Source organism: Coenobita brevimanus, chromosome 98 (assembly GCF_032717465.1).
Source record: "Coenobita brevimanus isolate Jiangsu-jjx chromosome 98, ASM3271746v2, whole genome shotgun sequence".
Taxonomy (NCBI): domain Eukaryota; kingdom Metazoa; phylum Arthropoda; class Malacostraca; order Decapoda; family Coenobitidae; genus Coenobita; species Coenobita brevimanus.
Window position 1 is genome coordinate 39,089,109 of NC_137051.1, and position 121,896 is coordinate 39,211,004.

At 42.8% G+C, this 121,896-nt stretch overlaps 2 protein-coding genes and 1 non-coding gene across 3 annotated transcripts in view; all 3 read left to right on the plus strand.

The window, feature by feature from the left end:
* Vps45 (vacuolar protein sorting 45) overlaps positions 1 to 8,427 on the plus strand; it is a 47,995-nt gene extending 39,568 nt beyond the window's left edge. The window contains exons 11-12 of the mRNA XM_080283697.1: positions 6,978 to 7,114; positions 7,463 to 8,427. Coding sequence (XP_080139823.1) covers positions 6,978 to 7,114; positions 7,463 to 7,655 — 330 coding nt within the window. The 3' untranslated portion in view covers positions 7,656 to 8,427. The remainder of the gene's footprint in view (positions 1 to 6,977; positions 7,115 to 7,462) is intronic.
* Positions 8,428 to 21,987: 13,560 nt separating this feature from the next.
* LOC145414272 (transforming growth factor-beta receptor-associated protein 1-like) lies at positions 21,988 to 117,146 on the plus strand. Its single transcript, XM_080283876.1, has 17 exons — positions 21,988 to 22,110; positions 35,397 to 35,449; positions 39,009 to 39,105; positions 40,257 to 40,442; positions 53,393 to 53,626; positions 54,577 to 54,737; positions 55,049 to 55,187; positions 63,275 to 63,469; positions 70,247 to 70,435; positions 70,774 to 70,928; positions 86,749 to 86,859; positions 87,276 to 87,465; positions 89,912 to 90,115; positions 90,783 to 90,943; positions 109,643 to 109,805; positions 114,992 to 115,104; positions 116,399 to 117,146. The coding sequence occupies exons 1-17, from the start codon at positions 22,057 to 22,059 to the stop codon at positions 116,568 to 116,570; spliced, it is 2,577 nt and encodes an 858-aa protein (XP_080140002.1). The 5' UTR covers positions 21,988 to 22,056; the 3' UTR covers positions 116,571 to 117,146.
* Positions 23,515 to 23,633, plus strand: LOC145414307 (5S ribosomal RNA). Its single transcript, XR_013899845.1, has one exon. It is a non-coding gene; the product is annotated as a 5S ribosomal RNA (ribosomal RNA).
* Positions 117,147 to 121,896: the final 4,750 nt, after the last annotated feature.

Consider the following 121,896-nt stretch of genomic DNA (forward strand, 5'->3'; position numbering starts at 1 on the left):
GCCCCAGGGCCACTACCACAGCCACTGGTCAAGGCTGGTGGGCTAGGGGTTCCAGATTCATTGTCCGGACCAGGAACTGTGCAGTGATTGGGGCCTGTGGCATGTTCTCCCCTTTATTATTTTTACTAATTATGACCAGGTAAAAGAATGAAATCCAAAGCAAACCTGAGGACACTAAATCACCCAGGGGAATCAGAGTGGCATTGTGGAATTTAGGAAGTTTGAGGGGTAGAGCAAGGGAAGTGGTTGAGGCATTGAGTAGAAGATGGGTGGATGTGGGATGTGTGCAAGAAGTCCAGCATAGGGGTGAATCAGCCAGAAATGTCACTGGGAGGGATTGTTTATTATAAATTGTTTTGGCTTGGTATAGCAGATGGATATATGTGTTGGTTGGGGAGAAATGGGTGGATTATGTCATGAATGTTAGAGTGATAGGATAATAGTAGTGAAAATTTTGTTCGGTGAGAAAATGGTTGCATTTATATCAGCGTATACTCCACAGGCAGGCTTGGATAAGGTAGAGAGGGATAGATTTTGGGATGACTTGATATCTGTAGTAAGTGGTATGGGGGATGATGAGATTGTAGTTTTGGGAGGGGACTTAAATGGTCTTGAAGGTGAAGCAGCTCAAGGTTATGAAGGAGGATATGGGGGATGTGCATATGGTACAAGAAATTGGGAAGGGGAAAGGTTTGGAGAGACAATGAACATGATTGTGTGCAAAACATATTTTAGGAAGAGAGAGAGAGTAGGTTGATTACATATGAGTCTGGGGGAAATAGCAGCCAGATAGACTATTTCCTAGTCTGGAGGGCTGATAGGAGGATAGTGAGGGATGGTAAAGTTACAGGGAGCAAGGAATATGTGCAGCAACATAAGTTATTGTTATGTGATGTGCTTAAGGAGCGGATGATGAAAAAGAGGACCTATGCACCCGGGAGGAAAATGTGGAAGCTGAAAAACCAAATGGTAATGGATGCCATCTATAGCAAGATGAGGAGAGTGGTGGCTGAACAGGGAGACGTTGACAAGTGTTAATGAACAGTACAGAGCCCTCAAGAGCAACCTCTTGAGAGTTACTGATTCAATATTTGGATGGACAAGAGGCCCACCAAGACATCAAGTAACTTGGTGGTGGGATGAGGGTGTAGAAGCTGCAGATAGGAGAAAAGAAGGCCTATCCAGAAATGGAAGAAGGGTGGTAACAGAGAGGAATACAGTACTGTACATGGCTGCCAAGCATAGGGCTGGAAAAGAGGTTTACAGGGTGAAGTCTGAGTCACAGAGACTTTTACTTGATAACCTAAATCATTTGGAAAGGAAGAATATGATATTTAAGGTGGTAAATCAGATGAATAGGGAGGGTAGGGATATCATAGTTGAGCTATGTTTTAAGAATGATTATGGAAGGGTAGTGATGAACAGTGGGAATATTAAAGACGCATGGAGAAAGCATTACAGTTGGTTGTTGAATGAGGAGTTCGACTGGGACAGGGAGGTTTGGAGCCAGCAGATGGAGCGTTTGGTCCTTGGCCTTTGATTGACGCTGCTACTGTGAGCGGGGCAATAGACAGGATGCAGGTGGAGAGGGCAGTGGGTGTATCTGGGTTGACTGCTAAGATATTGAAAACCTCAGGAGATGTAGGAATGAGGTTAGTCATTGACCTGATAAATATGATTATACTGTATATGAGTGTCTTGTCCCTGATGATTGGCTGAAGAGTGTAATTGTAAATGCATACAAGGGGAAGGGTGATGCCCCGGAAAGAGGACATTATAGAGGCATAAAGGTTTTAGACCAGATAATGAAGGTAATGGAGAGAATTCTAGAAGGCATGATTAGAGAAAGAGTGAATACCGATGAGGTGCAGTTTGGGTTTATGCCAGGCAAAGGGACCACTGATGCCACATTCTTCATTTGTTGATTTGTTGTTTTGTTGATTTGGAAAAGGCCTTTGACAGAGTCTCTAGAGAGGTGGTGAAGTGGGCAATGAGAAAGCTTGGCTTGGAGGAGTGGCTGGTTAGGGTGGTTATGGCCATGTATGTGGGTACTCACACCCAGGTGAGAGTGAATGGAGATTTGAGTGATGAGTTTTCCGTGAATGTTGGTGTGCATCAGGGGTCAGTCTTGAGTCCCATGTTGTTTATCATGGTACTTGAAGCCCTTTCACGTGACTTTAGAAACGGACTCCCATGGGAGTTGTTGTATGCTGATGATTTGGTGTTGATTGCAGAGAATGAAAGTGAGGCGGAGGAAAGGTTTAGGAAGTGGAGAGATGGTATGGGGCAAAAGGGTTTAAGGGTAAATGCAGATAAAACAAAAGTGATGATATCTAGGGTTGGTGGCGGTATTGTCAAAGACGAGGGAGAGTGGCCATGTGCAGTTTGCCACAAGGGCGTGGGAAGTAATTCCATCTTGTGCGGCGTGTGTGATAAATGGGTGCATGAGAGATGTAGTGGTATCAGAGGTAGACTGCGAGATAATGCTGATTTTATGTGTACGGCGTGCTGGGGTGAGCAGGTGGAGCTTGTCAGACGTGAAAGGATTGAACTTGCTGGTGAATCTCTTGAGTGTGTGGAAGAGTTTTGTTATTTGGGAGACATGTTGTGTGCTGGAGGTGGGGCTGGAGCTAGCTCTGTGGCTAGGGTGAGAAGTGCTTGGAAGAAGTTCAGGGAGCTCTTGCCTCTCCTGATATTGAGAGGGCTCTCCCTACATGCTAAGGGGTCTTTGTATGCAGCATGTGTTAGGAGTGTAATGCTATATGGCAGTGAGACTTAGGCAGTGAAGGAGGAAGATATTTGCCGGCTCAGACGTACAGAAATGACAATGATTAGGTGGATGTGCAGTGCGTCCCTGCGTCCAAGGCCTGGAGGGGCTGGGTTTACAATGGAAGAGTTGAGAGGTAGGATGGGACTGGAGTGTATTGGTGTTGTGATGAGGAGAGGTAGATTGAGGTGGTTTGGACATGTGGAGAGGATGGGGGATGATAAGTGGGTGAGGAAGGTAAGAAGTGTTAATATTGGGGGTGGGGTTATGAGGGGTAGACCGAGAAAGACATGGGACGAGGTCATTAAGTGTGACCTTAGGGTTAAGGGACTGAACATGGAGGCTGCAATGGATCGTGTAGCGTGGAGAGCCGCCATTAGGTGACCAAGCCCGACACATGCAAGCATGTTGGAGCCTTTAAAAACGAAAACAGCTTCAGGAAAAATATACAGTTTAGGAAGGAAAAAGGAACTGTACTTTGTTTTTGTTGATTTGGAGAAGACCTTTGACAGAGTCTGTAGAGAGATGGTGATGTGGGCAATGAGTAAGCTCAGGATCAAAGAGTGTCTCCATGGATAGGGTGGTTATGGCTACGTATGTGGGTGCTTGCACCCAGGTAAGGATGAATGTAGATTTGAGTGTTGAGTTTTCCGTGAATGTTGGCATGCACCAGAGGTCAGTTTTGAGCCCCTTGTTGTTTATCATGGTACTTGAAGCCCTCTCACATGACCAGAAATGGACTCCCGTGGGAGTTGTTGTATGCTGATGAGTTGGTGTTGATTGCAGAGAATGAAAGGAAGGCGGAAGAAAGGTTTAGGAAGTGGAGAGATGGTATGGGGCAAAAGGGTTTAAGGGTAAATGCAGATAAAACAAAAGTGATGATATCTAGGATTGGTGGCGGTACTGTCAAAGACGAGGGAGAGTGGCCATGTGCAGTTTGCCACAAGGGCGTGGGAAGTAATTCCATCTTGTGCGGTGTGTGTGATAAATGGGTGCATGAGAGATGTAGTGGTATCAGAGGTAGACTGCGAGATAATGCTGATTTTATGTGTACGGCGTGCCGGGGTGAGCAGGTGGAGATTGTCAGATGTGAAAGGATTGAACTTGTTGGTGAATTTCTTGAGTGTGTGGAAGAGTTTTGTTATTTGGGAGACATGTTGTGTGCTGGAGGTGGGGCTGGAGCTAGCTCTGTGGCTAGGGTGAGAAGTGGTTGGAAGAAGTTCAGGGAGCTCTTGCCTCTCCTGACATTGAGAGGGCTCTCCCTACGTGCTAAGGGGTCTTTGTATGCAGCATGTGTTAGGAGTGTAATGCTGTATGGCAGTGAGACCTGGGCAGTGAAGGAGGAAGATATTCGCCGGCTCAGGCGTACAGAAATGACAATGATTAGGTGGATGTGCAGTGCGTCCCTGCGTCCAAGGCCTGGAGGGGCTGGGTTTACAATGGAAGAGTTGAGAGGTAGGATGGGACTGGAGTGTATTGGTGTTGTGATGAGGAGAGGTAGATTGAGGTGGTTTGGACATGTGGAGAGGATGGGGGATGATAATTGGGTGAGGAAGGTGAGAAGTGTTAATATTGGGGGTGAGGTTATGAGGAGTAGACCGAGAAAGACATGGGATGAGGTCATTAAGTGTGACCTTAGGGTTAAGGGACTGAACAGAGAGGCTGCAATGGATCGTGCAGCGTGGAGAGCCGCCATTAGGTGACCAAGCCCGACACATGCAAGCATGTTGGAGCCTTTAAAAACGAAACGAAACGAAACAAAAAGATTGAACTTGCTGGTGAATCTCTTGAGTGTGTGGAAGAGTTTTGTTATTTGGGAGACATGTTATGTGCTGGAGGTGGGACTGGAGCTAGCTCTGTGGCTAGAGTGAGGAGTAGTTGGAAGAAGTTCTGAGAGCTGTTGCCTCTCCTGACATTGTTAGGGCTTTCCCTCCATGCTAAGGGATCTTTGTATGTAGCATGTGTTATGAGTGTAATGCTGTATGGTAGTGAGACCTGGGCAGTAAAGGAAGAGATTATTTGCAGCCTCAAATGTACAGAAATGACAATGATTAGGCGGATGTGCAGTGCATCCCTGAGTGTGAGGCCTGGGGGGCTAGGTTTACAATGGAGGAGTTGAACGGTACGATGGGACTGGGCACTATTGATGTTGTGATAAGAGGAGGTAGATTGAGATGATTTGGGCATGTGGAGATGATGGGGGATGATAATTGGATGCAGAAAGTAAGAAGTGTTAACGTTAGGGGTAGGATTGCGAGAGGTAGACCGAAAAAAACCAAACGAGGTAATTGAGTTTGACCTCAGCGATAGGGAACTGAATAGGAAAGCTGTCAGAGATTGAGCAGCATGGAGAGCCACTCTTTAGGTGACCAAGACCGACGCATGCAAGCATGTTGGAGCCTTCAAAAACAAACGAATGAACGAACGATACTGTATAGTGTAATTATAGAAAGAGTGGAGGAGTGATTATATGGTGAGGTGTATGTCAAATGCCATAGTATTATACCTGGCCCTGCCACAGCAGACTTAGACAATAAAGGTACTAACAGTATCATGCATTAATAAATATCAGTACACAACTAAATCACCTTTTTTCATACAGAAGAAACAAACTACAGTACAAGGTTCTAGGCACCTCTGTTCATGCATGGTGATGAGTTGAAGTTTGTTTTCATCAGCTTTATTACTTTATGGCAGCTCTCCACATTGCTTGATCTTTAACAGCCTCTCTATTCAGTCCCATATCCCAAAGTCACATTGACCTCATCCCAAGTCTTTCTTGGTCTGCCACTTGCAACTCTACCCTCAATGTTCACATCTCTCACGCTCCACATGGAGTTGTCATCCTCCATCCACTCCACATGCCCAAACTACATCAGTGTACCCCTTCTCATCACAACACTAATACACTCAAGTTCTATCGTTCCTCTCGACCCTTGATTCACAGTTCTAACTACAGCAGGCCTGTCATTCAGGGATACACTACACATTCATCTGATTATTATCATCTCAGTACATATGAATTTATGACTATTCTCCTTTACTGCCAAAATCTCACTACTTTACAGCATTACACTCCTAACACATGCCATACAAGGACCCCTTAACAGAGAGGAAGAGCCCTCTTACCATAAGGAGACTTTATTTTATTTACCAGCTGATAAGGTGGGCAGTTAGCTACCACCAACAGTTCACTCTGGTTAGCCACTCATCAAGCACAAGCACAGGATTGCTTGAATGTGTATTTACATATTTTTATTCTAAAGCTTTGCCTGACATGATTGCAGTATCTGCATTGAACTTGATAATGTTAGTAATTTAATGGTTTATCCATAAGGCATTTAGCATAAAGTAGGTTGGAAGAACAGTGATAACCTGAGACCTCATAATACATTACACCATATTCAAGTTGTAATTTTATATCTGTATTTTCTTATGCATAAACAAGTTTCTGCAACAAGAAATAAGATGAAAAAGTAAGTGATAATCTGTGATGGGAGTTGCTAGTGGGAAAGTGTGTTTAGTTTCAACGATGTGGTGAGCTGTGAGGTGGTTGCCATGGTAACAAGTAGATATTGGTTACTGAGTGATATGTGTTGGTAGCTGACCCCCCTTATTTGCATAAAGGAAGTTTGTACTCATGTTAATACTGAAGATTAACATCTGTAAATGGATATTACTCTAGTTATGTCCTCACATTCTAATGCTGTTGCCTCAGTTCCTTTCACTTCCTGTCTTGCTTGTTGTTAGTGCTTGTATGATGGCACAAGCTCTTGCTCATTTGAGTTGAAGGCATGATTGAAACCTGCAGGTATTGAGAAAAAGTAATTTGGGACTGTACAGCATTGCACATTAGCAGCACTAGTAATAACAAAGCGTTCAGATTGTGGATGAAAAAGAAAAGGATTATAAAGTTATTTCAGCTATACCTTAGTTGGCTTTTTAATGGAGCAGGCAAAGCCCCATTACCTGCATGTGATAGTTTCTAGTATTATTCTTTTAATCTCTAGAAATTATCCGAATTCATAGTGTGATTGATCAAGGATGGCAAAGGATGAGGAGGTATTAAGATAAAACTCACTCCTGAAAAAGAAATCAAGTACAGTACCTGTACATTACAGGACTGTATTGTATTGTAGTGTAAGACAGTTAGTTGTAATGAATACAGATGTGAGTAAGGTAGTATAAATTTTGTAACTTTCTGTTACAGGGACTGAAGGGTGTGGATAATGTGTACACCCAACACAAACCACTGTTGTTGGAGACACTTGGTGAGGTGGTGAAGGGACGGCTGAGGGAGGGAGCCTTTCCTTACTGTGGCAACCCTCCTTCATCATCTGTCACCAGGTTTGTTTACACATTGCTTTTAAAAACTGGAAATTGCTGGTAATCCCTTCAGTCTGATGTAGCTTGCATTTTTATTCTTGCAGCTGCCAGACAGTATGTTTAGTTTAAGAGGTTTTCTAACAGAGTGGATAAGATGTAGCTTTCAATAACCCCTTCACTGCTAGACATCTTTTCAGAGTTGAATAGAAAGTAATCATCTTAAGACAGCAAGAATAACATTAAGACCAGGAACCATCACATACAAAACTTATCACTCAAATGCAATAATAAGATAGTTTGCGGAATATATCCTTCATTTTGAAAGCTAAACTTTTTCAATCCAGGACCAATTTATAATCTTTTTCACAGACCTCAGAACATAGTGGTGTTCTTGGTGGGTGGAGCAACATACGAGGAGTCTCTGGCTGTGCATCAGTTCAACATTAACAACCCTGGTGTAAAGGTACTGCTTGGAGGATCAAACATTCACAATTCTGCCTCCTTTTTGGCTAGTGTAGAGGCTGCCATGGAGGGTCTCCCACGCAAGACACTCAGGATGTGAAACCATGGAGATAGACTGTGATAAAAGGCTGTTGGTAGATGCTTACCTTATGTTTTATGGAGGAGAGTAAAGCAGTGTATTAGTGAAAGAGAAGGAAGAGGAGGAGGAGTGTTTGAGAATGTGAGGTAGGTGTGTGAGGATAAGGCACCATGAAGGTGTTTCTGTTTTGGCCATCCCTTGTTCAGGGGTTTACAGGAGAAAGCAAGGTGACAGAGATGATGATGATGATGGTGATGTAGTTATTGGAAAGGAAAATAACCAGTAACACTAGAAATGTTAGGAAGAAAAAGCTCATGTGATGGGAGAGGCAAGATAGGAAGCCATTTTAGTGGGGCACTTTTCACAGAGAAGCTGTCTTGGAAAATTTATCAAGCAGAAAACTATGGATATGAAAGAATGATATGATGACTAGAAGAGTGGAAATAATGAGATGTAAGCCTGGAAACCAGTGGAATGTTGGGTCAAGAAATTTTATCTTATATAGATTTTCCATGTATAACACTTTAGATCTTTAATGGTGAAGAGTGGGAACTTGTGGAAGATACAAGGCAACAAACTAGGAAGGTGCATGTGCAAAGAAAGTGTATTTAATGAAGAAACTGAAGAAAGGATATAAATGGGGGATGTAATAGACACCATAAATTGAGGTACAGGATGTTTGTTACACTGTACCAACACTGTACTGTATTTAAATATTTTTTGTTTAACTACAGCATGATTGAATAAGCTTAGAAATTAGTATGCCCTTGTTAACCCCTTCAGCCTGGGGACATCAGTTTTTTCTTGCCAGCACCAGACAGTTTTCTTCAGTGATGTTATTTACCTCAACGGTTCAGGAATTGAATAAGGTCATATCTGACATCTACAGTTTGAAAAGTCTCTCATAAGCAGAACAGAATCATTCAGAGGTAGCAAAATAAACACAAAAGTATGTCACTGTGGAGAAGGGGTTAGTGAGGAGAGGGTGGAAGTGTTGTATGTAAATTGTGTACATTATAGTAAAATATTTAAAAATTATATACATGGTGAAATATTTTTGAAATATATCCTATTTAATGTAAACTCTGTATGAAGGTGTACCATTGTGCATAAATAATTACTAGTACTGATAAAATGATATTTATTGATTTTATCATTCATTACCCGTGGTAGGTGGGGGCGCTCACCATCCACTCACTCGATGTAGTGCTGCTGTCGGGTGTCTACCCTTTCCTCTCCTCCATCCTTCTTTCCTTACATCCTCTTCTGTCTTTCTTTCCTTCATTCTTTCCTTGTCCTTCTGCCTACAGGTGACTTTACACTCCCTCTTCTGTCTTTCTTTCCTTCATGCTTTCCTCTTCCTTCTGCCTGTGGGTGACTGTACACTAAGTGACAAGCCAAATGGTTTCCTGTACACCAGGAAACCATTGACTACGCTGGGTGGTAACCATATAACGAATTATTGGCGCGTGGTGGTTTAGTGCGTAATTATTGCGTTCCAGTCAGATTGAGCCGGTGAAGGTTTATATCCAAGGGATGATTGGGGTTGATTGCTCATGTAATACCACTCAGGGATGAGTGAGGCTGGTCACTCTCATCTTAAATGTTGGGATCAACTGCCTAGCCCTGGGCTCCTACGCTTCTCATGGGGCAATGTAGGATTGGATGATGGATGAATGGATAATTCATTACCATTCTAATTGATAGTCTAAAGCAGTATTATCTGATCACAAGGGATGATTTAGTTGGTGTACATTGAAACAGTTTAAATAATTTCTTTTACAGTAAATTTTTGAAGTTGTATCATCAGTAGGCAAATGAAACAGTGAAAGTTTTCTTCTTTATTCTTGACTAGATGTAACAGTTGTGCCCTGCATGACGCCCTGGTTGTAACTGGCAGAGAGCCAAGCGTGCTGTCAGCCCTGGCTTTCAAAAGATGAAACATAATCAAAAGCCAAGCAGTGGTGAGACCTAAGTCAGCGAAATCAGTCACGTAGCCCTTCTAACAGCTGCACATAGTCACACATAGCTACATATTACTGATATTAACATTTACATAAGAATAAACAAGGTTAACAATTTATACAATGTCCCGTTAATAAGAAATCATTAGTAACACAAATAATGAGGGATTATTTGTGCTAGCACAGAAATGCATAAATAACACACCTCTTCTCGTTGATTGAAGTTCATCAATAATGTGCTACAAGTCTTAGGTCTGTGCATATTGTGATTAAGTCCACACATGATATTAGTGACTGTACAGGTTTTCAGACAATGTAACACATCAAACTCCTTGCTCTCTCAAGGCAAACTACCAGTTTCCCTCCATTTGCTCTAAAATATAAGAGCAGAAGTACTAAACCCTCAGTGTTGTTTTGGTAGTTTATTAGCAAGTCATGAACTGAGGCATTAGAATAGTGTTCCTTACAATGACAGCCTTAGGCCTCCAGCTCATTTATAAATTTATGTGGTAGTAACTTGAATTATTTAAGTATGGGAACAATACTTTGCATGGTAGACAAGGTCGTGTATCCCAGATCAGTGATGCTGTACGGTACTAGTTAAGTTTTACTTTAGTAGGCTTGTTTATGGTTAGGAATTAGATGAAGATTGCTCCCCATGCCATTTCAATATGACTTAGTCCTGCAAGGTATTGGTTTAACCCTTTACCTGAATTGGATTTGTGGTGGCTTAATCTTAGAGTACTCGTCTGGCAATGTGTGTGCTTTGAGTTTAGAGTTTGAATCCAACCCATGGCAGACACTGAAAGTTATCATCATCATCATCATCATCATCATCATCCACTTCCCAATTGCCGCACAAAAACAGGAGCGTAGAGGTCTTGGGCTAGGTTACTCTTGAGTTCCAACATTTAAGGCAAGTGACCAACCTCATTTGCCTCTAAGTAGCGTTGTGCGAGCAAAAAACTGCAACCACTCCTCAGATGGAAACCCTTACAGGTTACATCTAGTTTTAGTGCCCTAACCCACTACACCACCAGGCATCAATTGGTAATATGGTTACCACCCTGCATAGAACTGCAAATGGTTTCCTGAATTATATGAAACCACGTATGATGGTAATATGTTTTTTGTACACATGCATATGATTGTATGCTGTTCATTCTGTTGATGGCACATTACTGTACAGACTACAGACTCAAACACAAACAAACTTACCCATTTCAGTACATTAGTATTGCATCCATCACCCTTCATACTAACAGCCCTTCCCCATATATACTTTGCCAGCATTGTTTACAATTAGTTCTGGCTATCACTCTCTGTCCAAGGAGAAGAGCTAGTCCTGCAGTGGACTTAGTATGGACTGATACAGAGGTACAGATTTTTCTGAACCACTGTGACAAACCCCAACAACCATTGACACCAGGTTCCCAGCAGTGGTGGTGCAAATGGTCATGGCAACAGTCAGACCCTGTTTCAGAGCAAGTGGTGCTAAGAATCATTGGTTATGGTGATCAGATTGCCTCTGAATATTGATCCATGGAATGAGCAGTATCTTAATTCTGGCTAGGGAAACAAATTTAGTTGCAATTCTTAAAGAACTGGAAGGTCTGAATAAGAATATTGTAGGGTTTTGTGAAGTCAGAGTTGTACTCTGATGATAGTTTGATAAGTAGTATATTGGTCAAAATGAATTATCAGACATGTCAGAAAAGATTAATTGTATGATTAATTAATTAATTGCACTGGGTGATAATTTGTTAATATTTCAGGTTTCCAAGTTAATCTTATCCATTATTAGCCAGTTTCCTAATCATTGGTTTTCATGAAATATTCTTTGGAAGAGCTGAAACATTAGACAGAAGTTCAGTCCTGAAATGCCTGAGACCTCCAGATTATAACTTTTATTAAGTTCAGTTCTGAGATGCCTGTGGCATCCAGTTCTCATAACTTGTAAGTTCATTATCAATTTGAATGAATTCTTCATCACAACAAACCACTTTGAGCAATCAAATCACAGTACTTTAATTCTTTCATTTCAACCTGGCCTAGGCTCCCATCCTTTTGATAAAATAATTCACATAGCTCATTAACAGAAAAAACAACGGGCATCTAAGTGAATGGTTCACGATTGGTGTGGGCGTGTGACAAGGTTGTGTGATGTCCCCGTGGTTGTTCAATATATGTATGAATGGGTGATGTGATAAGTAAAAGCACGAGTAATGGAGAGAGGGATAGCATTGGTAATGAATGGTGATGGATGGAACATCTCATATTTGTTGTATGCTGATAGTGCAATATTGCATGCAAGTACCGGACAAGAACTTGGTAGGTTAGTGCAGAGTTTTGCTGATCGCTGTGAGTGTCGTGCCATGAGAGTAAATGTAGAAAAGAGTAAAGGGATGGTTATTGAGAAAGAAAGTGACTCCCAGTGCGATGTTGCAGTGAATGGAGAGAGACTGGAAATAGTGAGAGTTCAAATACCTGGGTACAGTGATAGAAAAAAGAGCAAAATGTGCAAAAGAAATTGAAAGTAGAGTGACACAAGGAAGAAAAGTAGCTGGTGCAATTGAGGCCTTGATAAGAAACAGAGGCTTGAGTGTTGCAGCTGCATGAGGTTCACATCAGGGAGTGTTAGTGCCAACTTTAACATATGGATGTGAGACTATGGTGTGGCATGAAATGAAAAGTCAAGAATAAGAACAGTGGAGGTGAGACTGCTAAGGAATGTATGTGGAGTACAGAGGGTGGATAGGATACGAAATAATGTGATTCGTGAAAGATGCGGAGTGAGGAAGCCGGTGGACACCAGAATCGAAGTGAGTGTACTGAGATGTTGTGGTCATGTGGAGAGAGTGAATAACAATAGAGTAGTGAAAAAGGTATATCTGAGCAAATTTGAAGGAGGGAGGAGGCGAAGTAGGCCATGGAGAAGGTGGAGAGATATGATGGATGAGTATGTGAGGAAGAGAGATTTGGAAATCGGTGAGGCTAGGGAACTGACAAGATCGAGCTGGCTGGATAAATGTTATGAGGAGAAGTGCATGATCAGGGATTTGGCACCCCTTTTTAACATGGCAGCGTCTGGATTGGCTCAATCAGATGCGTTTATGTGAAGCTACAGATCACGATGAATGTTTTTGACGTATCCGATAGAGCCAGGATTCCGGGGGCTTGAATGATGAGTGAATGGAAGCATGGCCCTTTGGATTAGGCAAATTTTGGCTGTCTGGACATTGCTACTCCTTACCCTGCGCTAGGGTGGGAAAGGAGGTTCAGATGATGACAATGATGATGAGCAAGACTATGGCTTGTCGTTCTTTTCATACCCTTTCGTCGTGACTCTCATATTCTAGTGGTAGTATGGTGCTACACTTCAGCATTCAAGATGGAGAGGTAGCAGTTTTAGGCCAGGTTAAAATGAGATAAGGATAGCACTTAGGGTACTTCATTTTACTTCTTTGTTTAATGTTTATGAAATGGTAAAATATCCATAGTCACTTTGCCTTCTGCATTCATAATCTTCCAGATTGTGCTGTTTCATTTGTTCATTTTTGAAGGCTCCAACATGCTTGCATGCGTCGGCCTTGGTCACCTAATGGTGGCTCTCCATGCTGCTCGATCTCTGGCAGCTTCCCTATTCAGTCTCTTGTCCTTGAGGTCACACTCAATTACCTCGTTCCAGGTCTTTTTCGGTCTGCCTCTTGCAACCCTACCCCTAACATTAACACTTCTCACTTTCTGCACCCAGTTATCATCCCCCATCCTTAACACCTCTCACTTTCTGCACCCAGTTATCATCCCCCATCCTCTCCACATGCCCAAACCATCTCAGTCTACCTCTCCCTGTCACAACACCACTACACTCCAGTCTCATCCTACCACTCAACTCTTTCATTGTAAGCCTAGCCCCCACAGGCCTCACACTAAGGGATGCACTGAACATCCACCTAATCAATGTACAGTAATTTCTGTATGTTTGAGCCTGTGAATATCCTATTCCTTTACTGCCCAAGTCTCACTACCATACAGCATTACACTCCTAACACATGTTGCATACAAAGATCCCTTGGCACAGAGGGAGAGCCCTCTCAATATCAGGACAGGCAACAGCTTCCTGAACTTCTTCCAACCACTCCTCACTCTAGCCACAGAGCTAGCTGCAGCCCCACCTCCAGCACATAACATGTCCCCCAGATAACAAAACTCTTCCACACACGCAAGAGACTCACCAGCAACACCTGCCAATCTCCACCTGCTCTCCCTGACACACCGCACACATGAAATCAGCCATCTCACAGTCTACCTCTAATACCACTACATCTCTTATGCACCCACTTATCACAGGCACTGCACAAGGTGGAATTACTTCCCACATCGTTGTGGCAAATCGCACATGGCTACTCTCTCTCTTCTTTGACAGTACTGCCACCAGCCCTAGAAACCATCACCTTTGTTTTATCTGCCTTTACTCTTAAGCCCTTGTCCCCCATACCATCTCTCCACTTCCTAAATCTTTCCTTCACCTCCCATTCATTCTGTGCAATCAACACCAAATCATCATACAACATCTCCCGAGGGAGTCCATTTCTGAAGTCACATGAGAGAGCTTCAAGTACCATTATAAACAACAAGGGCTCAAAACTGACCCCTGGTGCATGCCAACATTCACGGAAAATTCATCACTCAAATATCCATTCATCCTTACCTGGGTGTGAGCACCCCCATACATGACCATAACCACCCTATCCAGACACTTCTCGATCCCAAGTTTTCTCCTTGCCCACTTCACCGCCTCTCTAGGGACTCTGTCAAAGGCCTTCTCCAAATCAACAAAAACAATGTTCAGTTCCCTATTCTTCCCTATATATTTTTCCTGAATGTCCCACAATGAATATGGCATCAGTGGTCCCATTGCCTGGCATAAACCCCAAACTGCATCTCATCAATATGCACTCTTTCTCTAATGATACTATCTAGAATTCTCTCCATTACCTTCATTATCTGGTCAGAAAGCTTTATGTCTCTACAATTTCGTCTTTCCGGGGCATCACCCTTCCCTTTGTACACATTTACACTCTTCATCCAATCGTCAGGGACAACACACTCATTTATAATCATATTTATCAGGTTAGTGACTAACATCTCTCCTGTATCTCCTGAGGTTTTCAACATTTCAGCAGTCATCTCAAATATACCCACTGCCTTCTTCACCTGCATCCTGCCTATTGCCCTGCTCACGGTAGCAGCATCAATCAAAGGCCAAGGGCCAAGCACTGGATCTGCTGGCCCTAAACCTTCCCCGTCTCAGTCAAACTCCTCATTCAACAACTGGCTGGAATGCTCTCTCCATGCTTTTTTAATATCCCCATTGTTCACCATTACTGTGTAGAAATACCTGCCACAGGACCTTTCCCTGTGTGATAAAAAACAAAAAAATCTTTGCACAGGTTTTGCATTTTTGCTTTTGCAGTCAAATGGCAGAGGACAGGATGACATTAAGACAGTTTATGGCCAGTTCATGTAAGATTTAGGCATCGAGGTATAAAAGCACAGAATGTATTTCCTTCATTTAGGGTAGCAAAACTGTAACCCTGACAGCAGTTTAGCAAGAGACGTTAATTGATATTTTTGCAGCTATAAATTACAATTAAGTGAGTAGTGTTTATGTAGGAAAGAGGCATTGCAAAAGGGAAATGTGAATACTGCATGGCCTTGTACTGTAATTCTTTCAGTTGCATTACCAAAATCATTTTTTTTTTTTCCCACTAAGTTTTACTAAATATTCAGCTATTTGTATAATGGTTTATAATGGCAGTCCATGATGTATTAGTAAGTAATGAACTTATGTTGATTATGGACTTGAGCCAGCACTTTACTGTCTATGTATCGCTCACAGGACCAATGTTGGAACTTCCAGCAATGTATGTCCTTCAGACATTCTTCAGAATACAACAGTAAGACTGCTGGAAGACAGCTCACCATTCTGCACATGAAGGTATGGTGGTGGTGGTGGTGGTGGTGTTCCGTAACCCCAGTTTGTCTGGCTAAGCAGACCTATTGACTGCAGGCAAGCAACCACCCTTGCGGGGCCATTCTGTATGCTGAACTGATGTCCCCTTACTGTAGGCAGTGCCTTTTCAGAGTGAGACATAAGGAAAAGTGTGAAGGTTTGGTTCCCAGATGGATGCCACATTTGCATCTCCCCACCCAGTGAATAGGAACACCATAGTAAACTCCACATCACCCTGCTATTTAGTAATATGGTTACCACCCAACATATTAAATGGTTTCCTGGGTTAGAGGAAACCATTAAGCTTTTCATTCTGTATAGAGTCATGTGAAGTGTAGAGAAGAGTAATAAAAGTGATAAGAAAGATGGGAGAAATAAGAAGACAGGAAGGAAGACACAGAAAAAGAATGATATAAGGTAAAGGAAGTAGGCAGCACTACATCAAGTGCATGGATGATGGTTGCCATGACCTATCACTCAGAGGAGATGGTGCTGTGCTGACAAGTACTTTTCTTTATGTGAAGCAACTGAGGCGTAACCACATGGAGTGAATAAGGCAGGACTTCCTACAAACTGGCCTGTGCCTCTCCCCTTCACATGTACACCACGTGACCCACAATATCTCCCGTGCACCTGAACAGCACGACTCAAATAGAGTTGTACATTCATGGGGATGATTGAACCCAGCGGTATGCAGACTCATTATGTGAGGTGGAATCTCCATCGCACACCTGGTTAACCACCATATCATTCCGGATGTGGCCATACACAAACGCTACAACATTGTCCGTCACTGCCCCAGGTATACACAGGTCATCTGTGCCCTCCCTGGCCACATTGAAGACTGTTCCCGTGTGTGCTCACTTCTGCCTCATGGAGACCTCTCCTCCACTTACCCTGTCATCTTCAGTACAATACTGCACGTACATGCCTTCCCTGGCGTTACCCCACCAGACTCTCATTCTCTCCTGCCCTATGCCCTAAATGCCCCACACCTCTCTTCCCCTTCTTTCATAATCACTCCATTTCTTCTGCCAGCCTGATCACCACTGCTCCCTTTAACCCTTCTGTGATCCCCATCCTTGGCTAGCCCCAACCCACCTGCACTCTTTCACCCTCCTAACCCTTCTCGGCAATCTTGTGTGCCACGGTTACCAGGGCCCCTGTTTGCTGACCATCTTCTAATGAACCCCTAGGCCAGGTAGAAAAAGTAAGCTACTACCAAATAGAGCAAGAGTCATGGTAAACATTTCATGATATAAGCATGTGAGCTCAGACTTTCTCCTCCAATATCCACCTTAGATGTGTCTGGTGCTCTTTCTCCATCACTTCTCCCCTCTGGCTTTCTCATGGCTAACATTAAAATTTCTTCAATTGATGTGTTTTCTGCCATCACTGACCTCATTGCTAACAAGACATATGGGCCTGATGGGGTCCCTCCTGTTGTCCTGAAGAACTGTGCTTCTGTGCTTACACCATGCCAAGATAAACTCTTTCGCCTTTGTCTGTCAACTTGTACTTGTCCTTCTTGCTAGAAGTTTGCTCTCATTCATCCTGTCTGAAAGAAGGGGGACCATCCCCAGCCCCCTAAGTATCGTCGAAGTGCTTTAACATCCTGTATTTTGAAAGTTTTTGAATCAGTTGTTTAAAAAAATTTTAAGCACCTTTTCTATCATAACCATCCAGCTTGTTAGTATGGGTTCCACCAGGGATGCTTCACTGATGATCTCACCTTCCTTTCAGATTCCTGGTCATCTTCCTTTCAGGAATTTGGCAAAAGCTTTGCCATTGCATTTGACATCTCAAAGGCTTTCCATAGTCTGTCATAAATTTTTAATTTCCAAATTACCCTCTTACAGTTTCTATCCCTCTGTCTGTTCCTTCTCTAGCTTCCTTTCTGATCATTCTGTAGCTGCTGTAGACAGCCACCATTCTCCTTCTAGGGTAGTAGTAGTAGTAGTTGTTCCCTAGGCAGTCTGGCCGAACAGCCCCAAGTCCCTTAGGAAGGCCTTGGCCGAGACCGGGCTTTCCCACAGAGCTCTCAAACAGTGTATGTTGTGTTGTTGGCGTAGGTGATTGTGTGCAATGCAGTCTTCCATAATGTGCTTAATAGTATGGGGTGCTGTGTTGCATCCTGGACAGGCATCAGCGACGGAGTCATCCAGCCTCTTCTGGTAACTTAAGAGGGCTGGATGGTGCCCACATCTCAGCCTGGCCAGGTGGACCCTTTCCTCACGAGGAAGATAGGATTCAGAAGGGTAGATGTCAGGAGGCCGTGCATGCAGCTGTGTGTTTCTTTAAGTGACTGGATGGAGCGGCGAGTGATCTGAGTGTGGATATGCTTCTGGAAGCTGGTCTGAGGGGGGAGAGATGACAGTATTTGTGTATGGTATCGTGTGCTGGGTGTTGTTTTGATGTTCCTTGGTGTGGGTGGATGTGCTGCCATGTACTGTAGTGGATGTTGTGGGTTTGTGGAGGCTGCAGCAAGAAACTGGGTGCCTCTCATGTCTAGGTGATCCTTGACTTTGAGGACTTTGGTTTCTTGATGTAGGTGGTCTGTGGGTGTAGTAGCTATGCAGCCTGTGATTATTTTTAGGGCTTTGTCCTGTGTGGTCTGTAGAGTGTTGTAGTGTGTTTTGGTCAGGTTAGAAGCCCAGGCAGGGCTTGCAAAATTCATCACTGAACGTATGTATTGTTTGTATACTGTGGTGGTGGTTTCTTTGTTGTGTCCGAATGTTGTATGGGCAAGTGACTTCAAAGTATTGAGTCTTGGTGTTATTTTATTTTTAATGTTTGTGATGTGTTGTTTGAATGACATTGATGTATTGTATGTTACACCAAGGATTTTCAGTGTGTGTGTGTGTGTGTGGTAGGGGAGTGTTGTTTATGGTGAGGTGTGGGATGTGACTGTGTTCTGCTGTCCAGTTTGTGAGAAGAGTCACTGTAGATTTGGCTGGGGCTATTTTGAGCCTGTTTGTGGTGAACCATTCATGTAGTGTGTTGAGGTAAGGTTGAATGATGTGTGCAGCTGTGTTTGAGTTTTGGTGTGTACATGTAAGTGTTATATCATCTGCATAGGAAGCTATGTGTATCTGTGGTGTGTGGGGTGTGGGTATGTTGTGCATTTATAGATTAAAGAGTGTAGGGGACAAAACAGATCCTTGGGGGACATCGTTTGTGAAGTTTCTGATGTTAGAAGACTGACCGGCAAATGTTACGTGTGCACATCTGCCTGCTAAGTAGTTTGCAAGCCATCTTTTTGTGTTATTGTGCATGTTTGTGTTGAGAATTTTGTTTGTGAGGCTGTGGTGGGGGATGGCATCAAAATTTTTGCTAATGTCTAGTGTGACTAGGAGTATTAATAGTGGTGTTCTTCAGGGCTCTGTTTTATCACCAACTCATTTCCTTCTGTTGATCAGTGATCTAAGCTGCTTATAACCGTATTCACTCGTACGCTGATGAGTCCACCCTTCACCTCTCCATCCACTTTCTGCAGCGTCCATCTCAACAGTTACTTCGACAATGGGATGAGGCTATGATACACTTAATGTCTGACTTGGCTTATATCTCTTATTGGAGTAAAAGTAATCTTGTTGTTTTTAATGCATCAGAAACGGTTCTTACATCTTTCAACTCATCAAAATCTACCATAGGAATATCCTCTAATTTTTAACAGTACCCATCTCAGTCTTGCATCATCTTTGAACATACTTGGGGTTTCATTCTCTCAGAATTTATCTTGGAAAGGTCATTTTACCTCTCTTGTAAAATCTGATTCCAAGAGTTTAGGTGGGTTAAGCTGACTTTGTGCCTTCTTTACCCCTGCACAGTTGCTGACTTTATACACAGGGTTTATTCACCCATGTAGAGTACAGCTCTCATGTATGGGGAGGTTCCCCACGCACAGCTCCTTTCAACAAAGGGGGTCAAAGTTTTTTGTCACATTAACTCTCCTCCTCTTACTGGCTCCCTTCAACCTCTATATCTTTGCTGCATTGTTTCATCTAAGTGTGTTTCTACTGCTACTTCACTGGTCACTGCTCCTCTGAACTATCTGCTTGCATCTCTCCATTGCTATGGCAGGCATGTAGCACCCATCTAACTACAAACCCTCATCCCTCTTCTGTCAACTCACTATGCAAGAGTTAACTGTTACTCCCAGTCCTTCATATATACAACAGGTCAACCCTGGAACTGTATCCCTCTGTCTGTATTCCAGGCATCTCCATATGAACGGATCTTGAATTTGGCTCTCTGTTATCTTGTTTTTGTTTTATCTTGGAGGGAACAATTTTGTAGGCTCCTGGCCTTTGATGCCTTCTTCCTTGCCTTAAAAAAAAAAAAAAAAAAAAAAAAAAAAAAAAAATCCAACACCACCCAAACCCCATCAGCACCACCACCATGCAAACACCATCACCACAATCACCCATACACCATCACCACCCATACATCTTCACCACCACCATCCATACACCATCATCACCACCACCACCCAGACACCTTCATTACCACCACCACCCAGACACCATCATTACCACCACCACCCAGACACCATCATCACCACCCAGACACCATCATCACCCCCACCACCCAGACACCTTCACAGTCATCACCACTCATACACCTCTACCACCTAAGCATCACAATTGCTACTGAGGCACCAGGCCAAGTCTTTCAAGGCTATATACCCAGCTTCAGCTAGGAGTGTTTCATTGCATATGGACAGCGTTAATCTTTTCAGCACTTTAATTTCTGTAAAGTTTTGAAGGTGTGCACTTATATAGTGACATCAGTGTATATTATATGTGCAGGCATGGAAACTTCAATTGAGGAAGGGATTCACTTGGTAAAGGTAACTACATGACTGCCTGAAGAAGTAGCTGATGTAGCAGTAGCAGAGCAGTACAGTTGCAGTAGAGTAATCCTGGTCAGCTTGAATGAGCAGACCAATCAATTGCAGGCAAGCTATTGGTCCTGCAGAACCATTGCCTGTAGTGAACCAATGTTCCCTTGCAGTGGATGGGAGGAATGTGGAGATTTGATTCCTGGATGAATGCCCCCCAACCCCCTTTTTTTTCCCCACCGGGTTGGAGAGGGCACCATAGTAGGCTCCATTCCGTTATTTGGTTAAATGTTTACCACTCAAGTAAATGGTTTCCTGGGTTGCAGAAACCAGTAGGCTTGCCACTCAAGTGTAGAGTCACCTTGGGATGTAGCTAGCACTACAAGTTAGTAGATGATGGTCTCTACCACTTCGTATTACACATTGTAGTAGTAGGATGTGGAAACTTTCATTTAACAAAATTGTCTTAACATTATGGTTATTTGCTATTGTATGTGTATATTTTTATGCTCGGTAATTTATCCACCCCTGCAAGGCGTTGCAAGAACATAGTGGTAATAATTCCCTCGTAAGGATTTTTTTTTTTTTTTTTAATTAAAAAAAAAAAAGCATTCAAATTTAGGAAACAACGAGAGGACGTAACAGTCCACATTAATAGAGTAATATAGGCAGCGAGTTCTTCATTGTATAATGAATATTGTACAGTACAACATTTGCGAGCTCCTGCAACATCGAATATTTGTATATAAAGAAGCCGTTTTGTAGCTTAAGCGACCGAGCTTTGACAATCAGCTGAGACAGTGTTACCAGATGATATAATTAGCCACCTCTGTGTAGGTTTCAGGGAGCTTCTCCGATACATTAATTTATTCTCACACAACACCAAGTGTACACATGTATGTATGTGAACATGTTTATGTGGGGAGTGTACACTCCCCACATATGCGAAATGTTTCAAATTAAACATTTCAATATAACGGTAACGGTTTCAGCTCACCCTACGGTAACACCTAGTGAATAAAGTTGGATAGATATGGCTTATTTATATCTATAGATGTAGTGCCCTTGTATCCCAGGGTAGTGGGTGAATAACATAAACCCACCATAGGCTCAGAGGTCACCTTGAGTCTATCCTCACCTTCAAAGTCTCCCTTTGCCACTTGCCGGAGGGAAGTTAGCTAAGGCTTAACACTGAACGAACCTATTATTTTATGCATGTCAGAAATTGAACAAACTGAGCGGAAGTGGGGAAATATGATTACAATCTCAAAGGAGCAACCTCATACCTCCCATGGCAATCAAGAGGGTGTTAGAGAGGGGCTATACCTGAAGCTTCCTTTCTTATTTTTCATGTGCCTAAAAGTTTCAAGAACTCTCAGTCGTATGAAAAATTGAAATTAGGTTCGATTCTTTGCTGCTTGCTGCTAACCATGAGTGAATCATAAAAATATTATGTTATTCTATATGGTCTCCAAAAATCTGAGCTATATTCTCTAAATAAACTTGGGTATTTGGCAACACTGCTCGAGATGCAAGGCGAAGGAGGCGTGTGAGCTTGAGCGTGAGGGATTAGTAGGTGAAGAATAGGCTGTGGCCACCATGGCTCTCAAAGCGTTTGAGCTTGTGTCAGTGTTGGACAAAGTCGATATTAAGGTCAGTATAAGTGATTTTTGTTTTGTTTTTTGAGCAGGTTCCCGTAACTTTATTGGTAAATTTGCTTCTTTCAAACTTTCAGACTAATTCGTCTGTGACAAAGACAAAAAATATTATTGTTTATGAGCCTAGCACACACTGCACCACAATTCAGGTTAACTTTTAATAAGCAGAAAGTACATTACTTATTTTCCAGGGCTGTGTCTTCAATTTAACATTAGGTTAGTGTTAGCTTTGGTAAAAAAACAACATGAATCAATTTGTTGAACATTTATAAGTCAACTTTCTTCTGTGATGATTCTTCCGTGAATAATAAAAAAAAAAAAAAAAAAGCGAAATGTTTCAGATTAAACATTTCAATATACATGTATCGGTAATGGTTTCAGCTCACCATACGGTAACACCTAGTGAATAAAGTTGGATAGATATGGCTTATTTATATGTATAGATGCAGTGCCCTTGTATCCCAGGTTAGTGGGTGAATAACATAAACCCACCATAGGCTCAGAGGCCACATGGCATCTACCCTCACCTTCAAAGTCTCCCTTTGCAACTGCCTGGAGGGAAGTTAGCTAAGGCTCAGTGGGTTAGAGCGCTCCGCTCTGACCGAAGGGTCGGAGGTTCGAATCCACCCAAGAGTCATTGGTAGACATCAGGAAGGGCATCCGGTCATAAAATGCTACACGCTTCAATCCAAAAAGTCCTCTACCCAGAGGCAACACCTTAGCCCTTTGGGGATACCTGGCAAAAAAACAAAAACAAACAAACAAACAAAATGCAAACTTTTCTGGGGTCTCTGGAAACATTAACCCCAACCTACTTTTTTTTTTTTTTTTTTTTTTTTATCTAACTGTGTATGTGTGTCTCTGGTCAGATGCCATAATCCCATAATGGGTGGCCATTTGGCTTTGGGCTGGTTTTATTGGGAGGGGCACTAACCCATCACCAACCCAATTGTTGACACAGGGAACACATGTGGGTTGGTTATATGGTCACCACCCTACATTGTAAATAGTTTCCTAGCTTACAGGAAACCATTAGGCATGTCATTCAATGTAAAGCCATCTGAAAAGGAAAGAAGAAGAATAAAAAGTGACAGGAAAAGTGGGAGAAAAAGGAAGAGTGGAGGACAGACACAGAAAAAGACTGATTAAGACGAAGAAAAAAGTGAGTGGAATGATAATTTTTTTGTCTTAGTGGTGAAAATAAACAGAAACAAATGAATTTCAAGTCATTTTATACACAGACCAACCCAAACCTGCCCATTTTAGGTATTAACCTAACATGGATCCTTGTCATTCGAATCTTAACCTAACTCGTTAGTGGAGTCCATCTTGATTGATTTTAAATTTGAAAATAGCTACATGACAGACGAACTTGCAGCCCTCTAATTGGCTGAATCATGCCAACGGCCATACCACGTTGAATACACCGCTTCCAGTCCGATCAGCGAAGTTAAGCAAAGTTGGGTCTGGTTAGTACTTGGATGGGTGACCGCCTGGGAACACCAGATGCTGTTGGCATAACGTTCTCCCTACATGTCAAGTGGGGTTGGTGGAGGAGTAGTGCCCCTCCCTGTAAAACAATTAACTCTAAGCCTTGGCCACCCTGTTTGGGATACATGGCATCTGGCAATGAATGAATGAAATAAGCATAAAGCACCAGTGAACACAAAAGCATACTGCCTATGACCATAAAGCATCACTGAGAAATGAAAAGTAATCCCTCCAATATCCGACGTAACAGGGCCATAGGCAGGTCCGGATACTGGTCCTGTCCGGATATTGGGCCCCAGCTTACGGACTTGTACTTATGGACCCTAACTCAGAGAAACACCTATACAACTCGCTCTGTACATGCATAGCACCTATTTAAGACCCAAATCACACCAATAAGGCACATAAATGACTGAAATAAATGCAAAAGAAGCAAAAATTGAGGGTTTTGAGGTAGGTTCATACAATATTAAACATTCTGGTGACTGGCTCCTGGACTGGTACTTATGGACCCTAACCTAGCCTAACTCAGAAAAACACCTTCCTACTGCACATGCATAGCTCCTAACAGCCTATTGACACCAATAAAGGACATTAAAGAGTGAAATGAGGTGTTTGAGGTAAGTATAGTATGGAAAAAAGTACAGTATGAAACATTCTGCCTACTTACAGCAAGTCCATGGCCATCTCGATGAATAACCGCCTCCTCTCGGACTCTGACAGTAAGAAGGCTTTCCTGAAGCACTTCTTGTACACTGTTCATGAAGTCTTGCACTGAACTTAGTCAATCGCACTCAGAAGTCCATTCTCTTCACAGTGCGCACTCTTGTCTAACTAATGCTCCATTGTAACTTACTAAGTGTTGCACTCTGCACTTTAACTTTTCCCATTCTTCTAATAATTATCTAAAGCAAAAACAAACAAGTCTATTTACGTTAAATTTTGTTCCAAATTTGTCTTTTCACTCACAACTGTAAATCCTTAACACAACACACTGTTTTTTTCACTGCACAACATTGTAAATTCCCATGTGGTCTAGTGGAGAAGTTCTTGCTGTTTAATCACAGTCAGAGTCCGAGAGTATCACTGGCAGGTGACCTAGGGGTGCGTCGCTGGGTCGTGGTGATGGCGTACCCAATGCAGACGACTCTGAAGATAGACGCAAACTCATGTCGAGCGGTGACTCCACCGTGGCTGATGTGCTGGGCTGTGGCTCGGAGCATGAGGGCCTGTCCTGGGGAGGCAACGGAGTGGAGCCAGGGCTGGGCACAGCAGGGGTCACGGGCCTGAAAAAACTGTCAATGGTTGATTGACGCAAGGACCGACGATTCTGACGATTGATGTTGCGCTGCCTGAAAGCACGCACTTCCTCCACAAGTCCCAAGGGCCCCATCTCCCTGTCGCAATCCGGGTGTTCCAGGTAATTGAGAACGAACTCTAGGTGTTCCTGGAGTGCGCTCAGCTTGGGGATGGCTGGAGTAGTGTCCTGCTGAGAGGAGTCCTTATCATCGTTGCCGTCCTTGTCGGAATCTTCAAGCTGGGTACTGACACCTGCAACTGAAGATGCGATCTCGATATCAGACAATGTCTGATACCCAGGATCGCCCTCGTCGTCATCCAACCACTCACGCACATCGTCCACATCAACATCATCGCCATGCGTACGTAGCCGTGCATGGAAGTCATCCACGTCAAACCCTAGAAAATCGTACTCCACGTCCGTTCCGAGAAGCAGACGAGACCAACCATTTTCTAGAGTCTTGACAGGGACTTCCTTCCATACACTGGCCCAGTTGTAGATTGCAGACTTGATGTTGTAGCGGCGAAGGTTTTCCAGAGTCCGCTGGCCTTGTGTGTCCCGTCCCTCCCTGCGCTCGTCGAGAACAACCATCACCTCATCCAGGAACATCCGGCGGTATAGGCGCTTTGTTGCCACGATCACTCCTTGGTCCATTGGTTGGATAAGAGCAATCGTATTAGGTGTGAGAAACATGCACCTAATCCGGCCATTCTCAGCCACCAAGTCCTTGTCGCACTGGTGGTTAGGTGCATTGTCGAGGAGGAGGAGGACTTTTACCTGGTCGCACGGGATTCCCAGTGTCTTCGTCTGGTAATTGATGACCTCCTTGACGAAGTGGCGGTGGAACCAGTCTCTGAAGATCTGGGCTGTAAACCATGCCTTCAAAGAATGGTACCAGACGACAGGAAGGACATCCATCACCTCACGAAGACACCGAGGCTGCTTTGCACGGCCAACAATAACGGGCTTAAGCCGGTGCATGCCGTTAGCATTGGCACAACACAAAGCAGATATCCGTTCCTTGGAGAGCTTGCGGCCAGATACACGCTTCTGCGTCTCCTCGGCTAGAGTGTTCATTGGCAAAGAGTGATAGAATAAACCAGTTTCGTCAGCATTGTAGACTTGACCGAGAGTGAGGCCCTCCCTGTCGATCAAGCCCTTCACCTTGTGCCGAAACTCGTCAACTCCATCCTCGTTAGCGTCCAAAGCTTCGCCACGAGCTTTACGGTTGGTAAGGCCATGCCGTAACTTGAACGCGAAGAGCCAACCCTCGGATGCCTTGAAGTCTAGGGCGTCGTGAAGCCTGGCGAACTTCTTGGCAGCAGCCTTCAGCTCCATGCCATGTACCATCACACCAGCAGCACGTTGCTGTTGATACCAAATCAATGTGGAGCGGTCGATTTCAGCAAACTTGGGAGTAAACATCGCCTTCCTCTCCACGTTGCGTTTGCTTCTCAACGAGAAGTCAACTGTGTACTGCATGAGTTTGTCTCAGGATCTCTTGATATCAAACAAAGTAGATTGGGCCAGGTTGAACTCGCAGAGGATGCGGGAAGAAGACCACCCTGCATCTGTCTATCTATCTGTCTATTGCCAGACGCCTCAATCCCGTTTGGGGTGGCCACAAACAGAACGCCTCCAAGTCGCCCTGTCCCCCGCCATTTCACTGCCCTGCTCCCAACTCACACCCCTCTCTCTCATATACCTCTCCACCCCATCCCTCCATCTCATCCGTGGCATCTACTTTCTCCAATATCTCCCGTTTCTTCTCCAGAGTCAACACCACTCTCTTCCTCTTCTCAGGTGGTGGGGCCATCAACACACACTAAGAAGAGGCCCGAGAGCAGCAGGAGTGCCTGCAGCAGGTAAGGAACCACCACAAAAGCGAGCACGTGGGCAGCCATGATGACGAGCATGCACTCGCGGCGAGAGACAGGCGGAAAGTGGGGAGGATGCAGGGGCGCTCTATCAGACGTCGGAGGAATGACGCGTCACAACAAAGCTGTCCCGCACTGTCAAATTACGGGCGGGAAAAATTCCTGTTCCCCCCCCCCCCCGGACCATTTTGGGAATATTGGATCCCGGGACGATTATGTCCAGTTAGTGGGGATGTTCGGATATTGGGCATTCAGATATTAGAGGGATTACTGCATATTGCTTTCATGGATGAAATGGAAGCAAACCCCTAGCACTTGCCACACAATGCACTCCACAACATCTCGCTTATATTTAATTTGAGGAAGAAACGCCACAGAAGAAAGTTGACTTAGAACTTTGCAACAAACTGATTCTTATCATAAGATGAAAAGAAAAGTGATACGGTATATAAACACTCGGTGTAACGAACCTACAGTATCTTGCTTATTTTTTATTTGCAGAAGAATCATCACAGAAGAAGGTTAACGTAACTTAAAACTGTGCAGTGTATTGATTGCAGTTGTTTTTTAGGGATCTGATGTTATGGTTTTGTTAACATTTACCTTAGCTGCTAGTTAAATTCAGGTAAGGTTAGGCTTATGTTGCATTTCGTGTCATCATGGTCATACACTTTCATATAGGAGTCTTAAATTTCATATATGAGTCTTAAATCAACACAACAGTCCCAGCTGTGTTGCCAGGTATGTGGCACCACATCCCCTCCCCCTACCCATTAACCCCTACACCGCGGGCTTGTTTACCAATTACTTGCGTGTGCCGCGGGGTTATTTGGGCTCCGACAGACTCTCAAAAAATATTTGCCAAAAATCAGTTATTAGTCCTAGAATAATAAAATTACATATACTTATGGCACATACCTTCAGCTTTCTCCTGGAATGATTGTTGAGCCTTCGTCGGTTACCGTAGGACTTGTGGAGACCTCTGAAGTAGGGTAACGAAGTCTCCACTTTACACTTCCCGACAACCCGTAATATGATTACCACAGCCAGATACAAACACTACAAACACTATTCTACAATTTTCAAGTAGTTTGGGATCCTTACTCAAAAAAAAAAACACTGTGAAAGCAATGGAAATTACGAGCGCGTCTGATCGTCGCACTGGCACTAGTTCGCTCATGGTAGTCTGTCATTTATTATTCATAAAACCCCTCACACTTTATATTTCTATTACTATATAACACTTATATATATCTACAGTCTTTATCCATAAGTTTCCTTCAGTAGTATTAGTTTATTGTCACTGTAGGGATTCAATTTCTTTCAGTAAAATACGTAGCATTCACTTTCTCGTCCTGTATACTGGCATTGAGAGTGAATGTCACTTTCATCTTCACTCTCATAACTCATAGCATTCAGACATGCTAGAGTGAAACTTTCACTTTCATTACTCCTAGGGTATATACTCGTATTCTTATAATACTACTCATTTACATTTCTATTTACGTTCTCTATTTTATTTACGTTATTTACATTTCTATTTTATTTACAGTGTTATGCACTGTCACTTGAAATAACTTATAAAACTATTTTCCATTGTTCACGTATATTTACATTCATTACTTTCACTTGCTGTTTACACATTATTTACACATTATTTACAATTCCACTTGCACTGTTTTACTCAATAGAAAGATCGTAGTCACTCTTTTATCAATTGTCAGCCCTTTACTCCTTTCCACACGAGGTTTAGTAGGGGGTAAAGGTCACAGAGCCATTTGCATGGGGGTGAAATAAGGCCTTGAAGTCAGCAAGATGAAACATACGTCCTCTCACTTCGGAAGATGAGACTACACTGATAACGCAGGGGCCAGGCCAGCTAGCCTAGAGGCCTGCTTTAGGGGTTACTCAGAGTTACCAATATTACTTCTTGAAACAGCTAAGTCTAGCACTGATATGATTGGCAGGAAATCTAGACAATACATTATAAATTTGGTAGTTCCAGGTGAATGTAAATATCATTTAGGGTTCTCCCTTCCCTCCTTACATGTATATTTATTACGAAAATAGATTAGAGGCCTACTTAGGAGATATATAATCAGAGCTACCAATGTTAAATCTTGAAACAGCTTTGTGTAGCACTGATATGATTGGCAGGAAATCTAGACAATACATTATAAATTAGGTAGTTCCAGGTGAATGTAAATATCAGTTAGGCATCTCCCTTCTCTCCTTACATGTATATTTATTACGAAAATAGATTATACGGCATATTTCAAGGGGAAAAAAACAGCGAAAATTAGCGAACGAGTGCACGTGAGGTGTTGTCAGGTGATAATTAGCCAATTCCAGGTGTATGGCACTCTCACTTACCTGATTTCTTTCTTGTATATATTATTTGGTATAAGAATACGACATAGGGCTTATTTCAATGGATGAAATCAGTGAAAAATTCCAGGGAAGATTTACTTAGCGTAGCATGGCCGGGCAGGCGAGAGGATAGGGTAATGGAGGGGGGGTAGGGAGGGGAGTCAAGAACGGGGAGAAATGGCTAAATTGTCAACAGTGGATGGGAGTACAGATGAGATTAGGAGTGCTGACTAGTGTTGGACATTGTCAGTACTGATAGATGATACAAGCCCCCACTTGAAAGCCCGGGTGAATTCAAAATAACACAGAATCACAAAAGCGACGCCCCGCGGTATGATCCCTTGCTCCCAAGCGTCACGAAAGTGACGCCCCGCGGTTAAGGGGTTAAACTACCCACATGCCACAATGTCACTTTGTACCCCAAAGGTGATTTGGTTTCCACATGCTTACCTTTGCTTTGTTTCATTCTTGTCATGTTGGTGGATGGTAAAGGAGGGGACAAACCACTGCCCCCTTACTCCCTTTATAATCCCATGTCCAGGCAGGAGGACAGGGACCATAACCCACCAGCCATGGCCCACAGCTGTGGCAGTGGCCTTGGGGCACCCTGCTGTGATAACTATAGGGACACCCACCAAGCATACCTTGACACTGTAACTGTCCTGCCATTATACATCCAGTGATAGGGCAGCCTCCTGGGGCACTACTCCTAGATTTGGGCCCCTGTCTGTTGTTCAGAAGCAGCAGCCTGGAAACCATAGTGCCCTGTGCCCTCTGGCTCAGATCCAAGTCCCATCCCATTCCAACCCCAAAACCATGCCAACGGAGCCTGTGCCATGCGTCCCCTCAGGTCCACAACCAGGTAGCAGGGGATAAGTTCCCTGGCTGCATGCCTTAGCTGGCACTAATCCCTGTGACATAGTAGGGTACATTGGGTAGTATGTAAAGCACATGTGGAGTAGTTCATAAGACAGAGAAAGTCTTAGGGGGAGTATGGTGGCCTACTCTGTATGTTAGTGTCACACTGAAAAAGGATATCCCGAGGGCTAGTGAAACGGGTACTTCAGGCCTCCCTGTCACCAGCTTTCCCATCTTCCTCAGGAGTACCACCCTGATCGTCTGGTGATGTAGCCTAGTCCCTACGCTGTATCTACCTTCTTGTGCATTTTGGTTGCTAATATACAAAGTATTCATTAAAATCTCGCAGACCCTTTCAGCACAGTGACAGATATACAGTACAGTAAAACCTCGATATAACAGACTTCAATAGACTGGAATTTGCTTTTATCGGACTCGAGGAGCTACCGGACTAAATTCCTATACATCGGAAAAAGTCCGATAAAGCCAGAAGCAGTCTGGACTGCCTGACCACTTCTACTATGTTCACCACAATAAGGTAAATAAAAGAAATGTTTATCAGTGTATAGTACAGTATTATTATATACAAAATACCATTTGATTAATGCAGTGAAGTTATAACACAATACAGGACCGCAGTGGTAGTCAAAAATGATTTGAAAACCGTTCCGTTTGATCTGGACTAATGTCTGATATATCGGAAAAAGTCCAGATTAGTAGGGGGAAGTCCGGAGGTCGCTTTTATCGGAATTTTATATTTTTCGGGATGGTTTTGGCCCCAATTAGTCCGTTATAGTGAGGTCTTACTGTATTGTTGTTACTTCCATATAGTTTTTAGTTCAGGAGAAAAAGCATGGACTGAAGGGATTAGCTGCCCTGTGCACTTACCTGCACATTGCTACACTGTTCATGATCATGTAGGTGTTATACTTTTGCACTGGAAAATAGATAGCATGGTGCATCTGAGGAGAGTACAAGTATGCAATATTTATATCCTTCAATCTATCTATCTATCTATCTATTGCCAGACGCCTCAATCCCGTTTGGGGTGGCCACAAACAAATCGCCTCCAAGTCGCCCTGTCCCCCGCCATTTCACTGCCCTGCTCCCAACTCACACCCCCCTCTCTCATATACCTCTCCACCCCATCCCTCCATCTCATCCTTGGCCTCCCCCTCCCTCTTCCCCCCTCCATCTCACTCACATACACTCTCTTCGTTAGTCTTTCACCCTCCATCCTCTCCACATGGCCAAACCACCTCAGTGTGTTCCTCATAACGCTTCCTGTCACATCCACATCCACACCACAACGCTCCTTTATATCCTCATTCGTCAGCCTGTCTCTCCACGTGACTCCACAGGCTCCTCTTAAATAACTCATTTCCACTGCTCTCACTCTTGACTTGTGTCCTTCCAACAATGTCCAAGCTTCACTTCCGTACGTTAGAGTTGGTATCACAATACTGTCATGTAGTAACTTTTTCACTTCCATGCTCACTTCCCTGTTTCTTATCATATATATATATATATATATATATATATATATATTGCCAGACGCATTAATCCCGTAAGGGGTGGCCACAAAACAAATCGCCTTTATGTCGCCCTGTCCCCTGCCAGTTCACTGTGGTAGCTGGGGGCCCCCATCATCCAGCCACTTAGTGTAGTGGTACTTTGTTTTTAGGGTACCCCTACATTGAGTGGCAAGCCAAATGATCTGTAAACCAGGAAATCACTGACAACACTGGATGGTAACCTTATAATTAACCAATACGAGTACCCTATGTGACAACAAGTAAGTTGGGGGAGGGTTAGTACCCCTCCCCGGAAAACAATTAACTAAAAATATGAACAAGATGTATACAGTAAGACCTCACTATAACAGACTAATTAAGGCCCAAGCCATTCCAAAAAATGCAAAATTCCGATAAAAGCGACATCCGGACTTCCCCCTGCTAACCTGGACTTTTTCCAATATCAGACATTAGTCCGGATCACACGAACAGTTTTTAAACTGTTTTGACTACCATTGCATCACTGTACTGTGTTATAACTTCACTATATTAACCCTTAGCCGGCGGCAGCAGTTCGTGAGAAGCACCTAAAAAAAAAATCGTCTTTATATAGATGCTACAGACCCCAGGACTGGAACACAAATATAGTTACACCGCATCATGCAGGGTTTTTACATAATCTGTATATAGATTCTCCAAAATGTAAGGCTTTAACATAATCTATATATAGACTTTGCCGCAATGTAAGTCTTTAACATAATCTATATATAGTAATCCCTCTACTATCCGACGTAATAGAGCCAAAGGCATGTCCGGAAAGTGGTCCTGTCCGGATAGTGGGCCCCAGCCTCCTGGACTTGTACTTAAGGACCCTAACCCAGCCTAACTTTGAAAGCCACCTAAATAACTCCCTACCGGACATGCATAGCACGTATTTAAACCTGTTTAAGACCTTATTCACACCAATAGTGGACATAAAGCATGAAATAAATGAAAAGGAACCAAAGAATGAGGAATTAGAAGTGACTGTACCTCAGCCAGGGTACTTACAGCATGTTTATGGCCGCCTTCTCTAAGGCTTTGGCAGTGGCGAAAATGCTCTTCAAGCACGTACAGTAATCCAGTGTTGTGTTGCACTTACAGTAATTCTTTGCATTGTGAGTTATAATTGTTTAACACTGCACATTCTGTTAATTGCACTGCACCAGTTTCAACCACCAATTTGCACTCCACAGTTAATTCTTTGCACTCTAAATTCTAATCTATTAACACTGCACAACACTGTAAATTCCCATGTGGTCTAGTGGCGAGGTATTGCAGGTTATTCAATGTTTATTCACAAAAATGAGCACGTGCGGCATCCATTGCTATAAGCATCTACTCATGATCGAAGTTAGTCAGTAGCTGGTGGTGAGGGAGAAGCGGGGTTGCCAGATCGCAACTCAGCCACATTACCAAACTCCTCAATTTTCATTACCAAATTTAACTTTTCATTACCAAATTCGTAAAGCTAGCATTTATTCTTCACTAATTATATATACAAGTGGAAATACATGTAATCACTCTCCTTATAATTAACAGCATGTTGATTATTTTCACGCTATGTAGGCTAGCAGATTAATCAGAGAGAGCAGACAATCCACCATCTCCATCATGTGTATCCTCATACATGTGAAAAATCCATTTGGTAATGCATTATTCTGATTCATTACCAAACGAGTTTTTCATTACCAAATTGGCCCACATTTGATAATGAAAAATACCAAATGACAACCCTGACGGGGGAGGGGGGACGGGGGAGGAAGGAAGGGGTGAAGGGGCCGTGGTGTAAACAGCTGTTCAGCGCCACGCGGCTATTTCAAATTACGAGATGGGAAAAAATTTGGATTTTGGGAGGATTTTTTTCTTTTTTTGGCCATTTTTGGGTTCCAGAGGTCCAGGCCCACAATGTCCGGTAAGTGGGGTGTCCGGAAAATGGGCGTTCAGATAGTACGGGGATTTCTGTATAGACTCTGCCGCAGTTTGGAACAGTTGCTACATTTCATTAGCGTAGCAGAGATGCTTATACTGTAATACTAATACCTTAATTTTGTTAGCAGCTGTTGTTCATATTTGTAAAAGTAAGGTAAATGGAGTCACTCACACACACAGGCAAAGCTGTGTCCAGGACTTGTGACCTGGATGTGGTTTCTCTCCACCCTCCCTCACTAAATTGTTCTAACCTAACCTAACCTTTAATTGTTGCATCTTGTGGCAGATTTTCTTTTCATCTGTTACTGTGGTACATGATTCTGAGTACGACATCCAAATATCAAAAGCATAAATTGAGTTGTACAGGAGAAACAAAAGAATGCTGCACTCCCTCTGAGAGCTGGGAACAGACTGATTGAGTCACCAGGTGCACACCCTTAAATAGGCCACCTGCTACCCGTAGGTTGCCAGATAGGGATATCTGAGGCTCTAGGGCACTTACATATTGCCGTCTATATATTGTCTCTGCTAGAATTAACGGGGGACAGTTTTGGGGGTAACGTCTAACCTGTCTATATATACTCTCCCTGCAATTTTTCAGTTGATTTTATACAGCCTATATATAGTTCCACTGTTGGCTAAGGGTTAATCAAATGGTATAATGTATATAATGATATGGTACTTTACACTGATAAACGTGTCTTTTATTTACCTTCTTGTGGGTAATACAAGATGAGGTAATAAAAGAGGTACAAGGTTGGGCAGTGGATGTTGGAGTGGCCCTGGTGAGAGAGGGTAGTGTTTGGAAACTCCCTGTACTGTTGTTTGCAGATGATACTGTGTTGTTGAGTGAAGACGAAGGGGAGCTGCAAGGCTTGGTGGATGAGTTTGGGAGAGTGTGTAAGAAACGGAATCTAAAGGTGAATGTAGGGAAGAGTAAAGTGATGGTCTTTGAGAGAGGTGAAGTCAGTGAATGTACAGCGAGGTTGGATGGTGAGGAATTGGAAAATGTGAGTACTTTTAAGTACCTGGGTAGTGTGATGAATAGGGTTGGAGGTTTGGAGGGTGGAGTGCTTGAAAGGGTACAGCAGGGAAGAAAGGTTGCTGGTTCCTTGAAAGCAGTGATAAGAAACAGGGAAGTGAGCATGGAATGAAAAAGTTACTACATGACAGTATTGTGATACCAACTCTAACGTATGGAAGTGAAGCTTGGACGTTGTTGGAAGGACACAAGTCAAGAGTGAGAGCAGTGGAAATGAGTTATTTAAGAGGAGCCTGTGGAGTCACATGGAGAGACAGGCTGACAAATGAGGATATAAAGGAGCATTGTGGTGTGGATGTGGATGTGATAGGAAGCATTAGGAGGAATACACTGAGGTGGTTTGGCCATGTGGAGAGGATGGAGGGTGAAAGACTGACGAAGAAAGTGTATGTGTGAGGTGGAGGGGGGAAGAGGGAGAGGGAGGCCGAGGATGAGATGGAGGGATGGGGTGGAGAGGTATATGAGAGAGGGGGGTGTGAGTTGGGTGCAGGGCAGTGAAATGGTGGGGGACGGGGCGTCGTGGAGGCGATTTGTTTGTGGCCACCCCGAACAGGATTGAGGCATCTGGCAATAGATAGATAGATAGTGGTGAACATAGCTTAAGTGGTCAGGCAGTCTGGACTGCTCCTGGCTTTATCGGACTTTTTCTGATATGCAGTATAGGAATTTAGTCCTGTAGCTCCTCGATTCCAGTAAAAGCGAATTCTGGTATATTGAAGTCCGTTATATCAAGGTTTTACTCTCTCTCTCTCTCTCTCTACTGTATATAGATAGAGAGATGAACAGATAGATAGAAGATAGATAGAAATAGATATAGCTATATGTTTTTACCTGTCCTTTGCTGGAACTCTTTTGCAGATTGAATGTTTTGAGGCAAGTGGAAGTGATCTCTACCTTGGTACAGATGACAGGTAAGAACTCATTTCAGTTTTGTGCTGTTAATTTGTACAGTGTGGATTCATTTACTGTAGTTCATGTGTTACTCTCCATTCTTTCCTCTTGAAAGCATCCACAGGATTAGGCTATTTTGACATTTATGGCACCACACTGGCATTATAAATGGTGGCTGGAGGAATCATCCCAAACTTAGAACAGAGGAGTACATTACTGCTTGCTTGAAATTATGATGTCTCACAAGGCATGATCACCTTCCTCTGTAGTCATTGATGACCTATCTCTTTATAACCCCTTCAATATGATGACATCTTTTGATACAGTACTGGTACTTCAGTATTACTAGTGCCAGGCAGTTTTTGCTAAGTTTAGGAGAGCATCCTTTTTGTGAAGTTTTAAATAATGAGTATATGTAACCTCCCCAGCTAGAAGTCACACTTAAGCTAAATTTAATCATCTGAAGGTAACATTGATGCAGTGAAAAATACCGTATATCATTGGGGTGAAGGATGAACAGATAAGAGGTCAAGTTACAGGGCTTGTGCATACCCTGCTTATTTTCAGTTTATTGTATTGAAGTGGCTACCCTGCATCTCAGACTGTCTTTATTATGTTTTTTTAATCATCTATAATTTGCCTGTGTTGATAATGTTCTGTTATGTGAACACCACTGGGACTTGGTAAATGCATGTAGGAGTGCGTAAGAAATGAAATTGGAAAGTGAATATAGCAGAGAGTAAAGTTATTTGTTTTTAAGAGGACAAAGTCAGAGAGTGTGTAATGAGACTGAATGATCAGGAAATGGAGAGTGTGAGTGCCGTCAATTATTTAGGTCCTGACATTGACAGGGCTTTCCCTCTGTGCTAAGGGATCTTTGTAAGCGGCATGTGTTAGGAGTGTCATGCTGTATGGCAGTAAGACCTGGGCTATAAAGGAAGAGGATGTTTGCAGGCTCAAATGTCCAGAAATGGCAATGATTAGGTAGATTTGCTGCGTGTCCCTGCGTGCAAGGCCTGGGGGGCTGGGTTTACGATGGAAGAGTTGAGAGGTAGGATGAGACTGAAGTGTATTGGTGTTGTGATGAGGAGGGGTAGCTTGAGGTGGTTTGGGCCTGTGAAGAGTATGGGGGATGTTAAGTGGTCGCAGAAATTGAGCAGAGTTGATATTGTATTGGGTTTGCAAAGGGTAGACCGAATAAGATATGGGATGAGGTCATTAAGTATGACCTCAGCATTAAGGGACTGAACAGGGAGGCTGCCATAGATCGAGCAGCATGGAGAGCCACCATTAGGTGACCGAGGCCGACGCATGCAAGCATGTTGAAGCCTTCAAGAACGAAACAAAATTTTTCTTTATAGATGATTTTACATGCAGTACACTTTCCACTCAGTCCATTGACTGTGAGGTTAAAAGAGGTTTAAGACCCTTGTTGTGTGCTCCATTGTATGTAACTTCTCCAGCCAACTCAATCTTTTTCAGTTCTTTAGCTCAGCAACTTCATCCCTCACTTTCCCTCATGCATTATTAGTCATCCACCTTCGTGACATACACCTCTTCCCACCATCAGACTCACTACTCACATATACCCTTTTCACCACCTGGCAACACCCATTCTCACCTTATGACTCTAACATCTGGGCACACTCAACTACCCTATGTTCATCAGATTTCATAACTCTGTCTTTCATGAATCACATTATTTCTCATTCTCCTCATTGTACTGTACTCACACCACACACATTCTTCAGTAATTCCTTTTCCACTGCATTGACATTTTGCAGTCATTCCATAGAGATGTCTTACATCCACATGATAATGTTCAAGTTAACACATTTTCATGCTGCCCTTGTGCAGCCTCCACGCTTAGACCATTGTTTTGCATCTGGGCCTTCACAGCACCAGCTACCCTCCTTCTCTGTGGGCACACAACCATCTCTCCTTCCAGCTGTGGCTATTTCTCTTAGCCAGAGGGGGGTCTGTGGAGGTGGGGATACAGTATTTAGGTTGTATTTCCTTGTTTCTTTACCTTGTTCATTGAGAAAGAGCTTCACTGTAACTTTTTTCAAAAAACCATAGTGAGAAATAATGATGAAATCATGTGATGACGGTGAATAGGAGAGTAATCTCATAATAATCCTGAAAGCTTTATTTAAGTACTTGACCTTATGAGGAAATCACAAGAAGTATATAAATTATAACAAAATTTTGCAGGAAATTAAACTATTCATTTATTCACACTTCAACCAAGGGCATATCAAATGATGACCGAATGAAGGATGACATTTGACAGATAGTTCACATTTTCCTATTGGCAGTCAGATTTGGGTTGTGTTTGGGGCAGGATGGCTTAGTGGGAAAGCGCCTGACTCGAGACCAAAGGGTCGAGAGTTTGCTCCCACCCAGGTAGCTGCCCTGCTGGGAGAGGTAGTGCTCTCCTGTCACTTAGCAGGGCTATTTGAGCTATCAAGGTCTAGCTTGGGGAATTCATTTTCCCATATAAAAAATTTTCACCCTAAAGTTGAGTTGTGTTAACTAATCATGAATTTCCCCATTAAAAATATATATATTTATATATATATATATATATATATATATATATATATATATATATATATATATATATAGATAGATAGATAGATATGGGTTGTGTTAAATAATCATGATTCAGTCGCAAAGAAGGAGGGGGAGGGAGCATGGCTTGATGTACTGTAATTTCTTACTGAAATGAACAATAAAAAAGGTGTTACCACTAGTAGGGAATGATGACAGGAAACATCTTTTTTGTACTGGCGTAAAAGTAGGCTGACTCCACTGCCTAACATAAATATTGCAAGTAGCCACAGTCTTTTACACCTCAGGAGGGGAGACTTAAGCTGAATTGTAGCAATCATCATTATTCAAGGAAACAGAAGGAGTGGTGATGCCGATAATGCTCTGACTCAGAACACTGGTGAGTTGCAACTTTGTCAAGTTGATTGTGTCCAGACTTTGGGTGGATATTTTAAATCAAAATTATATTACATTATTAATCAACTTGTTAAAGATTGTAACCTGCACATCAGAAAACCTGTACTCTTTTGAAACACTTGCTGAATAGATGCCACCTCTTAATATTGGTACAAACAAGTGTTATGTCTTTTGTTGATGGCAATAATGCATAGTGAAATGATCTTATAATGCACTAAAGAAAGTTCAGTCTGTGTTGTAATAGGCCAGCAAGGCTTATCATTGGCCTCCCTCCAAGAGCACTAACTACCTGATCTGTAGTTGAGTTGCCCTGGTTATCAATAAAGGCTAGAATAAAATTTAAACTACCGGTACTAATTATTGGTAGCATTAGTGTTGATGGTATTACCTGAGACTTCATAACTCCTCTGATGTGAGCTCCATATATATATATCAGGGTATCATTCTATATATAGCTTTATCCTCTTTCATAATAACTCTACAGTACGCATTTCAGCATCACTGGAGTAGTCATACTTGTTCAGTAGATTAATGTGAACCTGAGTTAGTAGTAATAATTTATTAAGGTAGCTACTGTATTGTATTAATTTATTACTGTGGTAATTGCAGTGTTGTTGTTCACTACCTGGTGGAGGAAAGGACACATGATGCCTCTGCCAAGATTGTCTACTCCACCAATAGGATTGCCCACAAGAACCTGGGAACGGTTAGTTCATACTTTTTATCATACAGGAATAAGTACAATAGTGCTGGAGAGGACTGCCTTCATATGGTGGCACCAGTATAACTGGGGAGTTCTGTTTCTCAGTTATATAAATGTCCTCAACTCATTCCCTATTTCATAAAAAGGGGATGGTGGACTGCAAACAAAGAGCAACTGCAGCATGCAGTCCACTGAGTTCACATCCACCTGAACCTGGGGTAACAATGACAATAACAAGATCACAAAACCAATGGGGTTCGTCCTAATTGGTGCCAGGAACCCCACTTGTAAACAGGAATTTATAGCAACAGTTTATACGCACTAAGTACATACATACTGTTATGGTATCAGAAACATACACAGGCTTGGTTAAGTAAAAAGAAGTGATGAAATATGGCACAGTAAGTAAGAAACATGTTCCATGGAGAGACTTAAGATGAGCTTAATGTAAGAGGTTCTGAGGCTAGGGTTTGGAGAGGTGGTGGTCTCCACCACCTGGGATTAACTCCTCGAGTAGGGGCTCATCTTTGAATTCCTCAGACCAATCAGAAACCACAGATGACTGCTTCATCATTGTTGGCAGAAAGCAGTTCAAGTGTGCAATAACGATATTTTTTGGACAAAACATATGTGATAATGGCAGGAGTGCAGATTTTCATCTCATAGTGGTAATGAAAGCCATTAAAACCAAGTGCACGATAATTGGTGGATCACTGTATATTAGTAACACCCAATATACGATATGTATGTATCTTTGTAGAGTTAAGGGAGTGAGAAAAACTTTTTTGATTGGTCATTTTAACTACAATATTACATGTTTCATCCATCAGATTTAGAAATTTATTGCTGCAAGCAGTCTTGGAGATAAGATATCAGATTTACTATGTAAGTGTTGAAATATTTGAAAGGATAGAGGAGAAGTGGGAGAGCAAGGATGGGATGGAGGGATGAAGTGGAGAGGTATATGAATGAAGGGTGTGTGTATTTGAGGGTGGGCAGCCTGATGCCAGAGGACAGGATGACAAGACAACATGCTGTGGCCACCCTTTCTGCAGTTAAAGCATCTGGCTATATATACTGTATATAGTTGTCATTTAGATCTAAACTAATACAGTATGTTTGAAACATGATTATGGTAAATATCTGAATTTCAGAAAAAAGCAGTGAGCCAGCTGAAGACGGCGTCAGCACTGGGCCGTGTGATGGCACTGAGTGATGGCAACCTGTACCTTCTGGATTCTGATGTACTCAGCACCATTGGCTCCAGCCCCAAGATTAAGAATGTGGCTGTCTTCTGTGTCAATGAAAACCCAAACACACTTGACCCTTTCACTATACAGGTACTGTAGTTAGATTAAGTTCTAGTACACAGTACTACAGACCTATATTGTACAGTGACCCCATTTTTAATGCTGTCTTGGGTTGTGCATTCACATTATACATGACAGGATCAGTCTACACCCATTCCTTAGTCAAGGTATGGAGTGACATTCACTGACTGTGTGAAATGTGTTGTCATTGTCTTTTTTGTGTAAGGTAGAATTATGAGAATGAATGTTGATAAATTATTTATCTTTGAGCAAGGTGTTCTTACCTAATTGTTCTTACCTAATTGTATCTTTACAGGAATGAGTCAAGCTCGTACTGTCCCGTGTCTTAAGCCATATTTATCGTACATATCCTTAAATTTGTGAATTGTTTTGGCACACACTATTTCATTCGGTAGTGCATTCCATCGATCAATTGCTCTGTTTGTGAAACTGAATTTCCTTACGTCTTTATCACCTCTCTTCTTATGCAGTTTTTTGCAGTGTCCTCTTGCTGATGCTTCTCCATATGTTAAGTAATCATTTATGTCTATTTTCTCCTTTCCTGATATGCACTTATGTAGCATTATCATGTCACCTCTTTTCCTTCTCTCCTGTAGTGTTGGTAGATTCAGTTTATTTAGGCTTTCTTCGTAGCTTAGGTCCCTTAAGCTTGGTATCCATCTTGTAGCGGCCCATTGAACTTTTTCAATCTTGTCTATGTGCTTTTTGAGATGAGGACTCCAGACTACTGATGCATATTCCAGGGTTGGTCTAATGAATGCTGTTATTATCCTTCTTAGCATGTCTTCATTTATGTATGTGAATGCTATTCTCATATTTGCAAGCAGTGTATACATGTGTGTGTGTGTGTGTGTGTGTGTGTGTGTGTGTGTCTGTGTGTGTGTGTGTGTGCATGCATGCGTGCGTGTGTGTGTGTGTGTGTGTGTGTTCTTACCTAATTGTATCTTTACAGGAATGAGTCAAGCTCGTACTGTCCCGTGTCTTAAACCATATTTATCGTACATATCCTTAAATTTGTGAATTGTTTTGGCACACACTATTTCATTCGGTAGTGTATTCCATTGATCAATTGCTCTGTGTAGGAAACTGAATTTCCTTACGTCTTTATCACCTCTCTTCTTATGCAATTTTTTACAGTGTCCTCTTGCTGATGCTTCTCCATATGTTAAGTAATCATTTATGTCTATTTTCTCCTTTTCTGATATGCATTTATATAGCATTATCATGTCACCTCTTTTCCTTCTCTCCTGTAGTGTTGGTAGATTCAGTTTATTTAGTCTTTCTTCGTAGCTTAGGTCCCTTAAGCTTGGTATCCATCTTGTAGCGGCCCTTTGAACTTTTTCAATCTTGTCTATGTGCTTTTTGAGATGAGGACTCCAGACTACTGATGCATATTCCAGGGTTGGTCTAATGAATGCTGTTATTATCCTTCTTAGCATGTCTTCATTTATGTATGTGAATGCTATTCTCATATTTGCAAGCAGTGTATACATGTTCCGTTCCTTCTCGCTGATGTGGTCAGCCGGAGATAGTCTGTTATTGATAATCACACCTAGGTCTTTCTCTCTTTCTGATGTGTATAGGGTTTTATTTCCTAACTTATAATCCCAATCAGGTCTTTTTCCACTTTTACCAAACTTGATTACATGACACTTGTCCACATTGAATTCCATTTGCCTTGTACTACTCCATTCATGAAGTTTATTTAATTCTTCTTGTAACTCTTTACAAGAGTCTGTGTTAGTAATTGTCCTTTGTATTTTTGCATCATCTGCAAACATATTCAGATAGCTCTCATTTCCAGTGTTACTGTTTATATCATTTATATACACTAAAAACATGATTGGTGCCAGCACTGAACCCTGTGGTACTCCACTAGTCACTTCTTTCCATGATGAGTAGTTTCCTCTTAGTACTGTCCTCATTTCTCTTTTTATGAGAAAGTCTTGCATCCAACAAAACAGTTTGCCTCGAATTCCTCCTTGATGGTACAGTTTCCATAAAAGTCTTTGGTGTGGTACTGTGTCAAAAGCTTTCTTGAAATCTAAATAGATACTGTCCACCCATCCTTCCCTTTCCTGTATTGTGTTTGTTACTTTGTCATAGTAGCTCAACAGATTAGTAACACATGATTTTCCTTTTCTGAAACCAAACTGTCTTTCTGTTATCATACTGTGTTCTTCTAGATGATTTACCCAAGCTTTTCTTATAAGTTTTTCTAATACCTTGCTTACAACACTGGTCAGTGATACTGGTCGGTAGTTGAGTGGATTTTGTCTATTTCTTTTCTTGAATAAGGGGACAATATTTGCTTTTTTCCAAATTTCAGGTAGTTTCCCTTGACTCAAGGATTTCTTGAAAATTAAAAATAATGGTTTACTTAACTCCTTTGCACATTCTCGTAATACCCAACATGAAATTTCATCAGGACCACTTGCTTTTCCTCTGTCTAATCTACTTAACTCCTCCTGTATTACTTTTTCTGCTATTTGTACATCTGGTAGTATGTGTGGACATGCGTGTTCCACATAGTCCCTCTCAAAATTTTTTTCTTCTGTAAAAACTAATTGGAAATTCTTATTTAGTGCTTCACAAATATCTTTCTCTTGTGTATAAGCGATTCCCTCGTCCGTAATGGATTGTATTATATCTTTTACTTTAGTTTTGCTTCTGATATAGCTGTAAAACAGCTTTGGTTGATCACTACTTTTATTTGTTATATCCTCCTCAAACTGTTTTTGGGCTTCCCTCCTTATTCTTGTATAGTCGTTTCTTGCCTGTTTGTAGTTATTATACGCCCTTTCACTATTGTGTCTTCTGTATCTATTCCACAACAAATCTCTTCTTTCTTTTGATTTTTTACATTCTGTATTGAACCATTTCTGTATTTTCTTATCTGCTTCTTTGTGCTGTGGGATGTACTTCTGGACTCCTATTTCATAAAATTCACAAAATTTTTTATATACAGCATTTAAATCTTGTCCTCTAAGCTCATTTTCCCAATCAACTTCTAAGAAATACTTCTTTAGGTCTTGATAATTTCCCTTTTTATAGTTTAGGCTCTTTTTGTAACTATCATTGCTGTTTACTATGTCATATGCTATCCTGAAGTTATAATTTAGTACTGAATGATCGCTTTTGCCGAGTGGAGGGTGATATAATAAACTGTCAATATCATTTTCTTGCCTTGTAAATATTAGATCTAGCACTGAAGGTACATCAAGTCCTCTTTTTCTGGTGGTTTCCCTCACATGTTGCGTTAAGAAAAACTCTTGTACAAGATCCAGGAGCTTTTGGTCCCAATGGCTTTCTTGCCTATTTATATCTAGAGTATTCCAATTTATATTTGTATTGAAGTCCCCAGTTAGTATAATTCTTTCCGATTTCTCTTCCATTTCATGTAGCAATGATCTTACACTGTGAATTGTACTCTCTGCCAGGTCCTCATATTCGTCTCTTTCCCATGTGTTTGATCTGGGTGGCATGTACAAATTGGCTACAATTACTTTCCCTTCAGATGTGTTGATCTCTACTGCAATCAGTTCTACTTGTGATGGTATATCTAGTTTTATTTCCTTGACTTTTAGATTTTTCTTAGTTAATATTATAATTCCTCCTCCTTTTTTTTAATATCTGTCTCTTCTCCATATATTGTATTCCTCTAAGTTTAGTATGTCATTTGATATCCTTGGTATTAATTTTGTTTCAGTTAGGCATATTATTTGTGGTTCATTTTCTCTGACATAATCATTCATCTCTAGTAATTTAGATACCATTCCATCCACATTTGAGTACATCAACTTTATCATCTTGTTTATATACTTGTCATGACATGGTTCTACTACCTTCCTCCTTTTTCTTCCATCCTGTTTGTGTACCACTTTCATACCTGCAATCCTATTACTTTGTAAAAAAATTTCTTTTCTCCTCTTCTGATCTTCCCTCATTTTTTGTTTTGGCTTCCTCCCTTTTCTCTTTCAGTAATTCCAGTTCCTCTTGTGTTAGGCATCTTTTTATCCATACATTTTTGAACTCCTCTTTTTCCTTAAGATTCTTTGCATTTTTTAGTATCTCTTCCACAGTGTTTACACTCTGGAAAGTCACCTTTAGAGGTCTTGTCTTGCTTTTCTCGTATTTCCCTAACCTTTTGTGTTCATCTATGTCTTTACTACAGATTTCCTCAGATACTTCTTTCAGTAAGCTCATTACATTTGCCATCTCCTTTTTATCTCTTGTGATCTTGTTTTTAACTTCTTCCTCTTCTATACCAGTGATTACTATTGATTTGTTTATCTCTACTGAATCTCTGACTACCTTCGGATTGTTTTGGATTATTCTTTTCACCTCCTTTTTAATGCTTTTTTCCTCCACCCTTGTTTCTAAGTCTTTCTTTACTTTCACCATTTCAGCATACGTGGTTTCTACATCATTTTTGTAGCTTTGCACAGCTTCATTCACTTGTTTTATCTTCTCCTCAATATCACTGCTCTGGTCAATAAGACTGCTAACTTGCCTAATTGTCTCTGTGTAATTTTTGAACTCTTCCATAACACTCTCGTGATTGACTACTGTACTTGCCATTTCACTCATTTTCTTCCTAAGTGTACTCAATTCCACTGTTAGTTCACTGATGGTTGTGTCTTTCTTATTGGCCTCCCTTCCTAGTTTTTCTATTTCTTCCTTTTGCAAGTGCATCTGCTTCTTTATTTCATCAATTTCATTTTTGAAAGCCATTTCTAGTTTGTTTACACGTTCAACCAGTCTATTGTGGGTCTCTACTTCAACCAGTTCTTGGTAGAAATCATCATTTTGCTTTTTACCTTTATCCCTTTTCTTTTCCAAATTTGTTTTACTGAAGTATGTATCCATTTTGCAATACTTAAAGTGTAAAGCATGTACTTACAATCTCCGTGTTGTTGTAGTCTAAACAAACCTCAGAGATGACTCAGTGTATTCTTTTGTCTTGGTTCTATTTCCTGTTTGTACAAGTCTTGTTTAAACTTATTATTTTTTTCCTTTTAATAATGAACAATCATTTAGTCTAACCTGGTACTGAGCTTGACTCATACAAAGATACTATTTAGGTAATGCCACTGGCCGTGATGATTTGGTACGGAGTGCCGGTGTCACATGTCCGCCTAGATTGAATCCCTCTGTGTGTGTGTGTGTGTGTGTGTGTGTGTGTGTGTGTGTGTGTGTGTGCATGTGTGTGTGCATGCATGCATGTGTGTATTTACCTAGTTTGATCTAGTTTTATCTACCTAGTTGTGATATACAGGAAATGAGCTATGCTTGTTGGGTCCCATCTCTTTGTCTCAACCAGTCAAATTTTGCTATAAGGTCACTTAACCTGCCCAATCCCGACGTTTTCTGAGCTTTGGTCCGCCCCAGTCCCGGCATTTTTGAACCTTTTTTTTTTTTTTGCTCAAACATTCGTTTTTGGTCAGAAACTAAGGAAAATCACAAAGAAAGTTGTCCCTTGGGTCCAGAAATGGCTTACCTGGAGCATGTAAGTTTGACAGGTACTGCCATGCTCTATGAGTAGTCTTTTCGCCGTACGTTTTCTATGGTGGCACGGGTACTCTGAACTGATGCAGTATACGTTTATTATCATGTATTCATATGTTGGAAATATGTATACCAGAAGTATATTGGGTTTTATACAGAAAAAAATGAGAAATAAGGTATGTACCATTGTGCTGCTCTAGCGAAATCGGTCGATTATGTCACCGATGGGTAACAAACATCGTTATTTCATCAGCTATTGTATTTTTTCATGTTCCATATTACTTCCACAATAACATCATACCATTTTCAACTTTACATAATTGTTTGTACATATTTTGAGGCATTATGACAAGAATTAGCATAAAAGTAGCGCTTATTTACCGAGTGAGATCATTTTATTTCATGCTTTTTTCAACTCAGATTCTATTTTTTCACCTTTTAGATTACTTATAATATATAACCCACTTACATGTTATACAATTAGTTTTATAGATGTACTTGCTTTACGAAAAGAATTAGCATAAGAATAGTGCTTATTTACCAAGTGACAACTTGGTCTTTCATGCTTTTTTCAACTCATATTCTATTTTTTCACCTTTTTGGTTACTTATAACATATTACCCATTTACATGTTAGACAATTGCTTTTACAGAAGTACATGCTTTATGAAAAGCATTAGCATAGAAGTAGCGCTAATTTACGTAGGTAAATCATGTCATGTTATTATTTTTTCACCTCTGAATTTATTTTCTCCCCCTTTATAGTACTTCTCACATTACATTCTGGCCTTTTCCATGTTAGACATTTGCTTTCACAGTAGTACACGATTTACAGTAAGCCTTATCCTAATATAGAGAGAGAGAGAGAGAGAGAGTGAGGTGGGATGGTGGTACACTGGGAGACAGCTTATCCCATAATTGGTGGCTAAATTTAGAGCCCTTGGGGAATTTCCCACTCCTCTTACACCGTGAACAGAATTCTTCCTAGCGCTTATTTACCTACTGACTGTATGTTGTGTGACTTTCAACTTAGACTATTTTTCAACTTACATACTAACTTTACAGTAACTATACAACCTCCTATGATTAGTTTCCCATAAGATAACATGGCACTATTATGATACTGAGCGACACTTTATCGCGTATGTACAGGCCTTACCACACTACACACACTTTCAATAGTGCCTGTTATTATGATACTCACGGAAGCACGGTTGCAGGCAGAGAGCAACGTTGCACTCCACACACTCGTACCTAGTGTCTCGTCTTTTATAATACTTCCAATATAACATATTACCCCTTTACATGTTAGACAAGTGCTTTCACCTTCTGCTAACTCACACCACGCCTAACACGAACACCACGTGGACGTGTTCCCTCCCCCACACCACTCTCGCTTTCACGAATCTGTCTGCGCTCTCCCGCCCCAACACTTTCACTTTCTGCTGCCCTAACCATCCCCACACCACTACTTCCTGCCACAGAATACATAGAAGGAACATACCTGTGGAACAGTCGCGATGTGATGTCTGTCCCAGTCCCACGTGGCGATATCTTTTCCTTCCCCAGCCAGGAAAATACGCCACCATGTACAGCTTCCTCATCCTCGTCCTCGTCCTCGTCCTCATCTGATGGTATGTGTTGCTGCCTAGATGCAGCACTTGGTGCAGGCTGGCCGTCCCCTGCCCTCCTATATGTTATATATTTGACCTTCCTTGGGGAAGGGACCTCCTCATCACTGCTGCTGGTAACCTCCTCAGGCTGCACGTAATCGACATCGAGGGTGTCGTCGTCCAGTGGGGAATCACTATCCCCTGTAAAGGTATCCAGGGCGACTTGTATCTCCTCGTCTGACAGCCCACGACGCACCATGTCTGACCTGGGTGACTGCTGACAGGTAAGTGGATGATCACAGGGTCAGGTGGGGTTAATCTGGGTCTAGGGGATTATCCGGCTGGTGGCGAGTAGGTGAAGCTTGTGTAGGCGGGCGAAACAAAAATCAGGCGCGAATTTTGAAAAATGTGAAAACTATGCAACTTGCAATGTTGCCGTGTTAATTCACGTCGCCGGGACATGAGTGCACATCATGTGCGGACATTAATTCACGTCGCCGGGACGGCGCGGGTTAAGTGTTTGGACTGTAGATCTTTTTGTCCAGGCTATTCCACAGGTCAGTGCATCTGTATGGAAAGCTGGATTTTTTTATATCCTTCAAGGAACTTGTCTTTTTCAATTTCTTTCCATGTCCTCTTGTTGCTCACCCATCCCATACAAACAGATCTTCTCTGTCAAATATGTCTACTCCCATCATGGCCCTGAACACTGCAATCCTGTCGCCCCTCTCTCTTCTTTCTTCTAAGGAAGGCAGACCCACCTTTTCTAGTCTTTCCTTGTATGAAAGATCTGTCAGACTGGGAACCATCATGGTTGCTGCACTTTGTAGTCTCTTGATCTTGTTGCTATCTTTCTTTTTATGTGGGGACCACACCAGTGCCGCATATTCTAACCTGGTGTGGATCAGAGCCACTATCAATTTTTTCATCATCTCCTCATCCATATATTGAGATGCCACTCTTATGTTTGTTAAGAGCTTGTATGTCTCTCTGACAATCTTGTTACCTAATGTGTTTTTCGGGTGACAAATTATCCTGGACCAACACTCTGAGGTCTTTCTGTTCTCTCACTTCTGTGATGGGTTCCTTTCTATCTGTCTATCTATTGCCAGATGCCTCATTCCCGTTTGGGGTGGCCACAAACAAATCACCTCCAAGTCGCCCTGTCCCCCGCCATTTCACTACCCTGCTCCCAACTCACACCCCCCTCTCTCATATACCTCTCCACCCCATCCCTCCATCTCATCCTCGGCCTCCCCCTCCCTCTTCCCCCCTCCACCTCACTCACACACACTTTGTTTGTCAGTCTTTCACTCTCCATCCTCTCCACATGGCTAAACCACCTCAGTGTGTTCCTCATAACGCTTCCTATCACATCCACATCCACACCACAACGCTCCTTTATATCCTCATTCGTCAGCGTATCTCTCCATGTGACTCCACAGGCTCCTCTTAAATAACTCATTTCCACTGCTCTCACTCTTGACTTGTGTCCTTCCAACAACGTCCAAGCTTCACTTCCATACGTTAGAGTTGGTATCACAATACTGTCATGTAGTAACTTTTTCATTCCATGCTCACTTCCCTGTTTCTTATCACTGCTTTCAAAGAACCAGCAACCTTTCTTCCCTGCTGTACCCTTTCAAGCACTTCACCCTCCAAACCTCCATCCTTACTCATCACACTACCCAAGTACTTATATGTACTCATATTTTCCAATTCCTCGCCATCCAACCTCGCTGTACATTCACTGACTTCACCTCTCTCAAAGACCATCACTTTACTCTTCCCTACATTCACCTTTAGATTCCGTTTCTTACACACTCTCCCAAACTCATCCACCAAGCCCCGCAGCTCCCCCCCATCTCCACTCAACAACACTGCGTCATCTGCAAACAACAGTACAGGGAGTTTCCAAACACTATCCTCTCTCACCAGGGTCACTCCAACATCCACTACCCTACCTCGTACCTCTTTTATTACCCCATCCATGTACAGATTGAACAACCATGGAGACATGACACATCCCTGTTTCAACCCAACTTTCAAAGAGAAAAATTCACTTAGTTCACCTTCCACACGCACTGCAGCCTTCGCACCATCGTACATACTCTTCACAGCATTCAGCAACTTCCCATCTACTCCATATATTCTTAACACTTTCCACAATCCTTGTCTATCCACCCTGTCATATGCTTTCTCCAAATCCATGAAAGCCACATACAACTTCTTTCCCTTCTCTAGAAACTTTTCCACTAAAGATCTAAGAATGAATATCGGATCTACACAACCTCTTCCCTTCCTAAAGCCTCCCTGTTCTTCTCCAACTAATTTCTCTGTTCTTTCTCTAACTCTGTCAATAAGTATCCTACCATACACTTTTCCTATTATACTAAGAAGACAAATGCCCCTATGATTACCACACACTTCTTTTTCCCCTTTTCCTTTGTACAAGGGAATAATTATACCTTACTTCCAATCCTCCAGGACTCTACCTTCCTCCCAGGCCAATCTGCACATCTTCCACATCCATTCTACTACTATCTCTCTCCCATGCTTCAGCATTTCACCACACACTCCATCAATTCCTGGGGCTTTCCCCGATTTAACTTTCTTCATTGCTTCCACAACTTCTATCCTACTGATTTCTTCCTGTCTTCTCACCTCTTTCCTTCTGCCAGCTATTCCCCAGCCGCTTATACTTGTATTACTTCCATCCTCTTTGTTCAACAATTCCTTAAAGTGTTCTCTCCATCTGCTCACTTTTTCTCCCTTCTCTACTAGTAATCTACCATTTTTATCTTTCACTCCCCTGCTAACTTCACTTCCACCCTGTCTTACCCTTTTCACCTATTTCCAGAACATTTTCTTACAGTCCCTCCACTTTACACTCAAATTCCTTCCAAATTCCTCATCCACTCTCTTCTTACTCTCTCTTACTAATCTTTTCACCTCTCTCTTTCTTTCTACATTTACTGTAACTCTCTCTTCCGCCTCTCAACTTCTTCCACGCCCCTATTTCTCATCCATTCATTGTATGCTTTCTTCTTTTGTGCCACAGCCTGTTTCACCTCTTCAGTCCACCACGCTGTTCCTTGCACCCCCCTCCGTCTTCTCTTCCATCCACACACCACATCACATGCTGCACATATTTCTTCTGTAAATATCCTACACACACCTTCCACGTCTCCCATCTGCTCCAATTCATATTTGCCCAATCGTTCCTCCACTTCTTTCTTATACTCTGCCTTTTTCTCATCCTCTTGTAACCTTTCCACTCTCCTTGCAACTACTCCTTCCTCTCGTCTTTCCCTTCTTCTATTCCTCCATCTTACTTGAATCCTAATTCTGGCCATCACCAAGTAGTGGTCAGAAAGTCCACTCCCCCAACCTCTATAAGCTCTTGCATCCATTACACATCTTTGAGTAATTCAGTGGTGGCCTCTTAGTACTTTTACCCATTTCCAATATTTTGCTTTTTTTTTTTTTTTTTTTTTTTTTTGCATTGAATTTCATTTCCCACACCCAGCTCCAATCGTAAATCCTGTCTAGATCTTCCTGCAGCAGTTTACAATCCTTTTCAACTCCTACTCTCCTCATGATCTTTGCATCATCTGGAAACAGATTTGCACAACTGTTCATTCCATCCATCATATCGTTTACATAAATCAGGAACATTATGGGCACCAGCACCGAGCCTTGCAGGACTTGTTACTTCTCTCAACCCTGACATCTGTCCTTTATTACTGTCCTCATCAGTTGGTCTCGCATGAAGTCCCTCATCCACTCCAAGAGGTTCCCCTTTAGTCCTCCTATGTGCTCCAGTTTCCACATTAGTCACTTATGGAGTACCTTGTCAAAGCATTTCTCCAGATCTAAGTGGACACAGTCCACCCAACTATCTCTTTCCTGTAGCACGTCAATCTCCTTTGAGTAGAAGCTCAACAAATTAGAGACACATGACCTTCCATTTCTGAATCCAAACTGACTTTTGCCAAAATATCCATCTCCTTCAAATATATTTATCCACCTGTCTTTCAAGATTCTCTCGCACAATTTTTGCGACCACACTGTTCAGAGACACTGGCCTATAATTCAGGGGTTTTTCCTTACTCTCTCATTTGTAAATTGATACCGCATTGGCCTGCTTCCATTCTTGAGGCACTTTCCCTTCTTCCAGAGAACACACAAACTGTGAATCTTATCCACCAGTTGTCCTCTGTATTCCTTTCATATCCAATTAGAGGTTCCATCAGGCCCTGGGGCCTTCCTTACATCTAGAGTTTCCAGTAGTTTATACACTTCATTTACTTCCCCTTCTGTGTTGTTTGACACTACATTTCTGGTCACTCCCTCCTCCTCCACAAAATCACTTTCCTTAGTGACAACCGATTGGAAACTTTTGTTCATTATTTCAGCTTGCATTACCTCATCTTTGTAGACCTTTTCTTCTACTTTCAGCTTGTTGATTCCTTCCTTGTATTTCAGTTTGCCATTGACAAACCTATAAAACAATTTAGGTTCCTCTGTACATTTGTCAATTACTGTATATCTCTTTCAAAGTTTCTTTCTTCCTTTATATGGATTCTTGTTTATTCATTTCTTGTTCTTTTGTATTCTTCCTTTGTTTTTTGCTACCTCCCTTTTCTCCATTTGTTCCATGCTGCATCCCTTACTCTTTTTGCTATCATACACCTTCTGTTGAACCATCCTTTTTCCAGCTCTCTTTCCCACTTACTCTTGGCGAATATTTTTCCCCACCCGATTTGCTAAAGCCTAGAAAGGTATCTCACTTCTTCTGCATCTCTGTTGTTTCTCTGAATTCTCTTCAATCCACTTCTTCAAAAAAGTTCCTCAATCCTGGAAAGGTTACCTTCCCAAAGTTGTATCTTCCTTGCCTGTATAGCCCATGTCTTGGTGCCACATTCCCATCTGTCGTTTGGAACTCAGTTGCTACATGATCACTTTTTCCTATAGGACACAGATATTTCAGAGATCCAGCTACATCAGTTTCTTTGGTTAGCAGTAAATCTAGTCTTGCTGGTGTGTCTTCACCTCTAAATCTTGTCTCTTCTTTGCCCTACTCGGTCATTATGTTATTCATTGCTGTCTTTAATAGTATACTGCCCCACGAAATTTCACTACATCCTGCTTCCCACTCCTCCCAGTCCACCTCTTTACAATTAAAATCACCCACCAGGATTATATAGTTGCATTTCTCAGTCATTTTCTGTAGGTATCTAACCATGTCTGACAGTATCTGGTATTCAGCCTCATTCCAAGCCCTTGTCTTAGGGGGGAAAATGCTACTGTGATGTCTGTCTTGCATTTCCACCTGGTTGCTAGTTTCATATTCATCACCTCTGTCCTTCCTTCTCCCAGTTCCATATTATCCACATTTATGCTGTTCTTCACTGCTGTCATCACTCCTCCTCCCATTTTTTTTCTTTTCTATCTCTTCTCCATAGTTTGTATTTGCCATCTCCCACTTGGATATCAATATTTTCTCTTAACTTGGTCCCTACAAAGCTTGTAATATCAGGCTCATTTACCCTCAAGAAATCGTTAATTTCTAGCCTTGCCAAAATTAATCCATCTACGTTAGCATATGCCACTTTCAGTCTTTTTATGTTTGTGTGTGTATAATTCACCGGGTCGCCAGTGTGTGTGTGTGTGTGTGTGTGTGTGTGTGTGTGTGTGTGTGTGTGTGTGTGTGTGTGTGTTGTGCATGCATGCTTGCTTCCATGTGTGTAAAACTTTATAATATAGGTTCTGCTGTATTCAGATACTGTGCTGCTAAGGGTATACATATGCTTGTGTACATGTACTATACTTGCAGTTGTGTGTGGGTAAGAGGAGATGCATCCAGGTGTGTTCACTTCATGAGGATCGGGTTTCCCTGTTGAAGGAACTGCCTACCCCAGAACCCATTAGCATGGCTATGGATGGAAATTTTGTGTGTGTGGCTGGACAAGGGCAGTATTGTGTCTTCAACATTGACACTGGAGATATGCAGGACCTCTTCCCCTATGACCATGCCACTACATACCCTCATGTGAAGAGGATAGCCAAGGTAGGTACTACAGTATGTACTGCTGCTGTAATATTTGTTTTTATTATTGAAATACTTATATCACACTTGCTACAGTGAAGGCAATACTACTCTGCCAGCATCGGGACAGTATCTAGTGGATGATATGTATACTCAAATATTGCTTTTTTGTCTGTGCCCTTTATACCTTGTTCCCGTGCAGGTACCCCTACAGAATATGACCATGCTGTTTTGCATCTGTGTACACTAATGGTTTTATAGTTTGCTAGTTGTTTGAACTCTAGGCATTGGTTGAATATGTGTGTATGGATGAATGAATAAATATATTGGTGCTTGATATTAGATTGTACAGTGATCTCTTGGTTATGGCACTTAATTGGCACCATGCCTATTGCATGATAATGAAATTACGATATACCAAAAGCATAGAACCTATGGGACTTATCTTAATTGGTACTGGGCACCCCACTTGTAACCTATATTTTCTCTTTTACAACAACTTAAACCCACTAAGTACATACATGCTGTTATGATAAGTATCAGAAACACACAGTGGCATGGTTAGGTTAATAGAAAATTATAAAATGGGCACAGTGAGGAAGAAGCACGTACCATAGAGAAACTTGAGATAGGCTTGAGGTAAGGGATTCTGAGGCTGGGGGTGTTGATGTAGGGGTCTTCACCACCTGATATTAACTTCTTGAATTAATTCCTCTCCCTGATCTGAATGCCCTTTATGCTACCCTTGTCCACCACTCCTCCCACCACATCCACCTGCCACTCCTCCCCTAATCTCTGTATCCCTCTTGCCATGTACTTCCCTCCCACCCAACTCCATTGTGTCTTGGTGGGTAGAATGGTGCAGAACTTGATGCATGGAGGAAAAAATAGGTGTGGGTGTTCATTATTAGTGACTGCATTTGCACCTTTACTCTTTTGAGGGCAAAGTATAATAACCTGTTCCTTGACAGGAGGAGTTTCTCTTGGCTGGACCTGGCAACTTGGGTATGTTTGTTACTGCTGCTGGAATCTCTGAGCGACCTCCCATACAGTGGACAGAGGAAATTTCTGCTGTCTCATATTATCACCCTTACATCATTACTATCACACCACAGTTTATTAGAATATATAGGTAAGTTTGAGATGGATGTGAATACATTTAGTTTCATTGAAACATGAAACAACCTGCATAATGTTTGAGTCATTATGGACTTAACCCTAAATATCAAGTGTAGTACAGTACAATGTTCTTTAAGAGTAGGTTATCAAAGGAAGATGGTTAAGAGCTGTTTCCTGAAACTAGTGAAACTGGAGCCCCAGCCTTCCTTGTCACACATTAAATCAGTAATTTTATATTTTGTGAAAGTTTTAGAATTGCATTTTGGGGCACATTTTGTTCATATACTGATATCCATACCATTCTGATATTTCATGGCACCATAGCCTGATTGATCAACAACACAAGCAGACACTGCATTTTGCTGGTGGTGAACTTGTTGGGAATTTTGATGGGCAACTGTATGTAGCAGCTGGCTCCTGTGTTGCATGCCTCATGCCACAGCCATGGACAGCACAGGTGGAGGTGAGATAAGATGTCATTTTGTTTATCGTAAATGAAATTTCGTAATTATGTACCATAACATTATGGTTCCTTTTTGGAGACCCCCTGAGGAGAAGGCTTCATGGCACTGATGATGCTACCTACATATTTTTAAGTAGTGACAGAAGGACCTACCAGATTCAAAGAAACAAAGAGAGGGTGCATTTTTTCCTCTCTCCAGCTCATACACTTCACAAGGCATGGTGGCCTTTCCCCAAGGTCATCAGCTTTTCTTGCATTCATTCATGTGAGGCATGATTACGGTGGAATTTCAAATTTCGATGGGCATGTGTACCTAAAAATCACCGCGAAATTCAAATAATTGAAATTTAAACTGAACTTCTTATGGGAAAAATTAGTTTGGGTCCGGAGCCTCTGAACCTAACTACCTAAAATCATTATTTTTTGCCCATACCCCCTGTAAACTTTATGAACTATACTGTAATTGTGGTTAAGTAACTGTAGTTCTGCATTATATTGCCATACTGTCAGTAAGTGTATACATGGTATATTTCTGTCCTTTCCTGTATTGCCATTTCTCCTTTGGCTGCGAAGATTTAGAGGTGCCAGGACGCTCTTGTCCATTACCACTGGTACCCGAAGAACCACTCTTGCTTGCTATCTTGAAACAGGTAAGTTGCAACGAATATACAAAGAAAATACATACAACTGAATTGCAGTGAAATGCATGTCCACATGTGGAAGGTACAGGCTGAAAGTGCAGTACTTGGCTGTAGAGGGCTGGCTGCTGGCAGGACAGTCGCAAGATGGCCGCCGACAAAAGAGCATTGCCTTGCATATGGCTTGTTGTTGGTGGTGCCTCCTCTCGTCTGGGAGCTCTTGTCCTTAAACAACATGACTATTTTTTTACTCAGTCTCGACTGTTCATTTTGCTCCTTATATTCATAATTACTGTACTTCTCTTAGTTTCAGTATTCTGCCAACTGTATTTGCTACCACCTGTAATTCATTTTGTTTTAGTATTTCTACTATTGATTCTCTTCCTTTAATTTCTCTTGTTATATCTTCGAATTATTAAAGTATTGATTAGTTAATAATAAGTACTGTATATTTATAGAATGACGGGGAATCGTCCAGGGTGCGAATTGTCCTGATGGGAAATCGTCCATGTTTTGACATAATTATCTGAAGGGTGAATTGACTTGATGGTGAATTGTCTCGGAACCATATCATCATATGCTTCATATACTGTATGAATAAATGATGTTGATTTTCATTCTCTTCTTGACACGTCACATACGATATTAGGTTAGGCTCATACTTTTTCTTATAATTTTCCTTCACTTCCAACATTTTGGTTCACATCAAAAATATTATCTTTGCTTGTTTTGGTTGGAGTCTGGCCCTGAGAGCACAAGCCACATACGATATTAGGTTAGGTTCATACTTTTTCTTATAATTTACCTTCACTTCTAGCATTTTGGTTTGCATCAAAACTATTATCTTTGATTGTTTTGGTTGGAGTGTGGCCCTGAGAGCATCAAAATACGTGACTTTGCATCAAAAAGTGAGGTAGGCAGACCACTCCAAAATGCATCAAAATTTGATTCATCGAATTCTAAACTGTCGAAATTTGAGATTCCACTGTACAATGTGACTCTTGCTCCCATTGTCAAGGAAACCAGGGAACACCATATTATCAGGTAGCTGCTTGTCACTGCTACCCCATCATGATCTCTGGTTTTACTATGCAATAATAAAACACAAAAACATAAATTCTCAGAACAGATCTATTTCAAAATTAACTCAGAGAAATCAAAGGAAACACACAAACACCACCTCAGTGCACCTCACATCAAGTACTATATAGAGAATGATCAAAAGCACAAAATACGCAACAAAGCAGTAAGACCAAACCAGATTTCAAACATCCAGTTATGATTCACAGGTATACATGGCGAGTGATGAGAAGGGTGGGTGGTGAACTGAATGAAAGGAAGGCAATGATTGATTATGTGTGTGTGGATGAAAGGATGCGAAGATGTGTAATGGATGCAAGAGTGTATAGAGGGTGGGGGAGTGGACTTTCTGACCACTACTTGGTGATGGCCAGAATTAAAGTTCAAGTAAGTTGGAGGAATAGAAGAAGGGAAAGACGAGAGGAAGGAGTAGTTGCAAGGAGAGTGGAAAGGTTACAAGAGGATGAGAAAAAGGCAGAGTATAAGAGAGAAGTGGAGGAACGATTGGGCAAATATGAATTGGAGCAGATGGGAGACGTGGAAGGTGTGTGTAGAATATTTACAGAAGAAATATGTGCAGCATGTGATGTGGTGTGTGGAAGGAAGAGAAGACAGAGGGGGGTGCAAGGAACAGCGTGGTGGACTGAAGAGGTGAAACAGGCTGTGGCACAAAAGAAGAAAGCATACAATGAATGGATGAGAAATAGGGGCGTGGAAGAGGTTGAGAGGCGGAAGAGAGAGTTACATGTAGAAAGGAAGAGAGAGGTGAAAAGATTAGTAAGAGAGAGTAAGAAGAGAGTGGATGAGGAATTTGGAAGAAATTTGAGTGTAAAGTGGAGGGACCGTAAGAAAATGTTCTGGAAAGAGGTGAAAAGAGTAAGACAGGGTGGAAGTGAAGTTAGCAGGGGAGTGAAAGATAAAAATGGTAGATTACTAGTGGAGAAGGGAGAAAAAGTGAGCAGATGGAGAGAACACTTTAAGGAATTGTTGAACGTAGAGGATGGAAGTAATGCGAGTATAAGTGGCTGGGGAATGGCTGGGAGAAGGAGGGAGGTGAGAAGACAGGAAGAAATCAGTAGGATAGAAGTTGTGGAAGCAATGAAGAAAGTTAAATCAGGGAAAGCCCCAGGAATTGATGGAGTGTGTGGTGAAATGCTGAAGCATGGGGAGAGATAGTAGTAGAATGGATGTGGAAGATGTGCAGATTGGCCTGGGAGGAAGGTAGAGTCTCGGAGGATTGGAAGTCAGGTATAATTATTCCCTTGTACAAAGGAAAAGGGGAAAAAGAAGTGTGTGGTAACCATAGGGGCATTTGTCTTCTTAGTATAATAGGAAAAGTGTATGGTAGGATACTTATTGACAGAGTTAGAGAAGGAACAGAGAAATTAGTTGGAGAAGAACAGGGAGGCTTTAGGAAGGGAAGAGGTTGTGTAGATCAGATATTCATTCTCAGATCTTTAGTGGAAAAGTTTCTAGAGAAGGGAAAGAAGTTGTATGCGGCATTCATGGATTTGGAGAAAGCATATGACAGGGTGGATAGACAAGGATTGTGGAAAGTGTTAAGAATATATGGAGTAGATGGAAAGTTGTTGAATGCTGTGAAGAGTATGTACGATGGTGCGAAGGCTGCAGTGCGTGTGGATGGTGAACTAAGTGAATTTTTCTCTTTGAAGGTTGGGTTGAAACAGGGATGTGTCATGTCTCCATGGTTGTTCAATCTGTACATGGATGGGGTAATAAAAGAGGTACAAGGTAGGGTAGTGGATGTTGGAGTGGCCCTGGTGAGAGAGGATGGTGTTTGGAAACTCCCTGTACTGTTGTTTGCAGATGATACTGTGTTGTTGAGTGAAGACGAAGGGGAGCTGCAAGGCTTGGTGGATGAGTTTGAGAGAGTGTGTAAGAAACGGAATCTAAAAGTGAATGTAGGGAAGAGTAAAGTGATGGTCTTTGAGAGAGGTGAAGTCAGTGAATGTACAGCGAGGTTGGATGGTGAGGAATTGGAAAATGTGGGTACGTTTAAGTACTTGGGTAGTGTGATGAGTAAAGATGGAGGTTTGGAGGGTGAAGTGCTTGAAAGGGTACACCAGGGAAGAAAGGTTGCTGGTTCCTTGAAAGCAGTGATAAGAAACAGGGAAGTGAGCATGGAAGTGAAAAAGTTACTACATGACAGTATTGTGATACCAACTCTAACGTACGGAAGTGAAGCTTGGACGTTGTTGGAAGGACACAAGTCAAGAGTGAGAGCAGTGGAAATGAGTTATTTAAGAGGAGCCTGTGGAGTCACATGGAGGGACAGGCTGACGAATGAGGATATAAAGGAGCGTTGTGGTGTTGATGTGGATGTGATAGGAAGCGTTATGAGGAACACACTGAGGTGGTTTGGCCATGTGGAGAGGATGGAGGGTGAAAGACTGACGAAGAGAGTATATGTGAGTGAGGTGGAGGGGGAAAGAGGGAGGGGGAGGCCGAGGATGAGATGGAGGGATGGGGTGGAGAGGTATATGAGAGAGGGGGGTGTGAGCTGGGAGCAGGGGAGTGAAATGGCGGGGGACAGGGCGACTTGGAGGCGATTTGTTTGTGGCCACCCCAAATGGGATTGAGGCGTCTGGCAATAGATAGATAGATAGACAGTTATTACACCTTTGCCCTCTGGCAATGACTGCCCTTGCTGAAATTTTCAGCTTCTGAACTTGCAACCAAACCCTCTTATCTGGAAGAGAGCAACCATTATCCCCATACTCCTACCAGGAAAATCTTTCAGCAGTCTCACATCATATAGACCAAAATCACATTGTCCAAAGTATTATTCATATTGTATCATTATAAAGGCTCCAACATGCTTGCATGTGTCGGCCTTGATCACCTAATGGTGACTTTCCATGTTGCTAGATCTTTGACAGCCTCTTTTTTCACACGCTTATCCCTCAGGTCACACTCTACGGCCCCATCCCAGGTCTTTTAAGGTCTGTCTCTCGCACCCCTGCCCTCGACGTTCACACTTCTCACCTTTCCCATCCAGTTGTCATCCTTCATCCTCCCAACATGCCCAGACCATCTCATTCTACCTCTGCTCAACACAGCACAAGTACCTTCAAGTCCCATCATACCTCTCAGCTGTTCAACTCATGGAAACATTAATATTTATGAACATCAGTTACAACACCCCCCACATGCCTCTGTCCAGTTCCCAACATGGATTCTGACTTAAACACTGAACCACTACCTACCTGTCCAAGTTAACCCAGCTCATCCTAGATGGCTTCAAAAAGAAGCAACCACCACTAGGAGCATTAGACATAAACAAAGCTTTTTACACAGTACCCAAACATACTCTGATAAGCAAAATCATAGACACAGATTTGGAGGAAATACATAGCTGCCAAGCTTTCTCTCAGGCACACAAGCTTAAGCACTGTACTAGAACCAGAGTTAGCATATTGTACTGTCCAACAACATGCCATAGGGCTCAGTCCTTTCACTTTTTTTTTTCTTTCTTTTTCCCACAACCATCCAACCCTCTCTGCCCCAGTAGCAGTACATTCCCATGCAGACAACTTGGCAATAGCTTCACAACAGAGAGTGAAAGGGAGGTGGAGGAAAGATTTAGGTAGTGGAGAGATCCTATCAGGCACAAAGGCTTGAGATAAAGCAGGTAAAACAAAGGTAATGGTATCTAGGGTTGGTGGCGATGGTGATACCCTCAAAGAGGAGGGAAAGTGGCCATGTGCGGTTTGCCACAAGGACGTGGGAAGTAACTCCATTTTGTGAAGTGTTTATGATAAGTGGGTGCATAACAGAAGTCATGGTATTAGGGGTGGTCTGCTCAGTAATGCAGATTTCTTACGTGCAGTATGTTGGGAGAGCAGATGGAGATTGTCAGGCGTGATAGGATTTATCTTGCTGGTGAGTCTCTTGAGTGTGTGCAGAAGGGTTTTGTTATTTGGGAGATATGTTATGTGCTGGAAGTGGGGCTGGAGCTAGCTTTGTGGCTAGAGTAAGAAGTGGTTGGAAGAAGTTCAGGGAACTGTTGCCTCTCCTGAGATTGTGAGGGCTCTTCCTCAGTGCAAAGGGATCTTTGTATGCGATATGTGTTGGAGTGTAGAGTTGTATGGTAATGAGACCTGGGCAGTAAAGCAAGAGGATAGTCACAGGCTTATATGTACAGAAATGTCAATAAGTAGGTGGCTGTGCAATGTGTCCATGAATGTGAGGCATGGGGGGCCTAGGTTTACAAGGGAAGAGTTAAGAGTGAGGATGAGACTGGAGTGTATTGGTGTTGTGATGAGGAGGGGTAGATTGAGATGGTTTGGCCACGTGAAGAGGAAGGAGGATGACTATTGGGTGCGGAAAGTGAGAAGTGTGAACGTTGGGGGTCGGGTTGCAAGAGGCAGACCAAAAATGACCTGGGACAGCATCATCGACTGTGATCTCAGGGATGAGGGACTGAATAGGGAGGCTGCTAGAGATCAAGCAGCATGGAGAGCCACCATTAGGTGATCAAGGTCAGTGCATACAAGCATGTCGCAGCCTTTATAGATGAATGAATTAATGAAAGAACTCCCAAACTCAAGAAGCAGCAGCCCAGCCCTGTTGTACCTACACTCTCTAGAACACTCACTAAAGCAAAACACTTTGCTGGCTTGGGAGCTCACATCATAAGGGTGGCAGTATAGGGGAAGCATAGAATAAAACGAAAATGTCTAGCTTTTGGCAATCAGTTTCATGCTGTGTAGGAGAGACATCTGTAGATTAAGGGGACAAGAAACATACTCAGCTAACCCCATTATCCTGAGGATTTTTTTTTCAACTTATGTTCAGGTTAAAAGTAGATCATTTTAATTAGCTAGGAGAGATACGCTCATGCTGAAGGAGTTAACATATTGATGTGACCGAGTCAGGATTGAGACTAGTAGAAAAGGAGCTGTTTACTCCTAAAGTCCTAATTGCATCAGTTGATGTGCTTTGAGTTTTATGCCAAAATGCCTAATCGCATCAATTGAGTGGGGACTATAAAAATCTGCAGAGAGCTTCCTCCGCCCCAAGTATGATGTACATGGCTTCAGGCCAATGAGAACTCACCCCTGAGGTGGTGTGAGGGGGGATCGGACCAACCCGGGCAGTGGGGGGCACCCCCCCTCTGGGCTGCCTCTGTGCCACCCTATACTCCACTCTCTCACTCCCTCCTTGTCCCCCATCACCCTCCCACCCCTCCATGCACCTGCATCTCTCCTCCCACCACCACCTGTGTCCCTTTCCACCCACTCTCGCCCCTCCTCTCACCCTGCTAGCCTTGTGTCTCCCCTGAACCCCACCCCATCCCTCCCGCCTTGTCCCTCACTACCCTCCCACAGCCTACAGACCCCTGAGAGGTAGCAGGCCACCAAGATGTTACAGAACACACTGAAGTGCTTTCCTTTCATGCTGAAAGTTGGTAATTTTTCCAACCCCCATACCTATAGGCCTACTCCCCACAGCCTAGTAATCTTGCCACACCTCCATACACTTGTTTTAATGGTTGGTGCGACAGAACACTTTGAAATGACATGTTTCAATTTGAAAAATATGTAGTTATCAAAATTTTCACATTTTAGAGTGTATTCGAGGGGTAGCTATTATAAACTTTTTTTAACTTTGACACGCAATTGTGCGGTAACCATTAGGCCTATGGGGATGCGGATTGCGTTGTCAGGTGTGTAAATTCTTCCTCTTTAGCCAAAACACAATCGTTTTGCCCTTGGTGATAGTTGCCAAAACACCCCCGAATTGCAGTTGTGGGAGGTACCCTGCCTGAAATAATTGCGGTCTTTAGGGGTAAATGGCTGGGTGTGGGTTGCTGAGATTGGAGGGGATAGTAGACAGTTACAAGAGATGTGTAATAGAGAAGTATGTTAATAAAAGGGTTGAAAAGATTGTGCCTAGTTTGTATGGTCACTTAGAGGGTGATGAAAAAGGTATATTGGGAGTTAGCTGGAGGACAGGAGGAAGTGGAAGGATAAATACAAATGATTGAAAGCCATGCATATAAGAAGATGCACATGACAAGGCTTGCATTCCTTGTTTTTTTTTTTTTTAACACTTGATTATGATGGAATTTTTTTTTGTTTAGCCATGCTACAACCTCAGGGCATTCCTCAATGTAGAAAAGACTTTTTGAACTGGAGGGGTCTGATATAATTTTCATTAACCACATCACAACTTGATATCTCCCATAAAGTGAATGCCACCTCATATAGTAATGAGAAATAGGGTGGATATAGTGATGCACCTTGCCACATAAGCAAAATAATGCAAAATATTACTTGATTCTCTTGTGCTGTACTTACTTGGTGTTTTCTTAATAATCGTTTCCCTTTCCCGACCAACCTTAAGGCTTTGATGGAAAGTGAACGGGTTGAGGAGGCGGTGGAGCTTGCAGAACACACAGGTGCTGTTGGCATGAGCCAGGAGCAGTACCACCACCTGTGCCGCACACTTAGTCAGAGGGCCGGCTTTGTCAGGCTGGCACACGGCGATTTTACTCAGGCTCACCAGTACTTTACTAGAGGAGCTGTCGATGTCAGAGAGGTATGTTGCATGCTGCCTGTCTTTTTTGTTTTTTCCCAACATCATCAGCTGCATATTATTTTCTGTTGCTCACAAGGTGGGCTTGAGTGGTTTGATATCAATGTTGGCATGAAACAGTGATGTGTGATGTTCTATGGCTCTTCAATGTAAGCGTTTATGGATGGGGTAAAGAAAGGGGTAAAACGTATTGTTACGGGAAGTGGGGTGAGGATGGTAGTGAACTGTAAAGGGTGGAATATTGCAAAGCTGATGTATGTGAATGATGCTGCATTGCTTGCTAAGAGTGAACAAGAGTTCTGCAGCTTGTTTCAGAGTTTGTTGTTGTCTGTGAGTGTCATGTTTTGAAAGTAAATGTTGCTAAGAGTAAAAGAGGAGGAGGCTGTAGCATGGCATGAACAGGGTGGTACTCCCGAGGGGAATGGGAATGCTGGTGATAGGGAGAGCTGGAGCTCCTGTTTCACTAGCTATCTAACCATCCCCCTTTGTTGACCTTTTCAGTGTGACAGTAATATGGAGAGTAGACCAGCATACTCTCCCAAACATTTCCTCTATCTATCTTATGCACTACACCACATGCACTTTACATTTCACAGAACGTATCCCACTACGTTACAGGGGTTGGCGCCAGCAAGGGCATTCGGCCAGAAAACTTTGCCCCCGTTACCTAGTGGCGGACTTCTGTGGGGAGGTGTGATGGGGTTCCGCTGGCATAGATATGGGTCCAGGACAAGATGGGGCTCGAGCCTGTGCTAGAGGGTACAGGGCATTGCGGTTCCCAGGCTGCCACTTCCACCCAATAGAGAGGGGCCTGAACCTGGGAGTAGCGCCGCAGGAGGCTGCCCTGTCAGTGGGTGTATAATGGCGGGACAGTTGCAGTGCCAAGGCACGCTTGGAGGGTGTCCCTGCAGCTGTCCTGGCAGGGTGCCCAGAGCCCACTACCACTGCCACTGGTAAGCTGGTGGGCTAGGGGTCCCAGATCCAATGCCTGGACCTGGGACTGTGCAGTGAGTGGGGCCTGTGGTATTTCTATCCCCCTTTATTAATACTGACTATGACAAAGTACCAGAATCAGTTTCAAGGCAAGCCTGAGGACAGTAAATCACTCAGGAGGATGAGGGTGGGTTCATGGAATGTGGGAAGTTTGAGGGGAAGAGCAGGGGAAGTCGTTGAGGCATTCAGTAGGAGGTGGGTGGATGTGGCATGTTTGCAGGAAGTCTGGTACAGGGGTGGATCAGCCAGAAAGATTGTTGGGAAGGACTGTTACTATAAGTTGTTTTGGCAGGGGAGGACAGACGGATATGGGGGTGTTGGTGTGATGGTTACGGAGAAATGGGTGGAATATGTCATGAATGTTATGAGAGTAAGCGATAGGATATTGGTAGTGAAAATTCCGTTCGGTAGAAAGATAACTGCAATTATGTCGGCATATGCTCCACAGGTAGGATTGGATGAAGTAGAGAAAGATAGATTTTGGAATGATTTAATTCGAGCATTAGGTATTATGCGAGATGTTGAGATAGTGGTTTTGGGAGGGGACTTAAATGGTCATATACTGTAGATGAAGCAGCACAAGGTTATGGAGGAGTACATGGGGGATGTGCGTATGGTATAAGGAATGCGGAAGGGGGAAAGGACACTCAAGTTTGGGGAGGCAACGGACATGATTGTGTGCGACACATATTTTAGGAAGAGAGAGAGTAGGTTAATTACGTATGAGTCTGGGGGAAATAGCAGTCAGATAGCTTATTTTCTGGTTAACAGTGCTGATAGGAGGTTAGTGAGGGATGTTAAAGTTATAGAATGTGGGGAGTGTGTGCAGCAGCACAGACTATTGATTTGTGATATGGTACTTAAAGAACAAGTGATGAAAAAGAGGACTTATGTACCTAAGTGGAAAATATGGAAGCTGGAAAACTAAGTAGTAAGGGATGCCTTCGAGATGAGGAGAGTGGTGGCTGAACAGGGAGTCATAGACAGAGGTGTTAATGAACAGTACAGAGCCCTCAAGAACAATCTCTTGAGAGTTACTGATGTAATATGCAGTTGGACAAGAGGACCACCAAGACATAAAGTAACTTGGTGGTGGGATGAGGGTGTAGAAGCTGCAGTCAAGGAGAAAAGAAGGCTTTTCCTGGAATGGAAGAAGGGTGGTAGCAAGGAGGAATACTTGGCTGCCAAGTGTAGGGCTAGAAGAGAGGTATACAGGGCGAAGTCTGAGTCACAGAGACTTTTACTTGATAACCTAAATCATGGGGAAAGGAAAAATATGATATTTAAGGTGGCAAATCAGATGAAGAGGGATAATCAGGATATTATAGGTGAGCAGTGTGTGAAGAATGATGAAGGAAGGGTAGTGGTGAACAGTGAGGATATTAAAGATGCATGGAGAGAGCATTATAGCCGGTTTTTGAATGAGGACTTTGACCGGGACAGGGAGGGTTTGGAGCCAGCAGATCCAGTGTCTGGCCCTTGGCCTTTGATTGATGCTGCTACTGTGAGTGAGGCAATAGGCAGGATGAAGGTGGATAAGGCAGCAGGTGTATCTGGGTTGACTGCCAAAATGGTGAAGGCCTCAGGAGATATAGGGGTGAGGTTAGTTACTGACCTGATAAGTATGATTATTTATGAGTGTGTTGTCTTAGATGATTGGCTGAAGAGTGTAACTGTAAATGTGTATAAAGGGAAGGGTGATGCCCTGGAAAGAGGAAATTATAGAAGTATAAAGCTTTTAGATCAGATAATGAAGGTAATGGAGAGAGTTCTAGAAGGTATGATTAGTGAAAGAGTGAATATTGATGAGATGCTGTTTGGGTTTATGCCAGGCAGGGGGACCACTGATGCCATATTCATTGTTCAACAGCTTCAGGATAAATATATTGGTAGGAGAAGGGATCTTTATTTTGTTTTTGTTGATTTGGAAAAGGCCTTTGACAGAGTCCCTAGAGAGGTGGTGAAGTGGGCAATGAGAAAGCTTGGCTTGGAGGAGTGGCTGGTTAGGGTGGTTATGGCTATGTATGTGGGTGTTCGCACCCAGGCAAGAGTGAATGGAGATTTGAGTGATGAGTTTTCCGTGAACGTTGGTGTGCATCAGGGGTCAGTTTTGAGTCTCATGTTGTTTATCATGGTTCTTGAAGCCCTCTCACGTGACTTCAGAAACGAACTCCCATGGGAGATGTTGTATGCTTATGATTTGGTGTTGACTGCAGAGTAGGAAAGGGAGGCGGAGGAAAGGTTTAGGAAGTGGAGAGATGGTACTGGGCACAATGGTTTAAGGGTAAATGCAGATAAAACAAAAGTGATGATATCTAGGGTTGGTGGCAGTACTGTCAAAGACGCAGGAGAGTGGCCATGTGCAGTTTGCCACAAGGGCGTGGGAAGTAATTCCATCTTGTGCGGAGTTTGTGATAAATGGGTGCACAAGAGATGTAGTGGTATCAGAGGAAGACTGTGAGATAATGCTGATTTTATGTGCACAGCGTGTCGGGGAGAGCAGGTGGAAATTGTCAGGCGTGAAAGGATTGAACTTGCTTGTGAGTCTCTTGAGTGTGTGGAAGAGTTTTGTTATTTGGGAGACATGTTGTGTGCTGGAGGTGGGGCTGGAGCTAGCTCTGTAGCTAGGGTGAGAAGTGGTTGGAAGAAGTTCAGGCAGCTGTTACTTCTCGATATTGAGAGGACTCTCCCTACGTGCTAAGGGGTCTTTGTATGCAGCATGTGTTAGGAGTGTAATGTTGTATGGTAGTGAGACCTGGGCAGTAAAGGAGGAGGATATTCACTGGCTCAGACGTACAGAAATGAGAATGATTACGTGGATGTATAGTGCATCCCTGCATGTAAGGTCTGGGGGGACTGGGTTTACGATGGAAGAGTTGAGAGGTAGGATGGGACTGGAGTGTATTGGTGCTGTGATGAGGAGAGGTAGTTTGAGATGGTTGGGGCATGTGGAGAGAATGGGAGATGATAATTGGGTGAGGAAGGTGAGAAGTGTTAATATTGGGGGTGGAGTTATGAGGGATAGACCGAGAGAGACATGGGACAAGGTCATTAAGTGTGACCTCAGGGTTAAGGGACTGAACAGGGAGGCTAATAGATCATGTAGCATGGAGAGCCACCATTAAGTGACCAAGGCCGATGCATACAGGCATGTTGGAGCCTTTAAAAACAAAATGAAACGAACATGTTTGTTGAAAGGAAAAGTTACTTTCAGTGTGATGTGATGATGAATGGAGAGAGACTTGAATTAGTGCGGGAGTTGTTATTGTTGTTGAGCCTGAGTAATGCATGGCCTAGAAAATGCCATCAACTGCAGGTAAGCAACTGCCCCAATGGGGTCATTCCATAAGTTCTCTATGTCATTAATGTTGTGTCTGCATCTTATTGGGGCATGTGCTGTGCAGTGCTCTATTATGTGGGTTATGCTGTGTGAACCTGTTCTACTAGAGGGGCACATGTCATCTGTGATTCCACCCAACCCAAATCTAAACCGGTAACTGGGGAAGGGTTGACAATGTCCTGATCTAAACCCAAGTAGGTGTACTCAGTGAGCTGTGTTTATGGGTACCTGCATTGGATGGATACTAGAAGGGGGGGGACAGCATAGCATTCTGATCAAGGTGTTGTATTCCCCTGCACATGAAATGGGAATCTAAGTGTCTTATCATTGCTACTGTTGGAGTGACCGAAGGTTAGATGTTGAAAAGGGACTGTTAATGTTTGTGTGATGATTGTATTTTGTGTCTGGTTGTGTTGTGTGGCTCCGTCATGTATGACAGAGGTGTTGCATGTTAGCACAGCCTGCTGTATAGAACTGTTTGTCTCTTATGACAAGAAATTCTCCATCAGGGAGGACTCTGGTTTCAAAGTGCGAGTGAGCTGTGAGAGTGATATTGGTACAGCCATTGATGTGTAGAGGATTGCTCTTTATGGCCTGCAAGGTGTTGTAGTGGATGTTAGATAGGATGGGGACTCATGCTGGGAAGGCATTGGACAGCAATGATCTGTTGTATTGTTTGTAGAGTAGGGAGAGTGTTTTTTGTTGTTGCCCAAAGTCTGTCCCTGTAATTGTGTTGAGTCTTGGTGTGTACTGCTTCTTGATGTTTTGTATGTGGTCCTTGAAGATGAATCTAGCGTCAAATGATAATCCAGGGATCTCAGTGGACAGGCACAGTGTTGAGTGTGGATGTTAGAGGTGTACCTGTGCTCTTGCTTGTTGATTATGATGAGTATAGTGGTGGATTTGACCAGAGTGATCATCAGCCTGTTATACTCGGTCCATGCTTGAAGTGTGTTGAGGAAGTCTTGTTGCAGTGCGCAGGATGTGTCTGTGATGTGGTATGAGATTGTTGTAGTAATGTTATCTGCATATGAGAGTTTCAGTATAAGTACTTAGATGTAGTAAAATAAGTGAAGTATGTGAGTGAAGGAATTGGAAAGTTTTACTGTACATTACCATTTTAAACTACCGAACAGTACTGTACAACATGTTGTCGTGTGTCTATCTGTTTGTCTATAGGCCCAGGCCATAATCCCATGAGGGGTGGCCGTTTGACTTTCAGTTCGTTGTTTTATGGGGAAGGGCACTAACCTTCCACCAACTCACTTGTTGACATGTAGGGAATATGTATAGGTTGGTTTTGACATGTAGGGAATATGTATAGGTTGGTTTATGTTACCACCTAGCATTGTAAATGATTTCCTGGCTTACAGAAAACCATTAGGCTTGGCATATAATGTAAAGCTACCTGAAAATGACAGGAAAGATGGGAGAAATAGGAAGGGAGGAGGGCAGACACAGAAAAAAAATGATAAAGATGAAGGAAGAAGTACTACATCAGGTGAGTAGATGATGGTCACCACCCCTTACCACCAACATATGGTTGCATAACCAAGAATATAAATGAACTTCTATAAATCTTTTTTGTTATCTGCCAGATAAAGTTGGTAAGGCTCAAGTGGGGGTTCTCTTTTAGGGAAACTGATCGTGTGTCTTAGGTACATTATTTCTGCTCCACAATCAAATGCCATTACATGTTCTCATTTTACCACTATTGCTCTGGGACTGTATGTTCTGCAAGGCAGTGCAAGCCATTCAATTTTTATTTGCCATTCATAGACAGTATTATTCACCCTGTAGGTGTGGACACAGGTACTCTGTCTCTTCAGTGGGTTAAGAGTTTTTGGCTCTTCATCTTCACACAAAGTTGCCTACAGTTCATCTTTGGAACATCCTTTATTAGTGTCTCCTTTGATAAAAAATAAAAATAAAAAATAAAGTTGTTTGCCAAATCCAACCATGTCTCACAGACTTAGAGAAATGGATATGCCCATCACATTGCAGCCTTGCCTGAGGCTTGGACTTCCTTCTCCTCATTTCACCCTGTGTTGGCACAAAAGAATACCAATATCTCTCTTAGGAGAGTATTTATATTATCTTGACCATTCCTTTCCAAGAACAGAGCCATGTATCTGAAACCACTATGGCATCAAGTTCAGGGCACAGACAGTTCAATGGAAACTGTGGGAGAAGTTTCTTTGCCTTTTATGGACTTTGCAGAGTTGTGAACACCCTAGCCTCAGTGTTTTAAAGCCTGAAATGAGTTCCTCATCCCACAAAATGACAGGAGTACTCACAGAGTAAAATTATTTATTATCTTTATAGATGTTTCTATGTCTTAAGAAGTGCAAGCTTAAAAGAGGATATGTTATCATTAGCTTATCTCAGTATTCAAGAAAAATATATTTTTGACCCTGCAAAAACGTTATTTAATTTGTATTTTTAAGGTGATCAGCTTGTTTCCTGGGTTGCTGCCGGCCAGTGTTGAATTCATGAGGAGTCAGCCACCTCTGCACCACCTGGCAGATATCTCTCAGGCCATGCAGGGAGACCAGGCTAAGATACTTGAGGCCAAAGATTTCCTCCTTAATTACCTCCTACACACCAGACACCATGACCCCCACTCCTTCAGAATGGTCAGTCTAGATTTTTTTTTTTTTTTTTTTTTTTTTTTTTTTTTAACCCCCATTGATTAAATTCCCGACCTCTGACAGAAGACCTCCGGACTACTTTGTATAACTCTCTCCCTACACCTATTTTTTTTTTGCTTAGTCTCTTACCTATTACAGTAATTGCAGATGTCCCTCATCCATTTAGCCTGAAGTCCTTTTTAAAAGTTTGTGAACTTAAGAAGTTAATAGTAATTATGATCCTTTTTTTTTTTTAGGTGATCTATATACTTATACATAACTTATTATGTTGTCATAAAATGTTACTCAAAGGATATTCAGTGTGTTGTCCTTGCTGACTGCAGGAAGTTGACACTGCAATTATCAAGCTGGAGGCAGAGAAAAAGTCCAGTGATCTGTTGTTATTCCTGGAGTGTGGAGATATTGCATGCAACATCCCTGAGTGTGCTGCCTGGCTCCAGGACCACCACCAGTACTCTGCTGTTGCTAAATTGTACAGGTGAGGAAGTAGTATTCAGTATATCTTGTAGCAGTTTTGTATAATCCTCTCTATTAGCCTAGCTTTAGACCATTACACCCCAAAGGGTTAACATAGGATTGATTCATTGTTTTAACTATATCTTTGATATAGGTTTACTGTATCAGATAGAGCCAGGATTCCAGGGGGTTGAATGATGAGCGAATGGAAGCGTGGCCATTTGAATTAGGTAAACTTGGGTTGTCTGGACATCGCTACTCCTCACCCAGCCCTAGGGTGGGGATGGAGGTCTGGGTGTTGGTGATGATGATGATGATGATGATGATAATAAAATTAGCATCACTTTAAGGTTAACAGTTTCTACCATCAGTGTTTGTTAACATGCAATTGACTTACCAGTATTGTTTTAACCATGTCCTTTGTGTAGTATGTATTTGTTTTTAAGAACAGAGTCACTTGAAGTTAAATAGTATCTACTAGTATTTTTTAATTAGGTACCTGATTAGTAACAGCTTATTAAATTTTTTACTGTTAGTATGGCATGTTTTAGGTTAAACCCTCCATTTATAGGCTTGAAGGTTTTCATGCCTGAAAAACACTCCAGTCTGTATCATCATGTCTAGATTAAACCCCCTTATCAGGTAATTTTAATTTCTTCATGGGAAAGAAACAATAGTCAGTTTTAGTTGATAAAATTGGCCAGGTACTGTACTTAAAATACCTTCAAAGTGAACCGCCCCAGTCAGCATAAGGTTCTTGTAATCAAGTTTAATGCGCAACTCTACATGTGTTGTTGTCGGTGCCATTCCTTCAACTACAATTTGCCTCAAAAGGTAAGGAGGGACATGAAGGACAAAGGATAGCCAAATACAGTAAGTGGGATGGATGTAAAAGGCGCTAAATTGTTCATGCTAGCCAGTGTAGGGTTTTACTTTAAACCAGACAGTTTAATTACCACTCAAGATTTAGTTCCTAGAAAGTTGAGAGTTCCAGTTGATGGAGAAGCTTCACGGCCAAAGGATCATGTCTTCTCAAACCATCCAGGTAAAACAGTAGGCTTCATCATCATCATCATCCATCCAGACTTTTTTTTTTTTTTTTTTTTCATCTATGAATGGGGTGAATCACGGTCCAGAGAGCAATAAAAACCCTGATAGGGGAAGTTAACCAAAAGTCTGCCGGTTTAACTGGGTCACCCTCTACATTCATTCATTCACCATCACGCCTCTGGAATCCTGACTCCACCTCACAGGCATAAACATCCACCTTTACATACTTCCTACTGTCCCTCAGCTAGAGTTGGTCTGCCAGGTATCACTTCACTGGGAAATATAGGGGTACCAGACCCTTGTCACGCACTCCTTTGTACAAAATTCTTCAAACCAGCTGAATCCACTGTCAGCTCCCAAGCCTTATCACCCTCCAGTTTGCAAAATACTGAGCAGCACAACAGTTAAATCTGAGTGGCCGATGTTGTTTCAGTGAAAATGAGATGGTTTATCCATTGCTTTTTGTGAACCCAAAATGGGTAACTCCATTGTGTTTGTATTGTAATGACTGGCTTGCACACATCTAGTTAGTAGATGGATGGCTACCATAAACCTGGGAGATACTACCATGAGAATGAAATGTAGCTGCAAGCTTTGGTAGCTAGTCTCACAGTTATTACTCGTAGGCAGAAAATTCAGCCACATGTTGTCACCCAGATCTTCTGAATGGCTGTACTCATATATAGAGTCAGTGTCCAAGATGAAAGCTTACATTGTTGCAAGTCTAATTAGTTTATTTCAAAAATCTTTTTTCCCAACAGCTCTCAACAACTGTTGGGGAGTACAGTAGTTAGTTTTGACACTTGGTTTAGCATCCACTCAGTAAAACATCAGCTGTACCATGGCCAACCCCAAGACAGGGATTCCATAAGAGGTGTCATAACATGTTGTCATTTTTGTACATGTATGCATGTACAGTATGTATGCACATACCTGACATGGGTGTGCACACCTATTATGCGCATTCAAGTTGGGTTTAATGGATCCTGAAGAGCAACTGATCCTTAGGGCCAAGGAACATACAAAGTGTAGTGTGCGTTTTTGTGTGGTGAGAAGTCTATCTATCCATTGCCAGACGCCTGAATCCCGTTCGGGGTGGCCACAAACAAATCGCCTCCACGTTGCCTTGTCCGCCGCCATTTCACTGCCCCACTCCCAACTCACATCCCCCTCTCTCATATACCTCTCCACTCCATCCCTCCATCTCATCCTCGGCCTCCCCCTCCCTCTTCTCCCCTCCACCTCACTCATATACACTCTCTTCATCAGTCTTTCACCCTCCATCCTCTCCACACGGCCAAACCACCTCAGTGTATTCCTCCTAACGCTTCTTATCACATCCACATCCACACCACAATGCTCCTTTATATCCTCATTTGTCAGCCTGTCTCTTCATGTGACTCCACAGGCTCCTCTTAAATAACTCATTTCCACTGCTCGCACTCTTGTGTCCTTCCAACAACGTCCAAGCTTCACTTCCATACGTTTGAATTGGTATCACAATACTGTCATGTAGTAACTTTTTCACTTCCATGCTCACTTCCATGCTTCTTATCACTGCTTTCAAGGAACCAGCAACCTTTCTTCCCTGCTGTACCCTTTCAAGCACTTCACCATCCAAACTTCCATCCTTACTCATCACACTACCCAAGTACATAAACATACTCACATTTTCCAATTCCTCACCATCCAACCTCGCTATACATTCACTGACTTCACCTCTCTCAAAGACCATCACTTTACTCTTCCCTGCATTCACCTTTAGATTCCGTTTCCTACACACTCTCCCAAACTCATCCACCAAGCTTTGCAGCTCTCCTTCAACTTCACTCAACAACATAGTATCATCTGCAAACAACAGTACAGGGAGTTTCCAAACACTACCCTCTCTCACCAGGGCCACTCCAACATCCACTACCCTACGTTGTACCTCTTTTATTACCCCATCCATGTACAGATTGAACAACCATGGAGAAATGACACATCCCTGTTTCAACCTTCAAAGAGAATAATTCACTCAGTTCACCATCCACACGCACTGCAGCCTTAGCACCATCATGCATACTCTTCACAGCATTCAACAACTTCCCATCTACTCCATATGCTGTATTCTTAATCTATCTATCGCCAGACGCCTCAATCCCGTTTGGGGTGGCCACAAACAATTCGCCTCCAAGTCTCCCTGTCCCCCGCCATTTCACTGCCCTGCTCCCAACTCACACCCCCCTCTCTCATATACCTCTCCACCCCATCCCTCCATCTCATCCTCGGCCTCCCCCTCCCTCTTCCCCCCTCCACCTCACTCACATACACTCTCTTCGTCAGTCTTTCACCCTCCATCCTCTCCACATGGCCAAACCACCTCAGTGTGTTCCTCATAACGCTTCCTATTACATCCACATCCACACCACAACGCTCCTTTGTATCCTCATTCGTCAGCCTCTCTCTCCATGTGACTCCACAGGCTCCTCTTAAATAACTCATTTCCACTGCTTTCACTCTTGACTTGTGTCCTTCCAACAACGTCCAAGCTTCACTTCCATACGTTAGAGTTGGTATCACAATACTGTCAGGTAGTAACTTTTTCACTTCCATGCTCACTTCCCTGTTTCTTATCACTGCTTTCAAAGAATCAGCAACCTTTCTTCCCTGCTGTACCCTTTCAAGCATTTCACCCTCCAAACCTCCATCCTTACTCATCACACAACCCAAGTACTTAAATGTACTCACATTTTCCAATTCCTCACCATCCAACCTCGCTGTACATTCACTGACTTCACCTCTCTCAAAGACCATCACTTTACTTTTCCCTACATTCACCTTTAGATTCCGTTTCTTACACACTCTCCCAACTCATCCACCAAGCCTTGCAGCTCCCCTTCGTCTTCACTCAACAGCACAGTATCATCTGCAAACAACAGTACAGGGAGTTTCCAAACACTACCCTCTCTCACCAGGGTCACTCCAATATCCACTACCCTACCTTGTACCTCTTTTATTACCCCATCCATGTACAGATTGAACAACCATGGAAACATGACACATCCCTGTTTCAACCCAACCTTCAAAGAGAAAAATTCCCTCAGTTCACCATCCACATGCACTGCAGCCTTAGCACCATCATACATACTCTTCACAGCATTCAACAACTTCCCATCTACTCCATATATTCTTAATATACTTTCCACAATCCTTGTCTGTCGACCCTGTTATATGCTTTCTCCAAATCCATGAAAGCTGCATACAGCTTCTTTCCCTTCTCTAGAAACTTTTCCACTAAAAATCTAGGAATGAATATCTGATCTACACAACCTCTTCCCTTCCTAAAGCCTCCCTGTTCTTCTCCAACTAATTCCTCTGTTCTTTCTCTAACTCTGTCAGTGAGTATCCTACCATACACTTTTCCTTTTATACTAAGAAGACAAATGCCCCTATGATTACCACACACTTCTTTTTCCCCTTTTCCTTTGTACAAGGGAATAATTATACCTGACTTCCAATCCTCCGGGACTCTACCTTCCTCCCAGGCCAATCTGCACATCTTCCACATCCATTCTACTACTATATCTCCCCCATGTTTCAGCATTTCACCACACACTTCATCAGTTCCTGGGGCTTTCCCCAAATTGACTTTCTTCATTGCATCCATAACTTCTATCTTACTGATTTCTTCTTGTCTTCTCACCTCCCTCCTTCTCCCAGCCATTCCCCAGTAACTTATACTCACATTACTTCCATCGTCTATGTTCAACAATTCCTTAAAGTGTTCTCTCCATCTGCTCACTTTTTCTCCCTTCTCCACTAGTAATCTACCATTTTTATCTTTCACTCCCGTGCTAACTTCAGTTCCACCCCGTCTTACTTTCTTCACCTCTTTTCAGAACATTTTCTTACAGTCCCTCCACTTTACACTCAAATTCCTTCCAAAATACAAAAATGTATTTTTCTTTTATTTTCATGTCATTTTTGTTTATGCCTGTATTTATTCATAATCATATATGGAGTGTGTGGTGAAATGCTGAAGCATGGGGGAGAGATAGTAGTAGAATGGATGTGGAAGATGTGCAGATTGGCCTGGGAGGAAGGTAGAGTCCCGGAGGATTGGAAGTCAGGCATAATTATTCCCTTGTACAAAGGAAAAGGGGAAAAAGAAGTGTGTGGTAATCATACGGGCATTTGTCTTCTTAGTATAATAGGAAAAGTGTATGGTAGGATACTTATAGACAAAGTTAGAGAAAGAACAGAGAAATTAGTTGGAGAAGAACAGGGAGGCTTTAGGAAGGGAAGAGGTTGTGTAGATCAGATATTCATTCTTAGATCTTTAGTGGAAAAGTTTCTAGAGAAGGGAAAGAAGTTGTATGCGGCTTCATGGATTTGGAGAAAGCATATGACAGGGTGGATAGACAAGGATTGTGGAAAGTGTTAAGAATATATGGAGTAGATGGGAAGTTGTTGAATGCTGTGAAGAGTATGTACGATGGTGTGAAGGCTGCAGTGCGTGTGGATGGTGAACTAAGTGAATTTTTCTCTTTGAAAGTTGGTTTGAAACAGGGATGTGTCATGTCTCCATGGTTGTTCAATCTGTACATGGATGGGGTAATAAAAGAGGTACAAGGTACGGTAGTGGATGTTGGAGTGGCCCTGGTGAGAGAGGATAGTGTTTGGAAACACCCTGTACTGTTGTTTGCAGATGATACTGTGTTGTTGAGTGAAGACGAAGGGGAGCTGCAAGGCTTGGTGGATGAGTTTGAGAGAGTGTGTAAGAAACAGAATCTAAAGGTGAATGTAGGAAAGAGTAAAGTGATGGTCTTTGAGAGAGGTGAAGTTAGTGAATGTACAGCGAGGTTGGATGGTGAGGTATTGGAAAATGTGAGTACGTTTAAGTACTTGGGTAGTGTGATGAGTAAGGATGGAGGTTTGGAGGGTGAAGTGCTTGAAAGGGTACAGCAGGGAAGAAAGGTTGCTGGTTCTTTGAAAGCAGTGATAAGAAACAGGGAAGTGAGCATGGAAGTGAAAAAGTTACTACATGACAGTATTGTGATACCAACTCTAATGTACGGAAGTGAAGCTTGGACATTGATGGAAGGACATAAGTCAAGAGTGAGAGCAGTGGAAATGAGTTATTTAAGAGGAGCCTGTGGAGTCACGTGGAGAGACAGGCTGACGAATGAGGATATAAAGGAGCGTTGTGGTGTGGATGTGGATGTGATAGGAAGCGTTATGAGGAACACACTAAGGTGGTTTGGCCATGTGGAGAGGATGGAGGGTGAAAGACTGACAAAGAGAGTGTATGTGAGTGAGGTGGAGGGGGGAAGAGGGAGGGGGAGGCCGAGGATGAGATGGAGGAATGGGGTGGAGAGGTATATGAGAGAGGGGGGTGTGAGTTGGGAGCAGGGCAGTGAAATGGCAGGGGACAGGGCGACTTGGAGGCGATTTGTTTGTGGCCACCCCAAACGGGATTGAGGCATCTGGCAATAGATAGATAGATAGATATATGGGGTGCTTGTGTGTGTTTTGCAAGGGAGGAGAAAGATGATATTTTCATCTGGTTCAAGATAATGGGTGTAGTTGTGAGTGTTTAAGCACGGCCATGCATGAAAAATGCGAAAATCCACTCATCTGAACTGATTGATGGAATGTATGGGAGTGTTGTGTATGTCAGTCTCAAGACATTCAAAACATTAGTTCATGTCCCAAAAATTTTCGCCGTTTTTTTTATAAGCCGTGCTCAAATGACACCAGTGGCCATGCTACAGTAAGTCATTTGAGGTCGGTGGCCATGGAGGGGTAGACTGTAGCACCAGTGCAGGGCAGTATTCATAAGGTGGATGGAAAGCTGATGACTGGGAGAGCTGGAGCTTCCGTTTCATCAGCCCTCGGGACTAGTTCCTCACCATTCCCCTTTGCTGAACTTTTTCATTGTTTCAGTAACACAGAGAGTAGGCCAGCATGCTCTCCAGTACAAGTTTCTCTAACTGTCAGCACCAGTCTACATGCACAGTACACACTACACTTCCATTTCAAAATTTAAAAAAAATGAAAAATGGCACACCCATACCATGCCTCAGAGTCCCTGGGGGAGGGGGGACCATGAATACCCCCACCATCCGCCCCTCTCCCGGTGATGACCCTTTGAGCTGCCTGGATCCACTCACTGTCTGACCCACTTCTTCCTTTCTCCAACATGCGCGGCCTTTCCTCTAACTTTCTATCTGTCAAACACCACCTCTCCGTCTCTAAACCTCACCTCCTCTTCCCTACCGAGACTCAGCTGTCTGAGGCAACTGACAGCAAACCTTTTTCTGTATCCTCCTACTTTATACTCATTTCAAAACTTCAAAACAAAAGGTGGATGTTGTGAATATGTACGCAACGACCTATCTTGCTCTCGTGTTCCTGAACTTGATTCTTCTGAATTCTCTACTCTCTGGCTTCGACTCTCCTGTCATTCTCTGACTGAATATATGTGTGCTGTTTACTTATCTCCTAATTTTACTATCAAAAGTTCCTTGACTATCTTACTTCTACAATGGAACACATTCTATCCATTTCTCCTTTCTCTGAAATCTCCATTCTAGGAGATTTCAGTGTTCACCACCACCTTTGGCTCTCCTCTCCTTTCACTGATTCACCTGGTAAACAGGCCTTCATCTTTTCGGTCTTAATGACCTATTGCAGCTTGTACAGCACCCTACCCGTATCCCTGACGGCCTTGGAGAGAGCTCCAACATACTTGACCTCTTCCGTACAACTAATCCTTCTGCTTACACTGTTAATCTTTTCTCTCCATTGGGGTCCGCCGATCATAACCTTATCACCTTAACCTGTCCTATTGCTCCGGTGCAGCCTGTGGACCCTCCAGGGAAACGTCATCTGTTTCACTTTGGAGCTGCAGATTGGGAGGTTCTCAGGCAGTACTTCTTTGATTTCCCTGGAATGATTATTGCTTCCATGGCCGAGAGCCATCTGAGTGTGCCTTGCGCATTGCGGAGGTTATTCTCTCGGGCATGGAAGCGTGCATTCCTTTCTCATATCCTTTGACTAATGCAAGAAAGCCTTGGTTTAATCATGCTTGTTCTAATGCTGTCCACAACGAGGAGAGAGCCTATAAAAGGTACCGGAGCCAACCCACCCCTGAATCACATCTTTTTTTATGTTTCTGCCCCGAATCGTGCTAAGTCTGTTCTTCGCATTGCTAAAAATAATTTCATTCATACTAAATGCTCTCAACTCTCCAATTCGAATTCTTCTCGCTCCTTCCGGCACCTTGCCAAAACCCTTTCTAACAACTTTACCTCATCATCCTTCCCTCCTCTTTCCTACTCTGATGGCCCTGTAGCTATTTCTTCTACTGATAAAGCAGATCTCTTCACTCTGACTTTCTCCTCCAATTCCACCTTAGACGATTCCGGTGCTGTTCCTCCATCACTTCCCCCCCCTCTGACTTCCTCATGGCTGACATTAAAATTTCTTCAGTTGATGTATTTTCTGCCATCACTGGCCTCAGTACTCACAAGGCATATGGGCCTGATGGGGTCCCTCCTGTTGTTCTCAAGAACTGTGCTTCTGTGCTTACACCCTGCCTAGGCAAACTTTCGCCTTTGTCTGTCAATTTGTACCTTTCCTTCATGCTGGAAGTTTGCTCTCATTCAGCCAGTCTCAAAGAAGGGTGACCATTCCCAACCCTCCAACTATCATCCAATTGCTTTAACGTCCTGTATTTCAAAAGTTTTCGAGTCAATTCTCAATAGAAAAATTTTAAGGCATCTTTCCTATCACAACCTTCTTTCCGATCGTCAGTACAGGTTGCGTCAGGGACGCTCCACTGGCGATCTTCTCCCCTACCTTTCAGACTCCTGGTCATCCTCCTTTCGGGACTTTGGCGAAAGGTTTGCCATTGCACTTGACATCTCAAAGGCTTTCAATCGAGTCTGGCATAAATCTTTAATTTCCAAACTGCCCTCCTACGATTTCTATCCTTCCATCTGTGCCTTCATCACTAGCTTCCTTTCTGGTCGTTCTATAGCCGCTGTTGTAGACGGCCATCGTTCTTCTCCTAGATCTATCAACAGTGGTGTTCCTCAGGGCTCTGTCCTATCACCAACTCTCTTCCTTTTATTCATCAATGATCTTCTAAGCTGAACATCTAACCCTATCCACTCATACGCTGATGACTCTACCCTTCACCTTTCCATTCGGTTCCCGCAACACCCATCTCAACAGTTACTTCAACAAACAAGGGATGAGGCTATGGCACACCTACTGTCTGACTTGGCTCATATCTCTGACTGGGGTAAAAATAATATGGTTGTTTTTAATGCATCTAAGACTCAGTTCTTACACCTATTAACCTGACAAAATCTTCCACAGGTATACCCACTAATGTTTAATAATATTCAGCTTAATCCTGCATCATCCTTGAACATGCTTGGGGTTTCATTTACTCGGGACTTATCTTGGAAAGATCATATTACATCTCTTGTAAAATCTGCTTCCAAGAGATTGGGCGTGCTAAGCCGACTCTGCTTTTTCATTACCCCTGCACAATTGTTGACTCTATACAGGGGTTTTATCCGCCCCTGTGTGGAGTACAACTCTCATGTGTGGGGAGGCTCCCCACATACAGCTCTTCTCAATAGGGTAGAGTCAAAGGCTTTTCGTCTCATTAACTCTCCTCCTCTTACTGACTCCCTTCAACCTCTGTCTATTCGCTGCACTGTTGCATCTTTATGTCTTTTCTATTGCTATTTTAATGGTCACTGCTCCTCTGAACTGTCTGCTTGCATTCCTCCACCTCTACGACGGGCGTGTAGCACCCATCTGGCAGCAAACTCTCATCCCTTTTCTGTCCAACTCTCTAATGCAAGAGTTAACCGTTACTCCCAGTCTTTCATTTATGCAACAGGTCAGCTCTGGAACTGTCTCCCTCTGTCTGTATTTCCTGCTGCCTATGATCTCCAGTCTTTCAAACGCAGTGTGTCCAGGCATCTCAAAATGATCGGATCTTGAATTTGGCTCTCTATTGTATTTTGTTTTTTCTCTTGGAGGGAACTGTTACTGCGGGCTCATGGCCTTTGGTTCCTTCTTCCTCGCATTTAAAAAAAAAAAAAAAAAAAAAACCTTTCGCCTTTGTCTTTCAACCTGTACCTTTCCTTCATGCTGGAAGTTTGCTCTCATTCAGCCAGTCCGAAAGAAGGTGGCCATTCCCAACCCTCCAACTATCATCCAAGTGCTTTAACATCCTGTGTCTCAAAAGTTTTTGAGTCTATTCTTGACAGAAAAATTTTAAAGCATCTCTTCTATCACAACCTTCTTTCTGATCGTCAGTACGGGTTCCGTCAGGGACGCTTCACTGGCGATTCTTTCACCTACGTTTCAGACTCCTGGTCATTCTCCCTTTGGGACTTTGGTGACAGCTTTGCCATTGCACTTGACATCTCAAAGGCTTTCGATCGAGCCTGGCATAAATCTTTAATTTCCAAACTGCCCTCTTACGGTTTCTATCCTTCTATCTGTGCCTTCATCTCTAGCTTCCTTTCTGGTCGTTCTGCAGCTACTGTTGTAGATGGCCATCATTCTTCTCCTAGATCTGTCAACAGTGGTCTTCCTCAGGGCTCTGTCCTATCACCAATTCTCTTCCTTTTACTCATCAGTGATCTTCTAAGCTGTATATCTAATCCTATCCACTCGTACGCTGATGATTCCATCCTTCGCCTTTCCATTCGGTTCCCGCAGCGTCCATCTCAACAGTTACTTTAACAAACAAGGAATGAGGCTATGGCACACCTAATGTCTGACTTGGCTCATATCTCTGACTGGAGTAAAATTAATCCTGTTGTTTTTAATGCATCAAAGACCCAGTTTTTACACCTATCAACCTGACACAATCTTCCACAGGAGTACCCAATATCCAGCTCAATCCTGCATCATCCTTGAATGTGCTTGGGGTTTCATTCACACGAGACTTATCTTGGAAAGATCATATTGCATCTCGTGTAAAATCTGCTTCCAAGAGATTAGGTGTGCTAAGCCAACTCCATGCCTTCTTTACCCCTGCATGGTTGTTGACTTTATACACGGATTTTATTTGCCCGTTTAGAGTACAACTCTCGTGTGGGGAGGCTCCCCACATACAGCTCTTCTCAATAGGGTGGAGTCAAAAGCTGTTCGTCTCATCAACTCTCCTCCTCTCACTGGCTCCCTTCAGCCTCTGTCTCTTCGTTGCACTGTTGCATCTTTATCTCTCTTCTGTCGCTACTTCCATGTTCACTGCTCCTCTGAACTGTCCGCTTGCATCCCTCCACATCTACAACGGGGGTGTAGCACCCATCTGACGACAAACTTTCATCCCTTTACTGTCCAACTTTCTAATGCAAGAGTTAACCATTACTCCCAGTCCTTCATTTATGCAACAGGTCAACTCTGGAACTGTCTCCCTCTATCTGTATTTCCCACTTCCTATGACCTCCAGTCTTTCAAATGCAGTGTGTCCAGGCATCTCAAAATGAATGGATCTTGAATTTAGCTCTCTTTTGTATTGTTTTTGTTTTATTCTTGGAAGGGACATTTTCCAGGCTCAGCCTTTGGTTCCTTCTTCCTCACATTTAAAAAAAAAAAAAAAAGTGTGCTGATGGGGGAAATTTAACTCAGGCCAGGAGAATGGTTGCTGTGTAACCAAAATTATCAGATTTGGCCCTCAGGAAAAATAATAGGAGTGTGCAGCTAGTGGAGAAGGGAGAAAAATTGAGCAGATGGAGAGAACACTTTAAGGAATTGTTGAACATAGAGGATGGAAGTAATGCGAGTATAAGTGCCTGGGGAATGGCTGGGAGAAGGAGGGAGGTGAGAAGACAGGAAGAAATCAATAGGATAGAAGTTGTGGAAGCAATGAAGAAAGGCAAATTGGGGAAAGCCCCAGGAATTGATGGAGTGTGTGGTGAAATGCTGATGCACGGGGAAGAGATAGTAGTAGAATGGATGTGGAAGATGTGCAGATTGGCCTGAAAGGAAGGTAAAGTCCCAGAGGATTGGAAGTCAGGTATAATTATTCCCTTGTACAAAGGAAAAGGGGAAACAGAAGTGTGTGGTAATCATAGGGGTATTTGTCTTCTTAGTGTAATAGGAAAAGTGTATGGTAGAATACTTATTGAGAGAGTTAGGGAAATAACAGAGAAATTAGTTGGAGAAGAACAGGGAGGCTTTAGGAAGGGAAGAGGTTGTGTAAATCAGATATTCACTCTTTGATCTTTAGTGCAAAAGTTTCTAGAGAAGGGAAAGAAGTTGTATGCAGCCTTCATGGATTTGGAGAAAGCATATGACAGGGTGGATAGACAAGGATTGTGGAAAGTATTAAGAATATATGGAGTAGATGGGAAGTTGTTGCATGCTGTGAAGAGTATGTATGATGGTGCTATGGCTGCAGTGCATGTAGATGGTGACCTGAATGAATTTTTCTCTCTGAAGGTTGGGTTGAAAAAGGGATGTGTCATGTCTCCATGGTTGTTCAATCTGTACATGGATGGGGTAATAAAAGAGATACAAGGTAGGGCAGTGGATGTTGGAGTGGCCCTAATGACAGAGGGTAGTGTTTAGAAACTCCCTGTACTGTTGTTTGCAGATGATACTGTGTTGTTAAGTGAAGACAAAAGGGAGCTGCAAGGCTTGGTGGATGAGTTTGGGAGAGTGTGTAAGAAATGGAATCTAAAGGTGAATGTAGGGAAGAGTAAAGTGATGGTCTTTGAGAGAGGTGAAGTCAGTGAATGTACAGTGAGGTTGTATGGTGAGGAAATGAAAAATGTGAGTACGTTTAAGTGCTTGGGTAGTGTGATGAGTAAGGATGGAAGTTTGGAGGGTGAAGTGCTTGAAAGGGTGCAACAAGGAAGAAAGGTTGCTGATTCCTTGAAAGCAGTGATAAGAAACAGGGAAGTGAGCATGAAAGTGAAAAAGTTACATGACAGTATTGTGATACCAACTTTAACATATGGAAGTGAAGCTTGGACATTGTTGGAAGGACAGAACAGTGAGAGCAGTGGAAATGAGTTATTTAAAAGGAGCCTGTGGAGTCACATGGAGAGACAGGCTGACAAATGAGGATATATAGGAGTGTTGTGGTGTGGATATGGATGTGATAGGAAGCGTTAGGAAGAACACACTGAGGTGGTTTGGCCATGTGGAGAGGATGGAGGGTGGAAGGCTGACGGGGAGAGTGTATGTGAGTGAGGTAGAGGCAGGGGGAGGGAGGGGGAGGCCGAGGATGAGATGGAGGGATGGAGTGGAGAGGTACAGTAAATGAGAGAGGGGGGTGTGAGTTGGGAGCAGGGCAGTGAAATGGCGGTGGACAGGGCTACGTGGAGGCGATTTGTTTGTGGCCACCCTGTACGGGATTAAGACATCTGGCAATAGATAGATAGATAGATAGTGCAGCATATGCAGATACGGTGGTTATTGCTGTCTCCCATAAAACTGATAAAGAAGTAGTCTTAATATCTGGAGTACACATTGCATATTGACTACAGGAGTTTTCACCAATTATTGTTGTTGGTGGTAGGTGGGGGCGCTCATGGGCACTCACCATCCACTCACTCAGTGTAGTGCTGCTTTGGGTGTCTGCCCTTTCCTGTCATCCTTCCTTCCTCATTTGTCTTTCCTTCATTCTTTCCACTTCCTTCTCGCTACGGGTGACTTTACACTCCCTCCTCTATCTTTCCTTCTTTCCCCTTCCTTCTGTCTATGGGTGACTTTACACTGAGTGACAAGCCAAATCATTTCCTGTGCACCAGGACACCATTTATTACGCTGGGTGGTACCCATATAACCAAATTATGGTGCCTGGTGGTTTAGTGGGTAATTAAGGCACTTCAATCACATTGAGCCTGTGTTGGTTTATATCTAACAGGTGGTTGGGATTTATTGCTCATGTAATGCAGGTCAGGGATGAGTGATGCTGGTCACTCTCATCTTAAATGTCAATACCAACTTGCCTCATCCTGGGCTTCTCCGCTCCTCATGGGGTAAAATGGGATTGGATGATGGATGGATGGATGGCATAATACTAGTCTGTCTGGTTGAGCAGACTGATCAGCCACAAGTAAGCAACTGATTCTATTGAACCATCCAACATATACCATGTACAGTAGGTTCCTTTTTGTGACTTCTGGGTGGATGCCACAGCTGCTCTGCTTCACTCAGGGTACACAGCACCACCAGGTGTAGGCTTCTTGTCAGTACCTCAACAATTTTAGGTAGAGTAAATGGATCCAGCTATGAGACAGGCATTTATTAATGGAGAGCTCTAAATAGAACTTAAAGAAAGTACTGACTGATGCCTAAAGCCTTGTTTAGTTAGTTCTTCTGCTAAGAACTGAGTAACAAAATATTTAGAAGATACATTTATGAACATGGTGGGCCATGGAAACTAAAAAAAGATATGCTTAGTCTACAACTGAACCTGATAACTTTGAATTCTGAGCAGTGGAAGAGTGCTGCTTGGAGTTCAGCCATATCCTAAGGGTGGTATCTTGGGTGGGTCAGCTTCTGTTAATAATGTGTCCATCTGCTTGGACATAACGATTGATGGATAGAGTTGGAAAGAAGGGTCAAAAATACATGCAAGTTTATGGATGAAGGTCTCAAATTCACATTGTTCCACAAAGTTTGGAGGAGCTAGTATAGTCAGACCAACTATATTTTGTGCAAATTTTGTTGTTAAACATAATTGTTGCCATCAGTTTTTCATATTTGGTTTCTGTAGCCAAGTCTGTCAGAGTCAGAGCATCAAAAGTGCACGTGAATAGATAATAATGAGAGAGGCTAACGTTAAAGACCATCACCAGTGACCATCTGAGAGGAAGAGGTTGGGAACTAGGTCTCACTCATATTGAACAATTCCCTCTTCTGAAGAAATGGAATCCATGCTGTAATGGTCATGCCAAACACATACTCCAATGGATCTCTGAGGGCAATTTAGTATTTAAAAGCTGAGTCTGGTTAGAGGTATTTGGAGAAAAACAATTCAGCCATTTGAGCAAAAATAAATAAATAAATAAGTAAATCTTTGGTTGTTAGATAACTCTAGCTGACTAAAGAAAGTACTAAAAGCTTTTCATCAGGACTCATATTGTGTTATGGCAGAAGAATTTAAACCCTGACTGATGGCTTCTGTCACCTGGTTTGTTGCCACAGTTTCTACTATCTCTGCACAGTAATTTCATTTGAAGTATAGCATCCAATTTCATCTACTACTGTCACTGGTTTAACTGATATTACATTTTTAAGACTTACTGGGGATATAATAATGTTTGTAGAGCTGGAAAAAGTACAAATTGTTACTCCGACAAATAATAAAAAAGTGAACAGTGTGAAGGAATGAGAAGTTGTAAATGTCTGGTTATCAGCATAGTTCATTATTGCCATCTGTACAATGTCAAATTCAGTACTTTGATTATAGGCCAGAACTGCAATACTTTTTTATGCTTTGTCAATTTTTTCATAGCTACAAATTGTTTTGTAATTTGATCATTTGTCAGTGATGAACTGCTTGTATTGTAGTTTGCAAATTTATTGCATTTGCTTGAGTTGGGGTCTGTTACAGTAGTTGTTTAGGTTATTGATAATTTCATTCAGTTTTGGAGAGCTCCTTGTTCTGAATTAACTGAAATTAGGGTTCATTGGTTCAGCATGGAAAGTTATTTTTAAGATATTGATTTTTGGTTTACTTACAGTTTTTTGTGGTGTATAGTTTCCTAAACTAACATCTAGTATGCAGTATTTGTAAGTAGTGTAAATATTTGCAGAGTGCAGGGACACCTTGAGAAAGCCCTCAAGATGCTAACAAAACTTGTTAGAGAGGAAGTCAAAGATGAGCATTTCAAGGGAATACAAGATCTAGTGGACTGCTTGATTATGTAAGTCTAACAACAAAAAGATTTTCTATCCTTTGACTACAGGATAATACATTATTGTATTATCATTTGAAGGTGAGTATAGTTTGATTGATTATGTTTTTACCCAACTGATTTTGTTTTCATGTTGGGGGAAAACAGGCAGGTGACTTTTTTTTTTTTTTTTTTTTTTTTTTTTTTTTTTTAATTCTGGCTGTTGTGAGACCAGTACATCCATTAACTTTACTTGTTAAATATATCAATGTATGCTGACTTTGTGTATGAACATCATGTAACTGTGCAATATAAAATGTGACATGTATGACTATACAGTACAGTATATAAAAACCTTTTATCTGTTCAGTGAAGCATTCCTGTTGACTGAGAAACAGTTACAGAGAAATCGAGTGTGACACGTCACCCAATTTTGTATTCACCAGAGTGACAGACAGCAAGATTATCTGGCAGTATGCAGACTTTGTGCTTGACCGTGACCCAAAGGAAGGAGTGCGCGTGTTTACTCAAACCAAGGCACCACTGGATCCTCCTCAAGTCCTGGCTGCACTCACACGCTACCCTGATGCAAGGCTTGGTTACTTGCACCACCTAATAGACACCAAGAAATTACAGGTCAGCCACATAGTAATACAGTATATATTTTTGTTTTCGAGAACTTTTTTTTTTTAATTATTGACTGGAAATGTAAGATAAGATGTGCATAAAACAGCCGTAGAATTAACTAAAAAATGAAGATAAGAGGATGCATATAATGAAGTTGAAATACCAGCTTGTCGGAGCGAGCCAGACACCACCACCATAGGAGGAGGGTACAGGGAGGTGACCCCCACCTTACAAGGAGATGACGGAAAGGCTCTTTTCACCTGTCAAGCCTTCTGGGCTTAAACAGCGTATCTCCCCCGTGACCCTACGCCCCTCTTCCCCGCGGCCAGACCACTGGGCAGTGTACAGTAAAAGCACACTACACTTCAGCAGAGGGAACACTCGCCAGAATCAGGGTGGGACTTGCAGTGGCAAGATCCCAAGCAAACCCTCTGATGCCGACTCCCCTGGATTGGCCCCCTTTTCAACAGAGGACTCAGGAGGAGCCTCTAGGGTTGCTATTCCCCCAAAGGAGCAGCAGCACAGTATCACCCGTTGTGTATACTGTGGGTGAGTGGAAGGACCGTCGGTTCGCCACCCTCTGCCAACCACCTTCAGGAGCCAGCACGTCGGCACGTCCACCAGACGACCCTTGCCGGCAGCCCCAAGGAGGAAGGCAGGCCCTGGGGTACTCTCTGCCAGAGGTACCACGCGGGACGAAGCGTCGCCGTCCCCCAGTGCTGTTTCTGGGACAGGAGTCCCAGACCCTACAGCCGGAGTGCAGCCTCTGTCGGAACTGTGGCAATAGCCGGGCGTATCCATCGGGCGCCTTCTCCCTGCCGCCAGGGTCTATAGTGCCCAGAGGAGCCTCCCCTGACTCCACTTGCCCTCCTGTCTCCCGTAGGAGCCCAGGCAGTGCCCAACAGGGCTGCCTGACGGAGGGAAAGTCCCTTGGACCTCCCTCGTCTAGCCCGGACCGGAATTCTGGCGGGGCCTCCTTGCCCCGCCAAGTAGGAGAGCTGGCCCCTGGTTGCTCTCCCTCTGCCCGTCCCCAGGCTTCTGTTGAAGAAGGTACCTCTTGCCCCGTCCACTACTCCGGTGGCAGAGTAAGGTGCCCCTCTCTCCACCCCTCTACACGAGAGGGCGGTTTCTGCTCCTTTTCAGGGACCCCACCAGAGACCAGAGCTGGCGTGACGTCCCTGAGGCCCGGTGTCCTGTCCCTGTCACCCAAGTGATTCCACCCCCCCCCCAGTGTTACCTCCCCGTGTGGAATAGTGAACTCCCCACCAAAAAGCTCACGTGCAGAGTGCATGGTGCTAGGCCACGGGCTGCCCCCAAGTGTGACTATTCCCCCCAAGTGTTACATATGGAGAGACAGCATCAGTGCCGCACCCCCCCCCCTTTTGCTTTGGCCATATGAAGTGAACAGAAATCGATATATGAGGTGTACTCCCAACTTCCTGTCTCATAAGGAAGTCTGTATCACCAATCCCCCCCCTCCCCCTTCCCCCCCTCTGCCCCCACGCGCGGATAGATCGTGAATGCTATAGTCTCTTGCCCTGTGTAACGCACACGTAGCATAAGGCTAGCTAGGGTATCGTCCGTGTCACGCGGATGCATATAAGTAGCATTGGAGACTGTTTATGTTACGCGAATATATGTATAAGGACTTGAGTATATACTGTTGTCTATGTCACGCATTTGGGTAAATTGAGATATACTTGATTGTCTGTTATACATCTGAGACCAAGCGCACTGGTGTATTGTGTGAACCATATGTACAACACTGTGTGGAAATTATCGTACGTAAGGAAAGGTAGAATACTGTGTAAAGGTCAAACTCGCTGAACTAGATGGAGATATCTGTTGGAAGGGCTAGCCTTTTGAGATTATCTGGTTATTATATGTCCCATAGTTTTGATCACGGGTGTGTATATAGGTTTCTGTTATTAATATATATAAGTGTGCCTTTGACCAGTTGTGTTTAGAATTTGCTTCCTTGCCTTTGACTGACCCGTTCAAGAACAAAGAACCCAAGGTCGCACCGTACCTGAACCCAAGAAGTCAGGGCTCATTGTTATGCCGCATAACAGAAGTTATTAGTCTGGAGTCATATATATTAGAGTTAAGCCTTGTAAGAGGTTCCTGTATTTCAGTAATTTTAACTAGACTCAGCTCTTCATCCTTTTGCGGCTTATTTCTCACAACTAAATGACAGAATAAGACCGTATAATTTCCATAGCATTTTTTCGTGCTTAGCACCTTGTTTTAATGTTAACTTCTTATTACAGCACAGCAAGTTGAGATTACATTGTTATGCCTAGTGAAAATGAACAGAGTGAAGTATAATTGGGAGTATGGCATATGAAATGATGAAGTAACTTTGTTAAAACTAAGTGATAACACACTTTTCATTTTGTTGTGTAATATAAAGTAATTAGAGTATGTAATGATGTATAATGTGAAATTATTACAGGATGAAAAGTACCACACAGAGTTGGTGCTACACTATGTTGACCAAGCAGTACAACAGAGTGGGACTGCAGATGAGGGTTCAAGTGAGGTTAGGACCCAGCTGCAGGACCTCCTCATCTCTTCCTCTCACTACCAGCCTCAGCCCGTTCTTGCAAGGTTGCAGGGCACTAACCTGTATGTTGAAACTGCTGCTGTGTATGGACGGGTAAGCTAATACAGTGTTTGTTACCATCAGCATAATTTTTCCCTCACTTACATGTTCTGTAAACTGCTTTCTCTAGGCAATTTCTGTGAAAATACTGCTAAGCAAGTTCTTCCTATTAAAGTTAAAATAAAACTTCTGAGTGTAAAGGTGTTTTTTTCATGAGGAATTGAGGTCAGGTTTTGTTATTCCCATCCTGTATAATATGTTGGTTCAGTTTAGCAGTTTCCTTTCCCTGTGACTCCAGTAGTTTTGGTATCCTTAAGAAGAATTCCACAAATGCATATTACCACCAGTAAACAAGGTAAACTTGGAGGGTACATCTTGGTCAACCACTGGGAGAAGTGCAGTGGCATGGCTTCCTAAATGCTGCTTGGAAGCACACAAGCCTTTGGTATATGGTGGGGCTTCCCTGAAATGGCAGGAAGGCATGAAAACTTTTATTTTCATATTCATAAGAAACTGGGATGCTTATTTGTATTTTGCTGCGCAGGTGGAGTACTTGGACACCTGATGCTGCAATGCAAGCACTGAATGAGATGTACCCTCCTACTGCACTGTTTTTCCTAGTGGTAACAAGTATTTAAATTATGCAGCCCAAGGGTTTCTGTTGTATGTGAGTGAAAAATTAGTTTTTAGCTACACAGTATATAATTTTTGTTTCAATCAGCTTGGACAACATGAGAAAGCCCTTTCTTTGTTGGTGCATCAAGTAAGAGACTTCAGTGCTGCTGAACAGTACTGTATTGCTCAGAGTCGCAGTGCTGACCATCGTACCAAGTCTGACATCTTTCTCAAGCTTCTCAAGATATACCTCCATCCACCACCAGGGTCAGTCTTCCCTTGACTGTTTTAAAAAGCCTTAATAATTTCCTTTACGGAGAACTAAAATTTCATTCATTCATTCCTCATCTGATGCAGTGTTGCCTTATGAGGAATGTAGGAGCCTAGGGCAAGGTAAGTTGGTCCTGACATTTAAGATGAGAGTGGCCAGTGACCAGCCTCACTCATCCCTGAGTGACATTACATGAGCAATAAACCCCAACCACTCCGTAGATATAAACCTGCACCAGCTTAATCTGATTGGAGTGCCTTAATTACCCACTAAACCACCAGGTGCCATAAGTTGGTTATGTGGTTACTACCCAGCGAAGTAAATGGTTTCCTCGTGTACAAGAAACCATTCGGCTTGTCTCTCAGTGCAAAGTCACCTGTAGACAGAAGAAAGAGGAAACACTGAAAGAAAGAAAGACAGAAGAGGAAGGAAGGAAGAGAGGAAAGGGCAGGCATCCAAGAGCAGCACTACACAAAGTGAGTGGATGGCGAGTGCCCCCACCTACCACCAAGAAGTTTTTCGTTTTTGTTTTCGTTTTTAAAGGCTCCAACATGCTTGCATGTGTCGCCCTTGGTCACCTAATGGCGGCTCTCCACGCTGCACGATCCGTTGCAGCCTCCCTGTTCAGTCCCTTAACCCTGAGGTCACACTTAATGACCTCGTCCAATGTCTTTCTCGGTCTACCCCTCATAACCCCACCCCCAATATTAACACTTCTCACCCTCCTCACCCAATTATCATCCCCTATCCTCTCCACATGTCCAAACCATCTCAATCTACCTCTCCTCATCACAACACCAATACACTCCAGTCCCATCCTACCTCTCAACTCCTCCATCGCAAACCCAGCCCCTCCAGGCCTTGGACGCAGGGACGCACTGCACATCCACCTAATCATTGTCATTTCTGTACGTCTGAGCCGGTGAATATCTTCCTCCTTCACTGCCCAGGACTCACTACCTTACAGCATTACACTTCTAACACATGCTGCATACAAAGACCCCTTAGCACGTACGGAGAGTCCTCTCAATGTCAGAAGAGGCAACAGCTCCCTGAACTTCTTCCAACCACTTCTCACCCCAGCCACAGAGCGAGCTCCAGCCCCACCTCCAGCACGCAACATGTCTCCCAAATAACAGAACTCATCCACACACTCAAGAGATTCACCAGCAAGTTCAATCCTTTCATGTCTGACAATTTCCACCTGCTCACCCCGACACACCGTACACATAAAATCAGCATTATCTCGCAGTCTTCCTCTGATACCACTACATCTCTTATGCACCCATTTATCACAGACACCGCACAAGATGGAATTACTTCCCACTCCCTTGTGGCAAACTGCACATGGCCACTCTCCCTCGTCTTTGACAGTACCGCCACCAACCCTAGATATCATCACTTTTGTTTTATCTGCAATTACCCTTAAACCCTTGTGCCCCATACCATCTCTCCACTTCCTAAACCTTTCCTCCGCCTCCCTTTCGTTCTCTGCAATCAACACCAAATCATCAGCATACTGTACAACAACTCCCATGGGAGTCCGTTTCTGAAGTCACATGAAAGGGCTTCAAGTACCATGATAAACAACATGGGACTCAAGACTGACCCCTGATGCACACCAACATTCACGAAAAACTCATCACTCAAATCTCCATTCACTCTTACCTGGGTGTGAGCACCCACATACATAGCCATAACCACCCTAACCAGCCACTCCTCCAAGCCAAGCTTTCTCATTGCCCACTTCACCACCTCTCTAGGGACTCTGTCAAAGGCCTTTTCCAAATCAACAAAAACAAAATAAAGATCCCCTCTCCTACCAATATATTTTTCCTGAAGCTGACGAACAATGAATATAGCATCAGTGGTCCCCCTACCTGGCATAAACCCAAACTGCATCTCATCAATATTCACCCTTTCTCTAATCATACCTTCTAAAACTCTCTCCTTTACCTTCATTATCTGATCTAAAAGCTTTATACCTCTATAATTTCCTCTTTCCAGGGCATCACCCTTCCCTTTATACACATTTACAATTACACTCATCAGCCAATCATCTGGGACAACACACTCATAAATAATCCTATTTATCAGGTCAGTGACTGACCTCACCCCTGTATCTCCTGAGGCCTTCAACATTTCGGCAGTCAACCCAGACACACCTGCTGCCTTCCCCACCTTCATCCTGCCTATTGCCTCACTCACAGTAGCAGCATCAATCCAAGGCCAAGGGCCAGACACTGGATTTGTTGACTCCAAACCTTCCCTGTCCCAGTCAAACTCCTCATTCAACAACCGGTTATAATGTTCTCTCCATGCATCTTTAATATCCTCACTGTTCACCACTACCCTTCCTTCATCATTCTTCACACACTGCTCACCTATAATATCCCAATTATCCCTCTTCACTTGACCTGCCACTCTAAATATCATATTTTTCCTTCCCCCTTGATTTAGGTTATCAAGTAATAGTCTCTGTGACTCAGACTTTGCCCTGTATACCTCTCTTCTAGCCCTCCGCTTGGCAGCCAAATATTCCTCTTTGCTACCACCCTTCTTCCATTCCCGGAAAAGCCTTCTTTTCTCCTTAACTGCCTCTTCTACACCCTCATCCCACCACCAAGTTACTTTATGTCTTGGTGGTCCTCTTGTCCAACTGCATGTTACATCAGTAACTCTCAAGAAATTGTTCTTGAGGGCTCTGTACTGTTCATTAATGCCTCTGTCTACAGCTCCCTGTTGAGCCACCACTCTCCTCAACTCGCTATAGAAGGCATCCCTTACTACTTGGTTTTTCAGCTTCCATATTTTCCTCCTAGGTACATAAGTCCTCTTTTTCATCACTTGTTCTTTAACCCCTTAACCGCGGGGCGTCACTTTCGTGACGCTTGGGAGCAAAGGATCATACCGCAGGGCGTCGCTTTTGTGATTCTGTGTTATTTTGAATTCACCCGGGCTTCTAAGTGGGGGCTTGTATCATCTATCAGTACTGCCAATGTCCAACACTAGTCAGCACTCCTAATCTCATCTGTACTCCCATCCATTGTTGACAATTTAGCTATTTCTCCCCGTTCTTGACTCCCCTCCCTACCCCCCCTCCATTACCCTATCCTTTCGCCTGCCCGGCCGTGTTGCACTAAGTAAATCTTCCCTGGAATTTTTCACTGATTTCATCCATTGAAATAAGCCCTATGCCCTATTCTTATACCAAATAATATATACAAGAAAGAAATAAGGTAAGTGAGAGTGCCATACTCCTGGAATTGGCTAATTATCACCTGACAACACCTCACGTGCACTCATTCGCTAATTTTCGCTGTTTTTTTCCCCTTGAAATATGCCATATAATCTATGTTCGTAATAAATATACATATAAGGAGGGAAGGGAGAAGCCTAAGTGATATTTACATTCACCTGGAACTACCTAATTTATAATGTATTGTCTAGATTTCTTGCCAGTCATTTCAGTGAAATACATAGCTGTTTCAAGAGCTACGTTGGTAGTACTGAATATCCCCTAAGTAGGCCTCTACCCGGGCCGGCCTTCCCTTATCAGTTCTCTCTCATCTTCCAAAGAGGAGGTACGCGTCTGTTCCTCTTGCTGACTTCAGGGCCTTTTTCACCCCCATGCAAAGGGCCCTGTGACCTTTACCCCCTACTAAACCTCGTGTGGAAAGAGGTAAAGGGCTGACAATTGATAAAAGAGTGACTACGATCTTTCTATTGAGTAAAACAGTGCAAGTGGAATTGTAAATAATGTGTAAATAATGTGTAAACAGCAAGTGAAAGTAATGAATGTAAATATACGTGAACAATGGAAAATAGTTTTATAAGTTACTTCAAGTGACAGTGCATAACACAGTGTAAATAAAATAGAAATGTAAATAACGTAAATAAAATAGAGAACGTAAATAGAAATGTAAATGAGTAGTAATAAGAATACGAGTATATACCCAAGGAGTAATGAAAGTGAAAGTTTCACTCTAACATGTCTGAATACTATGAGTTATGAGAGTGAAGATGAAAGTGACATTCACTCTCAATGCTAGTATACAGGACGAGAAAGTGAATGCTACGTATTTTACTGAAAGAAATTGAATCCCTACAGTGACAATTAACTAATACTACTGAAGGAAACTTATGGATAAAGACTGTAGATATATATAAGTGTTATATAGTAATAGAAATATAAAGTGTGAGGGGTTTTATGAATAATAAATGACAGAGTACCAAGAGCGAACTAGCGCAAGTGTGGCGGTCAGACGCCCTCATAATTTTCATTGCTTTCACAGTGGGTTTTTTTTTGGAGTATGGATCCCAAACTACTTGAAAATCATAGAGTAGTGTTTATAGTGTTAATATCTGGCTGTGGTAATCATATTACGGGTTGTCGGGAAGTGTAAAGTGGAGACTTCGTTACCCAACTTCAGAGGTCTCCACAAGTCCTACGGTAACCGACAAAGGCTCAACAAACATTCCAGGAGAAAGCTGAAGGTATGTGCCATAAGCATATGTAATTTTAATATTCTAGGACTAATAACTGTTTTTTGGAAAATATTTTTTGAGAGTCTGTCGGAGCCCGAATAACCCCGCGGCACACGCAAAACATCGGTAAACATGCCCGCGGTGTAGGGGTTAACCCCTACATCGCGGGCATGTTTACCGATGTTTTGCGTGTGCCGCGGGGTTATTCGGGCTCCGACAGACTCTCAAAAAATATTTTCCAAAAAACAGTTATTAGTCCTAGAATATTAAAATTACATATGCTTATGGCACATACCTTCAGCTTTCTCCTGGAATGTTTGTTGAGCCTTTGTCGGTTACCGTAGGACTTGTGGAGACCTCTGAAGTTGGGTAACGAAGTCTCCACTTTACACTTCCCGACAACCCGTAATATGATTACCACAGCCAGATATTAACACTATAAACACTACTCTATGATTTTCAAGTAGTTTGGGATCCATACTCCAAAAAAAAACCCACTGTGAAAGCAATGAAAATTATGAGCGCGTCTGACCGCCACACTTGCGCTAGTTCGCTCTTGGTACTCTGTCATTTATTATTCATAAAACCCCTCACACTTTATATTTCTATTACTATATAACACTTATATATATCTACAGTCTTTATCCATAAGTTTCCTTCAGTAGTAGTAGTTTATTGTCACTGTAGGGATTCAATTTCTTTCAGTAAAATACATAGCATTCACTTTCTCGTCCTGTATACTAGCATTGAGAGTGAACGTCACTTTCACCTTCATTCTCATAACTCATAGTATTCAGACATGCTAGAGTGAAACTTTCACTTTCATTACACCTAGGGTACATACTCGTATTCTTATAATACTACTCATTTACATTTCTATTTACGTTCTCCATTTTACTTACGTTATTTACATTTCCATTTTATTTAGACTGTGTTATGCACTGTCACTTGAAGTAACTTATAAAACTATTTTCCACTGTTCACTTATATTTACATTCATTACTTTCACTTGCTGTTTACACATTATTTACAATTCCACTTGCACTGTTTTACTCAATAGAAAGATCGTAGTCACTCTTTTATCAATTATCAGCCCTTTACCTCTTTCCACACGAGGTTTAGTAGGGGGTAAAGGTCACAGGGCCCTTTGCATGGGGGTGAAAAAGGCCCTGAAGCTAGCAAGAGCGAACAGATGTACCTCCACTTTGGAAGATGAGAATGAACTGATAAGGGTGGGCCGGGATGGTGGCCTACCTAGGGAAATTCATTACTGCCAACGTTAGCCTCTTGACACAGCTAATATATAGCAGTGAAATGATTGGCAGGAAATCTAGACAATACATTATAAATTAGGTAGTTCCAGGTGAATGTAAATATCACTTAGGCTTCTCCCTTCCTTCCTTATATGTATATTTATTACGAAAATAGATTATACGGCATATTTCAAAGGGAAATAAACAGCAAAAATTAGCGAACGAGTGCACGTGAGGTGTTGTCAGGTGATAATTAGCCAATTCCAGGTGTATGGCACTCTCACTTACCTTATTTCTTTCTTGTATATATTATTTGGTATAAGAATAGGGCATAGGGCTTATTTCAATGGATGAAATCAGTGAAAAATTCCAGGGAAGATTTACTTAGCGTAGCACGGCCGGGCAGGTGAGAGGATAGGGTAATGGAGGGGAGGTAGGGAGGGGAGTCAAGAACGGGGAGAAATGGCTAAATTGTCAACAATGGATGGGAGTACAGATGAGATTAGGAGTGCTGACTAGTGTTGGACATTGGCAGTACTGATGGATGATACAAGCCCCCACTTGGAAGCCCGGGTGAATTCAGAATAACACAGAATCACAAAAGCGGTATGATCCCTTGCTCCCAAGCGTCACGAAAGTGACGCCCCACGGTTTAGGGGTTAAGCACCATATCACAAATCAATAGTTTGTGCTGCTGCACACACTCCTTACTTCCTATAACTTTAACATCCCTCACTAACCTCCTATCGGCCCTCCTAACCAGAAAATAATCTATCTGACTCCTACTTCCCCCAGACTCATACGTAATTAACCTACTGTCTCCTTTCTTAAAATATGTGTTGCACACAATCATGTCCGTTGCCCCCCCAAACTCAAGTATCCTTTCCCCTTCTGCATTCCTTATACTATACGCACATCCCCCATGCACTCCTTCATAACCTTGTGCTGCTTCACCTGCATGACCATTTAAGTCCCCTTCCAAAATCATTATCTCATCATCCCGCATACCACCCACTACACGTATTAAATCATCCCTTTCTCTGCTTCATCCAGTCCTGCCTGTGGAGCATATGCCGATATAATCGCAGCTATCTTTCTACTCAACAGAATTTTCACTACCAATATCCTATCGCTTACACTCAAAACATTGATAACATATTCCACCCATTTCTCCGCAACCATCACACCAACACCTCCATATCCGTCTGTCCCCCCCTGCCAAAACAACTTATAGCAACAGTCCTTCCCAACAATCTTTCTGGCTGATCCACCCCTTTACCGGACTTCCTGCAAACACGCCACATCCACCCACCTCCTACTGAATGCCTCAGCCACTTCCCCCGCTCTTCCCCTCAAACTTCCCACATTCCATGAACCAACCCTCATCCCCTTGGGTGATTTACTGTCCTCAGGCTTGCTTTGAAACTTATTTTGTTTTGTCATCTTCAGTATTAATAAAGGGGGACAGATATAGCACAGGCCCCGCTCACTGCATAGTCCCAGGTCCAGGCAATGGATCTGGGACCCCTAGCCCACCAGCTTACCAGTGGCTGTGGTAGTGGCACATTAAACATTGAACAAGTATTTATAAATACCACCCATGATTGAAACCAACTACGGATAACCCAATGAGGCCTCTGTGGCGTATTTCCATTGGGGTCCTTCTTTTGGGATCAAGATTAGCTGGGGGCAAGGGAGAGTAGTTAGTCTTATTTTAAAGGTAATTTTAGCTTAAGTTATATTGATCTGCAAACACAAGAATATGATAAATAAAGAATATCACAAAAAAACGTGGTGAATGTTTTTGACGTACCTGATAGAGCCAGGATTCCGGGGGCTTGAATGATGAGTGAATGGAAGCATTGCCCTTTGGACTGGGCAAATTTGGGCTGTCTGGACACTGCTACTCACCCTGCCCTAGGATGGGAAAGGAGTTCTGGATGATGATGATGATGATCTATCTATCTATCTATTGCCGGATGGAATGATGATGAAGAATATTAGCCCCCTCGCACGTGATGACCCGAAATGAGTCAAAATAGTGTTAGGCTGAAGAGGAACCAATGATGCACTATGATGCACTTGTCAGTGTTGGTCTGAAGGGATGCTGATTAAGCAATTTTGGACAAAAATATTCACCCAAAATTAAGGTGTAGCGTGAAGTGTGTTTATCTTTGCTGTGTCATAGGGGAGGGTGTCTATTTCAAGGCCAACACTCTCTCAAATAGTTAGCTTTCTCTCAGCTTTTGGTAGGGGAGGGAGGGTGCACGTGGACGATTTTTGGCGATTTACTCGAGAACTGTTGGTCGTATCAAAATTCCAAAGACACCACATGAAAACTCATGAAATTCTGCATGAAGATATATGCATAGCTCTTGCATGGTATGGGTAAAGTATTGCAGTAGGGTGTTAGGAAGTTATTTTCACTGGAAACACATTACACTATTCTCATTGCATTTCGAGACTTTCACTGTATTTTTACTCATCAGTTTTGTGCGTTTTTATTAGCTTATCTTATAGTGTGAACATCAGCAAAAATGAGTTTATACTGTACAATTTATACAAATATAACCAATTTCTGGGGCATATAAAATCCCTGGGAACGTTTTCCTTTGTGCATGAGGCCAGGCTGCCCTCACAGCATTTTCCCTGATCATCACATAGACTTACAGAAAACTTTAGGTGTGTGAAGGGGTTAGTTTGTAGGTAACATACTTAAGACCGACATTGACTTTTAAGTATCTAGTTATGTCAGCATCTCTGACAGAGGCTGCCATTTGCTCAGAGGGGAATTTATTAGAGAATTGCTGCAGATTGCCAGAACCATGATTACTTTCCTCATATTTGCTTATGCACAACAGAATTAAGCATAAATATTTATGGAACTAATTTGTACCATTTATGTACCTATGTGCCTTTAGCTGAATAAAATAGTACAGTATAACATTAGCCAGAATAAGAATAGTGGAGTTTATAATAGCAGCAGAAGGGTGAAGTATCTATTTAACCTTGAGAAGAAAAACAGATGCTTTCCTGGCTGGTCACTTGATGGACTAGAGTTTATAGCTTGTACAGTAAACTCTCATTTATCTGGAGTCTCATCTTAAATGTCAGGATCAACTTGCCTAGGCTTTGGCTCCTGTGCTTCTCATGGGGCAACACAGGATTGGATGATGGATGGATGAATGGAATTCAGCCAATCCCCATCCCGGATATTGCAGAACACTTGATATTGCATAGTACCCCCAGTCAGCTCTCCGTTCAGCATCGAACCAGATAATGTGTTACCATCTGTCTTGACTCTGTATCCTAAAAACTTTCCTACACTATTACCTTTGAGTAAAAGATTAAAATCAAACATAAAATACAATACAGTATTGATACAGTACAAGTAGTACAGTAATACGGTGCAGTACATAATAAAATTATAATCATACTGTACTCACCTAGTTTTGTTATTAATAGAGGGTAGACATGAACAGATATGTCCTCGCTATACAGTTGACAGAGCACTATAGTCGTTCTATTTTATGAAGGCAGTTTGGGTGGGGCGCTCTGGGACCTCACTCTGTTAGCTCTGTTGCCACATCGTCACCACACACGTGCTCTCTCTCTCTCTCTCTCTCTCATATTTATATTAACTACTACTAATTGTATTTTCTTTATTTTTTCTCTTGTTTTCGACTTTTTTTCCACACCACCCCGGAGGTAAAAGTCAGTACGTGCGTTTTTTTTATAGCTTCCATGGCGGGAGACTGACCAAGTATGACCCGCTCACCTGACAACGTCGCAAAAGCAACACTGACAAGTCTTATGAGATTTATACTATACTATAGCTTTTTTATTGAATTACATGTATACAGAGTGTTTAAAATTCATTTATAAGTAGTTACTAGCTTAAAATGGAAGTGAGAGAGAGAGAGAAAGAGATGATCACAAATAATTACACGTGTATCGGCGGCGATGTGACAACAGAGCTAACAGTGTGAGGTCCCAGATCACCCCACCCAAACTGCCTTCATAAAATAGAACGACTTTAGAACACATAGCACTGAGGAGCCACAAGGTTAGTCACAGCACCACTGCAATGAGTGAGGCATGGGAGGCCACAGACTAAGTCACAGCACTATGGTTTAGCCACTGCATGGGTCACAGGAACAGAGCACACAGATACATCCTCACTGTACGGTGTCTGTGGGAAAGACTGAGCGTGCAGTGGTAGGTTGGCACACCAGGTGGGCTGCTCCTGCTACACATTGTGATTGGCTGGCACATTGCAGGGTCTGCCTGCACCTCAGTTGGGTCCCATGTCTGAACCAGAGGGCCAATTGTTTCCTGTTTCTTAGCCTGATATTGCATAATTTTGTTGGATATTGCTTTAATAGAGCTAAGCAAAAAGTGCTAGGTGTTGCCTTGGGCTGGATATTGCGATGATGGATAATTGAGAGTTTACTGTATTTGGATGCCTGGTGATTTAGTGGTTTAAGGCACCAGTTTGGGTAAAGGTCATGTGCTTTACATGCATCAGTTCAGATCCCCAAGAATCAGCTGTAGGTTTTTCAACCATGTACTGTAATAACCAAGTAAAAAGGTGTGGACCAGTTATGTAAATGTTTTGGACAAAGCTGCCTAGCTTTAGGCTACTACACATTGCAAAGGGTAATATGGCTATTACAGTGCTTAATTTTCTCTCCTGACTTCCTTTGTGGGATCAACCACTGAGCAGTGTGGTATATACCCCTCCTTGCCACTGCCATGCAGTTAGTGGGAGTCAGGGAGAACGTGTCAGACATAGGGGACTAAGAGGCAAAGGATTTGAAATCTTGAATAAAGGCTGTACAAAGTAGAAAAACAATTTGCATGGTTTCTAAGACACATCTGCACTTAAAATCCTGGTAATATGATTGGTTCCCACCTTTCAGCGATGCCCCAAGGCTAGAACTGCCAGTACACCCTGTCTTTGCCATATGATTATTGTCACCTTACTCCATATGCCTGCAAATTTTTTCATATTTCTGTGCTGTGTTGAGCTATGCATTTCAGTTATCTGTCCTGGCATTTTCTGTAAGTTGTAGGATGTGTCTTAGGGCATGTGGCACCCTTTAGAGAAACTAGAGAAACTTATGAAAGGAGCTTCATTGACTGTGTGTTTGTAGAATGGTACTTAGGAGTGTTTTGATGTGAGAGCAGTGATAGGACAATGCAAAGGCTTGTGTGCTCACATGATTGGGTCGTGCAAAGCAACACTGAGAGGAGCAGTGTGGATAAAGGGAGAGAGGAGTTGCTTTTGTTGTTGTTGGTCTGGCCCTAGGCTCATCTGTACATGAACCCATAGACAGCAGGAAACAAGCCACTTTAGGTGGGCATTCCCAAGAGATCTTTTGTTGAGATATTGTTGAAGGACTGAGTGTTGTGAAAGTGAGGTGCATAAGAATGTTCAGATGTCGGAGGCTGCATTACAGTGAGAGCATAATAGATTATTTATGAGTTGTATGTGCATTAGTACTAAAACAGGAAAGGTTGATGACCACATATAAGCAGACTAAATGCATTGATGTCTCTGGGAAATTGCAGTTTCTGATGAATGAATGTCAGGTGGAAGTCCATGAAGGATGCTGTTTGGCTGGAGGTTTATGGCTGTATTTAACTATTTGTATTTACCTATATGTTGTATACAGGAACTAAGCTAAGCTTGTGATGTCCTGTCTCCCTAACTACATTTATCCAGTCTAGTTTTAAACACATGAATGTTTTTTGTCTGCACCACCTCCTCGTCTAAGTCATTCCAAGTACCTATGCTTCTGTTCGGGAAACTGAACCTTTTAATATCATTAAGACATCTGCTTTTCCGCAGCTTGAAGTCATGACCTCTTGTTCTGCCGTCAGCCAACACAAAAAGATCCTTTCTATCCACCTTTTCCATTTCTCTTACATTTCTTAACATCGTGATCAAGTCTCCCCTCTCCCTTCTCTCGTGCAATGATGGTAACTTCAGTTTTTCCAATCTCTCCTCGGAGGTCAGTTCCCTTAACCATGGTATCATCCTTGTAGCCATCCACTGAACCCTCTCCAATTTCTCAATATGCTTCTTCAAATGATGTGACCATACCATAGCCACATACTCTAGTCTTGATCTTATCATGATTACTATGAGCTCAGCATTTCCTCATCCATATAATTAAAAGCCACTCATGTTGGTCAGTAGTCCATAAGTGCCTTCAGTGATACTGTTTATATGCTTTTCTGGTGACAAGTCATACTGAATAATCACTCCTAAGTCCTCCTCATCTTTTACTAATTATCACTTTGCCCATTTCATATGTCCAATGCGGTCTTTTTCACTCACTCCCATTTCTAATACATGACACTTCTTGGCACTGAAATCCATTTTCCAAGTCTGCCTCCAGCTGTGGAGCTTATTCAGGTCCTCTTGCAGCTCTTCCTGTACATTTAATGTGTTTCATGATTTTAGCATCGTCTGCAAACATACTCATGTAGCTCTTCAAACCTTCTGGCAAATCATTTATATATATTAAAAACATCATTAGGGCTAAGACAAAGTCCTGGGGTACTCCACTGGTCACATTTTTCCATTGTGAAACCATGTCCCTTATGACTGTTCACATCTGTCTTCCTATGAGATAATCTCCCATCCACTTTAATAGTTTCCCATACACTCCTCCAAAGGTCTTCAACTTCCACAGCAGTCTCTTGTAGGGCACCTTGTCAAATGCTTTCCAGAGATCTAGATCGACACAATCTGCCCACCCCTCTTCCTCTTGTATGACATCTATTACCCTACTATAGAAACTTAATAGGTTAGTAACACAAGATCATCCTTCCTTAAAGCCAAATTGTCTTGGTATTATCACGTCATTTTCTTCTAAATAGTTAATCCATCTCTTTCTAGTAATTTTCTCACAGATTTTACAAACAACACTAGTAAGTGATACAGGTATGTAATTGGGTGGATCTTCCCTATCTCCGCCATTGAAGATTGGCACAATATTTGCTCTTTTCCAGTCTTTAGGTAACTGTCCATTTTCCAGAGAGCACTTAATGATGACAAAAACAGGCCACACTAATTGATCAGCACATTCTTTCAGGATCCATCCAGCCACACTATCTGGTCCTATTGCCTTCCTCACATTCAAGTCCCTCATCAGCTGTAGCACTCATTCATGTCTACTACAATGTCTGCCTTTATGGTCATCCTGGGTTTCATTTGAGGTTCATTAAATTCCTCTTCCAGCACATAGACTGACTGCAACTTCTTGTTCATTATTTTGCACAAATCTTCTTCCCTTTCTTAAGTTTCATCTCCATCTCTCAGTCATATTATACTGTTATTAACTTTCATTTTACCATTTACAAACCTAAAAATGTTTTAGGTTCTTTTTTACATGAGTTTACAATATATTTTTCATATTTCCTTCCTTCCTTTCTCTGTACCTTACATATTCGTTCCATTCCTACTTGTATTTCTCCCAAGCCCTTTCACTATACAGTATCTTCCTCTCATTTATTCCATGCTTTGTTTCTTGCCTCAAGTGCCATTCTGCACCTAGTGCTAAACCATTCTTTCATCCTTACCATTGCTGTCGAGAATTTCAGGACATATTTACTAACTCATGTTTTATATACTTCTATCAGAAACTCATATTTCTCACCAACATTTGTGATTGCATTCATTTTGCACCAATGTGCACTTTGGAAAATGTTCTTTAAGGAAGCAAAGTCTGCCTTTCCATAACTGTATTTATTTTCTTTGTGTTTTTCATCGCTTTCTCCTTCCCTTACTCCCACCAGTTTCATCTCAGTAACATGCAGTGGTGCAGCATGTTTGTGCGTAGGTTTGTGAAGTGTTGTTTTAGGTGGAGGCGTTCCGTCTAGTGGTAGGATGTGTCTCATTTTTTTTTCTTTGTGAAGGGGCTGGTATGATGATGTTGGCTAGTTGGACTGAGGCTCTTTGTGGTCCAGGCTGCACTTTGCAGATGCAGTTCACTCTGATACCTACAAAATTAAAGGTTGTTTCATACGTAATTACTTGTAACAGGAACACTGAAACTTTAGCACCTCCCTCATTGACTTTTCGGTATTGTCAAAATGTTTCCCTCACTGACAACCATGCTTGCTGCTGTGGGTCACCGGTGGTAAAACTACTGTACATTTCATAAGGTGCCTTGGTAATATCAATTGGAAAATGAGTTGCAGGTTTGGTCAGATCTGTTCACAGGTATACTCTGATATACGATACCCCTAGATGCGATACCCCGGCTTAACGATGGGGGTAGAAATACCACCATACCCCGCCCAACAATGGCCAAACCCCTGTTTAACGATGGGTTTTGATTTTTTTTTTTTACCAACTTTGTATTTGTCCAGGTGCTTGAGGGTGTGAAAGTGGATATATGTGGAATAACTGAAACAAAATGGAGAGGAGAATGTGTGAGAGAATGGGAGTATGGATGGGGTATATGTGCAGGAGTAGGTGAGAATGAGAGGGCAAAGGAAGGAGTATGTATAGTTGTGAGTAAAAGATGGAAGAAGAGCATTAGACAGTATGGATCAGTTGGGTCAAGGATTGTGTGGGTAAAGTTGAAAGTTGGAATACAAATGTGGGCGATTGTGTGTGTGTATGCGCCAACGCAAGATCGTGCTAGAAGAGTGAGAGAAGAGTTCTGGACAAATGTAGAAGTGTGCATGGAAAAGTTTGGAAGGAATGAGAGAGTGTTTTTGATCGGTGATATGAATGGTAAAGTTGGGAATGTGAAGGTGGATGGAATAGTTGGTGAGTGGGGTGTGCCTGCTGAGATAGATGAGAATGGGAGTGCGTTAGTGGAAATTTGTGCTGGGAGGGGGTTAGTGATAGCCAATACCCTCTTCAGGCATAAAATGATCCACAGGTATACATGACGAGTGATGAGAAAGGTGGGTGGTGAACTGAATGAATGGAAGGCAATGATTGATTATGTGTGTGTGGATGAAAGGATGCGAAGATGTGTAATGGATGCAAGAGTTTATAGAGGTTGGGGGAGTGGACTTTCTGACCACTACTTGGTGGTGGCCAGAATCAAGGTCCAATTAGAATGGAGAAATAGAAGAAGGGAAAGATGAGAGGAAGGAGTAGTTGCAAGGAGAGTGGAAAGGTTACAAGAGGATGAGAAAAAGGCAGAGTATAAGAGAGAAGTGGAGGAACGATTGGGCAAATATGAATTGGAGCAGAAGGGATACGAGGAAGGTGTGTGTAGGATATTTACAGAAGAAATATGTGCAGCATGTGATGTGGTGTGTGGAAGGAAGAGAAGACGGAGGGGGGTGCAAAGAACAGCGTGGTGGACTGAAGAGGTGAGACAGGCTGTGGCACAAAAGAAGAAAGCATACAATGAAGAGAGAACCTGTATTTTTTACACAGGAAAAATCATCAGAGAAATTACCAATATGCCGGGAATCGAACCCGGGACTCTCAGGTGAGAGCCAGGCAGCATACCACTACACCACGACCAGGTAAAAGTTAACTCATGTTGTCACAATCTTGTAACCAATGTCCCTCCGCCCCCACTGTGGGCATGAAGAGGATGAGTTAACCCCCTGGCACTCGGGCAAGTAGATGCTTTTAATCTATCCCAAACACTTAAGGCAAGTCAGAATGAAGAGAGAACCTGTATTTTTTACATAGGAAAAATCATCAGAGAAATTACCAATACAGGTTCTCTCTTCATTCTGACTTGCCGTAAGTGTTTGGGATAGATTAAAAGCATCTACTTGCCCGAGTGCCAGGGGGTTAACTCATCCTCTTCATGCCCACAGTGGGGGCGGAGGGACGTTGGTTACAAGATTGTGACAACGTGAGTTAACTTTTACCTGGTCGTGGTGTAGTGGTATGCTGCCTGGCTCTCACCTGAGAGTCCCGGGTTCAATTCCCGGCATATTGGTAATTTCTCTGATGATTTTTCCTGTGTAAAAAATACAGGTTCTCTCTTCATTCTGACTTGCCGTAAGTGTTTGGGATAGATTAAAAGCATCTACTTGCCCGAGTGCCAGGGGGTTAACTCATCCTCTTCATGCCCACAGTGGGGGCGGAGGGACGTTGGTTACAAGATTGTGACAACGTGAGTTAACTTTTACCTGGTCGTGGTGTAGTGGTATGCTGCCTGGCTCTCACCTGAGAGTCCCGGGTTCGATTCCCGGCATATTGGTAATTTCTCTGATGAAGAAAGCATACAATGAATGGATGAGAAATAGGAGCGTTGAAGAAGTTGAGAGGTGGAAGAGAGAGTTACAGTATATGTAGAAAGAAAGAGAGAGGTGAAAAGATTAGTAAGAGAGAGTAAGAAGAGAGTGGATGAGGAATTTGGAAGGAATTTGAGTGTAAAGTGGAGGGACTGTAAGAAAATGTTCTGGAAAGAGGTGAAAAGAGTAAGACAGGGTGGAAGTGAAGTTAGCAGGGGAGTGAAAGATAAAAATGGTAGATTAATAGTGGAGAAGGGAGAAAAAGTGAACAGATGGAGAGAACACTTTAAGGAATTGTTGAACATAGAAGATGGAAGTAATGCGAGTATAAGTGGCTGGGAATGGCTGGGAGAAGAAGGGAGGTGAGAAGACAGGAAGAAATCAGTAGGATAGAAGTTGTGGAAGCAATGAAGAAAGTTAAATCGGGGAAAGCCCCAGGAATTGATGGAGTGTGTGGTGAAATGCTGAAGCATGGGGGAGAGATAGTAGTAGAATGGATGTGGAAGATGTGCAAGTTGGCCTGGGAGGAAGGTAGAGTCCCAGAGGATTGGAAGTCAGGTATAATTATTCCCTTGTACAAAGGAAAAGGGGAAAAAGAAGTGTGTGGTAATCATAGGGGCATTTGTCTTCTTAGTATAATAGGAAAAGTGTATGGTAAGATACTTATTGACAGAGTTAGAGAAAGAACAGAGAAATTAGTTGGAGAAGAACAGGGAGGCTTTAGGAAGGGAAGAGGTTGTGTAGATCAGATATTCATTCTTAGATCTTTAGTGGAAAAGTTTCTAGAGAAGGGAAAGAAGTTGTATGCGGCTTTCATGGATTTGGAGAAAGCATATGACAGGGTGGATAGACAAGGATTGTGGAAAGTGTTAAGAATATATGGACTAGATGGGAAGTTGCTGAATGCTGTGAAGAGTATGTACGATGGTGCGAAGCCTGCAGTGCGTGTGGATGGTGAACTAAGTGAATTTTTCTCTTTGAAAGTTGGGTTGAAACAGGGATGTGTCATGTCTCCATGGTTGTTCAATCTGTACATGGATGGGGTAATAAAAGAGGTACAAGGTAGGTTAGTGGATGTTGGAGTGGCCCTGGTGAGAGAGGATAGTGTTTGGAAACTCCCTGTACTGTTGTCTGCAGATGATACTGTGCTGTTGAGTGAAGACGAAGGGGAGCTGCAAGGCTTGGTGGATGAGTTTGGGAGAGTGTGTAAGAAATGGAATCTAAAGGTGAATGTAGGGAAGAGTAAAGTGATGGTCTTTGAGAGAGGTGAAGTCAGTGAATGTACAGCGAGGTTGGATGGTGAGGAATTGGAAAATGTGAGTACGTTTAAGTACTTGGGTAGTGTGATGAGTAAGGATGGAGTTTTGGAGGGTGAAGTGCTTGAAAGGGTACAGCAGGGAAGAAAGGTTGCTGGTTCTTTGAAAGCAGTGATAAGAAACAGGGAAGTGAGCATGGAAGTGAAAAAGTTACTACATGACGGTATTGTGATACCAACTCTAACGTACGGAAGTGAAGCTTGGACGTTGTTGGAAGGACACAAGTCAAGAGTGAGAGTAGTGGAAATGAGTTATTTAAGAGGAGCCTGTGGAGTCACATGGAGAGACAGGCTGACGAATGAGGATATAAAGGAGCGTTGTGGTGTGGATGTGGATGTGATAGGAAGCGTTATGAGGAACAAACTGAGGTGGTTTGGCCATGTGGAGAGGATGGAGGGTGAAAGACTAACGAAGAGAGTGTATGTGAGTGAGGTGGAGGGGGGAAGAGGGAGGGGGAGGCCAAGGATGAGATGGAGGGATGGGGTGGAGAGGTATATGAGAGGGGGGGGTGTGAGTTGGGAGCAGGACAGTGAAATGGCGGGGGACAGGGCGACTTGGAGGCGATTTGTTTGTGGCCACCCCAAATGGGATTGAGGCATCTGGCAATAGACAGATAGATAGAGTGTATTTTAGACAAAAATTGTGTGTTTAGGTTGATTTACAAACTTATAGACTTAGATTGATTGTTTTAGCCATAGGTTGGGTGAACATTGTCCTATTGGGGTACAGTTTACGAAGCATGATTTTTTCAAGATATATTTGGTGATTTTCAGATTTTATTTGTTGGTTTTAGTGAGTTATTTACAGGTTTTAGGGTTAGGTTACTTCCTTTACAGCTGTTAGGCCATTTAGATTGGCTTTAAGCTTATTTTGGGGCTCATTTGGGTGGGTTTTGGACTTGGTTGGGGGGGAAACCCAAGGCTGAAAAACACATCTCCTTACTTTACATGTTATAACTACCCCAATAGACAATACCCTGCCTAACGATGGGTTTTTACCTAACCAATTACGTTGTTAAACCGGGGTATTACTGTATTATTTAGTCTGTCTGGCATAACCAACATTTCAATTCCTTTTGGTGTAGTTATGAGGTTCCAACAGTATTTGACCCATAGGGGTTTAAGTCCTAGGAATGGTTGAGTTCATTGCATACATAAAGGTGTTCAGAGGAGTGTGACTGATTACCTGCCTTAAATGCCTGGAATAAAGAGCCTGGCCCAAGGCTATGCCCTTGATGAGGCAATAAAGAATAGTATGATAGATGGATGATTTATGTGAGGAATGTTACTGTACCAAAATGGATTATTCATTGCACATATTTCTTTGAGGATAAATCTGTCAAGTAGCTTTCTTCAAGTATATATGAATTTACTCATTTAGATACCATTCTCATTTACATTGACAGTGGTAGGGAGGATGACATAGAACTGGCCCAGGCCGTTGACTTGCTGACAGTGCATGCAGGAGAACTTGATGTGTCTGCAGTACTGGCACTACTTCCTCCCCATTGGTCCCTCAGCATCGTTCATCATTATCTGCGAGCAGCTCTCAGGAACTCCCTGCACCAGGTTAGTGAGACGTTGATCTGTATCTCTCTTTGTCCATATGAAGTCCACTGCAGGACTGAACCTTGTCCTTGGAGAGAGGAGTTGTTGTTGTTGTCTTTATTGTGCAAGCAACCCCCCCAAGGGGCCATCCTGTGCAGTGGACCGATGTTCCTAAGCGGCTGACAGCACCTTGCCACAGTGAGGTACAGGAATCAGTGTGGAGGTTTGGTTCCTGGGTGGATGTCACACTTGCATATCTCCACCCAGTTAGCAGCACCATATCAGGCTCCACGTCACCCCATTATTTGGTTATATGGTTACCACCCAGCACTGTAAATGGTTTCCTGAGGTACAGGAAACCATTTGGCTTTTCACTAAGTGAAGAGCTAACTGAAGTGGAAAAAATATAAATAATGGCGTGAAGGTTGGGAGAAAGAGGAAGAGAGAAGGACAGACACAGAAAAAGAATGCAGCACTGCATCAAGTGATTCTCTGATGGGAGCTCCCACCTGCTAGCTGCAGGGAGGAGTAGAAGGAAAAATGAAAATATTTCAGTATCTACAGTCATTCCGTGGTGTCACCCACAGAATGTGATGTCACTGACAGCTGTCATCCTGGCAGCAATGGACACCATCATACTTGTCTCAAACCAAGAAAGATTGAGGTAGTAAGAGAAACTATCTCCAGGGTGCCAGAAAAAAAAAAAAAAAAAAAAAAAAAGGGCATAGGCAACCTACATTATAGCCCCACATACAGGCTTACTGTGTGTTGTTTCCTGATGGCATTGTGTATTGCCATCCGCTCAAGGTATTAACTAAATTTGCACCTCTGCTGATTCCTGTGCATTTTTCCCTCATTGCTTTGTGTTTCCTCATTTTAGATCAGCCTATTATTCCTCCACCATGACCATTGCCACTACTTTCCTCAACTCTTTTTAAGCTATTTGTTTCACATACTTTTAATAAATAACAAAATATTCTTAGTGCCTGCAGCTCCTTCTGTGGAAAATACTGTACAGTAATTAGATTTCCTTGTACTCAACACACACACACACACATATATATATATATATATATATATATATATATATATATATATACTGTATATTCGTTTTCGTTTTTAAAGGCTCCAACATGCTTGCATGTGTCTGCCTTGGTCACCTAATGGCGGCTCTCCATGCTGCATGATCCATTGCAGCCTCCCTGTTCGGTCCCTTAACCCTGAAGTCACACTTAATGACCTCGTCCCATGTCTTTCTTGGTCTACCCCTCATAACCCCACCCCCAATATTAACACTTCTCACCTTCCCCACCCAATCATCACCCCCCATCCTCTCCACATGTCCAAACCATCTCAATCTACCTCTCCTCATCACAACACCAATACACTCCAGTCCCATCCTACCTCTCAACTCTTCCATCGTAAACCCAGCCCCTCCTGGCCTTGGACGCAGGGACGCATTGCACATCCACCTAATCATTGTCATTTCTGTACGTCTGAGCTGGCGAATATCTTCCTCCTTCACTGCCCAGGTCTCACTACCATACAGCATTACACTCCTAACACATGCTACATACAAAGACCCCTTAGCACGTATGGAGAGTCCTCTCAATGTCAGGAGAGGCAACAGCTCCCCGAAGTTCTTCCAACCACTTCTCACCCTAGCCACAGAGCTAGCTCCAGCCCCACCTCCAGCACACAACATGTCTCCCAAATAGCAAAACACTTCCACACACTCAAGAGATTCACCAGCAAGTTCAATCTTTTCACGTTTGACAGTCTCCACCTGCTCACCCCGACACGCTGTACACATAAAATCAGCATTATCTCGCAGTCTTCCTCTGATACCACTACATCTCTTATGCACCTATTTATCACACACACCGCACAAGATGGAATTACTTCCCACGCCCTTGTGGCAAACTGCACATGGCCACTCTCCCTCATCTTTGACAGTACCGCCACCAACCCTAGATATCATCACTTTTGTTTTATCTGCATTTACCCTTAAACCCTTGTGCCCCATACCATCTCTCCACTTCCTAAACCTTTCCTCCGCCTTCCTTTCACTCTCTGCAATCAACACCAAATCATCAGTATACAACAACTGCCACGGGAGTCCGTTTCTGAAGTCACGTGAAAGGGCTTCAAGTACCATGATAAACAACATGGGACTCAAAACTGACCCCTGATGTACACCAACATTCACGGAAAACTCATCACTCAAATCTCCATTCACTCTTACCTGGGTGTGAGCACCCACATACATAGCCATAACCACCCTAACCAGCCACTCCTCCAAGCCAAGCTTTCTCATTGCCCACTTCACCACCTCTCTAGGGACTCTGTCAAAGGCCTTTTCCAAATCAACAAAAACAAAACAAAGATCCCTTCTCCTACCAATATATTTTTCCTGAAGCTGACGAACAATGAATATAGCATCAGTGGTCCCCCTACCTGGCATAAACCCAAACTGCATCTCATCAATTTTCACTCTTTCTCTAATCATACCCTCTAAAACTCTCTCCATTACCTTCATTATCTGATCTAGAAGCTTTATACCTCTATAATTTCCTCTTTCCAGGGCATCACCCTTCCCTTTATACACATTTACAATTACACTCTTCAACCAATCATCTGGGACAACACACTCATAAATAATCCTATTTATCAGGTCAGTGACTAAACTCACCCCTATATCGCCTGAGGCCTTAAACATTTCGGCAGTCAACCCAGACACATCTGCTGCCTTCCCCACCCTCATCCTGTCTGTTGCCTCACTCACAGTAGCAGTATCAATCAAAGGCCAAGGGCCAGACACTGGATCTGCTGGCTCCAAACCTTCCCTGTCCCAGTCAAACTCTTCATTCAACAACCGGTTATAATGTTCTCTCCATGTATCTTTAATATCCTCACTGTTCACCACTACCCTTCTTTCATCATTCTTCACACACTGCTCACCTATAATATCCCGATTATCCCTCTTCACTTGACCTGCCACCCTAAATATCATATTTTTCCTTTCCCCATGATTTAGATTATCAAGTAATAGTATCTGTGACTCAGATTTTGCCCTGTATACCTCTCTTCTAGCCCTCCACTTGGCAGCCAAATACTGTATTCCTCTTTGCTACCACCCTTCTTCCATTCCCGGAAAAGCCTTCTTTTCTCCTTAACTGCCGCTTCTACACCCTCATCCCACCACCAAGTTACTTTATGTCTTGGTGGTCCTCTTGTCCAGCCGCATGTTACATCAGTAACTCTCAAGAAATTGTTCTTGAGGGCTCTGTACTGTTCATTAACGCCTCTGTCTACAGCTCCCTGTTCAGCCACCACTCTCCTCAACTCGCTATAGAAGGCATCCTTTACTACTTGTTTTTTCAGCTTCCATATTTTCCTCCTAGGTACATAAGTCCTCTTTTTCATCACCTGTTCTTTAAGCACCATATCACAAATCAATAGTTTGTGCAGCTGCACACACTCCTCACTTCCTGTAACTTTATCATCCCTCACTAATCTCCTATCGGCCCTCCTAACCAGAAAATAATCTATCTGACTCCTGTTTCCCCCAGACTTATACGTAATTAACCTACTGTCTCTTTTCCTAAAATGTGTGTTGCACACAATCATGTTTGTTGCCTTCCTAAACTCGAGTATCCTTTCTCCTTCTGCATTTCGTAGACCATACGCACATCCCCCATGCACTCCATAACCTTGTGCTGCTTCACCTATGTGACCATTTAAGTCCCCTCCCAAAATCATTATCTCATCATCCCGCATACCACCCACTACACGTATTAAATCATCCCAAAATCTATCTTTCTCTGCTTCATCCAATCCTGCCTGTGGAGCATATGCCGATATAATCGCAGCTATCTTTCTACCCAACAGAATATTCACTACCAATATCCTATCACTTACTTTCAAAACATTCATGACATATTCCACCCATTTCTCCGCAACCATCACACCAACACCTCCATATCCGTCTGTCCCCCCCTGCCAAAACAACTTATAGTAACAGTCCTTTCCAATAATCTTTCTGGCTGATCCACCCCTGTACCGGACTTCCTGCAAACACGCCACAAAATGTAATTGGCATGGCAACAGGTAGGTGGGAGCACTCACCATCCACTCACTTGATGTAGTGCTGCTCTTGTGTATCTGCCCTTTCCTCTCCTCCATCCTTCATTCCATCCATCCTCTTCTGTCTTTCTTTCCTTCATTCTTTCCTCTTTCTTCTGCCTGCGGGTGACTTTACACTCCCTCTTCTGTCTTTCTTTCCTTCATTCTTTCCTTTTCCTTCTGCCTGTGGGTGACTCTACACTGAGTGACAAGCCAAATGGTTTCCTGTACACCAGGAAACCATTTACTATGCTGGGTGGTAACCATATAACCAAATTTTGGCTCCTGGTGGTGTAGTGGGTAATAACGGTGTTCCAGTCGAATTGAGCCAGTGAAATTTATGTCCAAGGGATGGTTGGGGTTTATTCCTCACGTAATGCAACTCAGGGATGAGTGAGGCTGGTCACTCTCATCTTAAATGCCAGGACCAACTTGCCTAGCCCCGGGCTCCTATGCTCCTCATGGGGAAACATAGGATTAGATGATGGATGGATGGCAACAGGCACTGCTATATCGCACTAGATCCAGGATGCTGAGTAGGGGATGTTATTGGAAGGGTACGTAGTGTACTGCCCTCTGCTAGTAGGCTCATAGCCATGAGGTTGGTAGGTTCAACTCCTGGGACTCTCCCCTTTATTAATATGGAAATGCCTTGTTCCATCCATCTTCAGAGAGCTAGGCTCCAATGGGTGAAAGAAACTGGAAGATTTGTCAGTGTTTAATCCATTAGATCCCTGGGTTGCAGTGTTGGAGGATGTTGATGGAAGGGCATGTAGTGTACCATCTCATCCCATTGACTCAGTCAAAATGCTTGTATGTTTGAATCCTGGGGCTCCCCCTTTATTAATTTCAGAGTCAATCTAGTTTCATCCATCATAAAGGACATTGGCTGCAGGGAGATAAAGCAAGAATCCACTAATTACGGTATTTTCTTGTCTAGTAGCATATGACAAACTGATGGCAGTTAGAGCAAAGAGCTCTAAGCAATATCAGGTCCTCCTGCTTGTTGATTAGTATACATAATGTTGTCTTGGACAGTTAGCCTGTAGATTAATGATCATATATTTTCATGTTCCCTACAGAATCGCATCAAGAGAATACAGCAAACGCTTATCCGTAGTGAAAATCTTCAGCAAAAATTTATCTTCTATAAACTCTGCAAGGACATTGGGCCCATACCCCTGGCAGCTAATAGGTGTGTATGCTGAATTATGTGTAATTAACCCTTTCAGTACAATCACATTGTGTTTAGATATAATCATATTACCTCCAGATGATGATATTGATTTGAAGGGGAACCTTTTGCAGTGAACGGGTCAGCGGAGACTCAGTACGGACTTTCTAGTTTGAAAAGTCTCTCACAAGCAGAATAAAATTGTGTGATCTTAAGATGCATTACATTCATTGTCATTTGTTTCTCCCTAGCTGGTATCATTTGTTTGTTCACATGTTTATGAAGGCTCCAGCATTCTTGGATATGTTGGTCTTGGTCACCTAATGGCAGCTATCCATGCTTCAAAGAGCAGCCACACGATGAGTGCCCAGTTTGGGGTATTTAAGTTTAAAAAACAGGCAGAAAAGACTTAATTTACCCCCACCAGAACAATGTGCAATATAAAATAACATTTAGTACACCATTGTAACACTGACTTAGGCCACTCCCTCCACACGTGCAGACACACACACAAACACGCATGCACGTGCACACACACACACACACACACACACACACACACACACACACACACACACACTCGCTGGTGCAGTGGTAACGCTCTCGCTTGCCAACTGGTGGACGGGAGTTCGCGCCTCGCTCAGGTTGTGAAAAGTTTCACTGACAAAGTGGGTGGTTACTGTCCCCTTTGAGCAAGGGGACGGGTGTGTGCGTGTGTGAAGGTCACAGCCTTGCCCTTAGATCGGACTATATGAGCTCTCAGCTCCCTTCCGGGAGGATAAAAGCTGACGATCACGACCATTAAGTGATCCTGACCGACCCGGTGAATTACACACACACACACACACACACACACACACACACACACACAATTCAAAAACAGTGATTTTTCTGCCCAAGTATGATGGAATGACCAAGTTTTCTCAACCTTTCACTTAGTAAAAGATACAGTGGCTGGCCTCATGGACATCTTACTGGTGATAGTAATGCACATGGTGAAAGTACATTGAGCCGAGATAAACTTTATCCAGAAAGAACTGTGGTCAATGCATGAACTGAGGATGTGGGAAAGTTAGTGGCTCGCAAGTGTGAGAAAATACTGTAATTTTATAATGTAGTCCCGTATTAGGGATTAAGGGATTTGTGGAGGTCTGTGGGACACATCCCCATATGATCCCATGTTATACTTTATTGATAGATGATCATTTAGTTAAAAGTTGATTTAACTGAGCTAGGGCCACCTGTACTTTATTGTGCTTAAGTAATTTCATATCACATGTAGTAATTTCTTTCATTCTTTCTTGTTTCCATCCAGAATCTGTTGTGTGTGTAACAGTGGCTTCTCCAATTGCCAATTCACAGTCTACCCAAATGGTGTGACTGCCCATCCTGCTTGTGCCCCAGACCCCAATGTATGTCCCCTCACCGGCACTGTCTTCAAGGCTGCTAAGTCTGCCACCAGCACAGCTGCACTCCAGTACTCATGATGATACAGAGAAACATTATAGTGCCAGTTACTGATGAGGAAATTAATGTTGACTGAATTAGTTATTGCAGTGTTCAGTATTTTCCTTCCAGACACACACTGCACCATATGCCATTTATTGTACTTGTGGTAGTAAAACTAGAGGATTAGTACAGAATAATTGGATACTGGGAATTAGTTTAATCCTAAATACTCAGTACTCTTTCTCTGATTATTCAAATTCAGATCAACAGGATAAGAGTCATGGTTTTAACCAACCGTTATAGCCTTTCCTCATCTTTACCTTCAGAATATGAGACACCAGCCTGCCTACAGTTGGCTTCAGTCACATTCAAAAAGCCTTTTATCTTACATATGCTGTAGTACATTGATATGGATCTGATTTTTTTTTTTCCTTTATATTCATGGCCTGATGAGGCTTTATAATTAACAGTTTATTAATATATGTCACCAAAGTAAGATCCTGCATTTGCATTATTCACCATGCTGTCCTAGAGTGTGATTGTACTGTAAAACACTTAAATTCAGGAAGCTGTAGCAGAAAAAGTATGACATGTTCATCTAAAAATTTATACATAAATACTGTACTTCATCAATGGGATTTTTTTTTTTCCCCTCTAAATGGGGCAAGGTACAGTATATAGTTGATTTCTCTGTTCATCCATCCATCTATCATCCAATCCTACATTGCACCATGAGGAGTGTAGGAGCCTGGGGCTAGGCAAGTTGGTCCTGACATTTAAGATGAGAGTGACCAGCCTCATTTACGTGAGCAATACGAGGGGTGATTAGAAAGAAATGACAGTGAGTCCATAAACTTTTATTAGCATGAAGAACTATCAAACTATGACTCACATTCCTTCAAAGTACTCCCCTCCAACCTCTATGCAGCATTCCATTCTCTTTCTCCACTTCATGAAGCAAGCATGGTACTCTGAAGACGGTATACTTCGGAGTTCTGAATTGACGGTCCGTGCCAAGTCTTGGAGGCGATGAAATTGCTTCCCAGCGATGGCAGATTTAATTTTTGGAAACAACCAAAAGTCACAGGGAGCCAGGTCAGGGGAGTAGGGTGGGTGGGGGAGCAGAGTTATACCTTGTTGTTCCAGGTACTGCATAGTGAGGCGAGCTTTGTGGGGTGCAGCATTGTCGTGGTGCAGCAAAAGGCGAGACCGACGGCGGGTTGGTGCGGTGTTGGCCTTGTGTTCCAAGACTTGTGGAAGGACCTGGTCTGTGTAGTATTGGGCTGTGATAGTGGACTTTTCAGGCATCACTTCCACGCATATTGGTCCTTGAGAATTGAAAAAGATGGTGAAAAGGCGCTTCCGGCTGCGAAATCCTTCCTTCAAAATCTGAGGTCGAGGGTCTTCATCGCCCAACCACACCATGTTTGACTGCTTGTCACGGGTTGTGAAGAATGAAATCCAACACTCATCTCCAGTAGCAACATCTGAGAACCGTTTTGGACCATTTGGTTCAAATTCTGCAAGCCAGACACGGCAAATCCTCACCCGTTCAGCCTTTTGCTCATCAGTCAACAAATGGGGTATCCATCGACAACACTTCTTCCTCAGGTGAAATTGTTCATGCACGATGTCATATGCACTCCCATAACTGATATCAAGCTCCAAGGCTAAGAACCTAAGAGTTACAGTTGGATCCTCGTCAATGATGGACCGTGCACGGACAGTTGTTGCTTCGGTCACGGATGTCCGGGGGCGTCCAGAGCGTTGTTCATCTTTCAATTCAGTTTTTCCTGCTGTGAAAGCACGAATCCAGCGGGAAACAGTTTCCAGGGAAGTAGTGTCTGGATAAAATTGTAATAATTCCCCTCGATTCTCTGTTGCTTTCTTTCCCAGTTTCCACCTCATAAAAATGTAGAACCTGCAGCCTTCTTTCGAGTAATCCATGTTTCTGGCCAGAGAGCAAAAACAAGAGTGAAGCATTCACTCACAACAATAAAACAAGAAAAGTCAGGCATACGGCGACAAGTTCAAACTCGTAAGGACAGGCAACTCTGCACTCTCCTTGCTCCCCTACCTCCCATCATTCAAGGTTTTCATGTTATAGCACGAACTGTCATTACTTTCTGATCACCCTTCGTAAACCTCAACCACCCCTTGGATATAAAGCTTCACTGGCTCAATCTGATTGGAGTGCTTTAATTACCCACTAAACCACCAGGTGCCATAATTTGGCTATATGGTTACCACTCAGCATAGTAAATGGTTTCCTGATGCACAGGAAACCATTTGGCTTGTCATTCAGTGTAGCGTCACCCACAGGCAGAAGGAAGAGGAAAAAATGAAGGAAAGAAAGACAGAAGAGGAAGGAAGGAAAGAAGTCACCCTGCTGTTAAATCTTCCCATTTACCTTCTTCCTTTTATGGTTCTAGATATTTTAGATCCCATGTCATGGAAAACTACAAAACGATAATGATGACAATGACTTGGATGATTATTATAGAACTATAGTAAATCCCACCTTGATTCCACTATGGCATAAGGTAATGTGTAGTATCATATGTCACTCCCCCTGCTGCAAAAATGTGTGGCAGTCCAGTCATGGATGGCAGCTGACTTGGTGAATAGATGGACACAGCCAGAGTTCAGAGTAACCAGCAGCTACAATCCTTCACTCCTGAAAACCATCCACATGAAATTACTCAGCGATACATGTCATGAGAGAAAATGTGGAAGCTGAAAAATCAAGTAGTAAGGGATGCCTCGTATAGCGAGTTGAGGAGAGTGGTGGCTGAACAGGGAGCTGTAGACAGAGGCGTTAATGAACAGTACAGAGCCCTCAAGAACAATTTCTTGAGGGTTACTGATGTAACATGCGGCTGGACAAGAGGACCACCAAGACATAAAGTAACCTGGTGGTGGGATGAGGGTGTAGAAGCTGCAATTAAGGAGAAAAGAAGGCTTTTCCGGGAATGGAAGAAGGGTGGTAGCAAAGAGGAATATTTGGCTGCCAAGCGTAGGGCTAGAAGAGAGGTATACAGGGCAAAGTCTGAGTCACAGAGACAATTACTTGATAACCTAAATCATGGGGAAAGGAAAAATATATTTAGGGTGGCAGGTCAGGTGAAGAGGGAAATTCGGGATATCATAGGTGAGCAGTGTGTGAAGAATGATGAAGGAAGGGTAGTGGTGAACAGTGAGGATATTAAAGATGCATGGAGAGAACATTATAACTGGTTGTTGAATGAGGAGTTTGACTGGGACAGGGAAGGTTTGGAGCCAGCAGATCCAGTGTCTGGCCCTTGGCCTTTGATTGATACTGCTACTGTGAGTGAGGCAATAGGCAGGATGAGGGTGGGGAAGGCAGCAGGTGTGTCTGGGTTGACTGCCGAAATGTTGAAGGCCTCAGGCGATATAGGGGTGAGTTTAGTCACTGACCTGATAAATAGGATTATTTATGAGTGTGTTGTCCCAGATGATTGGCTGAAGAGTGTAATTGTAAATGTGTATAAAGGGAAGGGTAATGCCCTGGAAAGAGGAAATTATAGAGGTATAAAGCTTTTAGATCAGATAATGAAGGTAATGGAGAGAGTTTTAGAAGGTATGATTAGAGAAAGAGTGAATATTGATGAGATGCAGTTTGGGTTCATGCCAGGTAGGGGGACCACTGATGCCATATTCATTGTTGGACAGCTTCAGGAAAAATATATTGGTAGGAGAAGGGATCTTTATTTTGTTTTTGTTGATTTGGAAAAGGCCTTTGACAGAGTCCCTAGAGAGGTGGTGAAGTGGGCAATGAGAAAGCTTGGCTTGGAGGAGTGGCTGGTTAGGGTGGTTATGGCCATGTATGTGGGTGCTCACACCCAGGTGAGAGTGAATGGGGATTTGAGTGATGAGTTTTCCGTGAATGTTGGTGTGCATCAGGGGTCAGTCTTGAGTCCCATGTTGTTTATCATGGTACTTGAAGCCCTTTCACGTGACTTTAGAAACGGACTCCTGTGGGAGTTGTTGTATGCTGATGATTTGATGTTGATTGCAGAGAATGAAAGGGAGGCGGAGGAAAGGTTTAGGAAGTGGAGAGATGGTATGGGGCACAAGGGTTTAAGGGTAAATGCAGATAAAACAAGAGTGATGATATCTAGGGTTGGTGGCAGTACTGTCAAAGATGAGGGAGAGTGGCCATGTGCAGTTTGCCACAAGGGCGTGGGAAGTAATTCCATCTTGTGCGGTGTGTGTGATAAATGGGTGCATAAGAGATGTAGTGGTATCAGAGGTAGACTGCGAGATAATGCTGATTTTATGTGTACGGCGTGCCAGGGTGAGCAGGTGGAGATTGTCAGACGTGAAAGGATTGAACTTGCTGGTGAATCTCTTGAGTGTGTGGAAGAGTTTTGTTATTTGGGAGACATGTTGTGTGCTGGAGGTGGGGCTGGAGCTAGCTCTGTGGCTAGGGTGAGAAGTGGTTGGAAGAAGTTCAGGGAGCTCTTGCCTCTCCTGACATTGAGAGGGCTCTCCCTACGTGCTAAGGGGTCTTTGTATGCAGCATGTGTTAGGAGTGTAATGCTGTATGGCAGTGAGACCTGGGCAGTGAAGGAGGAAGATATTCGCCGGCTCAGACGTACAGAAATGACAATGATTAGGTGGATGTGCAGTGCGTCCCTGCGTCCAAGGCCTGGAGGGGCTGGGTTTACAATGGAAGAGTTGAGAGGTAGGATGGGACTGGAGTGTATTGGTGTTGTGATGAGGAGAGGTAGATTGAGGTGGTTTGGACATGTGGAGAGGATGGGGGATGATAATTGGGTGAGGAGGGTGAGAAGTGTTAATATTGGGGATGGGGTTATGAGGGGTAGACCGAGAAAGACTTGGGACGAGGTCATTAAGTGTGACCTTAGGGTTAAGGGACTGAACAGTGAGGCTGCAGTGGATCGTGCAGCGTGGAGAGCCGCCATTAGGTGACCAAGGCCGACACATGCAAGCATGTTGGAGCCTTTAAAAACGAACGAACGATACTCAAGCTTATCTGGCAGATGTACATTTTCTATATGGTACTTATATTACAAATACCATGCAGGTATTGTACTGTAGAATGATAACTAAGCTCTCCTTGCTGCTCAGTATCTAGCAGCCTCTCTAATCAGTCCCTTGTCTGTGAGGTGTCACTCTCTGACCTAGTCCTAAGTCTTTCTCAGTCTGTCTCTTGCAACACTATCTGAAATGCTCATCTCAGTTCATGACATACTCAAGGTTACAAATAAAATGCTTAGCCAACAAGGGTGATACAAAAAGGGAGCTACATAGTGGCAGAACATAGTATCTATGCTATCTGTCTCTTCACCTGGATTAGGGAATAAAATTCAGTGCACT

Excerpts from the sequence above, each read along its gene's own strand:
- LOC145414272 (XM_080283876.1), top strand. The coding sequence starts at position 22,057 with ATGGCTCTCAAAGCGTTTGAGCTTGTGTCAGTGTTGGACAAAGTCGAT. Across the intron at positions 35,450-39,008 it reads TACCTTGGTACAGATGACAG|TGTTGTTGTTCACTACCTGG; the intron begins GTAAGAACTCAT and ends TGGTAATTGCAG. Across the intron at positions 109,806-114,991 it reads TCAGGAACTCCCTGCACCAG|AATCGCATCAAGAGAATACA; the intron begins GTTAGTGAGACG and ends TGTTCCCTACAG.